Here is a 144,179-nt window from a genome sequence, read left to right as displayed (position 1 = left end):
GCAGGCCTCATCAGCACTCCTGTTTTATGGCCTCTATCAACCCCCATCACCTCACTTCAGGCCTTCGTCCTTTTGGGGATACTTATAACTCCTCTATTGTCCATTCATCTCTGCAGAAAACCCTTTTGTGGAAAGGGAATTGGATCCAGTCGTCTTATTGCTGTTATGATCCCACCTGTTGAGTCATCTCAGCAGTGTTGTAGAAGTTGTCATGATGCAAATGACAACAGCAATGACGCAAAGAAAGACCCTCTTCAGAGTGTCACTGCATGTATAGCACAGTGACACAGCATTAGGTGATGTTCATAGGAGATTGCTGTTGTCACCACCATAGCTTCTGGTTCCTGTGCTTTTCACAGAATCATGATGCCATCCTTGAACTCCCTCTGCGTTGGAGCTTGGCACGCTCCTCTCATCCTTCAGATGCCCGTCTGTTGTCCACAATCTTCTCTGCTGGCCTCTGGAAAGCCCCATGGCACAGCTCTCATTCCAACGCAGCTTCATGGTTATTGCGGTGGCTCCGGAATCTTCTCACGATGACCAGTAGAGTCCCAAACGCCTTTTGACCTCAATCACTGCCTGGGCTGTCAGCTATGCCTGGAATGGTTCTTGTTTCTCACTGGGCCTCTGAAGATTTCTCATGAGATTCCAACCTTTGGGATGATTTCTCCCAGTAATACTCTGGCTGCTGCACCTGTATCAGCAGCCAGATACAGGTGCTAGGAGGAAAAACTTCTGTTTGGAAAGCATGTCAACAATTATCAAACCACATTTCCCTTTAGTTCAGTGAACTTCACTTATAGGCCGTCAAAGCCTCATCTGAACATGGATGCACCACTTGCATAGGTTTAATACCTGTAAATGAACTGTTAATCCCACAAATCACTGCAAAAATCATATAAGACATAGAAAACATTGTTTCATGTTAATTCTGGACCCCTCCTCTTGACACATGGACACTCCCATGAGTCAACTCATCAAAACCAGATTCCTGTCTTAAAGAAAAAGGTTAGCTAGATAATTTCCCAGGCAACATCAGGGCGTCTTCCCCTCTGGAGCAGCACCACTCCGGACCTATAACCCTGCAATAAAATATGTTAGTGTGTTCTGCATATTAAGTTTGCTTAACACCAGGAGTCTGCATACACACCATTGTGGCCTGGAAAACAAGATCTGGGAGAGAACTCAAACTTCACACTTGCAAACAATTGTAGATCATAAGAGTAATAAAGCATTCAGCATCAAAGACAAGTATCATGTGCAGGTTTTCTCAAATCAGTAAACCATAATTATTGCCATAATTTGCCCAAGACATGGATCATCCCATGTATTTAGTTAACATCACTGTAATCGGTGACTTTCCTTAAGTATTGTCACTCCACTCATTTAATAATAATAATAATAACTTTATTTATAAAGCGCGTTCAAACAAAGTGCTGTACAACTATTTGAAACTTAAAAGATAAATAAAATAAAAGTGATACATAGCAATACAGGTAAAAGACACAATACAAGTTAAATACAGTAAAAATTAAAAAACTAAAAGCCATAGAATTAAGACTTGTAGGATAGGGTGAACAAATGTGTCTTCAGCTTAGTTTTAAAAACCTCCACAGAGCATGCCTGCCTAATATCTTGAGGGAGGTTGCTCCACAGAAACGGAGCACAAAAAGAAAAAGCACGCTCTCCAATTGTCTCTTTTCTGGCTCAAGGAACTTTTAGAAGGCCAGAGTCCTGAGATCGGAGAGCACAGGATGGAACGTAAAGATGTAAAAGGTCAGAAAGGTATGAAGGTGCCAGTCCGTTTAAAGCCTTGTAGGTGAGCAGCAGGACCTTAAAATCCGCTCGAACCTGACAAGGTAGCCAATGAAGAGAGTTCAGTACAGCGCTAATGTGCTCAAATTTCCCAGTTCTTGTTAAAATGCGAGCAGCTGCATTTTGCACCATCTGTAGACCTCTAAAACTTTTCTTTGGTAGGCCAGAAAGAAGAGCATTGCAATAATCAATATTTGAAGACACAAATGCATGGACAAGAACCTCTGCAGTGTCGCTTGACAATACTTGTCTGATTCTGGTTATGTTCCTCAAATGATAAAAGGCGGTCTTTGTTATCTCTTTTACATGACAACAGCACATTGTGCGCTGTCTATCTTGCGTGCTGCACAATATCGTTTAATATTTAGTATCTACTGTTATCTACTGTTAGCTAGTTTATTGTGATGGTGCTGTATTTATTATGTTGCTCTTTTTTTGTTTGTTTTCTCTTCTTTTTTTTTTCACCATACGGGTGATCCAGGTGTTTTGTTTGTTTTTCTTTCTTTCTTCCCCCCTTTCTCACCGTCTCTTCTCCCCTCTGTTTTTTTCTCTCCCTCTCTTTCTTTCATTCTTTCTCCCTGTCCTATCCCCCAGTCATGTCTGTCCCGTTTGTAGCAACCGAAAATAAAATAAAATAAAATAAATACATAATTATAATAAAGGTCAATGAAATGGACCAATATGGCAAGGCCATGATGATCCACTTGGTAAAATAAATCCGCTTGGCATCTTTCTTGGCCTTAAGACAACAATTCTGATGGCTAAAGATCCAAACGGGACACAAAAACAAACAAACCAAAAAAAAAACAGTCAAATTGCATCCCTTCCTTCTTTAAATGTAAGTTTCCAAGTAAGAAATGAATCCCTGCATGTGCACTGCTGGTTCTGTTGTGCTGGCTCCATCGTTTAACTGACCATCATTAACAGAATGCTAGAGCCCCTTATTGTGTGTTTTGTTTGGGTATTGCAATGCGTTTAATTACACATTTAGAACGGGGGCAGAGAGGGGATAGCCTAACATATGAAACAGGAAAAGGCTGCCATGTAATCCATTTATTTCAACAAAGTATCTATGTTTGGTCACTGTAACTAAATAAAGCTACTCATATTTTGTATTTTAAATATGTTTATTTGTAGCATACTGGCATATACATGGTGGAAGTGGAAGAGATGTTTTTTAACATGAAAAACACAAATTTCTGTAATGTTTAAATTTCAAGAGTTAATGTTTTTAAAATGTGGAATATTAATCCTTTGCATATTTATGTTTTTGGGTATGACTTAAATATGCTTGATAAATTAGTACCTTGTTACAATCCATATTGCAGTTCATCATGAAATGTAATGAAGCTTTGTAATTTTAAAAGAAAACTTGAAGCCACAAAATTGTGTTTACTTCCCAGGTTTGTGGAAAAAAAGTGATTAAATGAAGGCTCAATTGTATCCTCATATTTATTCTTGGCTTATCAAGTATAAGCTTAATATAAATAATTAAAGTCAAGCATAAAAGAGCTGAGCATCACCTCTCAGCATCTTAATCATATCCTCTTCACACTTCTCAAGACACACAGTCTGACCTAAAAACAATTGGTTAGTTTTCTTTGACTTTAGTGAACAGTTTCTGCTGACAAGCCACAACTTATTCAATCTGTGCACTAGACCACACTTCACACAGAGTCAAACCCAGTAAACTTGTAGGTATAGGTGTATTTCACTGCTCTGTTTTAGAAAATAAAGAAATGAGACACATTTACATCAGCGGTTGACCACAGTGAGTACCTGCTGTTTAGAAGAAATGAGCTGCAGCAGCTCTTCTTTTGAACAACATTCATGCACAAACAAAAAGAGCAGAAGCAACAACAGTCTTAATTTTAACTTCTACATAAGAGACAGAAGTGTTTGTCAGCATGTGAACTTTGTGAGTACTTATGATCAGCCCCATCTGGCAGCCAGCTATTTCTGAATATACACAAGACATGACATTTTACACATTGACATTCACACCAAACCCAGCAGATGATGTACAGCTTGTTCAATTGCGATAAATGTCTTCACTTTCACTCAGATGTGATTTTGTCTTCATTTCGCTCTTTTTTTGAGACCTTTGAAATATACAAGAAGTACAGAACAAATAATGTGCTTATTTTTTTAAAGCATAGAAAAATGCTGTTGTTCATATTACAGTTCTTCTCGATTACTTAAACACCCAAAACAGTAAAAACAAATACATTTAATATTTACCACCCATCACATATTACATTTTATCTGAATGCAACACATAAGGAATCATAGTAAAAGGCCCTAGAATATAACATGTCGTCATCTAGTGATGAGATACAGCCATAATGAGAGGGCAGACAACGACAGTAACATCAGTGATGATGAACACTATTTGCTATTCACTGTATTCATTGGGTCTAATTTGAAATCTTGGTAAAGTCTGACAATCGGAAGAAAATAATGTCACTCTTACATCAGAATATTTTTTTTCTGCAGTTTGATCTTAATGACATAAATATTAGCTGCTCCAAACAGCTTCTTGATTTTTATTTAATTGACATAGCTAGTTAAGTTTTAGCGTTGCTTTCCTAGCATAAAAGATATGAGGAATAAAAAATTATACTTCACAAATATATGTATTTTTCTCAATACTGAGATATGTAAAAAGTTTTTGGCTATTTTTCTTTTGAGCCTCTGCACTTTGCAAAGTAACAAGTTACTTTGCATGTTGTAATTGATCACAAAACATGACAAAGCTTTGTAACTTTATAAAATGACTTGTAAAGTGACAAAGTTTTTGTGGATTGAAAAACAGAAAAAGGGAAGTCACTCTTTTTTAGCCATCTTTTAAGAAGCAGCTCGATAAGGTTTAGTCTGACCATTCTGACATTAGGGAACTGATATATAGCCTATCAAGTATGTTGTCTAAAAATAGTTAGAAATGAGCTGAGCGCCACCTCTTAGCATCTAAATCCAATTTAGATGCTGAGATTATAGCGTTACACTTATTCAGCTTCTGAGTTCTGCTTTCACAAAGTCTCACCAAAAACATGTAAAATAAGACAAAATCAGCTTATTTTGGGTGACTCAACTGAACAGCTACTGTGTCAGCATGAAATGAGCCACAACTTATACATCTGTACACAAAACTGTGCAGTCATATTTCACTGCTTGCCACAAATTTGGTTCATCTGTTTTGAAAAACAAAGCGACACATTTACATTAGTGGTTGACCACAGTGAGTACCTGCTGTTGAAAAGAAATGAGCTGCAGCAGCTTTTTTCTTTTGAGACGCATTCATGCACAAGCAAAAAGAGCAGAAGCAACAAGTGCTTTAAATTCAACTTCTACATAACAGACAGAAGCATTTGTTAGCATGTGAACTTTATGAGTACTTATGATCAGCCTCATCTGGCAGCCAGTTATTTTTGAATATACACAAGACATGACATTTTACACACTGACATTCACATCAAACCCAGCAGATGATGTACAGCTTGTACAATTGCAAAAAAAAAAAAAAAGTGAATTACTTCATCGACTTCACTTTCACTCAGATGTGATTTTGTCTTCAGTCAGCTCTCTTTCTGCGACCTGTCAGATATACAAGAAGTAATGAACTAAAACAGTATTTTTTAAAGAGGGATTCATATTTCACACCAATATTAACTTCACAGGACATCTGCTAAACAACCATGAACCATTAGTTATCTTAATATTATAGTTTGTATTTAATATTTACCACCACAGATTACATATTATTTGAATGCAATACAAAAAGAATCATTAATCAAAGTTACTCTCACCCTTGAGTTCAGTCTCATCCGGCCGTAAGGTGGTGTAAATGGCTCTAGAATATAACATGTCATCATCTAATGGAGAGATACAGCCAGAGTGAGAAGACTGACAGCCACAGTAACATCAGTGATGAGAAACACTATTTTCTATTCACTGAATTCATTAGATCTAATTTAAAATCTTAGGAAAATCTGACAATCAGAAGAAAAAAATGTCACTCTTACATCAGAACATTATTTTTCTGCAGTTTCATCTTAATGACATAAACATCAGCTGCTCTAAACAGCTTTTTGATTAGTTTAGTTTAGCCAGGGGGGGCGATAGGGCATGGACAGGGAAAAGGGGGCACAAAGACATACTTTTCTTTCTTATTCTCATTTAAAATGTCTAGCTTTTAATAAATAATTATCTGAATCTTATACCCAAAGTTTTAATCTGATGTAAAATATATAGAATATTACTGTATATAGTAACTGTTAAGTCTAATATACCCTAGTAAGCTATAGTACTTTTTCCTTTGGGAAGATACCATCTGTGCAGTCTGCAATTCTGTTGAAGGAAGATGTTGAATCTATTTAATTATTCTTGAAAAATAATTTATTTCTGTGCATTTTTTTCCACACTGCATCAAATTAACGTTGATTACGTTGATTAAGCATCATGAGGTGGAGGGCGGGGGGTGGTTCCCCCCTTTTTTTATGCTGGGAGTTTGCAACCCTATTAGTTAGGTTGCTTAATATTTCCGCTAAGTACTCTTTAAAATACCAGAATAGGGAGGATGGAGCAGGTTTAAGTTTATTAGATTGATCAGTATTGCTGAACTATGAAATATTTTGTGTGCAGTATATTTTTTGCATGCAGGTATAACAGAATAGCTTTAGTGTTTTGTTTTAAACTTGAGTATAAACTTATACAATATGCAGCAAGATATTTAAAAAACTGTTTTATTGATTAAAAAACACTATATCGGAATCATATCGGTATCGGCAGATATCCAAATTTCTGATATTGGTATCAGACATAAAAAGCGGTACCGTGCCATCTCTAATGACAACTAGTGTTAATTTAATTGACCAGTCTTGCTTGCATAGTGAGGTTAGACTCAGAAACAATACAGCAGAGTGGGAGGCAGATCTAGCTCTCATGCTCCCTGTTTCTCATGAAAATGTGACAAAATATTAAGAGCAGATATATTTTACATTTTATCTCAAGGGAAATAAGTTGTCTGGAGAAACTCTCTGAATAACACTGAAAAAAAGCTGCCGAGGGACTAAAATCACAGACCAAACAATAACATAACAAGGAATATCTTAGTGTAAATAATTTACTAAAGGACTGTGTTTCTACTTTGGATTTCTGTGATCCTGTAGATTTAAAGTTCATGTTTTTTTTATTCTTAAACAGATGTTGGCTTTCTTGACCTGTTTGTGCAGAAGAGGGAGACTGGAAGGAGGTAGTAGAATTTGGAGCACCTGCTTATGAAAAAGACAAAATAAACAAGAAAAAAAGTTATTTGATGACAGCCACCAGGAATCATTAAGCATGCTTATTGTTATAAAATAAAAGTTCATGTTTGTATGAGCCAACTGTCAACATACTTGTTTTCAAAGAAGTTTCTTCTGAGTGACTTCTGATAGTTTGTTGATGTTTATTACGTTGAAATAGTCCTGCCAGTATGAGCAGAATGACCACCAATAAAACACCACAACCAATGCCGAGCCCCAGGTGGCTCTCTACTGTATGCACTGTAGGATGACCTGCCGGAAAGATGATTGCACTGTGTATTAGAAATAATTGAAATGATGTTGTAATTTACTCTAAATATTTTTATATTTATTTCATGTAAACACTCAGATAAATCCCATTCAATACAATTATGTACACCCAATGTTTAAAAAAAGGTGCTGTTGAAAAAACGGCCACATTTGGACTACACATAGCCTGTGCACAGAAGTCTGATGGACGTCAAAAACAGACGTTCAGTAGAGATTGAATAAAAAGTCCTTGCCTTATGTTACAAAACAACCTCTTCAGTGGACCAAAACTGAACGTCCAAAAATGAAAAATAGATCATCACTCTGACATCGCTTTGCACAGTGGCTATGTTCATCATAGACCATATACTGTTTCTCACTTACACACTTTTTAATGAAATGTTAAAATTTATTTAGTTAGAAAATATTGATGCATCTTACCTTCAACACTAAGCCAGCTCTCTGGTGATTCTCCAGCATCAGCAATGCTACATTTGTAAAGTCCTTCATCAGATTTGGATACAGTGGGAGCCATTATGTTTCCTGATGAGCTGCTCCCAATGGAGACGCCATTTTTATAGAATTTTGCAGTGTAGTTGGAGTTTGCATCCTTTTTTCTACAATGCAAGGTCACGTTTTCTCCCTGCGTTACAGGTTGGGCAGGAATCTCCAGGATCACATGACTCTCTAAATCTAAATGGCAGAAAATATGGCAGTTACCCACATGGAACAGATATATCTACATCTTATAAAGTTTTTATCTATCTTGTGTGAAACGTGTATGAAAAACATATAAGAGTGAAAACAGATATAAGATCCCTTGAAAAATTATATAAATGTTTTGACTAAAACAATATATGAAAGGAATGGGAAAGTGGACACCTTCATGAGTAAATCATATGTCTTATATGATTTACTATATGAAGCAAGCCAAATCTGATGCAAGTCTTTTATACCTTTTTTCTATTTCTTTTCAATATGGGTAATTTGTGTAAAATGTGATTTTTGTTAAAATTATACAAACATAGAAATCATTAATTATGACAGATGATAGCTCACAAGGTTTGCTCAAGTAGCAGTAAATATATATATGTTATTTTATTATGATTGTGATGCATTTTATCAAGAAAAAACCTTACAGACAATGAAAACTACAGTACCAAATATGACACTATGCATTGCTGTAAGTGATGTACTAAACAGAAAAAAAAACAGTTGATGTACTAAACATGTTAACGCATAATTCATGTTTTTTTCTATGTACATACCAGTTACAGAGATGTTGACAGAGTTACTTTTTTGTATTCCTCCCATTTCACACCAGTATTCTCCACTGTCAGTTGATGGATATGCATTAATAAGTTTGCAAGGTCCAATCGATGTTTCCCATGTTGAAGCACATGTTCTAACATCTCCATTTATCTTTGTCATCACTCTCCATCCAGTCAGCCCATTTAGGCCTTCACAGCTGATAGTGATAGGCTCTGCTTGAAAGAACTGCTGTCTGTTTGGAACAACTTGAGGAAAACCTGAATCTGAGACAGAAAGTCAAATAAGTTTTCAAAGCATGTAAGCTTTCAAATGATAAAGATTTATACATACATATTTACCGTAATAGTAAATATACATATGCATGTGGTTATTTGAGAAGTGTTTTAGAGGTTTATTTTGTAGCTAAACCTCTAAAACTGGAAAATAACAACTGCAGTAGTTTCAGAAACTTCGTATTGTTAAAAGATATATTAAAACTATTACACACACTATTATACACACACTTAAGAATACAAAAAAAACCAATATTTAAAAACTTACTATGTGTTTGAGAATCACTGAATTCAGCTACTGTAACCAACAGCAACAGAACATTCAGCACTGAAAAGATTGAGAATGACAGTTTTAATATTTAACATGTTTTTAATGTTTTTTGCAGTAATACGTCCTATTCTTATTAGTGAGTTACAAATATCCAAAATGAATACATGCAAATATATGGGTGCATTTTGTACATATTAATTTCCCTTGCGTACATTTCCTTTGTTACAGACTTAATATCTTTTTTATAAAAAGACAAGATCAGTACTCACAGAGTTTGATGGTGGGAAATCTGACCTCCATGTTGTCTTACTGCTGACTGTGTGAGTGTCAGACTGAACTGAAGATATATTTTTTGTAAGAACCTCCTCTTCCTGTGTTTCTGTGGTGACTGAGGCCCAACAGGGTTCCACTTCAGTCACTACTATTTGTTTTATGCCCTTTTTAATTGAATTGAATGTTTTATTAATTCTAAATTATATATATATATATATAAACACACATATATGTGTATATATATATATATATATATATATATATATATATATATATATATATATATATATATATATATATATATATATATATACACACACACACACACACACACACACACATACATAATAGATACCCTCTGTTATCAAGTTTTATTGTTTCTTTCCGAGCTGCTAAACCTAAAGTAATCTTGTTTACACTGTCTACATGCCAATAGTTCACAAAACTAAAAGGATGGATAAGTTGTCACAGCCCATGGCTCAGCATCCAGGGAGCCGTGGGAGGCAGCGGTGGCCACACCCTCGGGCTGGGCCGCCTCCAAACCACCTGCGTCCCATCTGAGGCAATCACCGGAGGACTACTTCAGCCAGCTCTGATGGCTTCTCCTCGCCAGTCCGTAAGTCACCTCCCAGTGTGACCAGCGTTCAGCGTGGAAGCCTGTGACCTGCCTGACGGCCTCCCTCCCTACGATTCCCTTCACGGGCACCTCTCCCCTCCAATCTCCACAGTCCTGCTCTACCTGTAAGCCTCGGTGATTTATGAAGTCTAGCTCTTTCCCTCCTGGAAACCTGCGTGCTGTTAACTGTGTCTCACCTTTTGTTGCAGTTTCCCCATGATCCCGATTACGGCGCTCCTGAGCTCCACGCTCCTCGTTCCCCCTTTCTTATAGAAAAAAAGGAGAACAACATATTGCTTTCTTTACCTGCACACCTTTGTGGTCTTGCTACTAATTCCGCTGTGCAAGGAAGTGTACAACGACAATAAAAAAGGTTCATGGTAATTCTGGTGAATAGGAGTAGATGTTAAGTTTGTTTAATTTGAGCAATAGCTCTTAAAATAAAATTTCTTAAAATACAGATCTCTCAAGGCTTATCTTCACTGTAATGACTGCAGAGTACAAACTTTACTAACTGCATTAGTATGTACAAACCTGCTCAGCCGGACACCCACAGATGCTGGAGTTTTAAAAATAAGTCTGCAGATGATGTGGCATTTTCCTGCTTCACTGAACAATTCGTTAATTCTTCTCATCTTGTGCAGCAATGTCAGTAGTAAACACTATAGATGGCAGCATAAAAGAAGCCTCGTCACTATGTGATGATCCGTGGTCATCAATTTTTTCTTCCTCAAACACATATTCTGACTTAAAGGCACTTTGTTTATGAATGATATTGGTCATTCATATGTGGATCTTTGTGACTTTGTTTATGAAGGGATAATAAAATTATTCTAGCAAAAGCTGGATTTGTTTTATTACAGGTGCATATCCAGACCAAAGCAGCATTGCAGTCTGCTCATAAAACATTTATAATCAAATGCTAAGTTTGAAGTTAGTGCAACTAATTTAAATGAAATCATCAAGTGAGTACACAATGCAGACGAACTGTTATGATCAGTAGGAGAGAGATTTAATGGAAAAACAACTAGGCAAAAGTCTCCAATGACTTATAATAACATATACTCTGGTAACTCTGGATGGTGACGTGCCACTGAGATGCAATTTTCTATACCAAGGTGCAATGTTGTTCTGCTTATCCAATTTATGGTCAAATTATCCAGTTGTCATAGGGCAAAAAAGCAGAAGGTAGTCCATACAGGCTGTCATCTTGCTATAGAGCAAACACTCAATGAAGAATTGTTAAATAACATAACTTTATGTGTGGAGAAAGACTGCAGATGGAGGTCATGCAGACATAGGAAAAACATGTAAAAGCCATACAAACAGACCCAGCCAGGATTTGAACCCAGGACCCAAGTGCTACACACCATCAGAATTCTTGAATGATAAAAAATACTCCAAATAAGACTAGTAATTTAAAGTAATTAAAACCTCAAACTTATTAGGTCTTAAAAGCTGCTGAGAAACTAAAAACTCCTTCTGTTGAGATTTTCAGGGTTTCGATATCTTACACATATGAAAACGAAAAACCATCCACTGGATGGTTAAGGATCACAGGATCTTCCATAAAACCATTTTTTTTTTTCAAATCCATTTTCAACATCATTTTGTCTGTTTTTCTCTTGGTAAGGTTGATCCAGTGAAACAGCCATTGTGTTTAGCCCGAAACAGGCTTAATACCAACACCTCACACCACCCACTGCTCCATGAAATATCAATTAGTACAATTTTTAGATCCACCAGATAACTTACAGAGCTTTATGTATTGATTTAATTTTTCTTTCTTTTTATTTTTAACTCTCCCTCTGCCAAAAACAAAAACACTAAAAACTGCAGTATGCAAGTTTTTGATACTATAAATACACACAATTTTATTCACAGGTAACACAGGTAATCATGGAGCCATTGTTGTACACTACACAACTATATAAATGACAGATCAATCATAATCACAGATTTGCAGTGAATTAATATATTTTTGCAAACTCCTTTGCTCCAAGCTTTAGCTATTGAATAGTCCTTTATATTTAGGCACGTCATGTGGAAATGGCTTAAGACAAGCTGCTTCTGTCTTTGCTGAAACCCACAGAACAAAACCCACTGTGAGACCAGCCATTTTCATGTCTTACTTCTGAGAAACAGGATATAAAACAATCACATGCTGACACGACACCTTCATCTGTAAGGGCACATCTGAAAACAAAAATCATGATCTAAGCAGTTGGTGCAAGTAGGATTTTTTTTTTTTTTTTTTACCATTTTTGTGCAGACCAAATTACGCACAGTGCTTTCTTTAAAATGTCAATCAGTTTGTTGAATCAAGTTTTATTTTCTCTTTCCCAGCTGCTAAACCTGAACTAAATCTTGTTCACACTATCTTTTGTTTCCACTACACCCCGTTGATCTACAACACTGAAAGCAGTTCAGTGAGTTACTTAGATAACTGGGATAACATCATAATGTCCTTCTAGGAAACCTTAGATTATGGTATTCATTTGAATGGTACTTTGACACCTACCAATTATGTTAACACTGCAGACTATGCATAAAACATTGCTAAAAGGGTGTGGCGGAGGTGTGGTCCGGGGCGTAGCTGCAGGGGAGGGGAGGGGTGGAGCGGTGAGCTCATGGGGGTGGTACCGGGAGGCAGGTGAGCTACAGGTGGTGGCGATTGTGTCATGAGTGCTTAAGGAGAAGTCTGCAGATGATGTGGCATTTTCCTGTTGCGCTGAACAATTTCGTTAATTCTCCTCATCATCTGCAGCAATGTCAGCAGTAAACACTAGATGGCAGCATAGGAGAAGCTTCTTCACTATGTGATGATCTGTGGTCATCAACTGAACAGCATGTTGTTGTTTTATTTCTTCCTCAAACACATATTTTGAGTTAAAGCACTTTGTTTATGAATGGATAATAAAATTTTTCTAGCACAAACTGGCTTTATTTTGTTATAGGTGCAAATCCAGAACAAAGCAGAGTTGCACTCATGTTCATAAAACATTATAATCAAACATTAAGTTTGAAGTACTGTACTTCTACTGTACAATATAAAGCGTCTTGAGGCGACTTTTGTTGTGATTTGGCACTATATAAATAACATTGAATTGAATTGAATTGAATTGAATTGAAGTAAGTACAACCTGTTGCGATACAACATGCTCTAAAATTTTACAATTTCCTGTTTCAGAACAGTAAACCGATTATTTTATGCTCACTGAAATCATTCACACATCCTGACTTGTTCACTTTTCTTGTTAAGCATGTGCACACAAATGTTTCTGTCCCATCATGCTTTGCAGGAATGTCCTTTTTTCAGTATAAGCAGTCTAAAAAAAGTCCCCTGTGGGTTGTACTTTAGTGGAACCAGGTACAGTCTCAGTACATCAAAGTAGTCCATGACTTCAGAGACAGCTCAAACTTCATACCAGGATACTTCGGTATGCCTTCATGCTGGTGTGCAGGGCCTCAATAGGGAATGTATGGTGAGGCTCTTGATATCTCTCTCTATATACTTTTTAACTGTCGTGGTCCTGAGTCTGGTGACTCAGTGTTTTGTGTTTCTTTATTATGATCTTGTTTATTCTGATTGTGTTTTCCATTAAATCGGCCATTTGTTAGGTTTCTGTTCTGTGCCTGTCCTGGTCTCTCTTCTCTGTGTTCCCTCTGTCTGTCTATGATGTCATTATGTCTGGTCATGAGTCAGTGGTTGTCTGCTCATCAAGTGGCTTCTACGTAAGGGAAGAAGCAAGACTTCTTCGCTGGATCGTTGCTTGACCTGTGTCAGTGAAATCCTGGCTAGGACACTGCTAATCTAGTTCCCTTGGTTTTTCTTCTTGTGTTAACACATCGTTTCCTTGTGTACAAACACCCTAGATCTGCCCTTGTTCCTTACAGAGATTGTGGTGCAAGAGAGGAGTAAAAGACTGATGAGACACCAGAACAGACAGAAGAGGAGTAAGGGTGTTCGCCTCCTTTCCCCTGTGGATTCCCTGGAGCCCTGATCCCTGCACCCTTGTATATAGCACTTTGTCACTGTCGCACATTTCACCTGGTGTTTGTGAATAAACCCTCTGTTCTTCCTTTGAGCAAACAAGTCCTGCGTTTGAGTCCTTCCTGTTACCGTAACAAGTTCAGCAAAACATAGGAAAAGCAAAAAAGCTCCTCTATGGTGTTCGCCGTGAGACATGCAGATCAAAAACCAACACAAACAGACAAATAACAAAATCCATCCGGGGTGCATCTGACCCATCTTTTTTAGTTTCAGTGACTCCTGCCTCTGCTGGTGGGTATTTTTCCATTGTAATATGTAGGGATGGGTACCGGTATCCGGTGCCATGATGGCACCGGTTCTGACGTAAACGGTAGTAACCAGACCGAAAAGCAGCGCACATTTCGGTGCTTTATTTCGGTGCTTTTTTTTTTCCTGAGCTGTCATACACTTTGAATTCTAGCCAATCATTTTACGTTTCCGAGGATAGTCGGCGGGTCCAGGTACGTACGTTCTTTTAGGGCAGAGCTACAGATTAAAAATGCCCAAGGCGAAGCGGTCAAAAGTCTGGCTGTACTTCACAGCAAAATAAGCAAACTCAGCAGCCTGCAACAAGTGCTTTAAGGTGATACTGTGATACTGTCAAAGGAGGTAACACCTCAAATCCGATGAAACACCTGGCGACGCATAGCGGTTTTTTTTTTTAAAGCCGAAAAATGCGCCGTATTTGATAGCTTGCTGCGAGACCTCACACCGAGCACATCTACGGTGGGTGTGGTGCCTGTTATCGGACCCGAAGTAGCAAGATCCCCCAAAAACCCAAAGAGGAGAGTCCTGGCCCCTAGCCCTGCCAGTGTAGCAGAAATGATGACGGATGATGATGGCAGCAGCAGCCGTTCTTCTCTGCGTGAGTCGCTTAATGTTGTTCGTGTATAATTTACGTTGAATAGACTAACCACGTTATTAAATTAATGCATGTAAGGTGAACTAGCAAACACTGTCGTAGTTACATGCAGCTGTCTTCTTGTTTGATGGCAGATACTCCCTTCACCCTGGCCAAAAAGGCTAAAATGACCAAAGAAAAAGTGGAAAACAGTTAAACATGAGAGGTTTTTGGACAAAGTTTATGTTTTTTCCATTGTTTAAGCACTGCTTCCAGCCAAGAGTGATACCATATATGCCCTATAGCTGCAGAAAAGGCTAACATTGTTATCTTTTTACAAAAAAACAGCTGAACATGAGAGGTTTTTGGACCAATTTTGTGTTCTCCATTCTTTAAGCACCGGTTTGAGCAGCGTTTAAGCACCGGCACCGTTTCAAAAGTACCGGTTTGGCACCGGTATCGGATAAAACCTAAACGATACCCATCCCTAGTAATATGTAATGTTAATTACATATTAATATGTAATATGTTTTCAATACTTTTCCCCAATCAGCTGTCAATTTGCATTTTGTTTTATGGCCAAAGGTGCACAAAACTACAAATATCAAACAAATTGCAAAGAGAAAACAATTAATCCTCCTGACAGCTTTGTCAGGTTAGCTGCCAGTGGTGAGTGGTGATGCTTCACGTTTGATAAATATTGTCATGCTATTTATCAGGCTCACCATCCATCCGGCTCACCGTCTTCTCAGACACAAAAGCTGTACGTACAGTCTAAGACACAACAGAGCGGACAGCATCATCACAAACAGAACAAGGTTTTTCAACAGCTCTTCACCGCAACTGTCAGACTGATGGCAAAACAAAACAAAAAACCACTGAAAACCTAAAGTAACACAGCACTACCTCACCCCACTTCGAATGTACAACAGGATTAAATCACTGACTAATGTGCAATGTCATGTGTGCCAATACTAGGAAGTGTATTACCACCCTCTCTGTGCACTGTTTTTGTATATAGTAAATACTATGATTGCTCCATTCTTTGTTTTATTTCTATTTTCCTTTTTATTTTATTGATTTGTCTTTATCCTGTAAAGAATGTAACTTGACCTGGAGAGCTCTGCACAAGAATTCCAGTGTGGATGGACTGTTGGTCCTTTGCACAAATGGCCAGTGTTGGGTAAGTTACTTTAAATTAGTAACTTAGTTACATTACTAGTTACTTCTATAAAAAGTAACTCAGTTACTTCAAGTTACTCGTTACTTTCAGAGTAACTAGTTACTAGGGAAAGTAACTTTGGTTTTACTCAGAATTCTCTTGTTAATGTGTTGCTTCCGTAACTGGATACCCAGCAAGATTGCCAGTCTTCTAGCTTGCTTACTTGCCACAAGTGCACTGTGCCACCTACCAATAGAAAGGAAAAAATAATGTGCATATTTCCACGAGAGAAATCCCACACCTGATTCTATCCTAGCCTGCTTTTTACATCCAACACAAAAACTGCAGTCATGGTGCTTTCGATTGTACTCAGAACTCGGAAATTCTGCCTTCTGAATATGAAGATGTAGGCAACACCAGACTGCAGATGAGCTGCATACAGGGCTGGACTGGGACAAAAAATCGTCCCGGACATTTTGACTAGAGCCCACCATTATAGGAAAAATCATAAAGCCTTTGGATGAAAATAAACACTGTTGTGACAGTGATGTTCACTGTTCTGATGGTATATATGTATCAATCTATCAATCGTTTGTTGTAAGACTCAGATAATTATTTTTTTCAAAGTGAGACATTTTAAATGAGAATAAGAAAGTATTTCCTTGTGCCCCCCTTTCCTTTTTAATGCCCTACATGGAACCCTGGCAACACCTTGCTAGACCCGCCCCTGCACAGTTACCAGCTGTCATCTCCTGGTTTCATCTTCATGTTTCTCTCTCACCACATATTCAAACCGATATCATGACCAGCAGGTTTACAGCTGTGGCTCCAGCAAACATCAGCTGATACTTAATTAATATTAAATAAATTCTAACAACAGCTGATCAAGCTTAAAAGTGCTGCTGTTGTTTACCGCGACATCCGCTGGTTTCCTCTTTTTGGCGAGTGGGCGATAAATAAACAAGAGAGAAAAGCCGATCAGCTGATCATTGATCAGTTTCATGATTGAAGTAGAAACAGGAGAGGGGGGGGTGAGAGGATGAGAGAAGACGAGGCAGCTGTGCAGCGTAAACACAGAATAACTCCAGGTTTGTGTCTTTTTCATTGTAGCTGAAGTCCGGGACAAACTGTTCCTTTTCACCTCAATACGAAACGCGTAATATTTTCTCTGAATACGAGACGATTCCGTTTTTTACGGGACGGTTGGCAACTCTAATAATTAACCTTATGAACAAAATAAAGTTCAACATCAGTAACATAGCACCCACCCAGCTGTATAGAAACTCCGTCATGCTAGCTAGCACGCAGTACGAAAAAGTCAGCATAACGAAAATAAACTCCACCTAAACCTGGTTCATATCTGACCCAGATAGACTGCAGGTTATAACTTCTTACCTGAAGTTCAGTTCACCTGACACTCTCGGACCAGCGGCCGCTTCAGGTCTCTCCTCTTGCCTCCCTTTTCCTTCATCCACCTGCTGGCTTCCACCACTTGCTAATGTTACTGAATCTGTGGAAGCTCCGCGATGCCACCACACAAAGTAACGAATAACGAGCCTATCTAAATCCCAGTAACGAGTAACGCGTTCCTGGTTTTGGCATAATAACTAGTTACCGTGCTCGTTACCACAATAATAACGTAGTTACTGTAACGCGTTACTTAATAACGCGTTAGTCCCAACAATGCAAATGGCAAATAAAAATCTTGAAATTTGAACTAAAACACTATTTTTTAAAGGATAGAAAAGAAAAACCGCTATTGTTTGTATTACATACTAATGTCACAGGGCAGCTCTTAGGACTGGGATTCAATTATCAATTTTCCGATTAAAAGTGATTCTAGCTTGAATAACGCAATATTGATTCATGAAAATCCAGAATTGATTTTGAAATATAAATATATTTTGCCAGAAACACCAGAATCTCAGGTTAAAGCTTTAATTTCAACAAACCTACAAAACAGCAAAAACAGTAAATGAGAGCAGATAAATGAATTCCACACAAAGATGTAAACACAAAGCCACTGCTAAGATGTCAGAAGAAGCGATTATAGTCTGATGAATCAACATTTGAAATCTTTGGTTCATCATAGAATAGAATAGAATAGAATAGAATAATCCTTTAATTGTCCCACAAGGGGAAATTTGGTTGTAACAGCAGCCAGAAAGACACATACAAACAAACAGTACACAGGACACAGAACAGAAACATACACAATTTTTCTTACATATTTACATATGGACAATGGTTACTATAAACAGAGTACTGTACAGTTATTAAATTAAATAAAAATAATTACAGATAAGAGGCAAACCAGGTTGTAGTGTGGATCATGCAGGATATTTTTACGCCTGTGAGTAGGTGAAAAGTTGATTCCACATTGTGTGGCATCAACTGTCAAACATGGAAGTAGTGTGATGATCTGAGGCTGTTTTGCTGGATCCATGGTTGATGAATTGCAGAGAGTGAAAAGCAAGCTGAACCAAAACAGCTGCCACTGCATTCTGCAGCGCAATACTCTCTGGTATGCACCTAGTTGGTAAGGGGTTCATCCTACAGCAAGATAAACATAAGTCCAAGCTACAGCATCAGGTAAAAAGAACAAGATGGTAAGCTTGAAAACATGGAGTGGCCAGTACAGTCTCCAGACTTAAACCCCTATGTGCTGGTCTGGGATAAACTGGATAGAAGAGTGAAAGCAAAGCAACCTACACGTGTCACACAGTTATGGGAAGTTCTCCAACAGGCATGGGAAAAACTTTCTAAGGAATATTTAGATTTTTTTGTAGAAAGAATAATACAGGTGTTTTCAGGTGTTATATCTACCAAATGTGGCTACTTTGATGATTTCAAAGTTTAGAATACATTTCTGTCTATAATTTTGTTTTTAACTCCAATTGTTTATTTGTACTATATTTTCATTTAAGAGTGCAACGAGACAGTAAACTGGATCTTTTTCAATTTAAAAATGAAAAATTGGGGACCAGTATTCTGTATAGTTTTTCTGTACTCACTCAGTTTCATCATGCAGAACATCAAACATCACATGGGAAGAATGTAATCCTCTTTTAAACACAGTAGAGTTAATCAGTCACCACACTACACTATACAAAAGCAGCTTCACTGTGATCTTTGTGAAACATACATGTCTGGTGAAGTCACGTGACTGATTTTTGTTATTGTGAATGGATGAAAATAAATGATCAAGTGTTAATAGAGATAACATGACACAATACAGTTTTAACCTCACCCCTGAGATTCATTTTAAATGAAGAAATTAAAATATTTTCTCTTTTGAATTATAGCAGGCGGCTGGCTTTGTGACATAACGACCATCTTGTGGAAGAAATGATGATTCCTTATTGTCTGGTTGTTTACTTCTAACTAAACTAAAATACTTTGTGGGTTAGTGGTTAACACATTAAAGCTTGAAATATGATTTAATTACTATAAAACATTTATTCTTTTTGAAAATGTAGAATTTATACATCGACAAACATTTGACATACAGGAGAGAAGGACAACTGCTGACTAAGTGAAAACCTGTAGTGTGTGTCAGGAGTATCGGAACAGCTGAGACACATTTTTCTAAACACCGTGTCTCTGTGGCTTTTAAACCCCAAAACATGCTGCGCCAAAATTTGGTCCACCCCAAGGATCGGGTCCCCCGACACAAACAGTGCCAGGATTTATACATCGGTAAACCAAACAAACTCTGGTGAAGCGGATGGCACAACACAGAAGAGCCTCGTCAGGCCAGGACTCTGCAGTCTATTTACACCTACAGGACAGTGGACTCATTCAATGATGAGGATGTACACATCCTGGACAAGGAAGAACGCTGGTTTGAGCATGGAGTCAAGGAGGCTATTTAAATGAAAAGGGAAAGACCATCTCTGAATCGAGGAGGGGGCCTAAGGGTACATCTGTCACCATCTTACAATGCTGTGATTGCAGCCATTCCCCAATTCTCTGTGAATGGTACTCATGGTCATTGATCAGTGGGTTTTGATCAATGGTCATGAGAATTTGCATAATTAAGATTAAGGAACTGACCTCCCAGCCCATTGTTCCTTCAGTGGGCTGGTTTCAGTCATTATGCAAATGTACTGTTTATAAGATTTGGGGAAACCTGCAGTCAGCTGAGACTGAAGAAGTCACTTGGATGAGTGACAAAACGTTTCTCCCACTGAAAACGCTACGTCCAGATGAACAGATTCAACTTTTGGAGATTTACTTACCTGGATGATTGAGAATGCACAAAGACATTTGGCATACCTACAAATTTGTTAAAATAAATATTTAGATTTTATTTTACATATATGAATTTCTATCATATCATAAATTAAATTGATTAAAATGTATTGTGCAATTTATTTAGATTTTTCAAGGAGCAAAAATACAACAGATAACATGTCTTAAAAACTCAAAACAAAAAACTGTTTGTATCAAAAATGACACAGAGGGGTTAATGCATTAGCTTTGCAAGAACAAGAACTTTATTAATAAAATATATGTGGGGTATTTTGTGGCAATATATTTATACACCTTTTTCTCATACTGTACATATACTGAAAGCAAAAGTCATGTTACATACATTTATTTTAGAAATATATCCCCCCAACTTCAATATTTCATATAAGACAAGTCTTGTGTTGACAACATTATTCAGAAACACCATTTTTACCATAAATGAACATTGTGTTGATGGCTTATGACATTATAGCTTTCTGTTTAAGCTAGATTTGTCACACTGTGTTGCCACAGAGGCCACAGTGAATATATTTTTAAAAATTGCAACAGCACTCTCATACCTGCACTGCGGTTTATGGTTCAATTTTAACACACTGCTACATTTTAAATTAGAAGTGATGATGTGAGGTGGGTTGCGGTCATTTTTATTTCATGCAAACTGACAACGTTTCATCAATTATAAATCAACACAATCACTCTTTATATAAAAGTAATTAGCCTGCACAATCTAAAACATTAAAATTATGTTAATAACCTGATAAATATTCATTGCCTTCTGTCTAAATGTAACTCTTTTCACAGTTCTTTTCCATAGCTCTCATAGCTTTAGTAACATTAAAACTGGAGACTAATATATCCTTCATTTGTGACTTTGGATTGTACAATAGAAGTGATCCAAATCCTCTTCTTCCTCTGGTACCTGCACAAACTGTTTCCAGTCAGCTGGCTACTGCCGATTCAGTTTTAAATACAAATTACATTTCAAAATACACATTTGTTATTTTAAATGAAAGCTGAATCATTCTGGGAATTACACTTGCAACAACAAATAATTTATAAATGGTAAATGGCTTTACTAGTCCCTAAGGACCCCAAAGCGCTTTACACATCCAGTCATCCACACATTCACACACTGGTGATGGCAAGCTACATTGTAGTCACAGCCGCCCTGGGGCGCACTGACAGAGGCGAGGCTGCCGGACACTGGCACCACCGGGCCCTCTGACCACCACCAGTAGGCAGCAGGTGAAGTGTCTTGCTCAAGGACACAACGACTGAGACTGTCCAAGCCGGGGATCAAACCGGTAACCTCCCAACTTTTGGGCCACAATCGCACCATAATAAATGGGGCGTTATAAATTGTTGCCCTTCTAAATCATTTGCTGTAATAAGTTTTGTTCATTTATTAAATGCAATTATGAAAAACATAATGTATCAAATTTAAAACAGTTATGTGTCCTGTTTGCTACTGTTGGTTTATATATTTTAAATATCCCACTCACGTGCAAACACACTGCTTGAGCTGTCAAGTAACTGACCATGTGACCGCCAGTTAAAAATAAATCTGATGTGCACAAATGCCACATAGCATTTTCATTATGCAAAACACCTTGAGCTCCTATATGTTGAACTAAGGAGACATTTTTGTCTCTGGGTTTCAAGTGTGGTTATTGTCAGAGATGTTAAAAAAGAAGCTGGTTAACAACATGTAATATTTATTCACAACCCCAACTATAAAAATTATATTATGACATTATCATTTTAAGTAGTAACCACCTAAGAACAGACTAAAATTACAGACTAAAAAAAAAAATTGTAGCATGGGCATGTATTAATTAGTTTTCAGAATATGCTAAAGAGATGTGTAAGTCTGCATTTCTCCTCTGGATTGACATTGGAAAGGATCAGGGCAACTAGTGCTTATTATTATTATTTGTTTTAAAAGCTAAAAAAAAGTTTCGTAATGACAAACCACGTAGACTTAAATTGTTGATAAAACGTATCTCCAACAGCTAGACAGCTCTCTAGTGATTTTTTTTGTCTTAGAGAGGTTACATTTTTCAAGCCCTTCATCAGACTTGAAAATGTATAGGAATTTCTTTTACTTATGTATTAATCACATTATTTTATTGTATAATGCCTTGGTGCCACTGGATTTTAACATGTCTGACACCCATACTGTAAGACAAATGGTGGGGGTGTAGTAAGGAAGTTGGGGAAGCAGACCACAGGAAGAGTATTTTGTCTCTTTGAGGACTCTGGGAGGTAGCAAGGGAGTGTGAACCTTAAGGTGTGAAACAGCTGTGTACTGACTTTTGTTCCTGAAGAAGGTATTTAACTGAAAGCCATGCTAGGCTCAGTGAGACTCTGCTGACCGCCTGCCCCGCGGTCATGTAGGCTCTCCACCAACTTGGTTTTCTGTTCTTTGTGTGTTTGGATTAAAGAATGTTAGCTACCGCTCACCGCTCGTCTGCAGGCTTTATTTAAATGTGAAACTTCCACAACAGAAACTACGGGACTCTAGCTTTAGCTTCCTTTTGTGGCTCTATTTTAGTCCAAAAATAAGTGCAATAGTTGCCGAACCTTTCAAGTTATCTTGAGATAATATTTAACCTATTATATTTTTGTTAGAAATACATAAATATACATTTTTAACTACTTTGAGTCACTGAATTCAGCTACTGTAACCAACATCTACAGCACATTAATCACTGTAAGGATTAAGGATGACAGTTAAACATTTAAACATTTTTAAATTATATTTTCCTCATCATAAGTGTTGAGTCCTGTATTTATCACGGAGCATTTAAAAATTCCATAATGAATTCAAGAAGCTGTGTTGCTTGTAAGAACTTCCTGTGTTTCTGACTAACTCACCAACAGGTTTTCCTGAGAGAGAGAAGGGTGGTCGGTGTTTAAAAGAACATCTATTTTGTAAAGTATATAATCTGGCAAAGGAAAATACCAAAGTAAAGTGTCAAGTGAATTGAAATTCATCAAACATAAGCAGTGTGCATAACACAATAAACCAGGATGTCAAAGTTTAAACATGCTTCCTGTTTGAATTGCCCACACACTGGACATAAAAAACTGAAGAAGAAACAGAAAAAAAATCAGAAGTTGGCAACACTGCCTGGTAAGTTTCTTTTTTGAAAACTGTGGCTCATGAGTTGGGCGTTCGCCTTGTAATCGGAAGGTTGCCGGTTCGAGCCCCGGCTCGGACAGTCTCAGTCGTTGTGTCCTTCACCTACTGCCTACTGGTGTTGGCCAGAAGGGCCGATGGCGCGATATGGCAGCCTCGCTTCTGTCAGTCTGCCCCAGGGCAGCTGTGGCTACAACTGTAGCTTGCCTCCACCAGTGTGTGAATGGGTGGATGACTGGGTGTGTAAAGCGCTTTGGGGTCCCTAGGCGGGACTAGTAAAAAGCGCTATACAAATACAGGCCATTTACCATTTACAGTGTTATATTAATATACTATTAATAATACTAGTTGTATAAGTTTACTGTGTATGTTTTGTCTGACAGTGGTAGCTACATGATGTGAATCAGCACTTAGTCTGCTAAGCTAGTTGTTACTCTACAAAAGTAAAAGGCAAAATGTATTTTTTTCTATTATCATTTAAATCTGTCACTCTGGTGGTTACTTTGGTTAGCCATAGGTGTGTGTGAGACCATGCATACAGTCGAGGCCAACCCCATAGCATATGTTCGTATCATAACGGGCGCAACATTTGACTGAATTCTTATCGACGTAGAGGTGTGTTCCCCCTAGACTGTGTTCAGTGAGTTAACTAAGCACTGAGTTCTAAATAGGTGAATCACAAGTTCCGGGTCCAAACTACTCCGCATTTATTAAGGCTGTTGTGTTTTTAAATTGTTTTAATGCTTTAATATCTTGTTCTATTTAATCTGAACAAGCCCCTGAAACAGTCAGTGATCACTGTCAGCCTCTCTCAGTTTTTATTACCACTGTTCATTTTAAAGTTTCGTTTTTAAAACCTTATGATGTAACTACAGCCCAGCTCATGCAGCAGCATATTAATGACTAACCTCGTATTGCACCTCGTATTGTCATGAATTGCTGTGCGGCAGGCAGGAGTTGGACCCAAAATGCAGGCACTCAGGCACGAGGTTTAAACACAAAGAACTCTGCTTCATTTGCTAGCAGGGGAAAGTCATATAAAAGAAAACTACACTAAACTTGAAACTCACAAACTAAACTCACAGTGACACACAGGGCAACCCACACAGCATGAGGGACAACACGACACTGTCTCAGAGAAACACAGGGTTTAAATACACTGGGAAGTAACGAGGGGAATGAGACACAGAAGGAGGGCACAGCTGGGAGAAATCAGAACTGACGAGACAAGGAAGCAAAGCGGGACACATTCACATAAGACAAGGACCTTAAAAGTAAAACAGGAAGTATAACACAGAGACGCGGACTTGACACGGTGGAGATAACAACTAAGAAACACAGACATAAACCATAAGGCAGAGGTCTCTAAGAACCAAAATACACAGAGGGAAATACTAAGCTTGGAACACAAGAAACTAGACTTGAGGGAGTAACAAAAGACCAACCATGACAACATAATTCACAATACAGAGTGACAGAAAACAAGAAGCTCAAATATGCAAAGACACAGACGTACACAGAACAGAGGGGGCACAGAGAAACATGAAGGGCAGAGGATCAAAACTAGAACCCATAGAATAAATCACACGAGTACAAAATACAAGAATCACAAAGAACTAAAAACGCTGAGTCAGGAGACCCAGGATCCTGACACGTATAGCACATCATTATATACAAGCTAGCCCAACTTCAGTAACCCTACAAACGTCACTGTTGTTTAGTTGTCTGTCTTCATTTATGTCGTTTGAAAACTGTGTTAACTTTTATCCTTTTGATCCATTGAGTTATGAAAAACAAATACATATATAAATGATTACTGCTTTACTAATGCACTTACCTAACAATATTTCCATTTATTCACTGTAAAATTTAATTAATTCCCAGAACTAAAAAAACAAAAACTATGCAAACTCATTGGCTCAAACAAAATTGAGTAATGCTTACTTGAGATGACAGTTAGGGCAACTTTTTCTTTGCAAGTGCAGTACTAAGAATAACTTGATGTTTTTGACTGGTCAATACTAATTGTTTACCCACTGACAAACACTCAAAGTTCTACTAAATTAAAAACAATTTGTGGTATGATTCAAAAAGAATAATTAACAACACTTCTGGTAATTGTGTTAAAATCAGTCCAGCTTTTATTTTCAAAATCGAAAAATAGTATATCAGCCAACATACTGGACACTGTTCTGCTGAACAACAAACAATTATATTGTTACAATCTTACAGTGAAACAAAGTCTCATATTTAATTATTCCAAAACTAAGTTTAGGCTTTCCACAACTTTGTTTTGCAAGTTACATTACTTACATAATCAAAATAAAATATACTTATTGTTCTGTCACAAGTGCAGTCTCTAGTTTAAACAAGACATTTGTTTTGCATTCAAACACAGAAGCTGGTATGTTGTAATATTTTATGGATGGATTGTTTCCAGTCCTGGTATTAATGCCGGAACGACTGTCATGGGTTTAGGCGATCCAAATGTGAGCGCAGAACAAAGTCTTTAACTTCCCTTAAGTACAGTGACACTGAATGTGAGTTGGAGATCCAATGAGCTGTAACCTGCAGGTGACTATTTTCACTTAACACACCATCTGTGATGGAGGACTCATCTCTCCTGGTGCCCTGCAAGCAAACAATCATATTGTGGCGTGTTGGGGGAACAGCTAGTTATTTCCCATCATGCCTTGGGACATGTGCTGCTGTTGGGACATGTTCTTGTTTTACTGTTTATGGTTACATGACTTTTAACTGTTCTCTTAACTGTTCTGCTTATACTGCGTTACAAAGTCACTGACAGTTAATCATAATGAATACAAAGTTTTATTTGGCTATCTGTCGTTCAGTCAGTGTTTTCTTCTGCTTGCACATGATCCCTGAAAAAGAAATTAATAGAATGAAATGAAATGGAGGGATTTGTGTGTCCCAGGGATCCCAGGGTCTATGATGTCTTTCAGACTGCTTTGAACTGATTCTGGTAAGCCATCAGGAAGGGAAAGTGGTGCTAAACCCACATGTGTATAGTGCAGGTGGAGTACTGCTGATGCTCAACTAAGGATATTGTCAGGGGGTGGGAGGAATACTTTGAGGCCCTCCTAAAGTTCAATGATCCGTCCTCTATAGAGCACAGTCTGGAGATAAGGTAGATGACTCATCCACTCTGGGGTGAGGTCACACAGGCAGTACACAAATCCTTGATGGCAGAGCCTTTGGTCTGGATTAGACTCGCACAGTGTTCCTGAACGCTCTGTAGAGGCGTGTCAACCAAGACAGCTCTACAACATCCAATGTTTCATGGAAATCGGGCGGTACCTCTGGATTGGCAGAGCAGGCCAGGCTGCTGGAAAAGGGAATTAGTCCATTAGTTGAATCTCAGATACAAGAGGAACAATGCAGTTTTCATCCCAATCGCAGAACATTGGACCAGCTCTTTACCCTCTAGAGGATATGTGAGTGTGCATGAAGGTTAGCCCAACTAGTCTACATATGCTTTGTGAACTTGGAGAAGGCATTCGACTGTGTCGCTTGTAGTTTTCTGTAGGAGGTGCTTCAGTCTGGGTTTTCTGGCCCATTACAGTACGAGACATTTGGTCCTTATAAAACCATTGCAAAAGCTTGGACCACATTGTCAGCAATAAGTTGAACTCATTCCCAGTGGGAGGTGGATTCCTCCAGGACTATCTAATCTCCTCTGTGCCATGTCTCCTGTACAGAACAGAATGCGTGAAATTTACATAAATCTTCAATCGCTAGAAGTGTGACTCTGAAGTTCGCAACTGTATGTTTGTAAGTTTTCTCACCAACAAAAATAATGTCGACGAAATGTTTTGCACAGTCAAAGGCACCTGTGGTGGCCCCAAAAGGCAGAGGAAGATGCTAACCATCGCACAAAAAGTTGGACTTCTGGCACACCGGATTATAAGGCGCATTAAGCGAAACAAGACAGTCAGATAAGTCAAATCTCATTCAACTCATTCTTCTTGCTTCCTTTACTTCCATACCATTGATTCATTAATGTTGAATTCTCTCGCAGCTGCTCTATTCCCATGTTCTGGACCTGAAAACAGGGTTTTGTCTTTGGTTTCATTCTGTAATACTGGAATTATTTTTCTACAAAGGTCTGAAATGTGAGTGTGTTTAAACAAGGGAGAAAAATTTCAATTGTCTGTCTGAGAAAAGTGTATGAAGTGTGTAGTGACGGGTTTTACAGTTTATAGCCTTAAAATACAATAATAATTAAAATAATAATAATTAAAAAATAAAGCTTGCTACTTGGCCACGCGGATTTCACCTATCGCGGGTTATTTTTAAATCTCCCGCGATAAATGAGGGACCGCTGTAATGTGGTTCTGTTGGCTTCATCATGTGGTCGTCTCCAGTTCGTGCTGGAGTAGTTAGCAGCCAAGTGTGAAGCAGCGGGGATTATAATCAGACACCCAATGAGTTTAAATATCTTTTGGTTCATGAGTGAGGGAAGAGGAGAGCGGGAGATTGGTAGACTGAGACAAATTGGTGCTGTGACTGCAGCTTTGTAGTGAAAAGAGAGCTGAGTGTAAAAGTGAAGCTCTCGATTTGCTGCTCACGCTACATCCCACCTTTGGTGAGGAGTTCTGGGTAGTGACCAAAAGAGCAACATCACAGATACACGAGCTTTCATGGAAGGGTGGTTGGCCTCTTCCGAGTTAGGATAAGGAATTAAATCATCCAGGAGTGGCTCAGAGTAGAGCCACTACTCCTTCATATTGAAAGAGCCAGTTCAAGTGGATAAGGCATCTGACAAGGATGCCCCTTGTGGAGGTGTCCTGACATGTCCCACCCAGAGGAGGCTCTGGGGCAGAACCAGGAGAGACTGTATTATCTTTCACTGGTCTGAGAATGCTTTGGTGTTCCCATGGTCAAGCTAGAGAAGGTGGCTTGGTAGAAGGAGGTCTGGGCTTCTCTGATTAGGCTGCTGCTCTTACAAAAAGTTTCCTAAATAAAGTGTAACAAAAGAAAATAATCAGACATCTACAAAACCTCACATTAGCTTATATAACTTTTCAGTAGCATTTGTAGAAAAATGTTTTTCAGACAGTTAAGATCTGCATGCTGGTTCAAAATGTAAAAATAATTGTCTTTCTCTTCTTTAAGTTAAGTTCTAAAGACAAGTCAGTGACATACTGGAAACCTCCTGTAGGGAACTGCCCTAGTGAATTATAGCTTTCACCCTCAAATTAAAAGTTGTGCCTTAATTTTTAATTTACCAGTATATTGTTTCTACAAATTACACTTCATGATGTCTAGTCATAACGTATAAATTTTTTTAAATTAATTATTGTTTGTTTGTTTTTTGTGTGCTGATAATGTAATAACTAGAATTTAGATTGCATTGGCTTTATCTAGCATGCATATGTTTGATTTTGTTTTTTTAGATTTATACACAAATATATGAAATAATTCAGTTTCCCGTCTAATTTATTAACAATTTAGATAGACAAACTGTCTCACACTAAAGAGCATCCAAGCAACATGTGAAAAAGCAAAGGTTCAAATGCAGTCTTCCATTTTATGTATGCCATTATTTATAAAATGACCATCTTACCTAATTAGTAAAGACTTTGCTAGCTTAGATGGTGTAACATTGTTGTTAAGGGATTCATGTTGTCATTTTTATCTGTGCATTTCTAGTCCTGATTCTAAAATTACGGTGGCCCCTAGAGACAAAGCATGTACAAACTCCAAAACACATGCAAACTCCAAAACACTTGCAAACTCCAAAACACTTGCAAACTCCAAAACACATGCAAACCACAAAACACATGCAAACTCCAAAACACTTGCAAACTCCAAAACACATGCAAACTCCAAAACACTTGCAAACTCCAAAAAATGTACAAACTCCAAAACACTTGCAAACTCCAAAACACTTGCAAAATCCAAAACACTTGCAAACCCCAAAACACATGCAAACTCCAAAACACTTGCAAAATCCAAAACACTTGCAAACCCCAAAACACATGCAAACTCCAAAACACTTGCAAACTCCAAAACACATGCAAACTCCAAAACACTTGCAAACTCCAAAACACTTGCAAACCCCAAAACACTTGCAAACTCCAAAACACTTGCAAAATCTAAAACACATGCAAACTCCAAAACACATGCAAACCACAAAACACATGCAAACTCCAAAACACATGCAAACTCCAAAACACTTGCAAACTCCAAAACACATGCAAACTCCAAAACACTTGCAAACTCCAAAACACTTGCAAACTCCAAAACACATGCAAACCACAAAACACATGCAAACTCCAAAACACATGCAAACTCCAAAACACTTGCAAACTCCAAAACACTTGCAAACCCCAAAACACATGCAAATTCCAAAACACAACGGAAGTGCTCCAGGGCGCTAGGGGCAGTGTTGAGCTTTGGTGGTCCCTCGCTATAACGTGTTTCACCTCTCGCGGCCTTGCTGTTTCGCAAATATTTTTTGTGCAATTTCCAACAAAAACTATGTCGATGAAACCTTTTGCACCCAAAAGGCAGAGGAAGATGCTGACCATTGCACAAAAAAGTTGGACTTCTGGAAAGACTAAAGGAAGGTCAAAGCCACAGTATTTTTCGGACCACAAGGCACACCGAATTATAAGGTGCATTAAACAAAACAAAACAGTCAGATAAGTAAAACTGTACTCAACTCATTCTTCTTTCTTCCTCTACTTCTGTACCATTGATTCATTGATGTTGAATTCTCTGGCAGCTGCTCTATTCCCATGTTCTGGACCTGAAAACAGGGTTTGATCTTTGGTTTCATTCTATAATACTGGACTTATTTTTCTACAAAGGTTTGAACTTTGAGAGTGTTTAAACAAGAGGGAAAAGTGTGAAAATGTTCATGCCTTTGTAAGAAAAGTGTACAGCCTTACAACATCTATAATAATTGTAAAAAATAAAGTTGAATTGCATATGTTGTCTGTGGAGACAATGAAAAAAGTGTTAATCATTGTTGTTGGCTGGTTATAAACATTGACAAATATGAGGTAGATATCAATAAAGTTTTCCCTAAAGTAACTAATTAAGCAGTAAAACAGAAATTTTGACAAAAAAAGTTAGTTGTGGATGTACTAGCATTGTGTCAAGGTTATTAATGATGGATGTCTGTTATAACTGAATAGTTAAAATGTAAATGTAAAATTTAGAAAACTTAATTTTTCTGTTCGAGTACCTCTAATGACAGTTTATGTTTCCAATATCGTGGCAGTCCCACGGACAGAAGACAAGTCACCAACAAACACATGAGACCAAGGGTGCGCAGCACAATAAGTCCGGTGGGTTGAGAAAGCCCATGTCCTTGAAATAAAATGTGATTCTTATTCACCAGTTCAATCAAATATATTTTCATTTACAATATTCTAAATGTTACGTAAACCAAATTATCAATTAAAAGCAGCTAGGAAAAAACAAGAGTCAATATCACATTAAAAAATATATATTTTTCTTTACAAAATCTGACTTTAGAAAGCCTTGAGTCTCAAAATGCTACAGTTGTAGGTATTATCAGGTATAGCGCACCTTTGATGTTAAGCCAGCTCTCTGGTGAGTCTCCAGTATCGACAATACTACATTTGTAGAGTCCTCCATCAGATTTGGATACAGTCGGAATCATTATGTTTCCTGATGAGCTGCTCCCAATGGAGATGCTATTTTTATAGAATTTTGCAGTGTAGTTGGAGTTTGAATCCTTTTTTCTACAATGCAAGGCCATATTTTCTCCCTCGATCACAGGATAGACAGGACTTTCCAGAATTACATGACTCTCTAAATTTAAATGGCAGAAGATACGACAGTTATTTTGTCTGTAAAAGTGTTTCCTGTTTATATATATATATATATATATATGTGTGTGTGTGTGTGTGTGTGTGTGTGTGTGTGTGTTATTTTATTAAGGTTACGATGCATTTTCTGAAGAAAAATTATCCCTTACTGCCAATGAAAACCTAGAATACAAATGGACTAAATATGTTAACGCATAGTTGCTTTTTTTATGTGCATACCAGTTACAGTGATGTTGACAGAGTTGCTTTTTTGTATTTCTCCATATTCACACCAGTATTCTCCACTGTCTGTTGATGGATATGCATTAATAATATTGCAAGGTCCAGTGGGTGTTTTCCAGAATGGAGCACATCTTCTAACATCTCCTTTTGTCTTTTTCATCACTCTCCATCCAATCAGCCCATTTAGCCCTTCACAGCTGATAGTGATAGGCTCTGTTTGAAAGAACTGCTGTCTGTTTGGAACAACTTGAGGAAAACCTGAATCTGAGACACAAAAATCCAATAAAGACTCATTTTTCAATTTGAACAAAATAGTCTTAAACTTAAGGTTATTGCACATGTGTGCCGCCTTCTTATTATTTTTTTTAACTTTTTCAGACAAAGACAAAAGTATACACATTAAGCATGTAAGCTTTCAAATGATAACCATTTATGGATATATATATTTACTGTTATGGTAAATATAGATATGCAACTGTTTCAGAGGTTTATGTAGTATCTCTATTTTTATCTAGAAAATAATAACTGCAGTAATTTACAATTTTCAGATTGTTAACAGATATATTAAATCTATTACACACACTATTATACAAACATGCAGCCACACACCTAAAAATCCACACAAAAAATATTTTTTAAAAAAAAACTTACAGTATGTTTGAGAATCACTGAATTCAGCAACTATAACCAACAGAGTCAGAACATTCCTCACTGAAAAGATTGAGAATGACAGTTTTAATGTTTAACATGTTTTCATTTTTTTTCAATCAGTAGTAATAAGTCCTATGCATTTATTAGTGAGCAGTTACAAATGTGCAAAATGAATACATTGAAATATATGGGTGAATTTTGGATATATTAATTTCCCTTGTGTTCATTTTCTCTCTTTTTTTTATAAACAGACAAGGTCAGTACTCACAGAGTCTGATGGTGGCAAATCTGACCTCCATGTTGCCTTGCTGCTGACTGTGTGAGTGTCAGACTGAACTGGAGATATATTTTTCGTCAGAACTTCCTCTTCCTCTGTTTCTGTGGTGACTGAGGCCCAACAGAGTTCCACTTCAGTCACAAGCGGTAGCATCTCTCTGCAGCCTACTATTTGTTTTAGCCCTTTCTCTCTCTCTCTCTCTCTCTCTCTCTCACACACACACACACACACACACACACACACACACACATATACATATATATATATATTGATATAAATATTGATTTCATTTCTTTTTTTGTGGTGCCCAAATTTCTGCACCTGCCTGATTTTGTTGAAACAATTATTGCACACTTTCTGTAAATCTAATAAACTTCATTTCACTTCTCAAATAACACTGTGTGTGTGTCTCCTTTATGATATATTTAACTGACATTTTTTATTGTAACAACCAACGATTTATACAGGAAAATCATGATTATTAACAAGGTTGCCCAAACTTTTGCATCCCACTATATATATATATATATATATATATATATATATATATATATATATATATATATGGTGCATGGAGGCCAAGATAAAGGTAGCATCAGAGCAAAACTGCTTGATGAAACACAACAAAGCACCGAAGGTGTTCACTCACCCTTCAAGCACGGCAGAAATCCACTGTGGAAAACACTTAATGCACAGAACCCAAATGATCCTGATAACTCCTGGTGGCACACACCATAGAAGTCCCCTGTTTAGGCCCCAGTGGGTTTGACCTGATGGACACCCTCTAGAAACATGTTAACATCTCTTCTCATTAACAAGACACAGCACACTACTAGACATTGATATCTTAGAGAAGCCACAAAAAAGACACAATTTTGTTTTAGCTGGTAACTCGAGGTTTGGCATCTGTTCTCTGTTTTCTTCCTGTGGACTGATGCATCACCTTTGTTTACTTTAACATCCATTTAAGCAGGAAGGTAGGCCAGTTGAGTGAGTATATACCAGTCTTTATTGGCCAACTTGACATTTTGGTAAGCAACAGTTTCAGTGTAATGCAAATTAAGAGTGTGAGCAGACCTCTCCCATACAATCATTCTCTCACTGCTATTGATTATGTTGTTGCCATTTCCTGTGCAATATTTTGGCAGATTTGCAACTTCCATCCCTATCCTCAATGACCATAGCCCTTCCAGCCTTATTTATTATTTATTATATGTACACATGCCCTTGTACACCCACACAATGCTTCCTGTAACTCAAACATTGTGTATATAGTGTTCTTATATTGTTCTTCCTTATTTGTATATTGTTTTCTTTATTTTTGGACCTCTGTGGTGCTACCTAATTTTGCTGTGTAAGCAACTGTTCAATAACAATTCAAAAGTTCAAAGTTCTAATGTAATTATGATAATTCTAATAAATAAGAGTAAATCCTAAGTTTTGCAAAAGCTTAAGTTTTGCCAGATTTGCAGAGTAACTTTACCAACAGCTACATAAGTAGGTTCAAACTTGCTCAGTCAGACACCCACAGACGGTGGAGTTTTAAGAAGAAGTCTGCAGTTGTTGTGGCATTTTCCTGTTGCACTAAACAATTTGTTCATTCTCCTCATCACCTGCAGCAATGTCAGCAGTAAACACTAGATGGCAGCATAGCAGAAGCTTCTTCACTATGTGATGGTCTGTGGTCATCAACTGAACTGGAATTTTTATTTGTTAATTACCCACTCAAACACATATTTTGAGCTAAAGCCACTTTGTTTATGAATGGATAATACAACTGTTCTAGCACTGGTACACGAAGTGACAGATAGCTAAACAGGCACTGAAAGTGTTGAATGATGAGTCAGACGTGAAATAAAGTTGAGGGCTGTTTACTTGTTTGTCTTCACCAATGTATATCTTACAGTGCTTTCCCAGAACTTGTGAAACTACAAAAAAGAAATATGCTCAACAAAAATAAAGAATTATACATTTGCATAATGTACATATAGGCATGTATATACAAATCTCTCCAAATCATCATGCATCAAAACAATAAAATATGCATCATTTAGTACTCATAAAGATGAAACTGAATTGTCTGTGAAGGCTCTCAGTCATCAAGGGTCATTTTAGTCTAAGAAGCTTGGAAGAAAAAAGAAAAATTTAAAGGAAAAAGGCATCTGGACTCCTAGAACCTGGCGTCTGTCGTGGTCTGGGTGAGTGCTGGGGTTTTTCCACTGAGTCACAGTTCCACCCCTGGGTGGAGTCACTGCTTTCCTGCATGTCTCCACACCTGCTGGCAATTGAGCTGCCAGTACTTAAGACCAGCGCTCACCACTCCTCTTTGCTAAGTCTTTAGCTAACCACAGTTAGTGCTGGTCACCATAGTGGTTCACTGAAAGAGATTTTTTTTCGCAAGAGGATTATATTCAACCTGTGCTTTTTCTTCCATCAGCTATCCTGTTGTCTGCCACCTCCATCTCCTGGCAATACAATTTCATCCTGAAGCTGGTTTGTGCTTGGCAGCTCTTTGCGTCACAACACCTCTCGGATTCACTCACCTGCCTGCCCTCCTGTCACAGTACTCAATCGGACCACCATCTCCTGGAGACCAAAACTGCTCACTCGGACCACTCACCCCTTCCTTGCCATTCCTCCACCTGCCAAAGCAAGAATGTTTCTTTATGGTTCATACTCACCAGGATTTACAGACTCGATCACTAAAACTTGTCTCCTCTCATTCTAGTATTCAGAGCCTCCAGGTCATGTTTCCTGCCCTGTACATATCCCCTCGTCACAATTCTCTGGTGCTTTCGTAAATCTAGTATTTCTCATACTTAAGCGTCACTCCTGTTTGCAACTGTAATTGAAGTCCCATGTTATTCCTCATAGCTCACAGTCTTTGTCAGGCCCTAGGAAATAAAGTTCTGTTCATCACACTCGTCCGTGCCTCTGTGTATGATCTGCATTCGAGTCTGGTCGTCGGGTTCGGCCTCGGCCGTGACAGCGTCCACATATGGGGACATCACATTTTGGGTTATTTAGACCAAAATACAGAATTTTGCTCTGCAAGGGCCTGATATCCACTGAATGATATGAATTTTTCACTAAGAAAACCAAAATTATATTGCTTCAAGACCAATTGCAATATACAAATTGCTGTGGATCACTTTGCATCACTTTATCCTTTACAGGTGCACCAGAGGCCTTTCAATTTTATTTATATAGCGCCAAATCACAACAAAAGTCGCCTCAAGGCGCTTCATAGATACAGAGAAAAACCCAACAATCATATGACCCCCTATGAGCAAACACTTTGGCGACAGTGGGAAGGAAAAACTCCCCTTCAACAGGAAGAAACCTCCGGCAGAACCAGGCTCAGGGAGGGGCGGAGCCATCTGCTGCGACTGGTTGGGGTGAGAGAAGGAAAACAGGATAAAGACATGCTGTGGAAGAGAGACAGAGGTTAATAACAGATATGGATCTCTCAAAACTAACTCGGGATCTCTCAAAATATGTGTGTGTGTGTGTGTGTATTAGGGGTGCAACAATACACAAAATTCACGGTTCGGTTCGATACTTTGGTGTCACGGTTCGATATTTTTTCGATACAAAAAATGTTTATGCCTTTTAATTTGTCATTTATTAAAATTATAAATATATATATTTTAACTCAAAAGTACAGTTTTTAAATTTAATGTTGCTGAAACAACAAAATAAAACTAAATCTTTCTGATTGAGAAATCACTCATCTTTGGAAAAGAGAGTTTATTACAGAGAAATGGCTCTTTCCAAAATAAAAGCTATACTATACGCTTCTTCTGGGCTATATTCTCAGCAGCATATTAAACATATCAGGTCCCCATAAGGAGAATCATGTGCTAACGGCTGTCTAAATGACTCGGGTAAAGTTTGTAGCATGCTTGTTGTTTTTGTCTGCTTCCACTTGTCTTTGCACTAGGATGATGTCGGAGTAAATGTGCAGTCATATTTGTTGTGTTCCCACTAGTGCTGTCAGCGTTAATCCGCGGATCGCCCTGTGCGTGGGGCTGGACGGTGTCAACACGTTAACGAGCTAACTGCGCTAACGCAGTAGTTCCCACCAATGTAATTGAGCATTGCTGGCACATCCGACATACTGTTTTACTTTTGTCCATGACACGCTTACCTTCAGGGTCATACGTCACATGAAAACCAAAATAGTTCCAAACGCCAGATCTAAATGAGGGTGGGGGAGGTTCAATTTGCCATGTTGCAACGAGAGCTAAACTTCTGTCTCGCTAGCTTGCCCTGCGCTCAGTGAATCTGCGTTCGACTACTCAATATCGATATGAGTATTGTTGCACCCCGTGTGTGTGTGTGTGTGTGTGTGTGTGTGTGTGTGTGTGTATATGTATGTATGATCACAGCCTTGGCTGGCCGCTTGAAGAGGTACACCAGAGAGACAGTAGGCAGGAGAATAAACCAGCTGTCAGAATAATAAAACAGGCGCACTCAACAGAACCATCCAAGGTGTACTGGAGCACGCTAATCACCAGTGTTGGGCAAGTTACTTTGAAAAAGTAATTAATTATAGTTACTAGTTACTCCTTCAAAAAAGTAACTGAGTTAGTAAATTAATTTCAAGATTCTAAATGTAATTGAATTGAGAAGTAAGTAAAATTTGAGTAGAAAAAAATATTTTTACTGTAACACCCACAAACATGTTTATTGAATCACATTTCATAACTCTTAATGCAAATATAAATTGTCAACTTTAAAATCACATTCACAAGTTTTGCAAACAACAAAGTTGCAGCTATTTACCTTTTACCCCCTTTTTTTTATAACCATTTCAAACTATTTACAGAGCAATCAGCTGTTCTGCATTCAATAAGATGCCACACAAATTATTTGTGCCACTTCAAAAATTTCTGTGTATGTGTGTATATATATATAATAATAATAATAATAATGGATTGGATTGGATTTATATAGCGCTTTTCAAGGCATCCAAAGCGCTTTACAATGCCACTATTCATTCACTCTCGCATTCACACACTGGTGAAGGCAAGCTACAGTTGTAGCCACAGCTGCCCTGGGGCAGACTGACAGAAGCCAGGCTGCCACATCGCGCCATCGGCCCTTCTGGCCAACACCAGTAGGCGGTAGGTGAAGTGTCTTGCCCAAGGACACAACGACCAGGACAGAGAGCCCGGGGATTGAACCGGTGACCTTCCGGTTACAGATGCGCTTCCCAATGGACTATATATGAGAGACCCCCTGAGCCACGGGCTCAGGGGGTCTCTCATATATCTATATATATATATCTATATATATATATCATATATATATATATCAATATCTATATATATATATCATATATATATATATATATATATATATATGTGTGTGTGTGTGTGTGTGTGTGTGTGTGTGTGTATGTGCGTGTGCGCGTGCATGTGCGTGTGTGTGCGCGCGTGCGCGTGTATGCGTGCATAAAAATGTTTTCCACCGAGTTTTTGGTGGTTCGACGCGCTGTTTATGTGTGGATGAAAGGCCCAAACGCATAGAAACAGTTGCGTTTTCAAAAATACACTTGTAGGTGTGGACGTAGCATAAAAGAGTTAGTAGTTTATTTTATTACTACCTTTAATTTATTGCAGATTACTTGTATTTGCTTAATTATTTACTAAATGTTTGAGGTGTGAAATAAACCACAATGTGGCTGGAGGATATGTTTGTGCGCACGGGGGGCCTAGCAAAAAAATGTTAGGGAACCACTGATCTAATTGAACATACGCAAGACATAACAATTTATAGACATGCACACTATACCTATCTAAAGTAACCTGTGTTACTTTTTCACTCATGAAAACAAGTAACATGTGAGTGTGCTGTTTAACGCTCCTCCTTCATCAACTCTTTCTCTCTGCACCCTGCAAAGCACACAGGAAGTACAGAACAAATATAAATACAAGACCTTATGACTAAATCAAAAAGAATAGAAATGGATTGCAGTGGTGCTGTGTTAAAGTGTTAAATTGCAGTGTTAAAGCTTCAAATACAGACATCACCCAGCAGTTTCTGAGTAAGTGTGTTTTGGGTTAATCTCGTTTATTGAACAGCAGCATTTTTCCATATACAGCTCACATGATTAGAAGCTCTTAATGTACTCTTAGTTAAAGAGCACTGGCATGTCACAGCATGTTTTTACAGAGCTGACCGGCATTCGGGTGATTTAGTTTTATGGACTTTAATTTGGATGTCTACAACCAGTGTTTCCAACGTAACACAAAACAATTTAATCACAACAGCACTGACTTTTACAGAGAGAAGGGGAGGCACTTTAATCAATGGTGTTCTGTATATAAGGGTTGGATTAGTGCAAGAGCACTTACTGGTGGAGCAGTTTAAGAGCACTGTGCCTGAAATCAATTCACATATGTATACAGTGGCTTGCAAAAGTATTTGACCCCTTGAACCTTTCCACATTTTGTCACATTACAGCCACAAACAAGAATCAATTTTATTGGAATTCCATGTAAAGACCAACACAAAGTGGTGTACACGTGAGAAATGGAACAAAATCATACATGATTCCAAACATTTTCTACAAATAAATAACTGCAAAGTGGGGTGTGCGTAATTATTCAGCCCCCTTTGGTCTGAGTGCAGTCAGTTGCCTGATGAGTGCTAATGACTAAATAGAGTGCACCTGTGTGTAATCTAATGTCAGTACAAATACAGCTGCTCTGTGACGGCCTCAGAAGTTGTCTAAGAGAATATTGGGAGCAACAACACCATGAAGTCCAAAGAACACACCAGACAGTTCAGGGATAAAGTTACTGAGAAATTCAAAGCAGGCTTAGGCTACAAAAAGATTTCCCAGCCTTGAACATCCCACGGAGCACTGTTCAAGCGATCATTCAGAAATGGAAGGAGTATGGCACAACTGTAAACCTACCAAGACAAGGCCGTCCACCTAAACTCACAGGCCGAACAGGAGAGTGCTGATCAGAAATGCAGCCAAGAGGCCCATGGTGACTCTGGACGAGCTGCAGAGATCTACAGCTCAGGTGGGGGATTCTGTCCATAGGACAACTATTAGTCATGCACTGCACAAAGTTGGCCTTTATGGAAGAGTGGCAAGAAGAAAGTTGTTAACAGAAAACCATAAGACGTCCCGTTTGCAGTTTGCCACAAGCCATGTGGGGGACACAGCAAACATGTGGACGAAGGTGCTCTGGTCAGATGAGACCAAAATGGAACTTTTTGGCCCATTTTGATGGGGAGATGGATGGAGCCAAATACAGGGCAATCTTGGAAGAAAACCTCTTGGAAAGACTTGAGACTGGGGCAGAGGTTCACCTTCCAGTAGGACAACGACACTAAACATAAAGCCAGGGCAACAATGGACTTTAAAACAAAACATATCCATGTGTTAGAATGGCCCAGTCAAAGTCCAGATCTAAATCCAATCGAGAATCTGTGGCATGATCTGAAAACTGCTGTTCACAAATGCTGTCCATCTAATCTGACTGAGCTGGAGCTGTTTTGCAAAGAAGAATGGGCAAGGATTTCAGTCTGTAGATGTGCAAAGCTGGTAGAAGACTGGCAGCTGTAATTGCAGCAAAAGGTGGTTCTACAAAGTATTGACCCAGGGGGCTGAATAATTACGCACACCCCACTTTTCAGTTATTTATTTGTACAAAATGTTTGGAATCATGTATGATTTTTGTTCCACTTCTCACGTGTACACCACTTTGTATCGGTCTTTCATGTGGAATTCCAATAAAATTGATTCATGTTTGTGGCTGTAATGTGACAAAATGTGGAAAAGTTCAAGGGGGCCGAATACTTTTGCAAGCCACTATGTATGTGTGTGTGTGTATGTGTATACATATCCACTTTACACATAAATGCTGCATAGTGAGACCTTATGTTATTTGATACAGCCAAATGGATTTGGACACACTAAAAAAGTGAAATGAGTAATGGGTCCAGAGGTGGGCCCATTTTACAAACACTCTTTAAATGCTTGTAACTTCATTGCCATTTGAGCCAGACAGAAAATACAAATGTTTCCTGAAAGACCAGAGATGTTTTAGTTATTATTTCACAAAATATAAAATAAATACATTGGGCCTTGCATAACCTTAGTCCATGTAGGGTTAGGCCACTTTACAGGGCATCTACAATATAACACAGACAATCATAACAATCAGATGATCAGGATAATGGCTTATCACCACTCTAAGGTGATAAGTAGTGAAACAGGCTGTCCACCTCCGAACTGCTGCCTATTAGCTTCTGGTCTTTCTGATGAGCAGCAGGATCATCAGAAAGACCGTTTTTGGATCGGTGGACTGGATTTGCAGCAGTTTCTCAGTTTTTCCCGTTCCAGGCAATTTCTTTTGATGCAAAGTACAATCTTACTGGTGTATCCATAACCATGGCTTACTGCAGACAAAGAGATGGAATTAGTTATAACATATACTCAGTTGTGGTCCCTACAGAAGAGGAACTAGCATCTTTAAGTTGCAGGCAATTTCAAATGCAGCATTTCTATCAGCCCAGCAAGCACACAAACTATTTTTGTCTTGTTTATCAAATGTCCTAACGAGGAGCTACTTTTTGCCTTATTATTTTTAATACATTTCCAAGCCTGTACTTTTAGAATTTTACTTCAGTAAAATAATTTACCAAAGTTAAAAGTACGTTTTGGGGTGGCTGTAGCTCAGGTGGTAGAGCAGGTCATCTACTGATCGGAAGGTTGGTGGTTCGATTCCTGGCTTCCCCTAGTCTGCATGCCAAATATCCTTGGGCAAGATACTAACCCCAAATTGCTCTCCGATGCATCCATCGGAGTATGAATGTGTGTGAATGTCAGTTAGAAAGCACCTAGGAAAAATGTGCTTGTGCGAATGGGTCTGAATGGGTGAATGCACAAGTTGTATAAAGCGCTTTGAGTGCTCAGAAGAGTAGAAAAGCGCTATATAAGAACCAGTCCATTTACCATTTACCATGAAAAGTACTAATGTATTGAAATCTGTATTAACTGTCCACTCTTTAGTATTCATCACATATTATCTGCAGTATAACCCATATGGAAAAGATATATATAAATCTTATAAAGTTTTTATCTGTCTTGTATGAAACTTGTATGAAAAGCATACAAGAGTGAAAACACATATAAGATCCCTTGAAAAATTATATAAATGAAACTTGTATGTTTTGTATACTTACTAAAAAAATATAAGAAAGTAATGAGAAAGTGGCCACTTTCATGAGTAAATCATATATGTTTTTACTATTTCTTTTCCATATGGGAACAGACTGCCTCAGTCTTACCTCTTGTAATACAGAATAAAAAGCGTCATCTGCCACAAGTTGATAGACATGTGACGAAGTTCTTGCAGTGGACTTTTCTGGTTCTGTTTTGACAACAGAATTAAATCAGTCTATAGCAACAATTTCTTCTCAATAAAACACTTATATTGCCTTACATTATTATAAGTTAATTGATAATGTATTTAATAGTGTTTGATCTAAATACAAATGGCTTTTAACAAGTCATAACAAGTCAAACCTTCATCTACTTTAGCGTACTCCTGTTCTACGAGGTAGTAACAGGCTCCAGAAGACAATCCATCTTCATCTAAAGGAGACATAGAGTGAGAGTAAAGTGAGGATATCAATATGTTGAAAAGTCAAATTACCAAAAAAAGTCAAATTTGACATTTTCGAAATGCCTAATATACATATAAGGCAATACCTGCAGTTGTTATACATTTTTACATACATTGTTTTTGTCATTTCCAAATGAATAAGATTATTTAATATTGATTATATCATGTTCCTATTCTTGTTTTGTTTAATTTATAGTTTATTCTAAACAGAATACAAAATGTCACTGTATGCCACTTTTAGTTTTGAGCTGTACAAAGCAAACTCACGCCTCTCACTCTAGATGCGCGTCTAAAAGACATGCTTGAACCGTATTAGCACTGTGGTTTTTATTTGAAGCACAAGTCCAGGAAACTCATGTTCTCACGACGGCCTACACATTTAGCAATAACAGATACACATCACAAGAAAGGGTAATACCAGACAATCAAGTCTTGTTTGACTTCATAGATCAAATTTGCGATAGAAGTTATATCAACTTAAATTCTGTTAGTGTAAACTTAACAATAAGTTATTTTTTAACAGGAGATGACTATAATTTACATGACATTACCTGTTTTTTTCCTGTTTTTATTTACAGTAGCGTATGTTGCGTTGCTTGCATTAGGTGCGCTGGCCTCTGTGATTAAAAAAACAACAACATAAAACATCAAAAGACAATAATAGTCTTGAGACAAAATAGTCTAAACAGAGGTTTTTTTTATGTCAGGACATTTAGCTTCTGTTTTTCCACAATTAAAAATCTTTTAATGTATATTACTTTAATCAAGCCTTTATTTCATGTTGGTCAAGAGGACACAAGTTTTTATTTATTATTACAATAACAATTAAGAGCACATCCTGATAAATAGTTCTTGACTTTCCTGTGTGGTGCCTCTTAACGCTTGGTTTTAAAGTACTTCATAGGTTCCAAAAGAGAGTTGTTAAGTTATTTTAGCATAGTTAAGTCTTTTGCAGGATGCCATACACATGGGTAATTAAACAGTGTTTGTTTTCTGACCTGTCTGACGCTCTGTTGAATCTGAAGTACGCACCTTAGTTGACAGATAGAGCAGCGCTATAGTACAAGGAAGAAAAACAACATCACCAGTGAACAACATGGAAAAAATAAAGGTATTTTTAAAACTTTAGACAACAACAGTGCTATGAAAAAGTCATGAGCCAGTGCTATTTCTTTGTATTTTGCTAAAAGAATTTGGAAACAGTTGAGGCAATTTACTTAAATGTGTAAAAACATACATGGAAATGTAGCATAAAAGACAAAAAAAAGAGTGTGTTTAAAAGTCGACATTTAGTATAAGCACATTTATTCTTGAACACAGTCTAAAGTTTCTTAGGAAAGCTTCTTTGTAATTTATTTAAGTAGTCTTCAGAAATAGTTCTGAAGACTAACTGAAGAGACAGATTAATCTTTCAGGTTTTTGTTGGATCTTATCAGGATTCTTCAGGACATGACTTTCAAGTACTTTCCTTTTGCCGTTGATCTGGACTTTTCCAAAGTACTGTATGCCTTTTGAGAATTTCAAAACAGCAAAACAATGAGCACAAAATTCTACATGAAATATAATATTTGTTAGTTTCTTTACCTCTGTCCCAGTAATCTTTCCCAAAGTGACGCAGTGCCCCCACCACCAACACAACACTCAATAAAACAGTGACAATAATCCAAGGTGTGGCAGGATGGCTTTCATTTTTGGAACTATCTGTAAATATATTTAAATATATTTGTAAATATGAATAAAGTCGTTTAATTTATCTTTTGAAAAAATTGGAAAAAAAGCAAAAATAAAAAGGTCAAACAGGAAGATGGAAATCAGAAGGTATGTGAAAGTTTAGTACACCTGTTCCATTTGCTTAAAGTGTACCTTTAACACTGCACACTGGAAATTCCACAGTATTTCAAAAAGCTACAGATTTGAATGACGGCAGTCAAATGTATCTATGGAATTAATTTTAAAACTTTGTTGTTTCTCATGTGTTCTGACCTGTGACATTCAGCCAGCTCACTGGTGACTCTCCAGCTTCTGAAATGCTGCATTTGTAAAGTCCTTCATGAGAATTTAAAACTCTGCCGATGGTCATGTATCCTGTGGAGCTCTTCCTGATGAGGATTCCATCTTTGTAGAAATCAGCTGTGAAGCTGGAGGAAGTTGTCTTGTTCTTGCAGCTCAGAGTCACAGCTTCTCCCTCCATCACAGGAACAGCAGGACTCTCCAGGATCACAGGACCAGCTGAAAACCAACATATATAAATCTATTCAATGATGTGTTTGATTATGACAGCATATTGCTTACTAAATGGAAACTTACCAGTAACAGTGATGTTGATAATGTTGCTTTTCTCCCCTCCTCCAGTCTCACATATGAACTCTCCACTGTCGTCTATATAAAGATTTTTTATAGAGCAGGACGATCCTGTTGCTGTTTTCTCATTAGTGTAGCTGCATGATTTCATTTTCCCTCTCAACTTATGTACAATATTATAATGAGAGACGCCCTCACAGTAAAAAGTTACTGGCTCATACTCAAAGAACTGTGATCTGTTTGGAACAACACGAAGAAAAACTGCACCTGAGATAAGGAAAAGGAGAAATTCAGTTCAGTTTTATTGTTTAATAAAAATGTTGTCAAACTATACAAAACAAAATAACAACAGATAAAATTAATGGCAAATATGTATCAAATTTACATTGATTAAATATACACGAGGGATGAACACATGTCCTACATCTAATTTCTAAATTATCTATTTCTCCATTAAACAATTGCAAAAAAAATACTGATATCAGTGAGCAGGTAGCTGGGACTCACCAACGTTGTCATCATGTGCACACAGCAGGATCTTGACAGTTATCACTGAAGAGAATTAAAGAGCTATCTATTAAAATAAATACTTTATTATGATCTTAATAATTACTGACATTTTTAACCTTTATATTGCTGAGTTTTATTGTGGATGCAAGACCGTACTCACACAGCTTGATGCAGGCAGCTCTGAACACCATGATGTCGGGCTGCAGACTGAATACTAAAGTGTGAAAAGTGAGAGCAGGGGCGTCTTCCTGTTTGTCTTCCTGTTCCTAAAGCAGTTTTACTACCACTACCACTATTACTTTCTACTATTTCTTTTACAACTCAATGCTAATTAATGTAATCATTTAACTTTACTAAAGTAGTTTCCACAGTAACCAAGTTGATCTTGTGTCAGCTTAAGCTTCAGTGTTTCAGTTTCCTATCTGTGGGTGGATCAAGGAACTGCTTCAGTCTCTGAAAAATGTTAGCCCTTCAACAAATGTGTAAAAGCACTTTAGAGAAATAGGAGAGTTAACACTGCTGAAGATAAAGTGATTATGTCATTCAAATGTATCAGTGACTATTTCAGTAAAGACAGATCATTAGAAGGAACTGAACATGATTGATTCATGTACAGAATTCAGACTGGTGGTTAGACTCCAATGGCCCATCACAGCACAATGGATTCCTATCGGTGATAGGGATTAGGCAAGAAACCCCTGGTGGTTGTGGTGGTGGAGGAGCCTGAGTGACATAGGAGGGGCGGTGATGGGGAGGAGGTGGGTTGCACAAAGGTGTCTTCAAGAGAAAGTCTTATGCCGGGCTCACACTGTGCGATCTTTGACCCATTTTGAGACGATTTTTTGAGTCGTGCGACCGTTTTGGCGATCGGCCCGATTTTCGCCTTCATCGTGCGTCGTGCATCGTGTAGTATACGTGGGGTAACGAGAAGCGATTAACACCTCACGACCAGCTTCCGATCATCAATCGCTTGGTCGTGAGGGTGTCACCGCAGCTTCTCACACTGCGCACGCGCAAACACAAATGTCAGCGAAAAAGACGGCGCAGCACGGCAGTGCAGCGTGTGATCTGGACACAAGCGATGGAGGCACTTGTAGAACTTTGGAAAGCTCATCCGAGCCTTTTCGATGTGGCCTCACAAAATTATCACGACCACAACAACCGTGAAAATAGTTGGATGGACATTGCTGCTCAATCAGCTGCCTGATCAATGTTTTTCATTAGCAATTTAGCAAAGTTGATGGCGGTGGTGTGCGTGTCTGTGTGAGTGAAAGACAGAGAGGGAGAGCGAGCGACAGAATTTCTGTTATAACCTTCATTTCATGAACGCACAGTGTGAGCACTCGGGTCGCATCCGAGCATCGGGTCGTATAGTGTGAGACCCTGCATCATGACCTACAAACTTCTAACTCCTGCGAGTCAATCGTATAGTTTGAGCAGGAGCTGAATCGCGCGACTGAAAAAAATTGCACAGTGTGAGCCCGGCATAAGGTGTAAAGGAGTAAAAAAAAAAAGTGCCAAGTAAAGACTGATTGGCCAGCTAGATGATTTGAACCAGACCAGTGATGTTACAGTTGGCCTGACAGCATTGTAAAGCTTAGATATAGACACACATTCCACTTTAGATATACTTTATAGTCTTTAGTGATACAACAATCAGGAGTCCTATTTTAAAATGTCTTTTTCAAAAATTAACCAAGTAGTTTCAAAACACATGAACCAAAGCAAGAAAAGGCATTTAGGTACTGTTTTCAGTGCCTAAATATGATCAATATATTACTGAAGAGGAAACAATACTCCAAAAACAACCACACAACCAGGTAACAAACAGAAAGACAAAATTAGGGAAGCACATCAGAGAAAAGTTACCACAACACATCTACAGAGATGCTTCTGCAAAAATAAAGGGGAAGACTGGGCTATGTGCACTGAGGAACTGAATGGAGCTGTAAGTAATCTCCAAACACAGAGACATGACGGATAAAACTCATGCTAAACACGACAAACATGATACAGACTACACAAAAATGCTCAGTCTGAGGCAGGATCAAAACTCCATATTGCTAGACCTGAAAACCAGTAAATCAGCCTTTGTGTCACAATCAGCGGGGCTGGAGCTGTGTGTAGCGTGAAAGGTGGACCCAAATGCAGATGAAACAAAACTTGACTTGAATAACCAAAAACGAGTCATTTATTGAGGCTGACAAAATAACTGCAAACAAAAGGCAAGACTAACAATAAACTAAACCGGGTGAGTTAAATTAAATAAAAACCTAAAACAGGAACATGGACCCTACATGAGAAAACGTGACATGAAACCTTGGCCTGGAAACAGAGGACTTAAACACACAGGAGGTGATTAGGGGAAATGGGAACACACAGGAGAACAGCTGACTGGCATGAGTCTAATGACAGGGGAAGTGAAACTAAATACAGTGAACAGGAAACACTGAAACTAGACATGAAACAGATCTTAACAGACCTAACACGTGATGAACGATACAAGAAACCAAACACAGAAACCAAGGACACAATAAACAATGACTGCCTTTAACCTCAACTAAAAGCTAAATAGGAATGACACATGAACTAATCACAATTGAGACAAATACCAAATGAACTCAGAGCACTGGGTCAGAGACCCAACCTGTGATACTTTGCAGTAACGTCGGTTAACAACTGTAAAACTCTGATCCCTGCGATTCATTATCCAACAGTCATTTCATTCAGTTTTTTTCTTATCACAAATAAAGTTTTTCTTTATTATTTCAAATATATTTATTTCAACTACATAAAACGCGAAGAGACCTTAAACCCAACACATGATAGGAGAAATACACATTTCAATAAAGAGAAAATAACCACATAATCTATGAATGTAGAAATAACAATGCTGTGGTTGGGTTGCACATCTCATACATGCGCACGTTTGAGATCAGCAAGTTAGAGGCGAGGCGTGTGATTGGACTGACACATGGTTTTAAGTTGGGAGAAAATTAGGTCAGGTTGAGAGATGAGGTCAGGCAGGAGTTTCGGTAGATGATGACTTTCACAAACCACAGTGTGATCGGCAGTAAGAGCAGAGATGATGTTTATCACGTATGTTCAAAGTGACAAGAAGGAGTATAAAAAGGTATTTGTAGAAACAACACATCAACCAGTTCATTTCTTGAGACAGTCACTATTACCAGCAAAATGAATGAATCAGTAAGTTATTCATTAACTACAAGAAGTATGATGGGATAATTGGTTTTATTGCTCTATTTTTCACAATTGCATGGACTATTTTCCACTTCATGGCAACACGAGTTAGTTGGTCTAGCTTTGACTTTCTATCAGTGAAGAACAGCAGCAGAACCACAATCACAACTATGAAAAGAGTCTGTAAGATGAGGTGACAGCTGTGCTCTGAGGCATGATCTCACTCAATGTGTCTGCAGAGATTATTTATCATGTATAAAGGACACTGGCAGATTTAAATGTGTTTTTCTGATCAAAATATATTAAACATATTGTTTTTAAATTATGTAATAATAGTGGATGTGCTCAGTCTGCCCCCTGCAGTAAATCAACCAGCATTACAACACTGGCAGAAATAAAGTTGCACACAGTTTGACTTTGTGTTGATTTCAATATTTCTTCAATGGAAGTTTTACTTAGTACAGTGTCAGTGCCAGCAGCTCTTAATGGCAGAGAAAGTTGAGTCTTTAACTCATCTGATTCAGGTACAGTCTCAGGCTGGCATTGAGGGCTTCACCATATAGAGTATCATAACTTGTAGCATACTGGCACACACATGGTGGAATTAGAAGGGATGTTTTTTGTAACATGAACAACACACATTTCTGTAATGTCTGAATTCCAAGAGATAATTGATTTAAAAAAGTAATGGTAGTACTTTGCATACTGATTAAATATTTTAAATATGCTTGATAAATTATTACGTTGTTACAATCCATATTGCAGTTCACCATGAAACTTTGTATCTTTTAAGAAGACTTATAAAGTCACAAGATTCTATTTACTTCCCTGCTTTGTGGATTTTTTTAAAAGAAGACAGAAAGATTAAATAAAGGCTAATTTTTATCCTTCTTAGTAGTAGTAGCTCAGAAAGTGACCTTTTGAGGCCCATCATATATACTACAAACAATTAAGGTCAAGCAGAAACAAGCTGAGCTCCACCTCAGCATCTAATCATATCCTCTTCTCACTTCTGCTTTTACAAAGTCTGACAAATAAAACAAACAAAAATAAACCCAGCTTATTTTCTTTACTTTACTGAACAGCTGCTGCTACAACATGAAATAAGCCACATATATTTAGTCTGTGTACTAGACCACAATTCACATAGAGACATGCCCAGTAAACGTTGCAGGTGTATTTCACTGCTTACCACAAATTCGGTCCATCTGTTTTGGAAAACAAAGCAATGCAACACATTTACATTAGCGGTAGACCACAGTGACAACCTGCTGTCTAGAAGAAATGAGCTGCAGTTGCTCTTTTCTTTTAAATAACATTCACACACAAGCAAAAAGAACACAAGAAACAAGTGGTTTCATTTTAACTTCTACATAAGAGCCAGATACATTTGTTACTATGTGAACTTTATCTGTTCTTATAACCATGTGAGTCTGACAGCTGTTTCTAGCTGAAGACACACATAACAGTTTGTTGACTTTCACACCAAACCCAGCAGATGATGTACAGCTTGTTCAATTGCACTATTAATAATACGTGATAAATGTCTTCACTTTCACTCAGATGTTATTTTGTCTTCATTCCGCTCTTTTTTTGAGACCTGTCAAGAAGTACAGAACAAAAAAATATTTATGCATTTATTTTCTTTAAAGGATAGAAAAAAATGCTGTTGTTAGTATTAACTTCACACCAATATTAACTTCACAGGGCAGCTACTAAACAAGCATTAACATTTTGTCATGGACTATTAGTGTTCTTAGCCTTGCTAGAATTTGGGCGACCGTGGCTCCGGGGATTGGGAAGCTCATCTGTAACCGGAAGGTTGCCGGTTTGATTGCCCTGCTCTCTTTGTCCCGGTTGTTGTGTCCTTGGGCAAGACACTTTACCCTACTGCCTACTGGTGTTGGCCAGAGGGGCTGATGGTGCGATATGGCAGCTTCGCCCCAGGGTAGCTGTGGCTACAACTGTAGTTTGTCTCCACCAGTGAGTGAATGAATAGTGGAATTGTAAAGCGCTTTGGGTGCCTAGAAAAGCGCTATATAAATCCAATCCATTATTATTATAGAATTTAATATTTACCACACATCACATATTACATGTTATCTGAATGCAACACATAAGGAATGATTAATAATGGTTAATCTTACCTTTGATTTCAGTCTCACCCGTGTGTAAGGTGTAATAAATGGTTCTAGAATATAACGTGTCATCATCTAATGGAGAGATGCAGCCAGAGTGAGAGGACAGACAACCACAGTAACATCAGTGATAACACTATTTTCTATTCACTGAATTCATTTGAAATCTTAGGAAAATCTGGTAATGACAAGAAAATAATATCACTCTTTTTTCAGATACTTATAAGGCACCACTAAAACGACAATGCACTATAATCTTTAACCAAGTCTGGGGCTTCATCTTGATACAAACAGTGTCATCTGCTTTGAACAATTTCTTAAATTTCTGCACTACATTTCATTAATCTAGCTACTGAAGCTTTAATGTTGCTTTGCTAGCATCACAGAGTTAAGAATTAAAAAAATATTTCACAAAAAATATATTTTTGTCAATACTCAGACTTTTTTTTTAGAGATATTATTCTTTTTAAAGTGGTTAATTATGTAAAGAGTTTCATTTGAATGCACAGGTTTGATTCTAAATAACACATCTAACAAAAATGCAGGAATTACAACACATGAAAGCAGATTTGTGTGTGTGTGTGTTTTTGTTTCCTGTTTTAAAATGCATTAGAAAAAATGTATTCCTTTCCTGTCATATAGAAGCATATGTTGCTGTGTTGCAAAAATAAAATTAATTAAATAAGAGAAATAATAGCATACAAAGAAGAGAAGGCACTGAGTAGCCATAGTTTATTTCTTAATTTAAGTTATTTAGCTCAGCAGTCCCAGACCGTTTTTGCCCACAGACCGGTTTAATGTCAGACAGTATTTTCACAGACCAGCCTTTAAAGTGTTGCCGATAAATACAACAAAATAAAATGATACGGCCAAGACAAAAACTGGTATTTTGTAAATATAATAGTAAACACGAAATCACTGTGTAACTTTATTAGCAGCGTCATCCTGAAATGTGCCAACAATATTGAGAGTAACATCCTCCTCTGTGCCCCTCTCTGGTCGTTATGGTAACGTGTAAATATTTCTTTCAAAGACCCATCTGATTCTGATTCTGAATGATAAAAACCCTGAAACCCGTAAATTTCACACCTGAGCCTCCACTCCCGAGTCCCGGTGCCAAGCGACTCACATGCCAGTACCGATCCGTGGCCTGGGGTTTGGGGACCACTGATTTAGCTTACAGCAATTACCTTTCTTCTTAAACTTTGAAAAAAAAATTACAGCATTGCCAAAATTTCTTTGTGAAATTTCTCTCATAATACGTAACAGGGTGTTTCTATTTCCAAGTTTAATAACAGTTAATAGGAAATATTGGCACAACATTCATGTTCTGACTTGTCGACAGAGTAATGCTGCAGCACAGGAGTTCCATTTAAAAATACTTGTGGTGCAATGATTTAATAAAGCATGATGAGAACGCAATGAACACAAAGATGTGCAAAAAATATTACTTTGTACTTTCTTTTACCTCTGTCCCACAAATCGTTGCCAAGGTACACTACAAATGTCAGCACCACAGCGCTCAAGAAAGCAATGGCAATGAGCCAAGGTGTGTCCTCAGAAGAGAAAAGGTTCGGCTCTTTGAGACAGTCTGGATTAAATGTTGTATCTAAAAGAGAAGAGAAAGCTAAAATACATCTTGCACATGCATTAAAAAACTGTCTTTGATATTTTGTAATTGTGATTAACTTATATCAGCCAGTACAACAACAAAAAATTGCATACTACTTAAACCTACTGGACTGTATTTTTTTTATGAAAGAAACAAAAGACTAAATAAAATAAATAAACAAACAAAACAAAACAAAAACTGCATCACAACTCCTCTGATCATTAAGAAATGGACAAAGAACCTGTTTCCCACTTTTTTGTCTTGAATTGTTTGCTCCTCCAAATTGGAAAATGAAGTTCATATACGAATATAGCTGGCACTCGCCAACTCTCTGACCTTGAACACCCAGTAGTAACATAATCGTCATCACTGAAGAGATAAAAAAGCTGCAGATTTATGAAGGGACTTGCTGACTCTTACAGCTAACAGTAACACATCTCAAAACTGTTTCACAAAAATGCAATTCTTTCTCTTCTCACAAAAAAATGCCACATTTTTTAACATCCTTTTTAACTTTGATTAAAAATGATTATTTATTTTTGTATAATTTTATATTCTTATTCTTTAAATATGAAAAATACTCACAGAGTTTGGTGCCGAGAGCTTTGACTTCCATTGTTTTGCTGTTGTGTCACTGCTAACTGAAGACTGAAGTGTTACAGCAGTGAGCACAGGTGTCTGCTGCTTAAACAGTTTTAATATCAAATATTTTTAAAACTTCATGCAATTAAGTAGTTTTACAAAAGTAGTTTCCACTGAGACCGATTTGCTTTTGTGACAAGTCAGTCCTCAGTGATTAAGTTCATTATCAGTGGGTGGAACAAGTAACCACTTATGACTAACACTGCATTTAGTGTTTAGACGCAACTAGCAGGCTGGTTCATGTTTTCTGTTGTTAGTTTGAAGTTTATCATGTTAATACAGTGTATAACAACACAACTGATGGTAGTGTCATCAAAGAAGTACAAGACACACTTAAATATTTATTTTGTCCATAGTTTACGGTCCATAGACTATACAGAGTGTAAACTCTACCGAATTCTTGTTTAATGAGATATTTCAATGAGATATATGCCTAAATGTACTTATTTTGTTGTCATGTGACCAGCTTACAAGGTGTTTGCGTTGTGGATTTTTTAAAGAGAATATCCACTTTGACCTTTTAAGTCTGATTTGTGTTGAAAGTATTAATATCATTATTATTATTATCATTATTATTGTGACCTTTGACCCATTTAGCATGACCTATTTTTTATTAAAATAGCAATAGATTTAAAAATTGTAGTTTAATGTAGGGATGGACCGATCCGATATTACATATCGGTATTGGCACAACACCATTAATGAGCACATGTGAATGAGAGTACAATACTTCAGATTCTTTTGCTGGTTTTTCACACCAAAGACCAAAGAATCAAGTTTTATGAATACTTGTAATCGTCTCTGCAAAAATAATCCAGAAATTCTAGGGTAGATTCAAGTCATTGAGTAAGTGTTATGTGAAAACAGCAAATCATGCATTTCTTAAATTTAAAAAAGTGCATAAATATCAGGATTAGTATATAGGCCACATATGTAGTTTTGTAACTTGTTTTCTTTGAATTTTGTATTTTGGAAGAGTTGCTGTGATATCTGCCCTTTGCAACAGGGGGTGCTGCAGCACCTTTACTTCACTATGCCTTGCTCTGATGTGTCATCGACATGGTCCTCTACCTCTAAAACATCACAAAATTTTGACAACGTAATTTTAACAAACTCTGTAGTTTAGGGGTTTTTTTATATGGAAATGGAGACAATGCTCTCAGAGTCTGATGCAGAAAGCTTAATAGTCTCAACAGTCTCTTCTTGTGTATGTTTATTCTGGCGCTGAAGCAATACTTAATATCCAAAAATAGCTTCAGGATTAATTTCTCTATCAGAGGGTAAAAAGACACAGTTTAATTTTGATGCATTTTAATAAACCAATATTAGTTTATTACCACTAAGCCCAGAGTAAAGATCTGGATGGTGGGAAAGTCATTATTATTATCAACGTCAGGGCACAACTTCATTACATTAACTTTTGAGTAAGTCCTAACCAGTGTTGGTCAAGTTACTTGAAAAAAGTAATCAGTAACTAATTACTGATTACTTCCCCAAAAAAGTAATCCAGTTACTTTACTGATTACTTATTTTCAAAAGTAATTAATTACTTAGTTACTTAGTTACTTAGCTACTTTTTAAAAACATGATTTACAACCTGAATAGGTGATAAAGCGATAGATCTTTCAGCCCAATTCTACTTTTTCTACATAATCCATCATACAAAATGTAATCAAATGGAAAAGTCCCTTTTTAAAACTTGTTTTATTAGTTTTAATCTTTTAACTTTATGCATCAAGCAAAAATTTAATTATATGCAACATTCTCTGACTGGAGAAAATTTGTTTAATATTTAAACCTATTTTCTGCACATTCCAGCACATAACATATTTTTTTTGTGTGTGTTTACACTCACTCTTTCAAATAGATGCAAGAAAAACACAGCAGAAAATAAATAAAGTCAAAGAGTAGCGGTCCTTTTGCTCTATTTTCACCGGTAAAGCAGGAATAGGGTAGGCGGAGGTTTACCCTGGTGCAGGTGTGCCGCAGCGGTCAGTGGAAGAATCCGCGAGTTTCTCTGTGAGTTTCCCATTACGTGATAGCTAGGGGTGCAACGATACACAAAATTCACGGTTCGGTTCAGTTCGATACTTTGGTGTCACGGTTCGATATTTTTTCGATACAAAAAAAATGTTCATGCCTTTTTATTAATTTGTCATTTATTAAATTTTCACGGCACATTCTGCACCACATCTCTGTGCGTTCATCATTTGTTTGAAGCCAGCTCACCTCCTGCAACCACTTTTCCGAGAATACGTGCTTCTTTTGTGGTTCGGACTCCTTCTGACATTTCTTTGGAGGTGGAGGAACATCACAGTAATTGCTTAAAGGAGCTTCTTCGACATCTTTAAGAGTTCTAAACAAATGTCTGTCCTCCTCCTGAAAATCTTATGTACGCAAACACGCGTTGCAACTTCTTATCTTGTGCGTTTTTTTATTTTGACAGCGAATGCGCACCTGCGGACCACTTATGTGCAGCCCTGGTTATTTAGCTCGTCATATTGCAGCCACAGAAATTCTTTTGTCCATGAAACCATAAAGCTGCACTTTCTTTTTGCCTTATAGTCTGATTTGTCATAACTTTTCCGTTTTGTCACTTCTTCACCCTGACCTGTCTTATTTGGCTCAGCAGAACTAAAATATATATCCTGCTGCTTTTACACACGCACTCACATAACGCTCAGCGATTCTCTGCGCGATCAACCTCTCACATGTTTAAGCTGCGGGAGATTTCACTTGTCATGTCACGATGTCAGAGGAATTGGTGCGCAAATTATCATCACTCACCAATCAGTACTGTCGCTTTCTATACACAGTTCACGCGATTGCAAAGTGAAAGCAAAAAACAAGCGCAAATTCAAACGCGATTTCAGTATGTCACATATTGACAGTGGCCGATGCCAATGACATAATTACCCAGCTACATTTCCGAAAGAATGCCAAAGCATTGACATATATTTTTCCTTCCTACGATAGGCCGACGGGCAGGGCAGAGATAGATTTTGGTAGCCCGACTGGAAAAAAGCCCCAGGACGTCGGGCTAGCGATTTTGCGAGCCCTGTATCTGATTGAGGAATCACTCATCTTTGGAAAAGAGAGTTTATTATGGAGAAATGTCTCTTTCCAAAATAAAAGCTATACTATACGCTTCTTCTGGGCTATATTCTCAGCAGCATATTAAACATATCAGGTCCCCATAAGGAGAATCATGTGCTAACGGCTGTCTAAATGACTCGGGTAAAGTTTGTAGCATGCGTGCTTGTTTTTGTCTGCTTCCACTTGTCTTTGCACTAGGATGATGTCGGAGTAAATGTGCAGTCATATTGGTTGTGTTCCCACTAGTGCTGTCAGCGTTAATCTGAAATGACGTTAACGTCACAACACGGCAAATCTCCGTTAACGAGCTACCGCGGATCGCCTCATGAGTGGGGCTGGAAGACGTCAACACATTAACGAGCTAACTGCGCTAACACACTAGTTCTCACCAATTGAGCATTGCTGGCACATCCAACATACTGTTTTACTTTTGTCCATGACACGCTTACCTTCAGGGTCATACGTCACATGAAAACCAAAATAGTTCCAAACGCCAGATCTGAATGAGGGTGGGGGAGGTTCAATTTGCCATGTTGCAACTAGCCTAGCTTCTGTCTCGCTAGCTTGCCCTGCGCTCAGTGAATCTGTGTTCGACTACTCCGCCTAGGCTGCACTGTCGAGCGCAGATCCACTGAGCGCTCAACACAGACAGCATTGTCAGAAGGAAAGTTGATAAAATAAATTAAAAATGTTGTATTGTTCGATACATATGCGTACCGAACCGAAAGCACTGTATCGAACGGTTCGATATCGATACGAGTATCGTTGCACCCCTAGTGATAGCGCACTCGGTGCTTGCTTGGAAGTTTAGGGAGGGGGGGGTGGGGGTGGGGGGGTTCGCTGTAAAAAGAAGTTTTCTTCCCACGCACAATGGACACTAATGTTTTTTTTACTTAAAAAAGTAATCGGATTACAGTAACGCGTTACGCGTTACTGCCCATCTCTGGTCCTAACTACTAAAAATTTAAATCCTTGTTAACAAGTAATATAGCCACACAACTGTAATGAACGCCTGTACACTTATCAGTTTTAAAGCTTAACTTGGAGCGAATAACTGCCCAATTTTATTGGTTTCCTTCAGGCACTCAGGTGGATGTGTGCTGATGACATTTATGCAAAGAGTGTGATCAGGCACTGTTTCAGGTTATCTCTTGAGTTGGCATCTTGAAAGACATACCAGGGCACATTGTTCATGTCTTGTGCATATGAACATCTGAGAAAGATTAAAGAAAGATTCAGTTTAGACTTGAAAGGGGACAGAGCCTTTTAGTCTGTGTCACCAAGGCTGTGGAACAGTCTACCACCAACCACACCTATCTTTGGTTGACTCTGTGGAATCCTTTAAAAAGCAGTTAAACTTTTCTGTTTAAACAAGCCTTCTGTTGATCAATGCTTTTGAAATTTTACATTTTGTATTTACCTTTAACGTTTTATATTGTGATTATTGTCTATTTTGTTACTCAACTTTCTGTTTATTTTAATCTTTGTGTACAGCCTGTCTATGAAAAGCGCTTAATAAATGAAGTTTACTTACTTACTTTCTTAAATTTTCTTTTCCTCAAGGTATTTTGTGCTTGTATTTTGTTGTGAAGTAAATCCACAAATGAGCCCTGTGTCTGCCAGGCTTGGTGAACAAGTTTTAAATTATTTTGTATTTTTTCTAAGCCACACAGGGTCAAAAAATGAGTAGATGTTTCTGATATAATTCGGTCTGGACACTTGACCGCTCTTCTTGCCAAAATTAGAGTTAATTCAAACTGGTTATTTTCCTGCCACAAACTTTGCTTTTAAGCATAGTCAACAAATATTAAGTAGGTATAAGGGAAGCAGGCTTTAGAAAGTTCATACAACAACCTTTCCACCAAGCCCAGAGTAAAGATTTGGCTGGTCAGAAAAATCTGTATGATCAGCGTTGCAAGTTGCCTACAGAGAAATTTTGCATTTGACAACCAACAGTTGAGTGAACGTCTGCAGCACATTTCACCAGTCCTACTCTTCCCCCTGCTGTGCAGTATTAAATATTGCAGCATTTTCTCCAAGGCAAGTACTGTAGTAAAGTTACTTAACGTTAGACACTGAATTTATATAGATGGTATTTTTTGGCTGTTAACAACAGTACTGGCTAAATCAACAGAACTGACCTCCCAGCCCATTGTTCCTTCAGTGGTGCTAGTTTCAAAGCAAATGTACTGTTTATAAGATTGGGGAAACCTGCAGTCAGCTGAGACTGAAGAAGTCACTTGGATGAGTGATGAAACGTTTCTTCCACTGAAAACACTATGTACAGATGAACAGAATCAACTTTTGGGGACTTACATACCTGGATGATTAAGCATGCATCAAGATGTATCATATCCAGCTTCGATGTATTAGCATGTTAACCCAGGTTTATTAATGTTATTAGCAATTAGAGATGGACCGATCCGATATTACGTATCGGTATCGGTCCGATACTGACCCAAATTACTGGATCGGATATCGGTGAGAAATAAAAAATGTAATCGATCCATTAAATATCAAAAAAGTACCTCACAAAACTTGCTACATGGCGTAACTCGGCTCATAACCGTAGCAAACCAGCATTTCATCTCCGAGGAAGTGATCCCAGAGAGAAGTAAAGCAAGTGTGTAAGTTCATCTCTGAATGTTTGTAAAGCATTCCCACGTTAAGCTTAACAACCGAGATATGGAGCGACTGCCTCTCTCTCTCTCTCCTGCTGCTACTTCAATAGTGAAACTGCTTAATGATCAGCTGATCGGCTTTTCTGTCGCGAGTCCGTCTCTCTTGTTTGTTTTTGGCCCACTTCTCACCAGAAAGAGGAAACCAGCGGCTGAACAACAGCAGCACGTTTAAGCTTGATATGCTGTTGTTAGAATTTATTTAATATTACTTTCTACACCAGGATCCTTTTCTAGCAGCTGACCGCTGGTAACTGTGCAGGGGCGGATCTAGCAAAGTGTAGCCAGGGGGGGCCGATAGGGCATGAACAGGCAAAAGGGGGCACAAAGACATACTTTTCTTTCTTATTCTCATTTAAAATGTCTAGCTTTTAATAAATAATTATCTGACTCTTACACCCAAAGTTTTAATCTGATGTAAAATATATAGAAGTCCATTACTGTATATAGTAACTGTTAAGTCTAATATAGTAAGCTATACTACTTTTTCCTTTGGGAAGATACCATCTGTGCAGTCTGCAATTCTGTTGAAGAAAGATGTTGAATCTATTTAATTATTCTTGTAAAATAATTTATTTTTGTGCATTTTCCCCCCTGCATCAAATTAATTTTGATTACATCAATTAAGCATCATGAGGTGGAGGGTGGTTCCCTTTTTTTTTTTTGCTGGGAGTTTGCAACCCTATTAGTATAGTACTCATACCAGAATAGGGAGGATGGAGCAGGTTTAAGTTTATTAGATTGATCAGTATTGCTGAACTATGAAATATTTTGGGCGCAGTGTATTTTTTACATACAGGTTTGACAGAATAGCTTTAGTGTTGTTATTTATTTAAACTTGAGTATAAACTTATACAAAATGCAGCAAGATATTAAAAAAACGTTTTATTGATTAAAAAACACACTATATCGGATTCGTATCGGTATCGGCAGATATCCAAATTTATGATATCGGTATCGGTATCGGACATAAAAAAGTGGTATCGTGCCATCTCTATTAGCAATAAACCCAAATTTAACATTTCACAGGTGGATAATTCATTATCAAAGCACAAAAAACAAACAAAACAAAAAACAAAAAAAAAAACAAATACAAAAAACCACTAATTACTATTTCAGTTTCTTCATCATTAATAATGATTAATCTAATATGGGAAACTAAGGTCAAATATCACCTGTACTCATACAATGCACACTTTCATCTTCTCTATAACATATCCATAAATAAAACAAACAAAAAAGTTGAAATGTTGAATATTTAGTTTATTGATGAATTACCAAACTGACGATCTTTAACTGTACAATAACAAAATTAATTTTTAAAGCATGATAGGAAAATAGCAGACCAGGGGCATTTTTAGCCCATTTTTGGGGCTAAATGAATCAAAGCACCCCAAAAGATTTCTTACTGTTTTGAGAATATTTGCTGTTTGTGTGACACACTACTAAAAATATAAAAACTTTACAGTACTAGGTTGAAACTTAATATTTTACCAACCCATTTCAAGGACTCTTCTATTTTTGGAGTGAATTTTTTATGTATCTGTATTGTATTATACATACACATGTCCAAAAATGCACTCAGTTTACTTTTTACTCACTATGAGCATCGTGCTTTATTCTCCCCCAGTAATTAAGGTTAGGATATGTATTTTTTTTTTACATTCCAATCCATTCTTCATCTGCAGTAGTAGTCTTTGCAGTATTTAAATAACCTTTATCAGATTTGATGGTTTTGTTACAGACTTTTCAAAAAAGTGTTTTGCTTTTCTTTCACAAATGTGGAGATTAAATTGTGTTAAAATGTACAAAACAGTGTGTCTGTGAAGGTTCTCAGTCATCCAGGTCATCGTAGTCCAAGGAGCTTCCACTAGGTTTAAATCTGGGACTCCCCACCATTTGACCTTAGAACTGAAGAAGCTTCTCGGATGAGAGGTGAAATGTCTTCAAGCAACTTAAAGAAGTCCAGACGCTTTTCTTTGCAAGCTCCTTTGAGTACAAAACAGTGATGTCATGTTTTGTGACGAGGACCCAGGCACAGAGAGACTTGATGAATTTAAGAATCTTACTATTTAATAAAGAAATTTGCAGACATGCACAGAGATGGTAAAACTCGGATGACTGATAATGGAGACGAAGACAACAGACGACAAGGACAGGAAGAAACAGGGGTTTAAATGCACCAAAGAGACAGTCAAAGAGAACTTGGGACAACTGGAGACATTTAAGGATACAGGGACCTAAGGGATCTAAACAGGGAATCACAGATAACTGAAATTTTGCCACATGTCCACAGACACTGGATCTTTACACTTTAATGAGTCTGCAGATGACGTGACATAATTTGTGGTTCTGGTATCCTCACATTGCAGGAACAAGAGTAACCACTAGATTGCAGCAAAATAAAGTTTTTTTTTTCTGTTCACTACATAATGATCAGTGACCATCCACAGATTATCACTTATTAGTAAAACAGCTAAAGAAACTTCTTTAGTACTTTATTACTTAACGCTTCTGTGGTGTTTATTTTTTATGCTACTCAAGTAATGTTGGTGCATCAGTTTCTTTACTTACTGGCTCTTGTTTTTTTATGAAGAATGTTTGGCTGACATAGTCCATGTACATTATTCTCTGTGCAATTGAAGAATCAAAGCAATTTTTCTGATGAAATACAAAAAGTGCAACATTAAGACATCTTTCACATGCATATCTACTTTTTTGTAGAAACTTGGGTTTTTTTTGTCAACTACTTCAAATTCAAATTTTTTAATGAAATTTGAATATGCAGCGTAACAATTTACTTTGCATATTGTCATTCATGACAAAACATGATGAAGCTTCGTAATGTCATAAAAAGACATGCAAACAGTGCAACAAAGGACTGTACAGAATTATGCAGACAAAAGACAGTGCCTGCAATAGAAAATATCAATAATGACAGTGGGCTGTGCAACAATGACCGTAAAAAAGGTATTTGGTAATTGGAATGTATAAAGGTGTGTGTGTGTGTGTGTGTGTGTGTGTGTGTGTGTGTGTGTGTCAATCCAATCACTGAGTATTCAGGAGTCTGACAGCTTGGGAGAGGAAACTGTTTCGCAGGCTGGCAGTGAGGGCCCAAATACTCCAGTACCTCTTGCCAGAAGGCAGCAGGGTGAAGAGTGTGTGAGGGATGTGTGGGGTCCTCCACAATGCTGGTGGCTTTGTGGACCAAAGTTGAGTCCAAAAGTCTGCAAAACTACAGATAACAATCCAGCTGAAGAGCAAACACAAGAAATCTTTCAACTTTGTTGGGTTTGCCGCCAGAGGTAGGATACTGTATTTGTTAAGGAAGGGCTTTTCACATATTTGGGCAGTGGAGATGGGCAAAGAGAGTCTAAGCTGCATTCTCAGCAGGGAAAAGATTGATCACTATATTTGTTAAAGAAGGGTTGTTCATAACTTTAAGCAGCAAAGACAGGGCAAGAAACTCCCAGGAGCATCTTTAGCAGTGCCACGTTCACTTAACCCTATGTTTGGACTTGTCACTGTTGGCCATAACCCTAACCCTAAGCGTCCTGATGACACCCGGTTTATGCTCCAGTGGATGATGAGAATCATAACTTAAATACTGATCTGTATGCTTTGATTCCTGTAATCAACTTTTAAATGTCCCCCATTACTGATGGAAATCTCACAGTCTACGAAGGCTAACCTGACACTTTTCATATCTTCACTGGAGAATGTTGTGTTGGTCCACCAAGTTAATGTGATCAGCAAATTGTGGTACGTTCTGAGATTTGATTTTCACCGAGGTGTCATCCACATCTGAATCAATGAATCGTGGTGTTCCAGGGTAGATAACACAGCCATCTTTCCCACACACGTTTCTGTCTTTAGTACTGACCCTTGTATGTGAAATATGTTGAATGAAAAGACATTCTCTGTATTTTGCTGTGTTTTCCAAAGCACAACAAGTAATTCAAACTATCATGCAGTTCCAGCTGGACCACACTTAAAGTCAGTTAAAGTCATGCTCTGTTACAGTTCTTGATCATTTTGACCCAGTATTTTGAGTTGGCTGTTTTGGTTTCTGTTTGTTTTTTTGAGCCCCTTTGTTCTGTGCCTACCCTGGACCCTCCTGTGGGTCCCCTCTGTCATGTCTAGGGATGGGTATCGAAAACCGGTTCTTGTTGAGAACCGGTTCCCACTGTTTCAATTCCTTGGAATTGTTTGCCATTTTTGCAAACGATTCCCTTATCGATTCCAGTCGCCCCGAATGATGTCACCACGTTGTGGAGTGTCATTTACCTGGCAGGAAACACGGCGCCTAAGCGGCTTAAACGCTCAAAAGTTTGATTATACTTTACGAGAATGGATGACAACAGGGCAACTTGCAATACTTGAAAAGTAGATATTTCATTTAAGGGAGGAAACACTACAAATATACAAAAGCATTTGCTCACAAAACACACAATAACCTTACATGAATGTCATGTTTTTAATTCCGCTCCGGACTCGTGAATCTCAACCCAGCAGCAGCGGTAACGTTTGCACGTCCTCTCCCGTTAATGCGGCAGGTAAATAATCAACTAACAGTTCATATTATGTTTGCGCAATCTGCCTTATTACAAAACCTGCCATTACTGTGCATTTAGGTGACCATGATGAGAGAGACAGACAGAGTCTGGCTCAGATGCTGGCAGTTCTCGCTGCAGTCTACCGGTAGTTTGTGGTAAAAGGCTTGCACCCATTTGCCACAGCAGATGCCCCGATTTTCGGTAAGTGAATGTGTTTAATTGTAGGCAGGGACATTACTGGATATTCTTGTGTAATTGCTACAGAATAATTTATGTTACACTTTTTTATTGCTACAGAAGAATATTTATTTTATTATTTTACATTTACAATTTTTTTCCTGGGGACCCTGTGAAACCCCATTGAAGAGCCGTAGGCTGTGGATCTCTTAAGATCTCACTGTTGGGTTTGTAAGGCCATGTTACTCCTAAATTTCTATCTTGTTCAAAGAGAAGATATAAAACAAAGTTCTAAGCTAATCGAACTTAGTGTTCTCCTTTTTTTTAAAAGAATCGATAAAGAATCGAATCTATAAACAGAATCGAAAATGGAATCGGAATCGTGAAAATCTTATCAATATCCATCCCTAGTCATGTCAGTCATAGTGTCTCCTCATGAGTTGGTTCAGCATACTTACTGTTTTACTTTAGTAGTCTTCAGTCTGTGTGCGTAATGTTCTGTTTGCTCTCTCCGTCTCATCTATGTAATTAGTGCCATCCATGTCTCCCAGGTGTTTGCTCTTTACCCTGTTCCCCTTTTGTATTTAGTGTCTGCATGTGTTCCTGTTTGTTGTCACGTAGTCCCTCATACTAGCCTGTGTGTTATGTTTCAAGCACTGATTCTAGCCATCAGTTTAGGTTTTGTTTTGTTTAGTGTTCAGCAATATAGCTGTCATTTTGAGTTTAAGTTTTGCCTCTTTGTTTGAGTCAGCACATTGGGTCCTTTTCCTGCCTGCCCAAAAACAGAACATAACATGCTCAGTATCTAACTTTGTAGTTATATTTCATTGCTGACCATAAACTCAGTGCGCCTGTTTTGGAAAAATGTGATGTGACACTTTGAAATTAGCGGTTGACCACAGTGGGCCCTTTTGAAAGCTGCAGTACCTCTTTTATTGTAACAGCATTCATACATGTCTAAAAACGGAAAGAAGATCGACCAAGTTGGTTAAAGATAAACTTCTAATTATCAGGCAGGTGCCTTTGCTTGTATTCAAACTTTAGATCTACTTGTAACAACATGGGAAAGACAACTAGCCGGATCTGATTGAACAAGAAAATAAGCTAAAACAGTTTATGGACTTGAACACCAAACTAAGATGATAATGTACAACTTTCTTAGCAACAAAAACAATATGTGAAAATGCTTCTTTGTTTTTGCTCTCATTCAGATGTGACTATTTTTTTCAGACGGCTCTCTCTCAGCAACCTGTAAGACACAAAAAAAGTGTAGAAGACACAATTAAAAGATATTACACTTTACACTTCTGAGTGATTTGTATTAGATTTAATGTACAAAATATACTCTTTCCCCCAAAAAGTCTGATATTTTTTAATGTCTTTTATTTTTATTTTGGTTTAAATTTGTAACTACTCCATCATATATTTTTTGGTTTAATTGGTTGTCAAATGGTAAAATTCTTGGTTGTATTCTGCATTTTTTTTCTCCTGCAGTACAACACAATACAATGCTAGTCACTGAATGGTATCGTCGAAAAGAGAAAGTAATATGATTCAACTTAATTTTGAAGCTGAATTCAAAACTGAAGTTGTCATTTATGTCACATGTAACTATTTTGAACTGTATGAAATACAGCATGTGTCTAAAAGAAGAGCTTTAAAATTATATTCTATGTGGTTTTCATTTGAGGCGTACGTTTTGGAAGCTCAAATTATCACTCGCATTTATACATAATACATATGCGTTGAATAAAGGTACAGACAACACCACATGAGAAAAGAAGAGTGAAACTTTTCTTCACAGAAGTAATTTTGTGATATTGTTTCTCAGTAAAATACCTCCTGTCCTTCTTACAGCAGCATATGTTTCTCTGTCTGCATCCTCTGTGCCCGTCTCTATCAAGATACATAAAAAAAGAAAAATTTTGTGTTTTGTTTTTCAAACACGATAAAAAATATAAGGATTTATTTCTTCAAGTCTTTTAGTCCATGACATTCACTTTTATGTAAAAAGTTTCCACTTAATAATTAAAACAATAATGATAATAATAATAATAATTTTCATTACCTCTCCTCCAGTAACCTTTCCCAAAGTGATGCAGTCCCACTGCCACCAAAAGAGCACTGACTAAAATGGTGGTAATGATGCAAGGTGTGGCAGCAGATGAGGAATGGCACACGTTCTTGTCTAGATTACGTGTGTATTTTAAACTTTGTGAATCTAAATGATGGTTAGAACAGATAGGAAGGCTTAAATGAGACAAGAATGGTAAACGATCAAATGTTAATTTTAGCTTCTTTATAATGACATTAAAAATCTTTCAAAACAACTTAAAGCTTCTAAAAACCCATGGAAAGTTTGGCACACCTGTTTTAGTTGTTTAAATTTGCAATTTAGATGTGCACACTGGAAACTTCAAAGTATTTCAAAAATTATCATACAAACAGATTTAACCTCTTTGTTTAAAGAGGTAATTCTTATACAGAGCTTTTCTACTCTTCTAGAGCTTTATACAATATGCCACATTCACTCTTTCACAATAGCAATTCCTCCTATGCTTTAAAGCTAACATTCACATTCGGTTTGATGCATCGGAGAGTTATCTTAAGCTTATGCAGACTGGGGGAGCCAGAAATTGAACCAACAACATTCTGATCAACAGATAACCTGCACTGTGCAACAGCCTCCCCCAAATCATATGTTATTTATGTAGAAACACATTATTTTAAAACATCTCAGTGTCTCACCTGTGACTTTCAGCCAGCTCTCTGGTGATTCTCCAACTCCTGAGATAATACATTTGTAAAATCCTTCATCTGATTTGAAAATCCTGTGGATGGTCATGTTTCCTGTGAAGCTTGTATGGATGAGACGTCCATTTTTGTAGAAATCAGTTTTGAAGTTGGAGGAAGGAATTTTCTTTCTGCAGCTCAGAGTCACCGTTTCTTCCATTAATACAGGAACAGCAGGACTCTCCAGGATCACAGGACCAGCTAAATGAGATGCATTTGATAATTAAATACATGAAATTAAATTCTATTAAAATAAATTTCATAAAATGTTTGTTTAAGTACCAGTAACAGAGAGGTTGATAATATTACTCCTTCTCCCTGCTTCAGGCTCATACCAGTACTCTCCACTGTTGTCTGTATAAACAATTTTAACACGGCAGGATGATCCTGTTGGTCTTGTCTCAGTAACTTCACTACATGATTTTATTTTCCCTCTGAATTTATGCACAACTTCACAGTAATCAACTCCTTCACAGTGAAATGTTAGTGATTCATATAGAAAGAACTGCAATCTGTTTGGAATGATGCGAAGAGAAACTGCATCTGAAGAAAAAGAAAGAAGTAAAAAACTATCAGTTTAGAGTTTTACTAAACTCTACTACTAAAACCACCATAATGCATCTAAACAATGAATGAACTGATATAGATGATCAAACAGCTGGTACTCACCAACTTTCTGATCCTGTACAAACAGCAGGATCATGATGCTCATCACTGAAGTGAGAACAAAAAGAGCTACATAGTAACTATCCACATACTGTATTATTTGCTAAATGTACTTAAAGCTTAAAAGTTAAATTAAAATAATAATTATTATTACCCTAACCCTAATTTTATTATTAGAATAACGTAGAAATAGAGAAAGTACTCACACAGTGTGATGCAGAGAGCACTGATCTTCATGTCGTATTGCTGTATACAGAAGATTGAAGCTTAACTGAAATGAACAGGGGTGTCTCTTTGCTGATCAAAATATTTTAATTTTAATTAGTTTTTTTGTCTGAATGCAATTATCTAGCATTACAAAAGCCGTTCTAAAGAAGCTGAGTTGCTTTTGTGTCAAGTCAAGCCTCACTGTTTCATTTCACTGTCAGTGGGCAGAACAAGAACAACCAGTTCAGACTAATGCTGTGTTTGATGCAGCTTGTAGACTGGTTCTTGTTTCCTGTGCTCAATTTGGTGGACGCTGCTGGGATATGGACAGTGTTGGTCAAGTTACTTGAAAAAAGTAATCAGTAACTAATTACTGATTACTTCCCCAAAAAAGTAATCCCGTTACTTTACTGATTACTTATTTTCAAAAGTAATTAATTACTTAGTTACTTTTTAAAAACACGATTTACAACCTGAATAGGTAATAAAGCGATAGATCTTTCAGCCCAATTCTACTTTTTCTACATAATCATCATACAAAATGTAATCAAATGGAAAAGTATCTTTTTTTTAAACTTGTTTTATCAGTTTTAATCTTTTAACTTTATACATCAAGTAAAAATTTAATTATATGCACCATTCTCTGACTGGAAGAAATTAGTTTAACATTTAAACCTATTTTCTGCACATTCCAGCACATAAAATAAAATATATATTTTTTCTTTCAAATAGATGCAAAACACAGCAGAAAATAAATAAAGTCAAAGACTAGCGGTCCTTTTGCTCTATTTTTACCTGTAAAGCAGGAGTAGAGTAGGCGGAGGTTTACCCTGGTGCAGGTGTGCCGCAGCGGTCAGTGGAAGAATCCGCGAGTTTCTCTGTGAGTTTCCCATTACGTCGTAGCGCACTTGGTGCTTGTTTAGGCGTTTTTTCAGTGTAAAAAGAAGTTTTCTTCCCACGCACAACGGACACTAATGTCTTTGTCACTTTTTATGGAATCAAACTCAAAGTAAGGTCAGTACTTCCACGCTTTAAACGCTGCACACTCATACTCTCTCGTACTCGATATATTATCCATCGTTGATCTGCACACAGCTGTTGTCATGAATGTCGCACTCACTCACGTCATTGTCATGAGACATTCTCGCAAAAAAATCACAGTTTTAGTAACGCAGTAACACAGCGTTCCTACAGGAAAGTAACAGTAATCTAATTACCATTTTTGCGATAGTAATCCCTTACTTTACTCATTACTTGAAAAAAGTAATTAGATTACAGTAACGTGTTACTTGGTTACTGCCCATCTCTGGATATGGAACATTTGAAACCTCTTCTAGGGGTCCTCCGCCCACTCAGGGAATCACCAGAGACACTGAAGATATTTTCAGTCAGTAACAGTAAATGTTACTATACACAAAGTAATGGTACTGGCAATAAGCAATAAAAACATCACTTTAATGGTAGTGTAACATTTCAACATTTATTTAATCTTTGTCACTGAAGTGTACTCAGTGGTGATGCTATTTGATAAGAGAAACACATGTATATGCCCCAGAAAAACAGGCTTGAAAAAATATAGAATTTGCTTTTGTGTTACAAATACTAGCAAAAAATAATAGTGAGGAAAATACTGAAAGTTTTTTTTTTTTAGTATCTTTTTGCAAAAGAGAAGAAAGTTAAGAAGATCAAAATGTAGGGAAAACAAATTCTGTTAGTCTTAGTAACACTACAACTGAAAATATTGTGATTTAAAAAAATGAAAAGTTCAAAAACAATCACTCAATTTGAAATTATTTAAATTGATCATATACAGTGACTGCTTTATTTGGTACTTTAAATCTTGATAGTGTCATCTTGGACCAATTTTTGCCTCCAGAGCAGTTTTATACCTCGTGGTTCATGGTTCTTACAAATGTAAGGTAGAAATTCAGATCATTTTCTTTGGCTTTATTTAAGATACGTTTTAGAATGAAATAAGACACCAGTTATTTTGTCTGTGTATACCCAGACAAAATAAGTGGTGTGTCTAATAAACTTTAACTTCTAGTCAGTTAAAGTCGTGCTCAGTATCAGACTTGGCAGTTATATTTCATTGCTGACCACAACCTCGGTGGGTCTGTTGTGTAATAAGTAATGTGACACTTTGGCATTAGCAGTTGACCACAATGGGTGCTTTTAAAAGCTGCACCAGCACTTTTATTTTAACAGCATACATACTTATTCATACATACATGTGTAAAAATGGAATGATCGAACACTTTGTTTAACTTCAACTTCTAAATATCACGCTGGTACCTTTGCTTGTATACAAGCAAAGGCTTATATATACTTATGACCACACAGTAATGGCAAATAGCTGTATCTGACAGAAAGAAGAAAACATATAACAATTTATAGACATGTAGACAAAACTGAGATGACAATGTACAACTTAATTACAAGAACAATATGTGATAAAACTGAGTTATATTTTTGTTTTCACTCTCCTTCAGATGTGATTATTTCTTTCTTTCTCTCTCTGCAACCTGTGAGACACACAAAAGAAGTGTAGAAGAAAAAATGTAAGATAGATGACAAGAAAACTCTTTATTGTCATTGCACAATCATACATAGTAGAATAGTACAATGAAACTGGAATACTGTCCCAAGTTGGCACTACATACAACATGGCACAACATGACACAACACAACGCAACACAACACAACACAGTAACTTTATTTAAAAGAAGAAGAAGTGCATGTGTATTGTTGTGTATTATTATTGTTATTGTTGTTACCTCCCCAAAATGTCCAGGGAGGTAGCCAATCAGGTCAGCTGTTTGCATTGATTAGGAGTATTGCCCTGTTGTAAAAGCTGTACTTGAGTCTCTTCGTCTGAGACCTCAGCAGCCTTAATCTCCTGCCAGACAGCAGCAGCTTAAACCCGGTGTCCTGGGTGTGTACAGTCCAGTAGGATGCTGCGTGCCCTCTTGAGACAATTAGTGCTGTACAGGTCAGGTAGGGAAGAGGATGTCCAATTATTTTGGGGGGCCATATTAATTACTGTCTCAAGTGCTTTTTTGTGTGCTGGAGAGCCACACACACGCAATATGTCAACACACTTTCAATGGAGCAGCGGTAGAAGACGATCAGCAGCTCCTTCTTCAGGTCCATTTTTCTGAGGATTCTCAGAAAGTGGAGACACTGTTGGGCCTTCTTTAAAACCACTGAGGTGTTTGAGCTCCTTTGGAGGTCTGTGTCTATGTGCACACCCAGGAACTTAAAACTGGACACCCTTAACACACCCTCTCTGTTGATGCTTAAAAGCTGCAGTGAATACTTCCACCTTCTGAAGTCGACTACCAGTTCTTTTTTCTTGGTGATATTGAGGTCCAGGTTGTTGTCTACACAACAGTCTGACAGTGTCTAACCTTCAGCTCTGTTTGCCGTCTCGTCTCCCCCAGAGATGATCCCCACCATGGTGGTATCAAATTAACGACTGTGTTGTCTGGGTGGGAATTAACACAGTCATGTGTGTACAGAGCGTACAGTAGGGGACTTAGCCTTAACCCTGACTCTCCACAAGGTGGTGTACTGAGGGCTGGGGAAAGATGGGGTTCCTCTCTAACTCTCTCTAAATAGAAGACCTCTTCTCCCATTGTGCTCGATAAGAAAAAGGATGGCAGCCCACGCAAAACGAGGAAAGATGCATTCCACCTGCTGCACATTGAGGAATCCCTAGATGCTCTGACTGGTGCCTGTTGATTTTCCACCATGGATTTAGCCAGTGGCTACAATCAGGTCCCAGTTACGGAAGAGGATAGGCCCAAGACTGCGTTCTCCACTCCCTTTGGGTTATTTGAATGGAACTGAATGCCGTTTGGGCTCTTTAATGCACCTAGCACCTTCCAGAGACTAATGCTATGCATTTTTGGTGATCAACAATGCCAGTCTCTGCTTCTCTATCTTGATGACATTGTAATCTTCTCATCAACAGTACAGCAACGTCTTGAGCGACTGTATGTGGTGCTAGGTCAGCTCCAGCTGGAGGTTTAAAAGTTTAAAAGCAAAGCTTGGTAAATCTGCCTTTTTCTAGCGGGAGGTTTGCTACTTGGGCCATGTCATCTCTGATCAGGGTGTTTCCACAGACCCTAGCAAGGTAGAAGTAGTGGCTAACTGCACCCCCCTAAGACTATTTCGGAACTGGAACCTGCAAGCTCAATAGCCGAATCCAGAATTAATGACTGCCGCCAAGTCTCTGTACAATGCTACTGTCCTGTACATACTTTTGTTGGTTATGGACCTGACGTTTGAGAGAAAGATACTTGGAAGCAGTGGCTTAAATCGTTGTTTTGTTAGCCATACTAGCAGGTTTACCCTGCAGACAAACTTTTGCCTTCTTTGTTTACATTTCTTCTTTGGCTTGCCGCTGGGAAGAACCAATCACGGAGACCCTGGAGTTCTTATTATTTCCTCCGGAATGCTGTGGAATTGGTGATACGCTACGCAATGAATATTACGTCAGTCTAATTCCAAATTCAGAAGGTCTTGACGACTGTAAGTTGACTCTACTCAATGTATAGTAATATAAAACACATGCACCCACACATATATCTGTATAAAAAGTAAAAAACAAAGCACAAAACGTGAGGAGCAGTGAGCTGCTGCATCTTTGCGCGCCACCATCTTTGCTCATACATGTAAAATATAGAATAGAAAAAAAATGACTATGGTGCATATTCCACACCAATATTCACTTCTTTGAGGAGTTCCCAAAAAATATGTTCAGTGTGAAACATTAGTGAAATCAGAGTTTTACATATGCAAATCTAGGAGTGAGTGATATGTGTGAAAAAGTATAAATATTCCATGTATGAAGTTGTCAATTTTACCAATCCTTAACAGATGCCTTAATGCTGCACATAAGGCATCTGTGTCCATAGTTTTACCTTTTGTTTAGTAGAAGAGAAGGAATCCACTGCTACGGGTTGCTGGGGACCTGCTGAAGACATTGCTCTGCTGGTTCCTGCTTCTGCTTGGACGAATGCTACAATTAAATAAATTGGTAGACAAGAAATTTTACATAAAAAAAACACATATTTTTCTTAGATCATTAACAATTACTTGGTGATGTTTCTGATTGTCACGTTCCTAGGTCTGTGACCCAGTTTTTGATTTTGTAGTAATTTATTTCTTAGTCTGTGGTTTCTTCTTGGTTCACGTTTGTTAGTATTTTGGTTTGGTTTGGTTTGGTTTCTGTTTCTAGTTCTTAGGTTTTGGTTTCCTCTGCTCCTCATGTCACTCTGGTCCCTCTACTCTGTGCTCCCTCTGTTTTGTGTCGCTGAGTCTGTGTCTGTAAGTTCAGTCTGTGGGTTTCCTGTTTTACTTTAAAGGTCTGTGTCCTTTGCCCAAGTAGGTTCACCTGCGTCTATATTGTGTATTTGCCTTTGCTTCCTGTCGGTCCGTCTGTGTATTCATGCATTTCATTCTCCATGTTGCCCTGCATCTCTGCTCTCTGTCTCCTGCATTTCAGGTTTGTTAGTTTGGTTTGTTGTTCCTTAATTTTTCCAGTTCAGGTTTCCCTTAGTTTCTGTTTATGCCACGCCCACTTCTGTTTGTGTCCTCACCTTTGTAAATAAACGCTCACTCGCATCAAGCCGGTGCCTGCATTTTGGGTCCATCTCTCATCTCCGCACGGTTTGCATTGCAACCCATGACACTGATGTCTCAATGCTATCATGGGCATGCCTTTTTATCACAATTAATATTACCTTGTAGTTGAGCGTCCTCAAGGCCTAATTGTTAGTAAATACAGGTCAATGCATCTCCATATAGTAAGGAAGTAATAGTAATATGTTGCTATATTATTCATATAGTAATATAGTAATGAAGCAGGATAGTGGGGATAATAAGCACAGCAATATTAGTGATGATGATCCCTGTTTGTTTTTTAATGTATTCATTAACATTTTGGGAAAATCTGAAATTCAATTTTAGAAAGAAAATCGATGTCATTCCTAGATGGGCCCATTATGTAAGGCGATGGCATACGGAACACTGAGCTAACAAAAAACTTCCTTTTCTAATTGAATTTTTGCTGCTTGCCTGATAATTTGACAACAATATCAGTTGTGCTAGTTTTGATCCTGCCTTTGCACAAAACTAAGATATTACAATTTACAGTTCTGAACATTTTTTGTTAGATTTTTTAACTCCATTATATATTACTTTGTTGTTTGTGTTGTCAAATGGTAAAATTCTTATTTTGCATTTTCTTCTCCTGCAGTAGTGTACTTTATGAAACAGTTAATGCTAGTCACTGAATGTTATTGTTAAAAAAAACAATTACATTTAAAGTTAATTTTGAAACAGAATGCATGTCTGAAGATGAGACACAATTCGTGTCTAAAAGAAGAGGTTTAAAATTGTATCTAAGTGGTTTCCATTTGGGGCGTAAGTTTTGGATGCTCAAATTATCACTCGCATCTATATATTCATAAATATTACATACACGTGTAACAAAGATACACCACAACACCACAAGAGAAAACAAAAAAAAAATCCTTTTGACAGAAGTAATTTTGTGCTACTGTTGTTGAGTAAAGAACCCTCTGTCTCTCTTACAGCAGCATATGTTGCTCTGCCTGCATCCACTGTGTCGGCCTCTATGAAGATTAAAGAAATAAATGACAAAATAATTTTTAATTTGCTTTTTAAACACATATAAAAGGTATAAATGTTTATTTTTAGTTCAAGCCAATTAGTTTATGACATTCACTTTTATTTTTAAAAAAGTTGTTTAAAGTTTTTTAAAAAATAATAATAGAAATAATAATAATTGTCATTACCTCTCTTACAGCAAGCTTTGCAAATGTGATACAGTCCCACTACCACCAACAGGGCACTAACTAAAATGGTAGAAATGATCCGTGTGGCAGTAGAGGAAAAATGGCACGCCTCTTTGTCTGGATTAGATTTGGAATTTTTATTTTGAGACTCTAAATGGTGGTTAGAAAAAAACAGGAAGGTTTAAATGAGACAAGAATGGTAAACCATCAAAAGTTAATTTGCGCTTCTTCATAATGACATTAAAAATCTTTCCAATGAAATTAAAGCTTCTAAAACACCACACACCTGTTTTAGTTATTGAAATCTGCAATTTAGGTTTGGAAGCTGGAAAGTTATCAGTATTCAAAAAATTCACACACACCCATTCATACTCCGAAGCATGCATCAAAGATCTGCTTAAAAACAGACTGTGGGAGGGAGGAATGAAACCACCAACCTTCCGATCAGCAGATAACCTGCTCTTACCTCCTGAGCAACAGCCTCCCCCAAATCAACTGTCATTCATATAACACGTATGCCTAAATCTTATCTTAAAAAATCTCAGTGTCTCACCTGTGACGTTCAGCCAGCTCTCTGGTGATTCTCCAGCTCCTGAGATGCTACACTTGTAATGTCCTTCATCTGACTTGGAAACTCTCTGGATGGTCATGTTTCCTGTGGAGGTTTTATGGATGGAACGTCTATTTTTGTAGAACTCAGCCTTAAAGTTGGAGGAATGAGTTTTGTTTCTGCAGCTCAGAGTCACAGTTTCTTCCATCAACACAGGAACAGCAGGACTCTCCAGGATCACAGGACCAGCTAAATGACAAGCATTTGATAATTAAATACATGAAATTAAATTCTATTAAAATGAATGTCATAAAAGTTTTGTTTATTCAAATATACCAGTGACAGAGAGGCTGATAATGTTGCTTCTTCTCCCTCCTTCAAGCTCATACCAGTACTCTCCACTGTTGTCTGCATAAACAGGTTGAATGGAGCAGGATGATCCTGTTGGTGTCCTCTTATTAGTTTTACTACATGATTTTATTTTTCCTTTGAATTTATGCAAAACTTCACAATAATCGACTCCTTCACAGTGAAATGTTACTGATTCATATTCAAAGAACTGCAATCTGTTTGGAACAACACGAAGAGAAACTGCATCTGAAACAAATAAACAAGAAAGACTCAGTTTACTAAGTTTTACTACTAAAACTGCCATACTGCACTTAATCAGTGAACAAATAAAACAATAACAAATATCACAGAAACATTTCTTTCTCTCAGTTTTTCTGCTAAATTCCTTATTTATCCAAAATGTGAACTTTGATATCAAAAAATCAAACCGTTAGTACTCACCAACTTTCTGATCCTGCACATCCAGATGAATCATGATGGCCATCACTGAAGAGAGATTAAAGAGGTACAGATTAACTAAAACATGCACTGTAAAATGTTTAAATGAACTAAAAGTTCAGAAGTATTATTACATCTTATATGTCCACAAAAATACAATAGCCTACTTTTCTAACCTAAAATATAAAACAAAGTAAACTGTCATATTTTTAATCAGAATGAATAACCTATATTTTATAATAATGTAGAAATAGAGAAAGTACTCACACAGTCTGATGCGGAGAGCGCTGATCCCCATGTCGTCTTGATGTAGACTGAAGGCTTAACAGTCGTGAGCAGTGGTGTCTGTTTGTCACTAAAAGTATTTTAATATCAATTAAAAATCATCTAGTTTTTAAAAAGCTGTTTCCAAAGAAGCTGAGTGTCTTTTGTGTCAAGTCAAGCCTCACTGTTTCAGTTCCCTGTCAGTGGGCGGAACAACAACCAGTTCAGACAAATGCTGTGTTTGATGCAGCTTGTAGACTGCTTCATGTTTCCTGTGCTTGGTGAACTGTGCTTATTTATGTCACAGAACTATTGAACATTTAATCCTCTTCTAGGGGTACTAAGCCCACTCAGGGAAAGTCATTAAAGCTATTGTCTCTTACAGGACAGTACATGGCATATATAATAATGCCACTCTGACATAATTCATTCTTATATTGATCTGCCCAGTGATTTGTTTATGTGTGATATTTGCCATATTTGCTTAAAATGTGTTGATCTAGTGTCAACAAGCAATAAAAACATCACTTTAATGGTAAAACATGAACATTTATTTAGTCTTTGTCACTGAAGGGTACTCCATTGTGATGCTATATGATAAGAGAAAGTAATGACTATGGACTACATAAACAGTCTTAAAGAGATATAGAGTTGGTTGTGTGTTGCAAATGCTAATAAAAACTTATAAAAAATGTTGAATGTTTTTATCTTTTTTAACACAAAAGAAAGTTAATCAGATAAAATGTGGGGGAAAGAAATTCTATTGAAGAATGTAATGCTGAAAATATTGTGATTTAAAAAAAATGAAAAAGTAAAAAATCATTAAATTTGAAATAACATCTATAAAACAATGCCTTTTTATGCCTAAATTTACTTTAAAGGTTAATGGAGCCCTTTCCTCTTTAAAATATCTGCAATCTCCTCAGAAAACCAATGTATCTGAGAACAATAGAGATTGAAAATGTGACGTCATTCAGGGGTAAAACAGCAAAGAATTCTGGGAACTCGTGGCAAGAGGTACTAGCGCACGCAGGCTTTCAATTGAAATAAGTTATACAGCGATAAAAAGAAACACAAAAAATGGCAAGAAGCTGTTGTATTATTAACTGCAATAGCCGGTCGCATGACAGCCACGGGAAGCCGACGGGTAAAGAGATCGGTTGTTATCGGATTACGTCGTGGAAGAGAAATTGTTCGAGTCATGTTTCCGAAGTAACAAAGAGGCGACGGATGGCCTGGATTGCAGCCATTCAAAGACCAAATATAACGTCCCAGAACACTCCAGCTCACACGTTAGTCTGCTCCAAGCATTTCCACAAAGGTCAGTGTTTTGTAGTAGTTAATACGTCATTTTTCATAACATAATTGGTGATATAGGATACAAGCAAGTCTGGCGCTGAACAGAAATTGTCGCGCTATGCTCCTTTGTTTATTGTGCATAAATAGTGAATTGTCCTGACACAATATTGCGTTTCGCTTCTGTTATTACCATGGTACATTGACAAAAACATATATTTTTATTCACAGGATAAAACAGTTTTTTTGTATCACTAATTGCCCAGTACGATTACAGCATACAATATTAATGTCACTGCTACATTTCTGTAATGCAAACCAGAAATTATTTCCACTACTAATTAATTACCGTTGAGCTCAAAGGTCCTATTAATAAACGGTTAACGAATGTGTATTTATGAAGACGATTTGTGAGACTGGTAAACCAATGATATGTACGATGGTCTTTCGTTCTACACGGTGCATTTCAAGGTCCTGTACCCATCCGTCGGTAAACTGTACCTGGGCTTGTTGCAGTGACCTGAAGTTACTAAACTTCATGAGTGTATGCACTCACTCCAAGAACCGTATAATTATAAATATGAGCGTGGTGAAAGTTGGGCAGCACACTAACGTATTTTGTCCAATCTGTGTGCTCGTAAGGGTCTAACCCTTTCACTCCTTTGATTTTTTCCTCATATCTTTTCTTTGACTTTTCATCAAGTCTGTCTTTGTACGGACCGGCATTGTTCTCCTTCATTTTGTACATTCCCTTTTTGGGGGACAAAGAAAAACCAAGAATTTATTGGAACCGGAGAATGAATGTTTAGCGGTGCTGCAAATGCTTGCATTTGATGCGGTACTTGGATTGTTTTGCCACGAGTTCCCGGCATGCAATGCGTGAAAGTCACATGGTCTTTCAATCTCTATACAGTTTGTCTATAAAGAAGCTGAAACAAATGGCTTCATCATGCAACACACAGTGAGACTATCACATGGCAAAAATCATTTTAATTGATCGTATACACTTGGTGGCTTCTTCATTAGGTACTATACACTTTGCTAGTTACATGTTTGACCCACTTTTGCCAACAGAACAGTTTTATTCTGATTCTGTCACGAACAGGTTGCGCAGCAGGCGTAATTGGGCTCAAATGCAGACTTATAGGTAGGACATTAACAAAAAAGCACAGCTTTGTCTGCTAAATGGAAAAAAAAAACAATAAAAAACTACAATCGGAAATATAGGAACTAAACACACAGGGAGGCACACAGAGAAAAATACAGCCATGAAGGAGAATGTGACACAGGACAGAGGTAGACTCAGACCTAAATACACAAAAAGGTAACGAGGAAGGTGGAAACACACGGGCAACACAGCTGACACAAATTAGACCTGAGACGGTAAGGAAAGCAAAACTGAAAACACAAACCCAGGACACGGACTGTCAAAGTAAAACAGGAAACATGGTGAGACACAGACTGTGACAACCAGACATGCAGACATGAAACACATGACCGACTGGGGAAAACACAAGACGGACACATGAACAGGGGAATAAAACATAGACACTCCTAAGAGGCCAAGGGAGAGTGAGAGGAGAAGAGAAAGAAAAGGGAAAGGGCGAGGGAACCCGAGAGAGCATGAGAGGGAGAGAGAGACCTTGACATGCAGGGAAATATGGATAGACAAGATAGGCAAGGGGAACATGGAATGTCACACATGGGAAACCAGACAAAATAACTCACACAAACACCCGCAAACACAGACGCACAGGAAGGGACACAGAAGACAAAGAGACAAGGGAAGCATTAGTTGTTTTTTTTTCATATAAAGCACACATCATTCTTTATCATTTTTTATATAACAACATCAAGTAAAACTTGCTTAACAGCGCCTACCCAGTACAAAGATAACAGCACACAGTTGTCATCAACAGTTTGTTATGCAACTGCAACATTCAGTTCTGTTACAAGGATTACAACAGTTAGAATCTCATAGAGAAACATAGCTGAGTGCCAGAAAGCACTCAAATAGCTAACTAGTATTAGCTTAGCATGCTAACCAAAAATGCTACTCGTGAATAAAGTTACTATTGATGCACGAAAATGCCTGTAACTTTCAGGGCACATGTTAGTACTGCTTACAATAAAAATACATATTGACAATTACCACTGTGAGAATGTTTTCACTAATATACATACAAAATTGACAACAGCATTGCTCACGTGCACCTAACTCCATCTTGGGATTATTTTCCTTTGCTCAGGAATGTACTGTGCAGCGATTTGGAACCTTAACAATGCAGTTGCGGTATTTGTCCTCCAGGTGGCTCTAACTATTCATAAAGCACATCAATTATGTAGAAATTCATTAAGCTTTTTTGTAACTCTGTTATACCTGCAGTGTTAGAGCTCTAATGGGTTGATATGGTGCTATAAGGTTATTATTAATAATAATAATAATGGATTGCATTTATATAGCGCTTTCAAGGCACCCAAAGCGCTTTACAATGCCACTATTCATTCACTCTTGCATTCACACACTGGTGGAGGCAGCTACGGTTGTAGCCACAGCTGCCCTGGGGCAGACTGACAGAAGCGAGGCTGCCATATCGCGCCATTGGCCCTTCTGGCCAACACCAGTAGGTGGTAGGTGAAGTGTCTTGCCCAAGGACACAACGACCGAGACTATCCGAGCCGGGGCTCGAACCGGCAACCTTCCGGTTACAAGGCGAACGCCCAACTCATGAGCCACGATCACCCAATATTGCCCCTTTTACTATTTATTTTTAAAAAAATATTGAAAAAATATAATTTTTACTGGCAGCAGGTCAGTAACATGGAATGGAAAGACCATCTCAGAGAGGCAGAACTTCACCTGTCAACCTGTTTCTACTAATCGTGGAACAATTTCAGAGTAAAAGTGCAAAGACTTTGAGTTCTCCTTTAGTAACGTCTCCTGTGTGTTATTTTTAGGTGGAGGAGGACTGATCGCTGCTGCTGCAGCAATGGGTTTCTTCCTCCTGCTGATCCTGGGTGGAGCAGGTGGATGCTTGCTTAGACAGAGGTCAGTCTCTATCAGAGCACTTTCATCAGATCTTACAGTTTCTGTTGTTCCGTCTCTGCTTTGAAGTTTCTTAAACTTGTGATATTCAGTTGTGTTTTGTTTTAAAGAGAGTGACTCCTGCTCACACACCAGTGTAGAGGCCTTGATGAAGAGAGCCTCAGCATGTGGAAAGCAACGGCTGGACACAAAGAGTCAGAAGAAGAGATCCTGGAAGCTGCTGAAGAGAAAACCTGAACATTTCTTCTTCAGCACAAGTTTGGATTTCAGCTTGAATCTCAACACCTGTCACTAATTTGAAGCTGTGAGCTGATGTCAGAGTTGGGAAATGAAGGAAGGAAACACAGAGCCTGATCTGATCACAAAGACCTCTGATGTTTGTCTTTTGAGGTCAGAAACTCTGCAGCCGACCTGGAGCTACAGGCTGGTTCACCTGAAGACCTCAGAGGCTGAACACACACAGAGCTCCACAGCTGTGCTGCGTCCTTTCAGTGCAATACCAGAGCTGGACACTAGAGGTCACTGTTTGATTTAATGAAAAAACATTAAACACACTGACTTGTTTCACACATGAGTGGGAGCTTCTGCTTCCAGCATCCAAACATGTCAAAGAGTGTTTTAAAACTAATCTTATATACTTTACATCATTTTGAATATAATTATTTTCTGTGACTACATGTGTAGCATACATTTGATGTTTAGTCAAATTCATATAACTTAATAATAAATATCAAGTGATTTTTTTTTTTATAAGAAGCAATTTATTTAAAAATAATTCAGGAACATTGTTCATGTACTGTTTAATAGTTAAGTGGTTGTAACCTGTTACTTTAATGCAGAAAACAGAGTCATTAAACATGTCACCAATATAAAGGCAGCAGAATTTGAAGCATAGATGAAAATAATTTTCTGAACGTTTGACCATATTTGACCCTAAAGAAGAGGTCAGAGGTCCAGAGTAACCTGATATTTACAATACACATGTATTATTCTCTACATGCTGTCAGTACCAACAATGACCTAGTTTAAATAAACGGCTCTTTGACTTTCAAGTTGATCTGTTGAACTTAGGGAGAGGTCAAAGGTCAATGTGATATGATATTTTAAATTTTTATTCTTTAAAATGTTAACATTACATAGCACACTTTTAAAAATCAGTTTTAAGGCTTTTTGTCAATTTTCCACCAAAAAGTCACAAGGTTGACCTTGAAGATCTCAGTAGATGTAAACCAGATTTTATTGGATTTTTATAACATGATCCTACAGCCAACAGAGTTTTATCAGAATACATTCACAACTTTTAGAGCTGTTGTGTTTACAGACAGAATGAAATGCAAATGCTGCCAAAAACACGAGCTTCTTCTTGAAGTTAATAAGAAACTGCTGAAACAATTTTTAGCTCCTCTTTGATTTACACATGATCTGCAGGGCCGTGCAGAGACGTTTAAAGGGGCGGGTGCTCAAAGTTAAAAAGGGGCACATTGAACCAGGTTGAATAACAACTTATTACTTATTAAACTTTTTTGTGGTGTTGTTTATGATTTCATTTCCCCCTGCAAATGTGAAATTTTTGAAAATAAATGTTTATTGTAGAAAGCAAGTGTGTATTTTAGTTCTCAGTAATATTACTTTAAAAACATTTTTCATCCATTTTTATTCACACAGAAATCAAGATACATGATGAAGATGAAAATGAACTACATCAAACAGAGATGGAGGAGAAATTACAGAGAGAATGTGAGGAAAAGAAAAGGCTTGAAGATGAGTTGCAGAACAATGAGGAGGACTTAGAACATGTCCAAGAAACCATTAAAAAACTGATGGAGCAGAAGATGTTTCTGAAGAACCAGAGAGAAAAACTCTTCACACTACTGCAGGAGGACAAGACAGAGATGAAAGAGATCACGGAAAAGTTGGAGAAAGAAAACCCAATACTTGACAAAGAGAAAAAATGCATAGACGCAGTAGCGGTTTTAGATACGGGCGACACGGGCGGTTGCCCGGGGCGGCATCGTGGTGGGGGCGGCATCGCGGCTCGTTCTCATGCTGCCCCGACATCATGCCAGCGCATATTGGGAATGACATTGGTTTTCTATCGCCCATTTGCTGGGAGTAAGGGCGCCCTCCGTTTGCGAGGTGCGCCTGCTGCTTGCGGCACAGGGAGGAAAGGGCGGGGCGGCGGGGGATGCTCTGGCTGGCTGGAGCAGCAAAAATTACCAACTCGCAAAATAAAACAAATTACAAACAAACCAACAAACACGAAAACACCAGACATTATGATACAGACTTATAATTTGCACCGATGTTTTTTCAAAATTCTATACGCGAAAAGTGAGCGCGAGAGCCCTCGGTGCGCCTGCTCGCTGCTGAAGTCAAAGTAAACTTTATTGTCATCTCCGCTACATACAGTCCAGTATATAGAGAGACGAGACGACGAGGCTCCAGTTACAACAGTGCAAGTAAACAAACAATATATATAAGAAGAGTAAGAAAATAAATATACACTTTAGGACTAGGGGTAAAGGGATCAATAACAATTTAAAATGTATATTTTATATTTTGTTGATCTAAAGTCTCACACACAACCTGTTTTTAAACTTAAATGAGAAAAGAAGAGGAGGAGTGTAGCGACTTCCACAGTCGCTAGAGGCCGGGGACTGAGCCTGTCTATTTGCCTCTCAACTTTACGCAATAATGCGAGAGGTGGAATTGCTTGCTTGTTTATTAAAGTGCTTGAAAAGTTTACAGAGCAATGTGATCGGCTCGCGATTCAAACTCTTAAAACATCACAGGCTCTAATGCAACAAGGGGAAACTCGTTGTGCTGCGGTCAACAAAAACTACGGCTACCCAGCCCTCCTCTCTGTCAAAATCAAACCAGTGAATGACAGACTGACAACGCCCTCTTAATGTCGCCGCTAGCACCCACGTGACTCCCGTTACACATCACCATAGCAACCAAACAAATGAAAACCGAGTGATCATTAAAATTCAATACATTTAATTATGACTCCTACAAGGAGAAACGAGCAAAAGATACAGGTAAGCAGATGTGTCATTGGATAATGGCAGGTCATGTATCCTAAAACATTAAGAATCTGGATACTTTATTAATCCCTAAGGAAATTATTTGGGTCACAGTTCCTCCAAGAAGAAATGGTAAAAATAGTAACAGTAACAGACTAAACTCCAAACAATATATACAATAATATAATATTAATTAGTCAGTGTCAATTGTTGATTTGTCCTGTTCTCATTGTATGACGAATTATGATGTCTGTTTAGTAGCCGTTTGCATACAACGTTTGCATACTCTGTCTCTCTCTTCGTGTGTGTGTGAGGGGGGGGGGGGGGGGCGCCAGAGGGGGTGTTCGCTAGTGATGTGACGTTCTGTATCGAGGCTTCGAAGCGTGTGTCGAGTAATTGAGGGGATGTTTCCGCGAAGCGCGTATCGAGGCTTGCTTCATTTATGGGAGGAGCTGAAAATGATGACGTCCGAAGCCTCGCTGCCCGGCTGTACCACGTGACTGGTTCATGAAGCGGTTCAAACTTTGCCGCGAGATATGACAGCGATATGAACCCCTCAGACTTCATTCAAAAATGTAGGTGTTTGATGGAGAGTTGCGGTTAGTGAGAGTTAGAGACAGTTTGGAGAGAGTTTGGAGGTTTATGAGAGTGAGGAGAGAAAGTCAGGAGAGAATGGAGCCAGCTAAGAAGAGGAGGATGTCCTCCCCTGTGTGGGAACATTTTGATTTTATTCCTCCCAACAAGTTATGTAAATTTCTACAGAAGATGTATTTTCATAATACTGATGGTGCAATAAAACATATGTTAAGCTGTCTTTACATTTGTACAAGGTGAAGTGTTTGCTATGTACCAGGGAGCTGGGATATAACAACAACACCTCATCCATGCTTAGGCACTACAGAGCTTTGCATGAGAATAGGGGGAACACCGATTGTGGAGCAAGACCAGGTGAACCATCAAATGCCATGATAATATAGCATGCAGTAATGTAACTAAAATATATAACAATATTATACAATGCAATAAGTGACGTGTGTGATATTTATATTTGTGCTTTGTTTTTATTGTCTTTCCTCAGGAGAACAATCTCAAATAGATGAAGACCTGGTTAGCATGGTGAGGACTCCCATCCATTTAGCATTGTGGAGGACAAAGGATTTAAAAGATTTGTTAAATCATTAAATCCTAGCTACCTATGTTCTCCCCACTAAAAACGTCATAAAAGCAGCGAAAATTTAGTTTTTACAGAATAAAATGTGGGCAGGACTGAGGCTCAAAGCCTCAGTGTGTAGCTGTCCATACCTGAACGTTACAAAAGCACAACCACTGTCCACACCCCAACCACACCTCACCTCACAGTAAATGATCATTTCCATTTTAAGCATTTCCAAATGATCATTTTCCATACTGCCAGCATAAATATACACAGTATACTGCCATCACTACAATATAGATGTTTTACACACTCCTTTTGTTGTTGACATTTACAGGCTGTGTGCAAAAGGCCACACTCTTCAAATTCATGCCAACTAATATTTTTACGTCCAGTAGGTGTCCTACTAGAGCAAATGAAGCTTCAAGAAGCTTTGCGCTGGGGTGAACCAATTGGATGAAAAGCTTCAGTGCTTCATGAAGCTTCATCTGCCCATCACTAGTGTTCGCCCAGGGCGCCAAACAGGCTAGGGCCGCTACTGCATAGACGTGGAGATAAAAAAATTAACCTGGAAAAGAGAATGGAAGTACATGGAGAACTGTTAAAGATCCGGTTCGATGCCCTGATAGAAACTAAGAACACTAATACTAGGAGAGAGCACACAGCCTGCGTTAGGACAGATCACAATGCGTCGATGAACAAAGGAAAACTGAAAACTTAAATGCACAAATGAGCTCAGGGATGAGAGAAAACACCTGAACACAGCTGAATGGAATGATGGATAAATTAAACAGGAAACCCAGACTGACTACAACACAAGAGCTTGACATGGACAAAAAAGTAAACAGACTTCATATGGAGACACACAAACATGCATAGACTAAATACAAGAAATTGAAAAAGGAGGAAGGGAACACAGAATAAAAGAAAATCAATTAAACACATAAGTGTCATGGTCTGGGTGTGTGGCTGTAAAATTCCATTGAAGGTCTGGACCTCCTGGTATCCACCCATGGGCAGGGCCTACAGCCCCCCTCACCTGAAGCTGATTGAGGCAATTAGGTTGGAGATTTAAGCTGCTTGCTGACACTGCTTCCTCGCCAGTTCGTCAACTACCCTATTTACTCCAGGAAAACTCCATCACACTGAACCACTCATCTTGGAAATCTGGTTAACCCACCAGCTCTCGGAATCATCTCCTTGCCTCATCTGCCTGCCCTCCTGTCCTTACACCACCTCGGGACCTTCACCACTCAGGACAGCTGCCACACACCACCTAACCCACCTGGACCGCACCACCTCTCCCTCAATGCTTCCATCTCCCACCTGCACATACGGACCTAGAAAAACTTTATCTTGGTCACCGGCATGTTTTGTACCTTAGGCTTATCATAAAAAATCATATCCAGTGTCGTGTTCAGAATTTTTTGGAAGGAATCTCAGGAGAAAGATCTGTCGTTTAAAAAAGATTTAATTTGCTTTGGCAGTTGAAATTATAAGTTTACACAGTGCTGGTGACCTCTGTGTGAATCGGCAGCATGCTTCATAAAAAGGACAACGCTCAAGTGCGCTGCACAACATTATATAGTGAGACAAAAGCATAGATTATAGCAACTATCCTCCTACCACACGGATGTGGCAGTCTTGGTGTCTGCTGCGAAGCATCCTCATATTTCCGTGACCTCGTCTGGTGTCTGTGCCTTTCTCTGTAAGAGACAGACAAGGAAAACACTTCTCTGCCTAACCTTGGTAATCTAATATTATTATCCATTTTTCTTCTAGTGATTCAAAGTTGGTTTAGAATATCATGTTTGGGACTCTCTGACCCAGAGACTTATTCTAACCATTATCCATGTGTGTAAGCGTCTTTGCAATCGAGAATCTGTGGCAAGATCTGAAAACGGCTGTTAACAAACGCTGTCCATCTAATCTGACTGAGCTGGAGCTGTTTTGCAAAGAAGAATGGGCAAGAATTTCAGTCTCTAGATGTGCAAAGCTGGTAGAGACATACCCTAAAAGACTGGCAGCTGCAATTGCAGCAAAAGGTGGTTCTACAAAGTATTGACTCAGGGGGCTGAATAATTACGCACACCCCACTTTGCAGTTCTTTATTTGTAAAAAATGTTTGGAATCATGTATGATTTTTATTCCACTTCTCACGTGTACACCACTTTGTATCGGTCTTTCACGTGGAATTCCAATAAAATTGATTCATGTTTGTGGCAGTAATATGACAAAATGTGGAAAAATTCAAGGGGGCTGAATACTTTTGCAAGCCACTGTATATGTAGAAAATATAGAAAACAAAGCACCGAACGTGAAGAGCAGAAAACCACTGCATCAAAGCCATCTTTGTCACGATCCTGGGTCTTATGACCCAGTGTTTTGAGTTTTAGTTCTTTTGATGTTTATAGTGTATGTTTAAGCTTATTAGGTTTCCTATGTTCATTTGCTTATTAGCTCCCCCTTGTGTTTTCAACCCCTGTCAAGTCTCCCTTGCCCTTCGTGTGTTTCATGTCTGTGTGTCTTATGTTGTCATGTCTGCCTCTCATGTTTCCTGTTTTATTTTGAAGAGATCTCGTGTTTTTATATTATGGATTATGTTTTGAGTCCCTTGTTGTACTGTTTCTTGTTTCCCTAGATTTCAGTTATGGTTATCATAGGTTTAGTTCTTTGGCTTTGTAATATGGCTTCCCTGTGTTCAATGTTGTGTCTACTGTGACCTTTTTGTACCATGTTTCTGGTCCCTATGTTGGTGTTAAGTTTGCATGTTTAGAGTTCAGTCAGTGTGTTTCCTGTTTTACTTTGAAGGTCCATGTCTCATGTGAGTGTTTCTAGTTTTGCTTCCCTTGTCTCGTCCAGCCTGATTACTCCCAGCTGTGCTCTCCTTCTGTGTCTCATTCCCTCGTTATCCCTCTGTGTATTTAAGCCCTGTGTTTCTCTTTGTCAGTGTCGTAGTCTCCGTCATGGCTGTGTTTCAGTTTACCCATGTCCCAGTTTAGTTTCCATGCCATTCTGCAATAAAGCAGCTTTTTGAGTTTAATTTCGTTGTCGTGAGTTTTGCGTTTGGGTCCTTCTCCTGCCTGTACACAGCCGAAACATGACAATCTTTGATTTAATGACAGTTACAATTACAGGATGTTGAACATGAGTTAGTTGTTGTAGCTCCAGCGTTCCCATAGTGAAGTAGACCCATCAGCAGCAGCAGAGCCACCATCATATTGATGAACACAGTCTGCAAGATGAGGTAAACATTATGGTAGGGCTGTGATGAATCTGTTTGAAAAACACAAAAATAACCAAAGTAAGTGCAAGTATTATAAATGGAAATATCCAAACCTACCTGGCCCTATGCAAATAAGAAATTGGCCCACTCTTGTTTGCAAAATCCTTTAAGCAGCATTGTTTTTTTTGCCACTCTGGAGGGGTTTCAAGCATAAATGGCTTGTTTAACGTTATGTCAAGCATTTCAAACAGATTTAGGTCCAGAGTTTGACTAGACCACTCCAAAATCTTTATTTTGATGTCAGTGACTTTGTTGCTTTGAGTGTCCTACTTTTTTTCCCCCTTGTCTATTATTGCTTGTTGAGATCGTATAGCGTATTTCACTTCATCAGATGAGTCACCAGGTCTAACTGCAGTGAGGGATGGGTGCGTCATGTAAACGCAAATCCTGTTTAAATTTAATGAATCGTTTGTTGTAAAGTATTTTTTGTACAACACTGTGTTTTATCGTGTACTACACCACATTTCAAGCTTGTTAGGCTCACCCAGAAGGTGATGCATCTGTTTGGGGAAAAAAAATGTAATGCAACAGTTTTAGATCAGTGGTTGACCACAGTGAGTGTGTGCGTTACAAGCTGTAATGACTCTTTTCTTGTAAACAGCATTCATACACATAGAAGACAACAGACAGGTCAAGTCAGGTGCTTTTATTAGCTTTCAGCCTCATATCTACTTATAACCATGTGGCTCTGGCAGCCAGCTGTGTCTAACTAACTAGACAAAAGTTATCACGATTTATAAATGTAGAAACCAAAACCAAATGAAAAATCTTCAATTACAAAATCTCTCACTGAGATGTGATTATGTCTTCAATCAGATCACTTTGCAACCTGCAAGATAGAATGGAATAAAAAAAAAAATTAACTAAAACAAACAAAAAACATAGAAACAATTTTTGCATTCTGTACATTGGAACCCAATTTTAACGTCAACGAGTAGTTGCCAAACATGTAATACCACTTTTGATGTAAAGTATATTTTTCTTGTACTCTGTACTGTATCAAGGTTTCTTTTCTACAAACATATTATTTCATGGCAGCATTATTTAACACAAGTTTGGGAATGAGTATATAACTTATATACAGTGATGTGAAAAGTGTTTGCACTCTTCCAGATTTTTTAGTTGTTTTTTTTGTATTTTTGTTACACCTGAATGTTTCAGATCAAAGAAATTTAAATATTAGAGCTAGATAACACAAGTAAACACAAAATGCTGTTCCTAAATACAGGTGTTCATTTTAAGGGTGAAAAAAATCCAAACCTACACGGTATTTTGCCTTTTTAAGGTCATGCAACAGCAACTCAGTTTAGGTCAGTATTGAGGTCAGGACTTTGACTGGGCCACTCCAAAATCTTCATTTGGACTTGCTAGTGTGTTTTGGATCATTGTCCTGCTGTAAAACGCAAGTCTGCTTTGCTGGAGGTCACGAACAGATGACCAGACATTCTCCTTCAGGATGTTTTGGTAGAAGTCCTGAGACAGGAAAACAGCCCCAGACCATCACACTACTACCACCATATTTTACAGTTGCTATGATGTTTCTTTTCTAAAACGCTGTTTTATTACAGATGTCATGTGACTGAAACCTTCCAAAAAAAATAAACTTTTGTTTTGTAAGTCCACAAATATTTTCCTAAAAGTCTTGAAGATGTTTTTGGCAAATGTGAGACACGCCTTTATGTTCTTTTTGTTCAGAAGTGGTTTTCTCCTTGAATTCTTCCATCATTTTTGCCCAGTCTCTTCCTTATTGTTGAATCATGAACTTAACTGAAACATGAGGCCTGTGGTTCTTTAATGTTGTTCTTTGAGTTCTTTTGTGACTTCCTGGATGATTAGTTGATGTGCTCTTGAAGTAATTTTGGTAGACCAGTAACTCCTGGGAAGATTCACCACTGTTCCAGGTTTTTTCCATTTGTGTACAGTGGCTCTCACCATGGTTCATTAGCATGCCAAAGCATTAGAAGTGGCTTTGTTACCTTTCCAGACTGATAGATTTCAGTGACATTGTTTCTCAGGTGTTTCTTTAGATGATGATGATATTGGGTTTTTTTTTTTACATATTTTAAGAAGATTCACTTTGTCAGACAGGTTCTGTTTAAGTGATTTCTTGATTCAACAGGTCTGCCAGTAATCAGGCATGAGTACTGTTAGTGAAACTGAGCTTTCCAAGCTTTCCGAACAATGTGATTAATAACAGTTAATTCATGATTTAACAAAGAGGGCAATCATTTTTTTTCACACAGGACCAGGTATGTTTTTATAACTTTTCTCCCTCAATCAATGGAATCGTTAATTAAAAACTGCATTTTGTATTTACTTGAGTTATCTTTGTCTGTTATTAAAATGTGTTTGATAATCTGAAACATGTTATTATGAAAATGCAAAACACTAGGAAATCAGGATGGGGCCAACACTTATTCACACCACTGTATATCTATATTATAACACTGGAGTTAGCATTGGGGTGTTTACACTATGAAACCCATTCATCCCATTTATTCATCTTCATCACATATTATCTGAATGCAACACGAAAGGCATAACTGCCCCCAGTCTTACCGTCTGGATTGGAGAATAAAAGGGATCCTCTGCTATGGGTTGGTTTATACCTGGTGAGAGGATTTTTGTGGTGGGTTCTGATTCTGCTTTGATAATAGATGGAAATAAATTAGTTGGTAACCCATATTTCTATATAATAAAAAACTTGTTAGGTGATGTTTCTGCTGTTGCTTAATCTAAGCATCACTATTTAATGGCTTTTAATCACAATGAGTCTCACCTTGTGGCTGAGTGTCACCCTGGGCTAAACTGTAGTAAAAGGTTCTAGAAGACAGTTCACCTTCATCTAATAGAATGAAACCGAAAGAAACAGTGGGAGTGAAAAGATAGGTAACCATAATAACATTGGTGGCTTTTAATCACAATGAGTCTTACTTTGTGGTTGAGTTTCACCCTGGGCTAAGCTATAAATAGCTCTACTGGACAGTCCATCTGATGGAGAGAAACAGTGAGAGTGAAAGAATAGATGACCACGGTAATATCAGTAACAATGACCAAGGATTGCTAACCTCTATATTCAGTGGTTTTAATTTAAGGTTTTAGGGAAATCTTGAATATGTTGTTCTATAATAAAATTACATTCGTTTGAAGCCCATTTTTTTAATGTAATAAAACACTTATTTACCTTAGATTGTTTCAAATACTAGGTGATATTTCCTTTTTTTCTTAATCTTAGTGTCACTATTAAATGACTTTTAATCACACTGAGTCTTACTTTGTGGTTGAGTGTCCCCCTGGACTAAGCTGTAAATAGGTCTATTGGATAGTCCATCTGATGGAGAGAAACAGTGAGAATGAAAGGATAGATGAGCACAGTAATATCAGTGACAATGACCAAGGATTGCTAACCTCTATATTCAGTGATTTAAATTTAAGAAAAATGTTGAATATGTTCTATAATAAAATTAAATTAGTTTGAAGCCAATTTCGTATGTAATAAAACACTTATTTACCTTAGATGGTTTCAAATACTAGGTGATATTTCTGCTTTTCTTAATCTTAGTGTCAATAACAAATTACTTTTAATAACACTGAATTGTACCTTGTGGTTGAGTGTCACTCGGGACAAAGCTGTAGTAAATGGGTGTAGACGACAGTGCATCTTCTTCCATCAGAGAGAAACAGTAAGAGTGAGAGGATGAATAACCACAGTAATATCAATAACAATAATCCGTGTTTGCTTTTTACTATATTCATAGATTTTCATTTGAATTTAGCAAAATTTCACATTCACAGTTAGATAAGAATGCAGCTTTTTGGTTAGTTAGAAATAAAATAACTAACCAACAAATATATGTTTATATATATTTCATCAGATTCATCAATCCTTAATCTATGTTATAAAAGTTAAATCCTAAAGTTAAATTAGCAAATAGTTATACATGTTCAGTATATCTTGAGTGACTGCTCTGTCCGCCAGTAGCTGGTGAATTATATATACATGTTTATCATAGATAGAGCAGTCGCTCTACTAGTAGCCATCATGGAAGGACAAGCCCCTGCATGGTATGTACCACTGGCAGATGGAACAAGTGGTTGACATCCAAAAATCCAACGAGTGGCTGTACAAAGCTGGACTGAAAGACAGAGGCACTAATCATGGCAGCACAGGAAAAAGTTCTGATCACAAGATCCATAGAGGCTGGGGTCTACCACGCCAGACAAGACCCCAGATGCAGGCTGTGTAAAGTTTGTTTCCAGATACAGACAGACAAACTGTTGATGGCTAATCAACATGACATAGTAGTGGTAGACATAGGTTAAAATTTCTAGAGTACATGCCAAACAAGCCTGTCAAGTATGGCCTTGAGATTTTCTGGGTTTGGGATTCACACATCCCCAATGAAATATCTAGAATGTTTTCACAGGGATACAAATAGGGAAAGAAGTTCAGAAGAATTTGAGGGAAATCACTGTCCAGCATTTGTGCGCTGATAAAAGCCACAACTCAGCAGACAGGACAGGTCTAAAGACAACAAGATTTCAGTTCCAAATAACAAAGATAATTTGTTAAAGTCAGCAGTCCATGTGGGAAATACAATGTATATATGTGCACTGATTGAAGCCAGAAACAGGTAAACTGTCAAAGCTCCAAACAGTGAGCGGACAAAGCAAGAAAAGATAACACAGACATGAATTGTGTAGACAGTTACACACACATGCAGGTACTCGCTCTCTCTCTTTCTCGCACAAACACACAGACACACACACAAATGGATGTTGACATCATTCTATTGCTGTTGTGTCACTTTATGACATAAATTTGACTGTATACCACATTATGTACCACAGGTCTTCTGACTGGCAGTAGTTTAACCGTTACTTAAAAAGCCATCTCTAGACCCAGTGGTCATAATTAATTATTGCCCAATCTCTAACCTTTTATTCTCTGGATACCATTATTTTGGCCTCCAGTAACACTGTGAGGAATCTTGGAGTCATTTTTCACCAGGATATTCTTCAATGCACATATTAAACTAACACTACTTTTTAGATCAGGCTTAAAACTTTCCTTTTTGCTAAAACATATATTAAGGGCTGGATCAGGTGACCCTGGATCCTCCCTTAGTTATGCTGCAAAAGGTGTAGACTGCTGGGGGATTCCCATGATGCACTAAGATCTCTCTGCATTGAATGATACTTGTTATTAATCTCTGTCTCTCTTCCACAGCATGTCTTTATCCTGTCTTCCTTCTCTCACCCCAACCGGTCGCAGCAGATGGCCGCCCCTCCCTGAGCCTGGTTCTGCCGGAGGTTTCTTCCTGTTAAAAGGGAGTTTTTCCTTCCCACTGTCGCCAAAGTGCTTGCTCATAGGGGGTCATATGATTGTTGGGTTTTTCTCTCTATGTATTATTGTAGGGTCTACCTTACAGTATAAAGCACCTTCAGGTGACTATTGTTGTGATTTGGTGCTGTATAAAAAAAATTGAATTAAAATTAATTATGTGTTCATGTTTTCACCTTTTATTGAGTTTTTAACTCCTATACTTTGTAAGTGCTCAATTAAAAGCTGTGTTAAATATTTATGTTGAAATTATATGCATGTCAGAGGTTGTACTTCTTGCCACATGTAACCTTTCTGAGCTGTCTGAGGAAACTCAAAGCTCTCACTGTAGATACAGTTCATATCTGAAAGAGACTTAGAGTCTATGTGGTTTTCATTTGAGGCGTAAGTTCACTAAGCTCAAATTAACACTAGCATCTGCACATTTATAAATAACACATACACACTGACAAAACATTCAGACTGCACTTTTTTCTGCTTACGGCTTCATAGAGAAAGTATTGTGCTACTGCGGTTGAAAACTCATAAACATACCTTTCTTCTTCCTGTTTTTTCTTACAGCAGCACATGTTGCTCTACCTGTGTTCACTCTACTGGCCTCTATGGACACGGAAACACAAAACATTAATATAATTAAAATGCTGATAAACTACGTTTTAGAGTAACAATGTTAGTGTTGTGCACAACAGGCTTGTTGATTTCAAAAGAATGCATAATCTAATCAGACAATACATCTCTTGGGCTGAGAATAATCTCCTAAATGTTATCATCATAATTATTATTTCAAGTTCTGACATAAAATAATTTCTCAAATATAAGGTACAGAAAGTATTTATTATAATTATTACATTTGTTCCACTGAACAATAAAAATGAACAGAAAATGTTAACATAGTATCTCTGTTCTGACCTGTTTGAGCTTCAGTTGTGCCTTAACCATCTACGTTTAGAAAAATGAACAAGATATTTTTCAAACATTATATGTGACATGCAATTATCACTTTTAATTTTTCCATGTCAGAACACTTAAGGTGCCTCGATTCCAGATTACTGTTGCAAAGAAAACATATACACTTAGTTCAGCAGCACATGAGCAGTACAGCAAAGCAAAAGCATTGAATCCAAAGTTTTGCATGAAAAGAAAATATTTTCAGTATTTTCATTACCTCTGTCACACTAACCTTTGCTAAAGTGATACAGTCCCATGGTCACAATCAAGAGAAAAATGAATAAAATCGTAGCAGTGATCCAAGGTGTGGCACCAGAGGAAGCGTGGCTCGTCTTTATGTGACTGTCTGGATTAGTAGTTGAATTCACAATTTGAGAGTCTAAATGACAGTTTTAAAAGAGAGACGAGTTCAGTTAAGAGAAAAAAACCCAAATGTTAATTTTCAGATGTTCAGTGTTTATTTAGACTGACACATTTTAAATAGTGTGTCAGGCTCAACAGTTTTGCTTCATTTTCATATATCTTTGTGTTTCACCTGAGACTTTTAGCCAGGTCTCTGGTGATTCTCCAACTCCTGAGATGTTACACTTGTAAAGTCCCTCGTTTGATTTTGAAACTCTGTGGATGGACATGTTTCCTGTGGAGCTTCTATGGATGTGACCTCCATCTTTGTAGAAATCAGCTGTAAAGTTGGAGGAAGCAGTTTTGTTTCTGCAGCTCAGAGTCACAGTTTCTTCCATTAACACAGAAACAGCAGGACTCTCCAGGATAACAGAACCATCTGAAACAACAAACATTTGATATTTATTTAATGTAATTTCATTAAATAGAAAGCAATATTAAATTATAACCAATATTAAGTAATTAAAATGTATCAAAAGTTGTTGTTCTTTCTTTATTTTTCTTCAAACGTACTAGTGACACAAATGTTGATACTGTTGCTTCTTATTCCTCCTTCAGTCTCATACCAGTACTCTCCACTGTCGTCTGTATAAAGAGTTCTCATTTTGCAGGATGATCCTGTTGGTGTCCTCATGTTAGTTTTGTTACATGCATTTATTTTCCCTTTAAATTTATGCAGAACTTCACAATAATCGACTCCTTTACAGTGAAATGTTGTGGATTCATATTCAAAGAACTGCAATCTGTTTGGAACAATATGAAGAGAAACTGCATCTGAAACAAAGAATAAAGAAAGATTCAGTTTAGATTCTTATTACTTAAACTGATGTACTAGACTTAAAAAGACATTTTTTTTTAAAGTGTATCATAAATCATATGATGATTAGTCATCACAGGACGTGTTTCGCTAAAATCACAAAAGAACAAGAAACAACAACTTTTCTTCTGAATTGCTCTCTCCTCCAAAGTGTTTAATAATTTTAATATAGATGAGAAAATAGCATGTACACACCAATTTTCAGATGCCGTGCACCCAGCAGAATCATGCTGGCCATCACTAAAGAGACACAACAAAGTTTCATATTTTCTTTTTGACTTTTACAGCTAAGAGTAAACGTGTCATCACATCTTATAACTGGATCACAAAAAATCATTTGGTTACTGTATCTTAAGATAAAAAAAAAAATGCAATATGGTCAAGTGGAAATGAGAAAGTACTCACACAGTCTGATGCACAGAGCTCTGACGTCCATGTTGTCTTGCTGCACACTAAACACAGCAGTGTAAACTGAAGTGTTACAGCAGTGAGCAGAGGTATCTTATTGCTAATAAATCTATTTTAACATTAAATATTTTTGTGATGTTGAATACAATAATCCAAAGAAGTTGAGTGGCTTCTGTGTCAAGCCAAGCCACCTTGTTTCAGTTCACTATCAGTGGGCGGAACATGAAACCAGTTAAGGCTCTGTTTGGTGCAACTTGTAGGCTGGTTTGTTATGCTCACATCCTCAGTTTAGGTGTAGTATGTGCGTCACTGGGAACTTGTTCTTGTTTTTAATAAGACGGGAAACATTTTTTTGTTAGTTTTAGATTTCTCTCTTGTAAAGGTGACACTGAGTGTCAGTGCGATTACTTGTAAAAATAAAGGTTAAATAAGTAAAATGCTGAGCTATATCACAGAATTAGTGAACATTTTAAATCTTTTCTGGCATTCAGCAAATCACTGAAGTTCTTTCAGCCATAAGACAGATAAGACAGAGAACATAAAATAATGCATTCTGCTATTTAAACATAGTTCATGTACACATGAGCGTACATTAAGATTTCATTTAGTTAGAAAGTGAAATGTGAAATATCTTCTCTTTTTATCAAAATGATGTCCACAAAAGTGGTTCCTCATTATTTCTAAATTTTGGTTGAAAAGTTCTTTCCTGTTGTTATATTCAGCTTGAACTCCAGCAAGTCATCTTGATGTCTGCCTAAAAACACTGATTTGATAGCATGTTGTAGGCTCATTAGATGTTTGCATTAATGAGCAGTTGAACAAGTGTACCTAATAAAGTGACTGACGAGCAAAAAAAAAAAACAAAACAAAAAAAAAACAACAATCCAATTTGGTAATAATTTTCTGTGGAGCTAGAGTAAGCAATTTTATATAACATTAAATGTTATAAAACATACTAGTAGTAACCAGGTTGCTCAATGAGACAAGATGATGACAGGTTCCTCAAAAGGCTACCAACTCCTTTGACAACCATGAACTAAAATCATTAGTTAAATTGGAATTGTAGAAATGCTTCAGGGTAAAAAAAAAAAAAGGTCAAAAAAGGTCAAACGTTTTGCTGGGGGCAATGTTTTAAAAATTCAGTGTTACTTATTTTCTAAATTTCAATTCAAATGAAGGCTTGAATCAGCTTGAATCGTTTTTTTACAGCATAAGTGGAAAAGAATAATAGTTTTTTTTTTATTGCTCTATTTTCTGTTGCCTACATTGTAGATGAACTTTACCTCCACAAATAAACAGGGAAATGAGAACAGTCAGAGCTTGACGTAGGATTCTGGTGCGGTAAAACTAAAATAGGTTGCAGGTTGACAGTTTATACTTTCTTTATACTGGACAGTAAAGGTCATATGAAGGTGGAATGAATCTAAGCATCATCACATTAAATTTAAATTCATTACAACCCTTAATATGAGTAAATATAATGTCAAAATCACATATCAGTGAAGGAAAATTGAGGCTGCTGTGCCCAGTGGTAGTTTTCTGCAATAGCTCAACTCATTCAGAGTGATGCAATCACTTAATTTGCTGATTGGGTTTTATTTCTGCTTTCCTGTAATGGTCTGCTGTGTGGCAGGCAGGACTTTAAAGTGGCAGCTTTATTGCTGGAAGTCATTATTACCAGTACAAAACAAAACTAGAAACAGAAAAAAAACAGGAACTGAGAACTAGAGTTACTTGGAACACAGAGGGAAGAAACACAGCATAGTGAGAGTATGACATGGCAACTTACTGAGAGAAACACAGGGCCTAAAGTACCCACAGGCAAATCAAACCTATCAAGACAAAAGAAGCAATGCAGAATACACTGACAAAGTAAAACAGGAAGCATGACACCTATGTAAAGACACAGACTCAGAGACACGGGCTTCACATTGAGACATGACTTATAGTGATGGGTCGTCGCGAACGAAATGGCTCTTAGAGCCGGGTCTTTGACGTGAACGACGGGAGCCGGCTCCTTATTGCGAGCCATGTTTTTTTTTTTTTTTTCTCTCAGCCTCTCTCAGCATGTGAGCCTTGTGCTTTAAGCTGGGAAGAGGGGGAGGGGCGGTAGTTACACTCAGTAGCACAGGAACCGAGCAGGTGGGAGAGAAAGAGAGCCAGGGACAACAACGTCACATTAGAAAGGTATAGTAATCATCCACAACTATTTTCAGTTGCAGATGATAAAGGATTCAGAAAGTTTATTCATGCAGGTCCATATGACAGAGAATATGCATCTTCTTTTTGTTTTCATATTATAATTTATATTTAATTGTGTTATGGTTTGCAGTGTTTTGTGTTGTTTCACTTTAAATTTGTAAAAGGAAAAAGCTGAAAATTTAAATAGTTAAAAGTTGAAATGTGAATAGTTGATTTTTGTATTATATAATTTATTTATTACATTTTATGTGGAGTGAATAAATAAAAGTATGTTTACGGTGGCCCCTACAGACAAAGCACGTACAAACTCCAAAGCACGTACAACCTCCAAAACACATACAAAAGACAACAGAAGTGCTCCAGGATGCTGGGCGCAGTGTTGAGCTTTTGTTACCTAGTGGCTACACAAGCCAGCAAGTACCAACAACCGGATTTGGTGTGTGGTAGTAACAGGTAAATGAACATTGTTTTTAAATTATTTGAATATATATGAGTGCCTGTGTATAAATACACAAACAATACACACATGCTTTCAATTGTGTAATTTAAGTGATCTAGTAGCTCTGCTTTGGAAGTTCAGTTCATGCTAGAAATGTGTTTTGGAGTTTGTACGTGTTTTGTCTCTAGGGGCCACCGCATATATTTATATATAAACATATAAATAAAACCACTTTTTTTACGTTAGTAATTCCATTTGTGCAAAATTTTATATTATTGTTAATAATAAATTAATTAAAGCAACAAAACAACCTGAAGAGCCGGTTCGGAGCTGAAAGAGCCGGCTCTTTTTAGTGAGCCGAACCGAAAGAGCCGGTTCTCTAAAAAGAGCCGGAAATCCCATCACTAATGACTGACTCTGGAACAGAGGGAACATAGGCACAAGGGTGACTAGACATGAGACAGGACAGGCACAGAGAAACCACTGGGCTGGGCTAACCACAGACTAAGAAAAAGACAAAGAAAGGAACTAAGATCACTAAACACAAACAAAAGATTAGAAAAACAGGAATAACAATCATCAAATATCAAATCAAGATCTGAAAACACAAATACTGGGTTGCACACCCAGTTCGTGACATTTCCAAAAGGAAATGTGGATTGAGCAGCCATTTTAAGGTCATAAATAATCAGGCCCCATCTTATATTAATGACCTTGTAGTATCATATCACCCTATTAGAGCACTTCGCTCTCGCACTGCAGGCTTACTTGTTGTTCCAAGAGTATTTAAAAGTAGAATGGGAGGCAGAGCCTTTAGTAATTTAGACATTTAGTAATGTCTAAATTTCAAGAGTTAATTTAATTTAAAAAAGAGTAATGTAAAACCTTTGTGTATTTACATTTTATTTTTTTACACTTTGTTACACTCCATATAGCAGGTAGTGATGGGATTTCCGGCTCGTTTTAGAGATCCGGCTCTTTCGGCTCGGCTCACTAAAAAGAGCCGGCTCTTTCGGCTCTGAACCGGCTCTTCAGGTTGTTTTGTTGCTTTAATTATTTAATCATTAACAATAATATAAAATTATGCACAAAAGGAATTACTAATGTTAAAAAAAGTGGTTTTATTTATATATGTTTATATATGGCCCCTAGAGACAAAGCACGTACAAACTCTAAAGCATATACAAACTCCAAAAAGCACGTACAAACTCCAAAACACATTTCTAGCGTTAACTGAACTTCCAAAACAGAGCTACCCAGATCACTTAAATTACACAATTGAAAGCATGTGTGTATTGTTTGTGTATTTATAGACAAGCACTCATATTTATTCAAATAATTAAAAAAAAAAAATCATTTACCTGTTACTACCACACACCAAATCCGGTTGTTGATACTTGCTGGCTTGTGTAGCCACTAGGTAACAAAAGCTCAACACTGCGCCCAGCATCCTGGAGCACTTCTGTTGTCTTTTGTACGTGATTCTGAGTTTGTACGCGCTTCTGAGTTTTTACGTGTTTTGGAGTTTGTACATGCTTCGGGGTTTGTAAGTGTGTCTGAGGGGTTTTTTTACGCATTTTGGAGTTTTTATGCGTTTTGGAGTTTTTACGCGTTTTGGAGTTTGTACATGCTTAGGAGTTTGTACGTGTTTTGGAGTTTGTACGTGCTTTGTCTCTAAGGGCCACCATAAATATACTTTATTTATTCACTCCACATAAAATGTAATAAATAAATCATGTAATACAAAAAACAACTATTTACATTTTAAACTTTTAACTATTTAAATTTTCAGCTTTTTCCTTTTAAACAAATTTAACGTGAAACAACACAAAACACTGCAAACCACAACACAATTAAATATAAATTAAAATATTAAAACAAAAAGAAGATGCACATTCTCTGTCATATGGGCCTGCATGAATAAACTTTCTGAATCCTTTATCATCTGCAACTGAAAATTGTTGATGATTACTATACCTTTCTAAATGTGACGTTGTTGTCTCTGGCTCTCTTTCTCTCTGGCTCTGTTCCTGTGCTACTGCGAGTGTAACTAACGCCCCTCCCCCCTCTGCCCAGCGCAAAGTACCGGCCGCGCATGCGGAGTTTAGCGGAAAAAAGGGCGAGAGAGAGGATGAGAGAAAGAAAAAAAAAAAAAAAACCTCACGGCTCGTGTCGTTCACTTCAAAGACCCGGCTCTAAGAGCCATTTCGTTCGCGAACGACCCATCACTTACATGCACACACCAACTAATAACAATAATAACAACAACAACAACAACGATAATAGTCCACACTTCTCACGGACCCCCGAGTCCCCAGAGCCGGGTCGGTGACAGATATAATTTTAAATATTCAAGTAGAAAAGAGCTCCATTTCTCAGCATCTTAATCATATAATCTTCTCACTTCTCAAGACACTCAGTCTGACCTAAAACAACATTTTAAAATGGCTTGTTTTCTTTGACTCTACTGAACAGTTTCTGATGCAGCATGAAACAAGCCACCATTTATTCAGTGTGTGCACTAGACCTGACATAGAGACATGCTAAGTAACCTTTGCAGGTGTATTTTACCTACCAAAAATTTGGTTCATCTTTTTTGGAAAACAAAGCAATGCGACACATTTACATCAGCAGTTGACCACAGTGATGTTTAGAAGAAATGAACAGCAGCAGCAGCTTTTTCTCTTTTTTTGAACAGCATTCATGCACAAGCAGAATGAGCAGAAGCAACAACTGGTTTAATTAAAATTCTACATAACAGACAGAAGCGTTTGTTAGCATATTAACTTTATTGGTACTTATAGTCCTTTATAGTTTTGTTATATGCAGAGTAGATAATATACAGCCTGTTCAATTGTAATAACAATGTGTGATAAATGTCTTCACTTTCACCCAGATGTGATTTTGTCTTCAATCCACTATTTTTCTGAGACCTGTTAAATTTACAAGTACAGAACAAAAAATGTATTTATTTTTCTTTAAGGGGTAGAAAAAATGCTATTGTTAGTATTGCAGACCAAAATTAACTTCACAGGGCATCTTCGTTACAAACATGAATTGTTTGCCATGAACAATACGTTTTATTAATATTGCTGGTATTTAATATTTACTACACATCACATATTACATGTTATCTGAATGTAATGCACAAGGAATCATTGGTCACAGTCAATCTTACCTTTGAGTTTAGTCTCACCCGGGCGTAAGGTGTAGTAAATGGCTCTAGAATATAACATGTCATCCTCTAATGGAGAGATGCAGCCATAGTAAGAGGACAGACAACCACAGTAACATCAGTGATGATGAAAACTATTTGCTCTTCACTGTTCATTAGGTCTTATTTAAAATCTTAGGAAAATCTGACAATCAGAAGAAAAATATATCACTCTTACATCAGAACATTATTATTCTGCAGTTTTAACTTAATGACATTAATATCAACTGGTCTAAACAGTTTCTTGATTGTTATCCTACATTTTATTAGCATAGCTAGTCAAGCTTTAGTGTTTGTTACTTTTCCTAATATCACTTTTAATTAATATTTAGAACCTATCATATTTAAATAGAGCACATATGGAATCATTAATCTCACCTTTAAGTTTAGTCTCACCCGGGCTTAGGGTGTAGCAAATGGCTCTAGAATATAACATGTCATCATCTAATGGAGAGATACAGCAGGAGTGAGAGGACAGAAAACCACAGTAACATCAGTGATGATGAAAACTATTTGCTCTTCACTGTATTCATTAGATCTAATTTGAAATCTTGGGAAATCTGACAATCAGAAGAACATAATGTCACTCTTACATCAGGAAATAATTTTTCTGTAGTTTCATCTTAATGACATAAATATCAGCTAATCTAAACAGCTTCTTGAGTTTTATTGTACATTTCATTAACATAGCGAGTCAAGCTTTCCGTTGCTTTTTTAGCATCAAAGACTTGAGAAATAAAAAATATATGCATTTCTTCCAAAACTGAAATTTTGAAAAGTTTTGGAATATTTTTCTTTTGAGTCTCTCAGGTTTTTAAAGAGCTTAATTATTTTAATTAGTTTCATTCAAATATTAGAGTGAATGTTTCATTCTAAATAATGTGTACATATTTAACAAAGATGTAGGAAAAACAACACAAAAATTTATAAATGAATGTATAAATCATAAATGTATTTATTACTCTGGTATTATTACTAAAAATATTTTTTTTAAAAAGATGCCTGGTTAAATATCTTTCCTCTTTCTGTTGTAATATACATTGTTTTTCTTTTTCAAAATATAATAACAATTAAAAGACACAATATTTGTGTTCAGACACAGTTTGATTCTTGGCTGAGCCTGAATTATGTGCTTTTGTTGACAGACTAAAGTATCTAAAGAAATAAAGATATTAATTGTGATTTCGCAACATTAAGCATGACATAAATCTAAAACATTTTTCAGTTAACAATATTTATGGTGCAATGATTTCAAATCACTTTTGGTTTAACAAAGCAAGACGTGAGTGTGCAAAAAGCAATTAACACAAGGTTTCATGGCTTTTAATGTACAAATTATCACAACGCAGGGACTCCAGCAACACTTGTGGCATTCATCAGGATCATGCCCCTGATGAAGACCTAGACGCGTTGGTCAGTTGATTAAGTTGTTCCTCTTTAATTGTACGTTTTGCTGGAGTCCCTGCATTGTGAGTTTTTCATCCTCTCCATGCACGTTTGAAGTAGGTGAAGTTGTGCCAGAAATTTTTGCTGCAATGTACAAAATATTACCTTTACTTCTGTACAAGCAATCGTTGACAAGGCACATTCCAAGGAACAGCAACAGAGTGCTCAATAAAGTAAAGACAAGGATCCAAGGTGCGTCCTCAAAACGTAAAAGGCTCGCCTCTTTGAAACAGTGTGAATGTTGAATGTGAAAAAAAGTTAAAAGAGAAAACGAAGATAAAATACCTGAAGGTTACGCAAGGTTTTAAAAAATCTGGGACATTTTGCACATCTGATTAACTTACTTATATCAGCCATTACCACAAAAACGTATTTTATTACTAAAACCTCTGGACTGTATTTGATTGATGAAAGAAATAAAACGCTAAGTAAAATACAAATAATTGAATTCAATTGTTTGCTCCTCCAAAATGGAAAATTAAGTTTATATAAACAAGAACATAGCCGGTACTCACCAACTCTTTCAGCCTGAACACTCAGTAGAATCATAGTGGTCTTCACTGAAGAGATAAAAGAGATGCAGACTTTTACAGGTTCTTATTAAAACATTTTTGTTACATATCATAACTTGCCCACAAGCCTATGGGCTACTTTGTTTTAAAGTAAAACAAACTAAATCATCACATTTTAGACAGAATTTATAACTTTAACCTTTTTCTACTGTGGATTAAAAGTATGTGACAAAGGACATCTAATAACCATTTAATAAAAATGCAGTCCTAGTAAAAAATGAACAAAATTGACATATTTTTAACAAGACAAATCAAAAAGCTTTTATTTATTGCACATTATATTTACCTATTTTATTTATTACTGTATATGATATGTATATTTATTACTTCTGTGTATTTATCTTATTTGTTTACATGTATAATTCTTTTTCAAATGTGGAAATTGAGAAATTACTCACACAGTCTGATGCCGAGAGCTCTGACATCCATGTTGTTTTGCTGCAAACTGAAGACTGAGATGTTACGGCAGTGAGCACGGGTGTCTTCCTGCTGCTCAAACTGTTTTAATATCAAATATTTTTACAACTTCATGCAATGCAAAAAAGTTTAATGAAAGTAGTTTCCACTGAGACGGATTTGCTCTTATGACAAGAGGAGTGATAGTGACGTTCACAATCAGTGGGCGGAACAAGTAACCACTTCAGACTGTTGCTTCATCTGACACAATTAGCAGGCTAGCAGGCTGGTTCATGTTTCCCACGCTCGCATTGTTACTTTGACTTTTGTCATACTAATGCAAAAATATCTTAAGTGATGGTTGTATCATTACAGAAATACAAGAAAAATAAACTTAAATATAAATCTTGTCAATAGTAGACTATCCAGATTGTAAACTATGTATCAAATTAACCCAATATTATATGAGATATCCAAACAAATAAATACATAATGAAAAATAAACTAATAGTCAACTTATAGTTATAATAACTGCATGAAAAATCCTCAACACAAATTTGTACCTAAGTTCTTCCTTTAATGCAAGACTCTTTTAGAGCTCTGTCAATGTAGATGTACAATGCAATGTTGAAATCAGGCCGTTTGCTGAAGCCTCAGCCTCGTGTGTGTGTGTGTGTGTTCTGAAAATCACCAGGTTTTGTGTACAGTATTGTAAATAGTTCTGACCATTTGTAAAAAGCAATAAAGCAGAAGAAATGACCTGACTATTTATTTTGGTGTGTTTTCTCCTGTTAATTAAGTTAGGGAGTTTGGGGTAGTGGTTGTCTTTTGTTTGGTTTTCTGTTCAAGTATGGTTAAGGAAGAACTTTGGTGGAATAACTTGTTTTGTTTGTTATTTTGGCCTTGGAGTTTAGGCTTTTTCTTCCACTAGAGGGCAGTACAACTACCTGCTCTAATTAAATAGGTTGCCAACTGCCAATAAAATAAAAGAAGATGAAGAAAAAATTAGTCATGTCATCAGTCACATCATGATCATTAACCAATGCTCACCGTTGATGGCAGAGTTGATAACCAGTTTGCAAAGAATACACACATTTTTTGCTGCCTGGTGGTGGGAAGCTGTAGGGGAAACACACAACTTAATTGGGAGACACAGAGTGATGCAGCAAAACACAGTAAGTTGTAAGCACACAGGAGTATCAGGTTATTATGCACATGCTGGTAAGTTGTCTTGTGGCAACCAATGAATTGAAAAAAGTTACAGGGCTTTTCCTGCCTTTTCTGGAGGGTTTATATTTCACTATAAACTACCTAATACGCACACTGTATTTTAAAGAAAATACATTAAGAAACACATTATATTAGATTAATATTTCAAATATGACAAAATGCTGATTTTACAACAGCAAAATTATTGTATCTCTACAGTTTAAACATTTAGAAAGGTTTCTGCCTGTACAGAGTGGATAGTCAAACAAATTGAATCATCATAAATACATTATTTTATATGTATTTTTTCTTTGTTTGTATTCTTATTGCTTTACTATTATAGGAATAAATAATAAGGGAAGGGTTCTGGATCAGCACCATGATGCAAACTTGTGGCCATAGTATATGCAGTATTCTGGAGGCGGTATTAAATGTGCGTGTGTGTGCGTGCGCATTTTTTATGTTTATAGATGTTTTCAAATTATTACTCATGATATAACATTGTCCAGAGATGCCCTGTAAGGAGAGTGGGAGGAAACAGTGACAAAAGGAGCTGCGTGAGACAGTGGACCAAACATGTGATGTTAAAGTCAATTACAGTGATGTCACTGACATTTTTCTGACATGGTCAACAGAAAGTTACTGCTATGATTTGGGACAAGACATGAAAAGCATTTTACTTCTTCCTGCTCTTTCCAAAACACATCAATTGTCCATTTCTGTTTTGTGATTAATAAGATGTTTCATTTATCCTCCTCTTGGTTTATTTTTCATTTTAACTTTTTTTTATGTTATTTTTAATGTGTGAATTAAAAACATTCACAGCCTTTCCAGTTGCTGGTAAGGTTCACACTACTCTGTGATGGACACACACACACACACACTCACACATACACACACACACACACACACTCGCTTAAGTCCCATTTGGGGTTGCATTTCTTAACTCCCACCCTTTGGGGACACCACTTTCTGTATGGTTTAGAAGCAAGCTGGCAACTGAATTTTACTCCTAGTCCATAGAAATAAAAAATCACCTGAGATTTTCATTTTAAGCAACATTTGTCTATACAGTATTTTTACCTTCCCAAAGGGGACAGGGAATGTTTAATGTCCCCTTTGGGGTCTTCAGCGATACACACATACACAAACTATGTTATACCACTTTTGGGGTCGTTACTTCCATTTGGGGTCTTCAGCAATACACACATCATCAAACAATTTTACTTCAGTTTTGGGGATATTACTTCATCAAAGTAAGTACAAGGTAATGTTATGATTTAACCATCTAGAAATGTTTTAGTATGCTGCTGCTGCTCAGTGTCACAATGTTAAAAGTCATCTTTTTATACCCAACCTAACAATATTCATTGCAATTAGGTCTGCTAACTTGACAGAATCCAGTGGATTTGCCAGAACTTCAAAGTCAGGTCATTACTTGTTATGAAAGAAATCACAACTTATTGTGCCACAGAACCATTTAAATATTCTGCTTCTTTTATTCCTACCGTGTTGTTTTTAGCAATTTACATGCACTTCATGTATACACAGGAACTTGCAGCAACAAAGAAACAACAAAATATCTGCACAATTCATCAAGTGCTTCTACCTGCAAATGTAAAAAAAAACTTTGATTCCAAATACATTTTATACAGTGTGAAGTGGACACAATGAAAACCATGTTAAGAAAAAAAAATTTCAACTTGAAAAGTTTAGTTTTTTCCTCTCAGAATGAGAAAAGGTTTTAGGCAAGAAAATTACACCTGCTTACTGAACCTGAAATTTTTTGAGTGCAACATCTTCAAAACATCTTCAGAACCATTTTACCAGAGAAACAGGAAATTTTAACTCACTGAAATCACAAACAGTCCTCAGTCTTTTGCACAAGCTTTTTTTTTTAAGGCAGTAATGCAAATTCTAACATAATTTTTTACCCCAGTCCAGTTTCTGTCTTTCAGTGCATAGGGTTCTGCATTGATGCATTGAGTGCAGTCCAGCTTCTGAGGCATCTTGCATGTGTTGATGAAACGCATCATGTGTCTTTCAACTGCACGTACCTCATGATCTTCCCATTTACATTTGGTGTTACCTTGGCTGCCTTTGAAGAAGAGAAAACAGACATCAATACACTGCTTAAAACCTTTTCGATATCAAATGTTTTCCTCCTCTACTCAATGAATAATGTCATGTATTTAATATATATTCTTAGTGCTTATTTGCTGATTATATTGTTTTACGTATAAGAGAGGGCCAGCGATGAGTGTAAACTAGGTCGCAGGCTGATAGGAAACTGCATGCTTTTGCAGAGCATACGAGCTGCAGGCAGAAAGTGAAACTAAGTAGAGTGTTTGATCGAAACTTAAAGTGTGCGTGACGTCTAGAGGAAGTATATAAATAACCAGACTGCCTGCTGCTGCTTCAGACTTGAGCTGATGTCTGTGTGCTTAGTCTCCATTTTCCGGAAAATGTAAAATTAAAGATCATTTTTTGAGTTAGAGCCGTTAAAAGAATACAAAGAACTGAATTTAATAATTGGTGCCGTGACCCGGATTCTTTTGCGGCTGAGAGGACTAATTTGGACCTTAAGGTCAGTGTTGGGGAGTAACGGAATACATGTACTGCCGTTACGTATTTAAAATACAAAATACGGGTAACTGTATTCCGTTACAGTTACCATTTAAAAAGGTGGTATTTAGGTTACGGTTGCCATGGTTACAGGGCGACGCTCTCTCTCTCTCTGCAACTGTGTGTTTCCTGGGTGAGAGAGCGCCTTTTTGTTGTTGTTATGCTAAGCTAACAGGCAGAATGCTACAAACATAGCTCTAAAGAATGTAGCCTCATTGGCAGTGTAGTCCGTGTTGCAGGGAGAATGGACTGCCATACCCGTTATGTGACTGTGAGCGAGGGAGGGAGAAAAAGGAAAAGTACGAGCTGTCATCGAGCAATAACGGGAACTGGAAGCATGTAAATATAATAATAACCACTGCAGCCAAGAAGAGAGCCTGACGAGCCCAGCTGTAAGTAAGCTATTAAGACTCGACTGTACACCGTGTTCGTGTTTTCCTCCAAAACAATAAGTTCCGTTGGAGCAGCCTTTCAACGCCTCTCTCTGTCTCTCGCAAGCAAAGTTGACCCACACAACAAAGTAAAGCTATTTTTCGGCTACGAGCCGACACGGACCCTGCCGTATTAGTCAGAGGTCCCTTTACTACGGTTCGGAGCCGCAGACCTTCAGTAATAGTAATAAATCACACAGCAATAGTACATTCACGTAGTTGTAAAAACCATGATAATATATTAAGTAATCCAAAGTATTCAGAATACGTTACTGTCATTGAGAAACATAACGGAATACGTTACAGAATACATTTTGGGGCATGTATTCTGTAATCTGTAATTGAATACATTTTAAAAGTAACCTTCCCAACACTGCTTAAGGTATGATCTGATATGAGGCGGACAACAGACTGGTCTAAAAAGATTTAAAGGTAGGCAAAAGCCTGTTCAAAGTAAAAGCAAAATTGTGCATATTGGATGAATTTTATATTATTTGTTCGCCGAGTTGATGATCGTCACCGTCAAAAATTTCCTCAGTAGTGGTGAAATTAAACTAAACTTAATCATTTATAACCACATGACCCATCACCTTTTCACTTCATTAATTCACTGAACCATATTTATTTTTCTGTGCCAATGTATAAAGTTTATGTTTATGCCAAAACAAATTGGTCGGTACCGTTTTTCAAGGGAGGACTGAAAGAAGTCCTTGGAGATGAAGAGGTCCATGGCCCTCTGTCTCCATCCTGATCCGTTGTCTCATTCTCTGGTGTTTTTATTGCCGCCAGAGCTGATTGAAGAGGCTCACTCTCATCGCTTGAGTTATCTGAATTTTCCAGATCAACTTTTTCTAAAGGTTAAATGAAAATAAAACACCGCCAGTGCATTTAATAATTAAAAAAGAATAATCAATTATTATATTTCAGATCATCCTAATAAAATTTACACTCTTACCTTCAGGGACAATTTCAATATCATCAAGTGTTTGGCCTTTATAATGCGAAACAGTTCCATTCTCCAGTGCCAAAAGCAATTTGCTCATCTTAGCAAGCTGAAGTGTTCCCTGAGGCAAGCGGTAATACTGCCTGTGCACACGCATGTCATGGCCCAGAAAGTCTGCTAGTTGATCTGCTTCATTTTCTTGAAGATTAAGCACCTGCGACATTGTTGCGATATGTTTTTGGAGCCTTGTTGATGTTAAGATTTCAGGGTGTTTTGCTCCACTCTCCTTTGCAAACATTTGGATACAGTCTCTTCCTCGATAGGCAGATAAAGCTCCTGGTCTAGCAAACATGTAAATGTTCTCTTTGGGGACGCCACAAGATTCACGAGTTTTCACAAGGAGCTCCATTGCAGAGACCATTGATGGTTTTAGGAGAATAGGAACTCCTCTCCCTTGTTTTCCACGGATTTCTACTCTGGTGAAGAAATCACACATTTTTTTCTCAAGTGAGGTCAGACAAGCAGCCATGTCCATATTGATTTCTGACTTTTTTCTGTCTTTAAAGGTGGACACCTCCATTCTTGATACCTCTCCTTCTCTTCTTCTGTTAAAAATGATCACTTGAGCAAGTGTCACTTTGGCAAGCATTGCATAGCTGTATGGAGTTGGAGTCAACCTCAGCATTCTTTCAGCACCGCTTTTAACTGTCTCTATATGGCGATCCAAGCATTTGACATGATCTGTTAAAGGTAAAATCTGTGGTGCATTCCACTTAGACTCCTTCATGGTTGTTGTTGCACCTCTGGTTATCAGTCCCTTCCATCTAAAATTTTTGATAGCCTTAAATTATCTGACAAATTGAACAAGGCTTAAGTCTCTGTCTTCTGAGGACAAATTGTCAGTCTCTACAAGCTCACAGATAATTCCCAGATTGTTGCCAATTTTTAGAGCTAAGGTAGGTTTCTGGAACGTATTTCTTTCAGGACTGTGCCCAGCCACCTCTTTCACTGCAGATACTAAATGGTTGAAGTTTGCAGGATAAATCGGTTCCTCTGCATTTTGAATGGGGGTATTCTTCTGAGCTATAAACAGTAGTCGCCCAAGTTCCCTAAGCCTTTGCCTTATGTAGTCATGTCTGTTCTTTTTTGAACCATTTAGATCATAAAGGTGCTGTCCAAACTGAAGAAGAAGTTGGTTATTTTGGATTAATTGAGTTACCTCGTCATATTTCATGCAGGAAATCACAGTTTTCAAGCCCTCTCCAATGTCACGAGCAACAGCAGTTTTCAGTGCACATTTGAATCGAACCCGCTGCTTCCCACTCTGGGAGTCTTCTTCACTTTCTTTCTTTGCTGGGCATCTTCTCATGTGCTTCCACAGTGTTTTCTTAGAATAGAGTCCCTGGCAGTGATAACAATGAATGTAATTAATGCCCTCTGTGGATTTCTTTGGTCTATAGCAGGCCTGTAGCTCACCAGCCCCCCTCTTCACAACACTGGCATTATGGGCAAAATTTCCACGTCTTCTAAGGATGTTCAACCTATTGCGTCTCTCTCTTGAATTTTTGGGATGTTGAAATGCACGAGCAACCTCTTCCTTATTTTTATGTACAGTCTCCAGGTGTCGTGCAATTTTTGATGTAGGTTGGAGACAAAACAAACAATAGTTTCTCTTATCATACACACGGCAACTTCCAGACTTTGAAGGTGGTAACACTTTGAGTCCGAAATCTGTTCAGTTCTGCTTTTCTTCGGTGTACTTTCATTGCTATTTGTTGCACTGTGGGACGAGAGCTTTCTCTTTCTTTGAGTTTTTGAGATCCTCTTCTTAAAAGTTGTGGCACAATTGCCTTTATTTAAAATTTCTGAATAATTATCTAGTTTTTGTGGAGAGAAATCGGGGTATTGCAGAGAAGGCAGACACTTCTGTGCAGTTGGATAAAGAGATCCATCTTCATCTAGCTGAGAGGAACTTCCTTCAGTGTCTGGAACATAATCAGCATCACTATAGTCTGTGTGATCGGATTCATCAGAAGACGTTTCTGTATATGTTGAGACCTTGGGGGAAAAAATAACATCTCTTTAAGATTTAAGACATGATAGAAGCATTTTTTGTGACAGATTAAAAGTTAGAGCCATTTAAAGATAAATAAAACATGTATATTAAACATTTTCTACCTGTTTTTGTCTTGAGGACCTCTTTTTTGAGTATTCAACAAAGCAATTCTCAGATGCTGGTTGAAGTAATGACATTGTGGCAACTATAGGAGGAACTGCAGCCTTAAAGGATGGACAAAAAACAAAAACTGAGTTTCTAAAAGTATCATATTATTACAATATCTTTTTGATATCTATAAAACCAAATAAGGAAATATTAAACTGTAAAAGTAATACTGGTTATAGCATAAAATTCAACACTGGAATCACTGGTTTGAGGATATACATTTGAAAAAAAATAATATGTCATTTAGAAAATAAGGTTGCATAGGGTATTTTTTAAGAGGGATATGAAAATTAATATTAAAACAAACCTAAACTGCACAGCAGTGTACTTGTTTAAATTCAAAGACTTGTTACCAATATTTCAGCTACCTTCTGCGCATCTTCCAGAGTTTGCCTGGTCCTCTCCAAGGAGAAATAATCAGAATAATGTAGTGGCTAAATTCATTATATAGCAGACATATTTAACAATAATAAACAATCTTTGTGTTTTCAATTACACAGTACTTCTATGGACAGAACTTTGTTAAATTAGTTAGGTAATAAATGTATTGCGGGTATAAGAAAAAGCATCATGTAAACAAATGACAGCCTAACAGTAACTGTTATGCTTATGGTAGCTGTTAGCTAAAACCACTAATTTAGCTTAGTTTGCCCTGGGTTCAGCTTTGACAAATATGATCGACTGTTATTATTATTAGGCCTCACACTTATAACTTTTGGGGACGTTTCTAACACAAATACACTCTGCTTTAACTTAAATGAGGACAGTAAATGGCAAACTGAACTAAGGGTACTCATAAGATACTGATGAGAACATAACACTTACCTGAATGCAGTGTTCAAGATTGCCGGTTTGGTTGCTGATCTCAAGAGTAGACTTATCCTGAAAACAGAGACATGACTTCACTTACAACTACAGTCATCATTAGGCCTCACACTTATAACTTTTGGGGACGTTTCTAACACAAATACACTCTGCTTTAACCCTTTAAGACCTACCATAGAACCAAGTCCGCCAGAGCTTATATTATATTTTTACATGCTGTAGTGCCATTTTTGGGAGCATTTCAAGTTGCTATACATCAATACAACCATTATAGCCCAAAGTTTAATATTATGTCTGCATTAAGTGCATAGTAATTACATAAATTGCAAAAAGTGCAATAAACTACAAAAAAATTGAAAATCGTTTTTGTCTTTTTAACATATATTTCTAGTTAGAGAAATTTAAGAGGCTTATCCCTCAAAACTGTAAATACAAAATCGTTGCACAAAATAGTTTCCCACCACAGGAAATTTATTTTGAGTGTCTTCATAGTTTTATTTTTGAAATACACCGATTTTTATATACTGCAGGAAAAACATATTCAGTGCAAATTTGCAAAAAAACAGCATATGCATCAAAATAAACTATTTCCAGCAGTGCAATTTGAGTTCTAAGCAACCCAGAAACGACAAAGTCAAAGATAACTTTTAAAAACACCAGTATAGGCTCATGAGGCCCTGATGGTAAAAAACTACATTTCCACAAAAATGACTATGTATGTATGTACAGATGTGTATGTATAACTTGTATATATCTTTTTGTTAAACACCTGTGTTACTATGTAGATACTGACATTATTGTGTATTACACACATTCCCTGAGTAGGTACCCTTAAACATATGTCTATGTTTAAGGGTACCTACATATGTCTATCTTAGCTTCTTCTCCTATCCTTAAATAATTTGAATGTAAATCTACATGCTGCCAATGGAGAGATGCCAAACTCTGTTTGACAATAAAGATCTATTTTATTCAAAGAAAAACCAATGACTTTTTTGTAAAAAAAAAAAAAAAAAATGCTCTATTTTCTGTTACTTTTATTTTAGATAAAGGGACACCTAAATATGAGGACTTCACTCACAAAGTTTTTTAGTATGTACAATCCAGGAGATTTTCCTCTCTTCACTGTACAGGCTGTGATCAGCTGACCTGTGTTGACCCTGGTCTGAGGTTTACTTCTGTTTGTGATTTTGCACAAATGAATGTCAGTAGATGTTTCATGAGCTAACATGGCTGATTTTCACCCTTTACACTGGCAGTTCAGCATTTATGCCATCTTTATACTAGACAGTATAAAATCGGTATGAAGGTGGAGTTGTGAATGAATCTAAGCATAATCAGCTTATATTCAAATTAATTTCTGCTACACTTCATATAATCTAACTCTGACCTTGAGCACCAGTCACACACATAGTTCTTTACATTAAATCAAACACAGTACAACAAACTAATCTGTTTATCCTGAAGTAAAATGTGGGGAGTAAAAGTGAAAAGCTGGCAGAAAAATATTGCCAAAATCCAAAGATTCTTTTCTTATGTATTGATCACTTTAGTAATAGTAATATCACATTCTCAATTAGTTATATACATGTAGAATAGCACCACAAATGGAGCTTATGCTCTATCACACATACACACACACACACACACACACACACACACACTGGGGCCATTGTAAATTCATGGGAGACATAGTGAGGCTCCTTCTGCTTATCAGGGAGGGGAAAGAAGGGAGGCAACAGTAAAGTAGAAAACATGGTCGTAATTCTCTCTCTCACGTAATGGAAAGTATAAAGGTTCAGGCTGAACTGAAAGTATAGACTCACGTAATTTGTTGAGGAATTTTCTTTGTCTGTGAGTTTGGTCAAGGTATAAAAAGATCAGGGCGGCGGCCCATCTTTAGCGACTGCTCAGCTGTTTGAGCAGAGCTTTTCTCCATATTGCAATATGTTATTAAACCCACTTCAAAATGACGCTCACCAGGTGTTTATAGTTTATTTAAAGTATTGCACGACACTACTTCATTACACTAACAAAGCATTTGTACTTCAATACTTCCCACCTCTGCACTGACTACATGTGCCTGATACTACCACTACTAGTGATGGGTCGTTCGCGAACGAAATGGCTCTTAGAGCCGACTCTTTGAAGTGAACGACGCGAGCCGGCTCCTTATTGGGAGCCGTGAGGTTTTTTTTTTTTCTTCTTTCTCTCACCCTCTCTCTCGCCCTTTTTTCCGCTAAACTCCGCATGCGCGGCCTGTACTTTGCGCTGGGCAGAGGGGGGAGGGGCGTTAGTTACACTCGCAGTAGCACAGGAACAGAGCCAGAGAGAACGAGAGCAGGGACAACAAAGTCACACTAGAAAGGTATAGTAATCATCCGCTATTTTCAGTTGCAGATGATAAAGGATTCAGAAATCATGCAGGCCCATATGACAGAGAATGTGCATCTTCTATTTGTTTTAATATTTTAATTTATATTTAATTGTGTTGTGGTTTGCAGTGTTTTGTGTTGTTTCACGTTAAATTTGTTTAAAAGGAAAAAGCTGAAAATTTAAATAGTTAAAAATTTAAAATGTAAATAGTTGTTTTTTGTATTATATGATTTATTTATTACATGTAGAGTGAATAAATAAAGTATATTTATGGTGGACCTTAGAGACAAAGCACGTACAAACTCCAAAACACGTAAAAACTCAGAAGCACGTACAAACTCCAAAACACGTAAAAACTCAGAAGCACGTACAAACTCCAAAACACATAAAAACTCAGAAGCACGTATAAACTCAGAATCACGTACAAAAGACAACAGAAGTGCTCCAGGTTTCTAGGGCGCAGTGTTGAGCTTTTGTTACCTAGTGGCTACACAAGCCAGGAAGTATCAACAACCGGATTTGGTGTGTGGTAGTAACAGGTAAATGAACTTTTTTTTTTAAATTATTTGAATAAATATGAGTGCTTGTCTATAAATACACAAACAATACACATATGCTTTCAATTGTGTAATTTAAGTGATCTGGGTAGCTCTGTTTTGGAAGTTCAGTAAACGCTAGAAATGTGTTTTGGAGTTTGTACGTGCTTTGTCTCTAGGGGCCATATATAAACACATATAAATAAAACCACTTTTTTTTACATTAGTAATTCCTTTTCTGCATAATTTTATATTATTGTTAATGATTAAATAATTAAAGCAACAAAACAACCTGAAGAGCCGGTTCGGAGCCGAAAGAGCCGGCTCTTTTTAGTGAGCCGAGCCGAAAGAGCCGGATCTCTAAAAAGAGCTGGAAATCCCATCACTAACCACTACTGGCCAGAGGGGCCGATGGCGCGATATGGCAGCCTCGCTTCTGCCAGTCTGCCCCAGGGCAGCTGTGGCTGCAACTGTAGCCTCCACCAGTGTGTGAATGTGTGAGTGAATGAATAGTGGCACTGTAAAGTACTTTGTGTGCCTAGAAAAGCACTATATAAATGCAATCCATTATTATTCTTCTTATTATTCTTATTATTATTATTATTAAAAGACAAATTGATTGTGATTTTCACATATGATTAAAATGATAAAATGATAACCAGTAACAGAACTAGAGGTTACTAACATTAGCTTCGAGATGGTGGGCAAGACTTCTTTGAAAACGTCAGAGTGCAAATATGTGATGTCTTGATAAACCGAGCAGATATTTGAAGTTTACACAGATACATTCACGCCTGAAGATATCTTAAAAGTTTATATTGTGACCCAGAAAGAGTAATATTAAAACTAAGTAGCTGCCGCCATTGTTAGAAACAAATTGGCTGGGCTGCGCTAGGAATTCTGGGATACATTGGGTCACGAAGGATACACCGACTCGGCCTTCAAATGCAACCTAAGAAGGATGCAGTCGGGATCTCGCCAAAGTTTTGCGAGATTTTGCAAAAGTTCTGTAGTAATAAGAGGCTCTGGGGGGCCTCTTATTACTCCTTGTAATTTTGCAAGGAGTGCTGTAATGTCTGCCCTTTGCAATAGGGGTTTGTGCATCACATGTACTTGACCTTTCTCACTGTTTCACGGAAGCATGAAACCTTCACACATTAACATCACATTTCAAAATCATTGTTCATTACATTACATTCAGTAAATTTTTAAATTTTTAGCTTTTAAAACTTTTACTTGTTTTTAGTGATGGGATTTCCGGCTCTTTTTAGAGATCCGGCTCTTTCGGCTCGGCTCACTAAAAAGAGCCGGCTCTTTCGGCTCCGAACCGGCTCTTCAGGTTGTTTTGTTGCTTTAATTATTTAATCATTAACAATAATATGAAATTATGCAGAAAAGGAATTACTAATGTAAAAAAAGTGGTTTTATTTATATATGTTTATATATGGCCCCTAGAGACAAAGCACGTACAAACTCTAAAGCATATACAAACTCCAAAAAGCACGTACAAACTCCAAAACACATTTCTAGCATTAACTGAACTTCCAAAACAGAGCTACCCAGATCACTTAAATTACACAATTGAAAGCATGTGTGTATTGTTTGTGTATTTATAGACAAGCACTCATATTTATTCAAATAATTAAAAAAAAAAAAATTCATTTACCTGTTACTACCACACACCAAATCCGGTTGTTGATACTTGCTGGCTTGTGTAGCCACTAGGTAACAAAAGCTCAACACTGCACCCTAGCATCCTGGAGTACTTCTGTTGTCTTTTTTGTACGTGATTCTGAGTTTTTACGTGTTTTGGAGTTTGTACGTGCTTCTTAGTTTTTACGTGTTTTGGAGTTTGTACGTGCTTCTGAGTTTTTACGTGTTTTGGAGTTTGTACGTGCTTCTGAGTTTTTACGTGTTTTGGAGTTTGTACGTGCTTCTTAGTTTTTACGTGTTTTGGAGTTTGTACGTGCTTCTGAGTTTTTACGTGTTTTGGAGTTTGTACATGCTTCGGGGTTTGTAAGTGCGTCTGAGTTTTTACGCGTTTTGGAGTTTTTACGTGTTTTGGAGTTTGTACGTACAAACTCCAAAACACGCTTTGTCTCTAAGGGGCCACCATAAATATACTTTATTTATTCACTCCACATAAAATGTAATAAATAAATCATATAATACAAAGAACAACTATTTACATTTTAAACTTTTAACTATTTAAATTTTCAGCTTTTACCTTTTAACCAAATTTAACGTGAAACAACACAAAACACTGCAAACCACAACACAATTAAATATAAATTAAAATATTAAAACAAAAAGAAGATGCACATTCTCTGTCATATGGGCCTGCATGATTTCTGAATCCTTTATCATCTGCAACTGAAAATAGTGGATGATTACTATCCCTTTCTAATGTGACTTTGTTGTCTCTCGCTCTCTTTCTCTCTGGCTCTGTTCCTGTGCTGCTGCAGTGTAACTAACGCCCCTCCCCCCTCTGCCCAGCGCAAAGTACAGGCCGCGCATGCGGAGTTTAGCGGAAAAAAGGGCGAGAGAGAGGGTGAGAGAAAGAAAAAAAAACCTCACGGTTCCCAATAATGAGCCGGCTCGCGTCGTTCACTTCAAAGAGTCGGCTCTAAGAGCCATTTCGTTCGCGAACGACCCATCACTACTTGTTTTATTGTGGAACGTAACCTCACATATTCTGATGCAGATTTCTGACCTCCAAAATTATTTCAGAATTGAAAACTGTGTGGCTCATTTATGCTGCTGAAACAACACTTAGTATTTAAAACTAGTTTTAATGTTCAGTTTTTTATCAAAGGGGACAAAGACAAACTTATGCTGCTCTAAATAAATCTTGTAATCATTTAATATTCATCATTTTCACTATCACTGTGATTCATTAACATACGCATAAAAACATATCATCACGAAGCCCAGAGTAAAGATTTGACTCGTGCAGCAGTCACTACTATTAACAGGCTCAGTAAAAACAAAAAAAAAAAATAGCTGTAGAGATTTTTTTTTTTTTTTTTTCAGGTGAGATTAAAGCTAAAAAAAAAATAAGAAAAAGGAAAACAAAAGACTATCCAGCAATCTGCATAGAGTGTGTGGATTTTTGTAATATATTTGTAATTAATTGTGAATTTAATTTTAATTGTGGTATTTATATCTCTAAAAAATAGACACATAATATCTGCACACACTTTTTTACAATATTTACTTCCACATTTCTTATATCGCTATGTAACTTTATTTAAAACAGAGTCATGGCATGAGGAGAGGAAATTTTGCTAAAGCAATTAATGTTAAAAACCTTATTTAGCCTCTCAAAATATAAACTACTGTAACCTACTGAGGCCGAGCCCACAGGAGTTGAGAGCTGCGGTCCTCACTCAGCAACTGACTTCTACTTTTGTTTGCTCAGACGGTGTGAAAGCAGAGTTTCAGATCAGGTAGCAGCATGAAACCAGAAACCTCATGTCTGGGTACTATACAACACGTAAACTCAGTTAAAGTCATGCTCAGTATCAAACTTGGCAGTTATATTTTATTTGCTCACCACAAACTCGGTGCGTCTGTTTTGGAAAAAAAGTAATGTGACACTTTGACGTTAGCGGTTGACCACAGTGGGGGTCTTTGAAAGCTGCAGCAGCTCTTTTACTGTAATAGCATTCATACATGTGTAAAAATGGAAAGAAGATCGAACAAGGTGATTAAACTTATTTAGAAGTTGATTCAAACTGTATATATACTTGTAACCACGCGGAAATGGTAAGCAGCTATTTCTGAACAAACAAAACCGTTAACAAGTTACAGACATTGCTGTCTGGGTTTGATGTTGTACATCAAACCCAGACAGCAATGTACAACTTGATTAATAAAAACAAAACAATATGTAATAACATTTGGTCACTTCTTTGTTTTTACTCTCACTCAGATGTGATTATGTTTTCAGTCATCTCTCTCTGCAACCTGTAAGACACAAAAAAGGTGCAGAAGAAAAAATTTAAAAACAGGATTGGAAAAAAAAATACTTTACTTACTTACTTACTTTACTTTACTTAAAAAAAAATACTTTAATGGTGCACATTACGCACCAATTTATAGAATAGTTTCCAAAAAAAAGAACATTCTGTGTAAAAGATTAGTTTTCCTGTGTTGTAAAATCAGATTTTTTACATACACAAATCTAGGAGTGAGTGAATGAGTGGTATGTACAAAAAGTATAAATCTTCCATATACTTATAGATCTCTATAATCCATCACAGATTGTGTGAATGCAGCACATAAGGCATCCCTGTCCCCAGTCTTACTTACTTATTGTACTGTAGAATAGAAGGGATCCTCTGCTATGGGTTGGCAGGGACTTGTTGAGGGCATCTCTGTGCTTGTTCCTGATTCTGCTTTGACAACCGATGGAATTAAATCAGTTGGCATCCAAAATACTTTACATAATAAAACATTTCTTTGTTGAAGATCATTTAAAATTATTTGCCGATGTTTCTGATGTCTCAGTGCCATCATGGAAATTCCTTTGAATCACAACTAGTCTTACCTTGTAGTTGAGTGTCACCATGGCCTAAGCTGTAGTAAATAGGTCTTGAGGGTGATGCAGCTTCATCTTGTATTGAAGAGGGACAATGGGAGTGAGGGGAACAATAACCACGATGATCCCTGTCTGTTATTCAATGTATTCATTAAGCTTAATTTTTTAGAAAAGAAAATCTGTGTCACTCCTAAATCATTATGGGGTGCTAATCAAACACTGAGCTAACAAAAACCTTAACTTTCCAAATGAGTTTCTGCTGTCTGCCTGATAATTCTCATTTGACCACAAGAATATCAGCTTCTCTTAAGAGCTTCTTAGTATTTTTTTTACAATTGTACTAAACTGAGATATTATACTTTACAGTTCTGATCTATATGTTTTACATTTACTGTACAACATATACTCTAAAATTTTCAGACACTTTTATGAATGTGTTTTATTTATTTATTTTCAAATTTCTTGACTATGATATATTTCTTTCCTTTATGGGTGGTCAAATGGTAAAATTCTTGATTGTATTCTGCATTTTTTCTCCTTCATTTAAATACTGTTTGAGACAATTAATGCTAATTCACTGAATATTATTGTTTAAAAGAGAAACAAATTGTGTTCAATGTAAAGTTAATTTTGAAACTGAATGCATGTCTGAACGTGTACGTCATGTAACTATTTCGAGCTGTCTGAGATACACTACGTGTTTAAAAGAGCTGCTGTGAAATTGTGGTTTGCATTTGAGCTGGATGATTTGAAAAAATTATCACTCGCATCTATACATTTATGCATATTACATACATGTCTAACCAACCTACAGACAACACCACATGAGTAGACAAAGGCGAAACTTTTTTTACAGTCTTAATTTTGTGATATTGTTGCTCCATAAACTACCTCCTGTCTTCCTGTTTTTTCTTACAAAAGCATATGTTGCTCCTCCTGCATCCACTGTGCCTGCCTCTAAAAAAAACAAATAAAAGAAGAGAAACATGTCAAACAGGCACAGATAGTTTCTCAGTTTAAGCCAGTTAGCTTATAGAGTTCACTTTTATTTAAAATCTTTGGATGATAAATTTTAAAATGCATCTGCCTGACAGACAATAATTTTGCAGATTTTATGCTACTACTACTACTGATTATTTCCATTACCTCTCTTCCAGTAACCTTTTCCAAAGTGATGCAGTCCCACTGTCACCAACAGAGCACTGACTAAAATGGTTGCAATGATCCAAGGTGTGGCAGCAGATGAGGAATGAGTCATGTCTGGTTTGAAAGCATGGAAATGTTTAAATGAGACAAGAATGGTAAATCATCAAAGGTTAATTTTAGCTTCTTCGTAATGACATTTAAAAATCTTACTAATCAACTTAAAAGCTTCTAAAACACGATGGAAATGTTGGCACACCTGTTTTAGTTGTTTAAATCTGCAACTTAGGTATGAACACTGGAAACTTCTCAGTATTTCATAAATGCTAATACAAAGAGATTTAACAGCTTTGCATAAAGAGCATCAGCTGTCATTCAGATCACCTTATTTTAAAACATCTCAGTGTCTTACCTGTGACTTTCAGCCAGCTGTCTGGTGATTCTCCAGCTCCTGAGATGCTACACTTGTAAAGTCCTTCATCTGACTTTGAAACTCTCTGGATGGTCATGTTTCCTGTGGAGCTTTGATAGATCAGACGTCCATTTTTGTAGAAATCAGCTGTTAAGTTGGAGGGTGTAATTTTGTTCCTGCAGCTCAGAGTCAAAGTTTCTTCCATTAATACAGGAACAGCAGGACTCTCCAGGATCACAGGACCAGCTAAATGAAATGCATTTGATAGTTATATATTACATACAATCAGTTTTTTTTCAGAAAATAATGTTGTTTCGATGAAAACTGTAGGAATGTTTAGCTTATTTTAGAGTTTAGAAATGTGTTAACATAGAATGTAGAATTATTGTAGAGACACTGACACTGCCCTCAATGTAATAAAGGCCTGACTGTGTCATGAACTTAGGAGTAGATTGTAGGAGACCCCTCCCCCAGTTGAACTGTGAGTGGAAATTCCCCAGAGGATACCTGGGTGGGGTCTCAACATTTGTAACTGGATAACTGTGGTCTGGAAGGGAGATGGGTTTTTATGACCTCTAGGGAGTCACCTACACCCACAGTGTTTTAACTGTCACGCACACTTACTCACGTGCACACACATACACACAGGTATGCGTACACAGTCACTCACGAGCACTCACATAGACACGCGGGAACACGCACATGTAGGCATTCACGTGCTCGTGCACATAGACACATACACAGAGTTTGCAGCACACCGTGGGGGGGTTTTATGATGGGGTCGCCCCTACAAAACTTTGTTTCACAGACAAAGGATTGAAGATTTTGCAGAGGGGCCCCGGCCTCGCAAGTCTTCCCTTCTAGAAGATGCATGCTTAAATGAGGATAAATGAAGATGAGTAAAGATGAATAAAGTTTTGTGAAAATGACTACTGAGTCCGGTGCCGTCTCTGGATGCTCGAGGAATAAAAAGAACCGGGGTAAAACTGATTTCACAACAAAACATACCAGTGACGGAGAGGATGATACTGTTGCTTTGTGTCCCTCCTTCAGTCTCATACCAGTACTCTCCACTGTCGTCTGTATAAACAATTTGAATAGAGCAGGATGATCCTGTTGGTGTCCTCTTGTTAGTTTTACTACATGATTTTACCTTCCCTTTGACATTATGCACAACTTCACAATAATCGACTCCTTCACAGTGAAATGTTATAGATTTGTATTCAAAGAACTGCAATCTGTTTGGAACAATATGAAGAAAAACTCCATCTGAAACAAAGAAAAACAAAAGACTCACTTTAGAGTTTTACTATTAAACCAACATACTACACTCAGTGATAAATAAATAAATAAAACAATAAAAACATCACAAAAAATCTATTTTTTTCCTATAAATTGCTTGCTTTTCCAAAATGTGAATTAAAGTTGATATATATGATAAAACTCACCAACTTTCTCATCCTGTACGCCCAGCAGAATCATGATGCTTATCACTAAAGATAAAAGAGCTACTCAGTTACTAAAATATGTATAATTACTAAAAGTAATACTAAAAATACCACATCTGATATGGAGACCACAAAAATACAATAGCCTACTTTAATAACCTAAATTTATTAATAATGTAGAACTAGAGAAAGTACTCACACAGTCTGATGCAGAGAGCTCTGATCTCCATGTCGTCTTGATGTAGACGTGAAACTTAACAGTCCTGAGCACAGGTGTCTCTTTGCTACTAAAAGCAATTCAATAATCTAGTTTAACAAATGCTGTTTCCAAAGAAGCTGAGTGTCTTTTGTGTCAAGTCAAGCCTCACTGTTTCAGTTCACTGTCAGTGGGTGGAACAACAAACCAGTTCAGACCAATGCTGTGTTTGATGCAGCTTGTAGACTGGTTCATGTTTCCTGTGCTCAGTTTGGTGAACTGTGCAGAAACACATCACAAAAATAGTGAACATTTTAAGCCTCTTTGAGGGTTAGCCCAAGCACTCAGAAAATCACCAAAATCATTGAAGCCACTCAGTCACAGGGCATTTAATATTGCTATAGATAAATAAATGCTATTCTGGATCTGTGCATGTTCAATAGACATCTGTTTAAGATTTGTTGTTCCTATGGCAATGACCATTGAAAACATCACTTTAATGTAGTATAACTTTTGAACAGACGTATTGGCTACAGATCCACAATCCCCAAGTTTGTGGGTTGGAAACCTAAGAAACAAACTAGACTGGTCCCTGAATACAGAAGAACTACTTTATAATATCTTTATGGAACAAAAACAACAACAAACACATCAGTACTGGAATTCTCCTCTGTTTCTCTGATTTAAAACACAGAGACACAGAAAATCATTCGGCCCTGCAGCCATCAGGCTTTTTAGTTCTCACACAAATAGCGGATGAGCTGTATCAGACTTTCCTTTGATAAATAAAGTTCTTTTTCTTCTCCTTAATGTTATTATTATTGTTATGTTTATTCGTCTTTGGGATATTACTCTCCTCTTCCACCACATCTGAAAGGTGTTCTATTGGACTGAGATCTGGCGACTATGAAGACCATTTATATACAGTTAATTCATCTTCATATTGAAGAAACCAGTGCGAGATGATTTGAGCTCTTGTAAGAAACCATCACAACATGGGCACACTGTGATCGTAAAGTGGTGGACACCAGCAACAACACTCAGATAGGCTGTGATTTTTTAAAATATTCTCAGTTGGTACTAATGGGGGCATAGAAATGCTCCCCTGCACCATTACACTGGATGGTAAGATCTTTTCAGATCTACCAGGTTCTTCAAAAGTTTTTTCTCTGGCAACCTCAAATAAAAAGATGATGACAATTTCATAAATAATTATTAAGAACTTTCACAGTTAAAGCACTTGACCATAAATTTAAAAGTTCAATGTTGCTCTTAGTTTTTTAACTTTAACTTTACATTTCACGTAATTATGTTTGAGTGAACACATAACTGCAGTCGTGACACCTATAAGTAAAAATAATGAGACTTTTATAACTGTTTGCAAGCATGTGAGACAGAGGAAGCAGCTCTCCAAATGCAAATACGTTCTTCAGAGCAGGAAGCAGTGTGGGCTTTTGTCTTTCAATGGGCATTTTCATGCGTCAGGTTTGTACCTTTGATCACATATGCTGGTGTATGACATTATAACCGAAGATAAATCACTGAAATACAACAATTGCACTCTCCGTCTGAAAACAGCAAGGTTTGCTGTTTGCTAAAATTTATTGTGAAACATTTACAAATTGTAGTTTGTGGATCAAAATCACTCACAATCTCAACTTGATCTCAAGTTAACTGTACCATTAAAATTACTGCATAACAGCCAATTTAAAAGAATAAAAAAATAAATAAAAAAAAACACCTGAAAGGCATGTTTTAAAGTTATCTACTGTCCAGCCCAACATGCCTTGCATTGCAAAAGCAATTATTTAAGTATATGATCAAATATTTAATGTATTTATTATTTTTAGCACATAAAATACAATCAGATAAAAGTGAGACACATATTAGTACATAAAACGTCATACTTCTCACTTGTGTCCACAAAAACAAACACAAATGAAAGTATCTTACTAGACAAGTAGCAATATTGCAGTAATTTTGCAGATGTTTGTCAGAATTATGGTGGTTGTCTTGAAAATGTTTCTACATATATGACTTTTATTTTGTTTTTTGTTGTTTTAACTTCTTAAACATGCACATCATACACCTGCTGCTAAAAGCTTAAAAATACAGCATGCAAAATTCTTCATTGAGTATTCAGATGAATTATGATGTGATATTAACTCTTTAGCTTTGATGTTTCTATTTTTCATCAGTAGCTGAATCATTTTCTCTTGTGTCACAGTGACATTTATAGTTGGGCAACCATTAGTTAGCTGTAGCTCCGAGTTTCCTAAAGTGAAGAAGTCCCACAAAAAGCAGCAGCAGAATCACCATCATCAGAGTGAAGACATTTCGTAAGATGAGGTAAATATGACAGCTGGGCTCTGAGGAGTGGTCTGTTACAGTCTCTGTGTGATGGGATGCAGAGATGATAGAAATTACTTTGTGAGACACAGTGAACTTTCAATGTGTTAAATGCATTTTGTATAACAGTTTGGAAACAACATTCAATACACTGTTGCTGAATTGACTGACTGATTGAATATGACTGTCTCTGCTCTGGTTAAATATCCCAAAAGGTTGATTGTGTTCATCTGGACGTAGCGTTTTAAATGGGAGAAATGTTTTGTCACTCATCCAAGGGACTTCTTTCTTCTTCTGGCTAATTATGTACTATCCTCATTTATAATATATCATATATGATATATATGACATATGATTATTTAAACAAAAGACTAATCTAGTTAAGGTGGCAGAGACAGCTAAAATCCCAGACTTATTGCTTTACAGTAGTCGTCCATTAACCTTATAGTTAAAATCACAGAATCTGAGACCATCTTTAAAATATAGTCCGTGTAAATGTGTACTGTCCGCTTACATTTTTGCACTATAGCAATTGTTAATCAAATGTAATTATGCAGATTTTGTCACATGAATAAAAATGAATGGTTACAAAATACAATTTGACATCAGTGAACCAAGATTTTCACCCCTGTTTAAAGATAAATTGTTGGTAACATGGTTTTTACCATGAGTTTGTCTGTCAGCATCTATAGATCTTGAATTTTTATTGTATTGATGGAATTTTTGTGTCATGTGGACATTAAACATTGGTGTTTGTCACCTGTGACACTGAGCCAGCTCTCCGGTGACTGTCCACCTCCTGAGATGTTGCACGTGTAAAGTCCCTCATCTGACTTTGAAACTCTGTGGATTATCATGTCTTCTGTGGAGCTGCTGTGAACATGAGCTCCATCTTTATAAAAATTAGAGGTGAAGTTGGAGGAAGCAGTTTTGTTTCTGCAGCGAAGAGTCACAGCTTCACCCTCCATCACAGGAACAGCAGGACTCTCCAGGATCACAGATCCAGCTGAATGACAAGAATCTGAGATTTATTTGCTGTGAAATTTATTTAAACTAATTTTGAAAAAAAAAATGTCCCGGTGCAAACTTACCAGTAACAGTAATGTTGATGCTGTTGCTTCTGTTTGCTCCTTTAGTCTCACACCAGCGCTCTCCACTGTCATCTGGATACACACTTTTTATTATGCACAATGATCCTGCTTTTCCCTGGTTGTTGTGACTGCATGAGTTTATTTTCCCTTTGGAATTATGCACAACTTCCCAATAAACAACATCCTCACAGTAAAATATCACTGATTCATATTCAAAGAACTGCAATCTGTTTGGAGCAATACGAAGAGAAACTGCATCTGAGAAAAAGAAAAAAAAGAAAGTTTCAGACTTGTAATAAAAGTATTGTGTGTTAAACAAGGAAAAAACATCACTTGAGCAAAATTACATGTTAACTAAAAATACTTTTTTTCCTACTATTCATACATTCATACGTTGTCTGCTCCGACAAACACAAAACCATGAACCGTGTTCAGATCAATGAGGAAACTTATGACACTCACCAACTTTTTGATCATGTGCACACAGCAGGATCATGAGAGTCATCACTGAAGAGACCAAACAGCCACGGGTTACAAATATTCTGTTGAGTCCTACAGCTGCTGATAAATGTATTTTAACATCTTATAAGTTGTACAACAAATTTGTAAAGACAAATTAATTATTAAATCTTTGGCATTTAATAATTACTATTATTTAATGGTGGCTATAACGATTAATAAATAAGCTGAAGGTTATTTTTCATGTGGAAATAGACACTTACACAGTCTGATGCACGGACTTAATACCAATTTTTAAATTTCAAAATGAATATTTTGCCTAGGATGCTTTATCTGTTCCTAACACTCCCAGTTGAAATAACTGATAAACAATTTCAGGAATGGGATAAAATAATCTCTAGGTTCATATGGCAGGGGAAAAGACCATGGATTATATACCAAACTATCCATTTGGCTAAAGATAAAGGGGGGTTGGGGTTCCAGTGTTTGAAAGATTACTATATTTCAGCTCAACTGAGGATCCTAGCATGTTGGTGCAATGTAGACTACCAGGCAAGATGGAAAGAAATAGAAACAGTTGTCTCAAGAGATTTTCCGATTCAGGCAAGCTTAGGGGACGTGACACTTATTAAAAAACAAATTAATCAAGGAAACCTATGGATTAACTTGCCTTTAAAACTCTGGTTACAATTTCTTAATAAGAATGATTGGAATGAAGAGGCCAGGATCTTGATTTCTTACCCAATATGTTAGACGAAGATATAAAAAATGGGCAGGGCAAGGCTTAATGGCATATTGTATGTTTTATGATAAGGGAACTCTTAGGGACTTCCAATCAGTAAAAAAATCAGTTAAGCAATATGGATTTTTTCAGGTTTCTTCAAATCAGGCATTATCTGCATAACTTTATACCTAAGAGAACAGATCTTTTTTCTCTTCCTGTTTTGAATATATTTGTCAAGGCTTACCATGTAGATCCTGGCCTCAAGGTGATTTCTAGATTGTATAGGGGTTTACAAGAGGTTAAGAAGTTGAACACTATCCACATTAAACAAAAATGGGAAAGGGAAACAAATATAGTAATTTAAAATGATATCTGGTATCAGCAGTGTGCCTTTCAGTGGAGAATTTCTAGTTCTAATATATGGAGATATTTTGGTTGGAAGAGTCTCTGTAGGTTTTTTATTACTCCTGCACAAAGTAAACACTATTCTAATCACTCTGCTGTGAGGCCCTGCTGTGGGAATAAAACACTTCCACTTGTTTTGGTCTTGCCCATTGAGCAACACTTGTTGGGAGTTATATTTGAAGGTAATATTACCTTTGAAAACATATTAGCTCAGTTGTACAGCGGTCCTTTTTCAGACTGAAGCTTTTATCTAAGGTGAAATCATTTTTATCTTTGAACATGCTCTGACCATATTTTTTGCACTATAAGGCACACTTAAAATACTTTAATTTAATCAAAAATGGACATTCCACCTTAAGTATGAATTCTGGTGGTGCTTACTAACTGATTTTATGTGGTACCCAGTGCTCAAAAATCTGTCAAAAAATGTTTTAGTACGACTTTGGTAAGCTACATGGTAGTCGTAATATACTGCAACAATATGGAAATAGAGCAGCTGCGAGAGAATTCAACATTAATGAATCAATTGTCCTGAAGAAGAGGATGCAAGAAAAATGAGTTGAGTAAAGTTTGGCTTATTTGACTATTTTGTTTCGCTTAATGTGCCTTATAATCCGGTGTGCCTTATGGTCCGAAAAATATGGTATTATATCCCAGTTGGACAATTGTAACCCCTTGTCATGGTACTGAGTCTTTGACTCAGTGGTTTTTGGTGTTGGTTATTATTATCTTATGTTTCAGGTTAATTCTTGTTTACATGTTCTTTGCGGTAGGGTTTTGGTTATATTTTGAGCTCCTTCTGTTCTGTGTCTCTGTGCCTGCCCTGGTCCCATGTCTCTGTGTTTCCCCCGAGTCTGTGTCTGTAAGTTCAGTCTGTGCATTTCCTGTTTTACTTTGAAGGTCCGTGTCTCAGGTTAATGTATTCTGTTTTGTTTCCCTCAGTCTCTGTGTCTTTACTGTCTTTTGTATTTAAGGCCCTGTGTTCTCCGTGCTTAGTGTCGTGTCGTGTCGTCACTGTCTCATCCCTGGAGCTGTGTGATTTTCCCTGTTTCCTCGTGTCTCAGTTTATCATTCCCTAGTTTAGTGTGATATTCTGTTTCGCCGTTAGGCCTGCAATAAACCAGTGATTTTTGAGTTTAGTTATCTTTCCGTGAGTCTGCACTTGGTTCTTTTCTTGCCTCCACATAGCAATTCCATGAAACTCTTTATATGTTGGAGTTAGTCAGACCTGCCTTGCAAGACTGCGGTTGGTCCAGAATGCTCGTCTTCTGACACAAACTAAAAGTTGTGAACAAATTTGTTCACATGTAGGGGACATGTAATGTAGGGGACATGTAATGTAGGGGACATGTAATGTAGGGGACATGGCAAACAGGTGGAAGAAGATGATCTGGTCAGACGAGACCAAAGTTGAACTTTTGGGAGGTAAATATTATATTGGAAAATCTGTTAGTGTATATAAGACTTTTTTTCAGTTTTTTATAAAAAGCTCATATGTCAGCAGAGCCATAGAACTGAAAAAATGTAAGATAAGAACTTCAGTAAAACTGCCTGGATGTAAAAAATGTTTTAGGTTTTTTCCTCCCCCAAAAGAAGCAGAATCAGTCAGAGAACTCTGTCAGTAAACAAAACACACCAATTAAGATTTCTAGTTGGAAGTGATAAGATTGATTGGGCAGAACAATCTCTCTTGTCTTTACTTTAGAGGACAATTTAAAGAGGAAAATGAAATCACATATAATTGAAATTTTGCCACATGCCCACAGGCACGGGAGTTTTAGAGTTTAATAAGGCTGCAGCACGTTGCAATACCAAGAGTAACCACTAGATTGCAGCAGTGGAAAGGTTTTTCCTTCATTACACAATAATGTGTGCTCTTCCACAGATTGTCAGTCATCACCAAAAGTGCTAAAGAAACTGCATTAGTATTGTATTCGGTGTTCATATTTATAATACTCAACCAATGCTGGTGTATCAGTACAGCCATAACTGTTTACATAAACTCTGCACATGTTTACCTCATCCCAATTCCAATTGATATACATACCAGAAGAAAAGAGTTAAAAATTAATCAGTGTCATGTCAGCCTCTACCTCACATGAACTGCTGAGCTTTGCTGTTTAAAACATATTTCTTGCATTTGAAGCCTGTATAATATATACTGTTACTTGGCCCTGGGACACATGTATTGAATCTTTTTCTCTTTTCTATTTCAAAGCAGGAGATTAAGTGGTGATCAGCCTGACAGTAAGATAAGGCTTTGTTCTTAATGGCCACTATTGAGACTTCCCTATCTCATCTTTGCAGGCTTAGTATTTAAGCATTTATTCTATACAAGTTCATTTTGAAAACAACTCCTGGAGGTTTTACTTAGTTCAGTGCCAACAGTCACTGATGGCAGAGAAAGTTCAGTCTTTAACTCATCTGGTTCAGGTATGCAATGCAATGCATAATGCAGGAAGAATACTACAAATAAATTAAGTCATAAATAATACAAAATAAATAATTAATGTGATGAAGCTATGGCTTCGCATGCCTCAGCATATGTCTGAATGCATGCCTTACCAGTTTGTACTTCTGGGTGGCTGTGGTTCAGGTGGTAGAGCAGCTCAGCTACTGACTGGAAGGTTGGTGGTTCGATCCTTGGCTTCCCCAGTCTGCATGCCTCGGGCAAGATACTAACCCCAAGTTGCTCTCAGTTCATCAGAGTGTGAATGCTTAGATTGCACTTAAGTATAGAAGGAAGTGTTTGGGTGAATGAGGCATGTTGTATACAGTACAATACAGAATACTCAGAGAGCGTAGAAAACCACTATATAAGAACCAGTCCATTTACCATTTCGGTACAGCCTAAGGTTGGCACATTGTTAAAATCCATATTGCGCTTCATCATCAAGCAGGCTGAAGGTTTTTATCCTTAAACTGATATTTGGCCTATTAATTATTAGCTTACTATAAATATTGAAGCAGAAAAGAGCTGAGCAGCACCTCTCAGCATCTTAATCATATCTTCTTCTCACTTCTCAAGAGACACAGTCTGACCTACAAAATTAGCCTGTTTTCTTTGACTCGACTGAACAGTTTCTGCTGCAGCATGAAACAAGCCTGTGCACTAGACCACACATAAAGGCATGCTCAGTAGCAAACTTTGCAGGTGTATTTCACTGCTTACCACAAATTTGTTCATCTGTTTTGGAAAACAAAGCAATGCGGCACATTTATATTAGTGGTTGACCACAGTGAGAACCTGCTGTTTACAAGAAATGAGCTGCAGCAGCTTTTTTCTTTTGAACAGCATTCATGCACAAGCAAAAAGAGAAGATGCAACAAGTGGTTTAATTTAAAAGTCTACATAACAGACAGAAGCGTTTGTTAGTATGTGAACTTTATTGGTACTTATAGTTCTTTATTGTTTAGTTATATACCCAGCAGACCATGTACAGCTTCTTAAATCGCAATAACAATATGTGATACTTCATCGTCTTCAATTCCACTCAGATGTGATTTTGTCTTCAGTCAGCTCTTTTTTTGAGACCTGTCATATAAAAAAAGAAGTACAGAACAAAACATGTATTTATTTTCTTTAAAGGATAAAAAAAATGCTATTGTTTGTGTCACACACCAGAAATAAACTCCATATAGCAGCTACTTAAAAAAACAGTAATTTTTTGCCATGAACAAAGGTTTTTGTTATTATTATTGCTAGTATTTAATATTTACCATGCACCACATATTACATATTATCTGAATGCAATACATAAAGAATCACTAATCAAAGTGAATCTTACCTTTGAGTTCAGTCTCGCATGGACATAAGATATAGTAAATGGCTCTAGAAGATAACGTCTCATCATCTAGTGGAGAGATGCAGAAGTAGTGAGAGGACAGACGATCACAGTAACATCAAAGATGATGAAAACTATTTTCTATTTTCTGTATTCATTAGATCTAATTTTAATTTTTAATTTAAATTTTCTTGACAATCAGAAGAAAATAATAGCATTCTTACATCCGAACATTATTTTTTGGCAGTTTCATCTTAATGAAATAATTATCTGATGCTCTAAACAGCTTCTTGATTTTTATCCTACATTTCACTGCTAGTCAAGCTTCAGTGTTGCTTTCCTAGCATTGCAGAACTCAGAAATACAAAATTATATTGCACAAAATATATATATTATTTCTCAATACTAAAGTTTTTAAATAGTTTTTGGATATTTTTTCTCTTGAGCCTCTCGGGCTAATTAATTAGTTTTATTAAAATTATTTAGAATGGAACATTCACACTACTGTGTACACATTTTAAAAATGTAGGAAAAACAACACCAGAAAGAAGAAATTGTATTTGTTTAAAATGTAATTTATTCATACATCTGTATATATATATATATATATATATATATATATAAACACACACATATATATATATACATATATGACCATGAAAAATAACAAAATAAAATAACATTTTTTTCAACATTATTGAACACAAAGTTTCATGTCTCTTAGTTTACAAAATATTACCTTTATTTCTGTACCAGCAATCGTTGCCAAAATACATTCCAAGCAACAGCACCAGAGCGCTCAATAAAGCAATGGCAAGGATCCATGGTGCGTCCTCAGAAGGGAAAAGGTCTGCATCTTTGAAACAGTGTTGAATGTGGAAAAATTTTAAAAAAGAAAGGGAAGATAAAATACCTGAAGATTACACAAGCTTTTAAAAAAATTTTACTACTGAAAACTCTGGACTGTATTTGATTGATGAAATAAATAAAATGCTAAATAAAATACAAAAAAAATTAATTGAATTGTTTACTCATCCAAAATGGAAAATGAAGTTTATATAAACAAGAACATAGCTGGTACTCACCAACTCTCTCAGCTTGAACTCCCAGCAGAATCATAATGGTCACCACTGAAGAGATAAAAGAGTTGCTGACTTTTGCAGGTAATAATAAAACATTTTGTTACATATCATAACTTGCCCACTAGGCTATGGGCTACTTCATTTCAAAGTAAAACAAACTAAATCATTCCATTTTAGACAGAATTTATAACTTTAACCTTTTTTAAGGTGGAAAAAAGATATGACAAAGATGACATCTCATGTTTCATAAAAATACAGTCCTTTCTGTTACAAAGGACTGAACAAAAAACAAAACTGACACATTTATCAAGATAAATCAAAATGCTTTATTTATTGTATATTATATTTACCAATTTTATCTATTATATATTAAATGTATCTATTATTTATGTGTATTTATCTTATTTGTTTATATATATATATTTTTTTTTTCTAATGAAAATGAGAAATTACTCACACAGTCTGATGCCGAGAGCTCTGACATCCATGTTTTTTTGCTGCAAACTGAAGACTGGGGTGTTACGGCAGTGAGCACGGGTGTTTTTCTGCTGCTCAAACCTTTTTAATATCCAATATTTTTAAAACTTCATGCAATGCAACAAAGTAGTTTAATGAAAGTAGTTTCCAGTGAGACCGATTTGCTTTTGTGACAAGTCAAGCGTCACTGATAGTCAAGTTCACTATCAGTGGGTGGAACAAGTAACCACTTCAGACTTTTGCTGCATCTGACACAATTAGCAGGCTGGTTCATGTTTCCCACGCTCGCATTGTTACTTTGATGTTCATCACTAGCTTACAATGACTTAACTGATGGTACAGTAATATTGTTGCTGAAAAACAAGAAAATCAAGATAAACTCAAATCTTCTTCAAAGTTCATTGAGTATAAAATATTTACCAAATTTATATTTATTAAGATATTTCAAGACAATTATAAACAAATAATAAAAAAAGAACACAATTTTCTTGCAGGCACAAGAGAAACATTGTTGAAGAATATATGAAAGCCATCAATAGTTACAATATTTAAATAATTTTAGTGATAGTGACCGCTGCTCTACCTAATCACATGAGCCAAGGTGTGAAAGCGGGTGTGGGTCACAATCAGCCAGGGTTTCGGGTGAGCTCATTGTGGAACCTGGCCCCACCCTATCATGTGATTTCCTGAGGTCAGATGGCCCAGGATGTAAGTGGGCGTTAAGGCGTCTGGGAAGGGATCTCAAAACTGGATTATAGTTGGTGTCGTAAACCACTGCCTCTGTTCAAAGATGGTCGGTCACAGTGGACGTAGATGGCTTCTTTCACTCCTCTTTCAAACCATCTGTCCTCTCTGTCCAAAATGTGAACATTGGCATCCTCGAAAGAGTGACCTTTGTCCCTTAGATGCAGATGAACTGCTGAGTCTTGTCCTGTGGAAGTGGCTCTTCTACAAGACTCAGCAGTTCATCTGCATCTTGTCTTGGACAGTTCCTTCAAGCAGGACAAACATGTGTCCTCTGTGGTTAAATTGAGTTTCAATCAATTGCGTCCAATCTCTAAGGCCAAACCCTACATACCACGTAAGGACTTGGAAAAACGTGCCTTTGTTACAGCAAGATTAGATTACTGTAATTCCCTTTATACTGGTTTCCATTCTGCCCTTGTTTACAAACTTCAGCTCGTTCAAAATGCGGCTGCGCGTCTTTTAACTGGAACTGGCAGGTTTGAGTCTATTACTCCAGTTCTTTCCGACCTGCACTGGCTCCCTATTAAATTTCGCATTGATTTTAAAATCTTATTGCTCACTTTTAAAATCATAAATAACATCGCGCCCAGCTATCTTACGGATCTCCTCAGCTTTTACACCCCTGGGAGAGCGCTTAGTTCAGCAGGCCAAATGCTCCTTGTGCGACCTAGATCTCGGCTCAAGACCAGAGTTGACCGCGCATTCGCCGCTGTTGCACCCTACCCCTGGAAAAATCTCATTTAGACGTCTGATTCAATTCAATCTTTTAAATCTCGTTAAAAAACTTATTTATTTAGCCTTGCTTTTCCCACCTCTTAGAGCCCACATTTGTAAGTGTACTGTAACTTACCTTTCTCGCTTTATCAATGTTATAATGTTTTAACCTTCAGACTTTGGGGTTGTACCTACTATGCCTGGTGTATTATTGGTTAGTTATGTCTCCCACCTGTTAGTATATTTTATTTGCAATCCTTTTATTTTATTTTTTATTTGTATTATTTTATCTATTTGTATTTATTATTGCTCTTAATTCATTCTGTGAAGCACTTTGGCATACCTGTGGCTTTTTAAATGTGCTATATAAATTAAGTTATATTGTATCGTATTGTATTGATTGTTTAGTTCTTTGTTACTGAGAGTGGGTTCTCTGTGTGTTACTGTAGGTGTACTGCAGGATGATGCGATAAGAGAGAGATTGCCATGAGTCTGCATAAATCTTTTTTTGAACTCTTTGCTTTTTCTGCTTTAAAGGTTAATGTTTATGTCAGTAAGAATCTATAACTTACACTTACTTTTCATTTTTACATGATCAATTTATCAGTAATTTTTCCTAAGAAGCAGAGTCAGTCAGCAGACTGTGTCAGTAAACAAAACCACATGAGATTTCACCCACTTAAGAAGTGAAACAGTGGAGAGGGCAGAAGGATCTCTCTTATCTTTATTGTAGAGGACAATCTTAACAGGTAAATCAAGGCATAGATAACCTCTAAATTTTGAATAAGTCTGCATATGATGTGACATTTGTTGTTCTGGTCACCTCACGTTGCCATACCATGATTATCCACTAGAATGCAGCAGACTACATAATGATCTGTGATCATCCACATATTATCAGTGATGAACAAAACACCTGAACAAACTGTTTTAATATTACTTAACAATTCTGTGTTCATGCAGTCCCGATCAAATGTTTAAGACCACTTGAAAAATGTGAATATTTTGAATGGTTTGATCTTAACAAGGCACCAAGTTGAGCCTCAACATGCAACAGTAAGAAATGGGAGTGGGACAAACATTTTTTGAGCATGCACTTTATTTAAAACAACTTTTATTGACAACAACACTTAAACTGAAACATGCTGTTTTACAGCTGATCACAAGTTTAGGACCACATGCCTTTAAAAGGCCAAATCTGTGCAAAATATGGATTCATTGTCATTTTCTGTCAGGTAATCACACTGTCATGACTTTCTGATGGCAAAGGCAAAAAAAAAAATTTTTTTTGAAGGTGGTCATGTTGTTGAACAGGGTCTCCCGCAGTGCACCATCGCTGCTGAGGTGGTAAGATAGTCATTTGGAATTTCTTAAATGATCTGAGGGTTTGGGGGGGGAAAAAGTCAAGTGAAAGACTCAAAAAAATTTCACCAGCACGGAGCCGGAGGATCCAATTGGCTGTCCGTCAAGACACTGGATGATCCTCGACACAAATTAAGGCCGTTACTGGTGTCGACTGCAGCCCCATAACCATCAGACAGCATCTGAGACTGAAGGGCTTCAGAAACATAAAACTTCTTCAAAGGCCTTGTATCCTTGAAACGCCACAGAACCGAACGTTTGGAGTACCACACATGGGACACTGAAAGGTGGAAGAAAGTTTTATTCTCTGATGAGAACCTTGATGGTCCTGATGGTTTCCAATGTTACTGGCATGAGATCCACACCCCACCTGAGATGTTTTCTACATGCCACAGTGGAGGGGGCGCCATAATGGTCTGGAGTGATTTTTCCTTCAGTGAAACAGCAGAGCTTCAGGAGGTGCAGGGGGGTCAAAGGGCTGCTGGTTATGTCCAGAGGTTTCAGAGAATCCCTCATGACTGAGGGACTTCGTCTGTGTGGCAAATGGGTTTTTCAACAGGACAATGCTACAGTACACAATGCCCGCAGCACAAGGGACTTTTTCCAGGAGAATTACACCACTTCTTCTGGGACATACTGTATGTCCCTCTGATTTAAATCCACTTACGAACCTTTGGGGATGAATGGTAAGGGAAGTTTACAAAAAGGGCCAACAGTTCCAGACAGTGACCCGTATTCACCATTCACCATGTTTCCAACCAACTCATGGAAACACTTGCATCAAGCATGCTGCAATTAATTTTTGATGTGTTCAATAATAACAGTGGAGCTACTCATTATCAGTTCATGTTTGGAACTTTGATTTCTGTTTTGGGTGGGTTTAAAGGTTTTTGTTTTTTTTAGGTGTGATCCTAAAGTTTAGATCAGCTGTAAAGCAGTTTAAAAGTTGTTTTAAATAAATTGCATGCTCAAAAAACTGTTTTTCTCACTCCCATTTCTTCTTGTTGCACACTGAAGCTCTACTTGGAACCTTGTTAAGATCCAACCATTCAAAATATGATTTTTTTTGCCATTTTTCAAGTGGTCTTAAACTTGTAATTCATCACAAAACATGATGAAGCATTATAACTTTATAAAAAGACTTGCAAAGTGACCAAGTTCTGTTTACGTTCCTGTTTTTTGGTTAAAAACCAAACAAAAAAAGATTAAGTTAAGGCTCTTTTTTAATCATCTTTTTAAGAACCAGCTCAAAACGGTTTACATGCTGAGATTATAGTACAGTAGAACCCCGACTTACAAATACGCCATTTAACGAAAAATTCAAGTTACGAAGGCACTGAACGGCAATATTTCTGCCTGTCTTACGGCAAAATGCCCATGTAACGTAATCCGCTGGCTCTGATTGGCTGAGCCTACAATGCCCACAATGCCTTCCAAATCATGTGACAACCGCTTGGCTTTCGTAATTGTGCTTCGCTGTTCTGTGCCTTTCAGGGAGCTCTGTTTAGTTTTAGCAGTGGCAAGCCTGCGCTGTCAGGACCTGCAAGGAGGAGAGGAGGATGGCAGCAAAAAGGTAGAACCTGGATATAAGAAAGTATTTTTCAAAGAAACCTGTAAGTCACTTAAAGTAAAGTTCACTCATAAAATGTGTCCGTCATAATAACGTTACAGGCTATGCTAGGCCATACATGCCAACCCTCACGATTTTTCTGTGAGAATCCCGAATTTCAGGGCTCCCTCCCGATAATCTCCCGGAGCCACCATTCTCCCGATTTTCCACCCTGACAACAAAATTGAAAAACCATATCCCAGATTGGCCCAGCCAATTCCAGTTTCCAACAATGGCTACTATTACTGCAGCTACTTAGTTTTAATATTACTCTTATTACTCTTTCTGGGTAACATATTTTCAAGCGAGAATGCAGCTGTGTAAACTTCAAATATCTGAGCTGACGAAAACAGCAAACTCCGGGCATTCAGTGTTCTCATAGTGCTAATGTATAAGAGATGTTGGTGTACTATAACTGAAGTAATGTTGTTAAGTCCTTCAAGTCATATTCATTTATTGTCATGACTGTATTTGGAGCCATTTTTATTTTTGTATGATACCTGATTTATATGGAATATGGCTGAAGTAAACTAAAGTCTAAAATACTTAGTCATTTGTTTAGTAGTAATTTAACATTATATAATTCACATGTAAAACTATGAATTGTAATTTTAAATGGTTTAAAAGCACATAGAATAGCATATATACGCAAGTATATTTCTCCTTTTGTTATCAATCTATCTATTAGCAGTGTTCGGTGGTTGAATCATTCGTCCCCACCAATGCCAACACCAAATCTACGCCCTTGCCACAGCATATTCAGTCTGTGCACTATATAACATTTTATGCAGAGCCATGCTCAGTACCAAACTTTGCAGTTATAGTTCACTGCTTACCACAAATTTGCTTCATCCGTTTTGGAAAAAAAAAAGCGACATTTACTTTAGTGGTTGACCACAGTGAGTACCTACTGTTTAGAAGAAATGAGTTGCAGCAGCTCTTTTCTTTTGAACACTATTCATGCACAAGCAAAATACGAAAAGCAACAAGTGCTTTAAATGAAACATCTAAATAACAGACAGAAGTGTTTGTTTGCATGTGAACTTTATGAGTACTTACGATCAGCCACATCTGACAGCTAGCTATTTTTGAATATACATTAGACATGACATTTTACACACTGACATTCACACCAAACCCAGCAGATGATGTACAATTTCTACAATTGCAATAACAATATGTGATAAATGTGGATTACTTCATTGACTTCATTTTCACTCAGATGTGATTTTGTCTTTAGTCAACTCTCTTTCTGCGACCTGTCAAATATACAAATAGTAAAGAACTAAAACAGTATTTTTTTTTTAAAGGTGGAAAAGAAAAAATGCTATTGTTTGTATTACACACCAATATTAACTTCACAGGACAGCTACTAAAACAACTATGAACATTTTGCCATGAAGCATTAGTTTTCTTAATATTATATTTTGTATTTAATATTTACCACCCATAACAAATTACATATTATCTGAATGCAATACATAAGGAATCATTAATCAAAGTTACGCTCACCTTTGAGTTTAGTTTCACCTGGGTGTAAGATGTAGTAGAAGATAACATATCATCATCTATGGGAGCTGGAGTGAGAGGACAGACGACCACAGTGACATCAGTGATGATGTACAATATTTTCTATTTACTGTATTCATCAGATCTAATTTTAAATCTTGTCAATCAGAAAAAAGTAATGTCATTCTTATTTTTCTGCAGTTTCATCTTAATGACATAAACATCAGCTGCTCTAAACAGCTTTTTGATTTGTACCTAATAGTTTGTTAGCATAGCTAGTCAAACTATAGCGTGGTTTTCCTTTTCCTAATAAAGCTTTTAATTAATCTTTAGAACAAATCATAATAAATAGAGCACATATGGAATCATTAATCTCACCTTTAAGTTCAGTCTCACCCAGGCTTAGGGTGTAGTAAATGGCGGTAGAAGACAATATGCTGTCATCTAATGGAGAGATACAGCAGGAGTGAGAGGACAGATATCCACAGTAACATCAGAATACTATTTGCTATTCACTGTAGTCTGACAGTTTTATTTTGATGACAAAAGTGTCAGCTGTTCTGACGAGCTTCTTGATTTTTAGAATAGAACAGCTTTATTCCTTCTCTTTCCACCCAGTCTACGTCCATTCTTGTCCATATTCTTGTTATCTCCCGTATTGACTACTGCAATTCTCTTCTGCATGGTCTCCCCCAAAAATCCCTCCATAAGCTTCAACTGGTTCAGAACTCTGCTGCTCGTATTATCACCAGAACCCCCTCCTACCAGCACATCACCCTGTTCTTCAGGAACTTCACTGGCTCCCTGTGAAATTCCGGATAATATTCAAACTTCTTCTGCTCACCTTCAAGGCCATTCATAACCTCGCTCCTCCTTACCTTTCTGACCTGTTAACCACTACCAGTTCTGCCCGCTCACTTCGATCTTCTTCTTCTATCCAGCTTGCTGTACCTTCCTTCCGCCTCACCACCATGGGAAGCAGAGCTTTCAGCTGCTCTGCTCTCAGGCTGTGGAACTCTCTGCCCCCAGAAATAAGAAACATTGGTTCTCTCCCCCAGTTTAAATCCCAACTCAAAAGTCATCTGTTCAAATCTGCATGTCCACTGTGAATCCACTGTTTGTTAATTTTACTTGTGCTTTTATTTTATTGTTCTTATTCTGCCATTGTTTTACTAAGTGTTTTATCCTATTGTAAAGTGTCCTTGGGTGACTTGAAAGGCGCTCATCAATAAAATTTATTATTATTATTATTATTATTATTGTCATTGTAATAAGTACACTAGAATTTACACTAGAATAGTGCACACTAGGTAAAAAAATTATAAAATTGGCAGTAATATTAATAAAATAAGACGATCACGCTCACACATGATAGACACAGACATGCTGTCCTGTTGTACTGCACCCATCCCTAATTGCACAAACAAACTCGTGTTATTGCTCTGTTAAGTCTATTTACAGCTGCTGAGTAAAGGCTGTGTATCCCAACTCATCCTGAGATGAGCCCCACCACAGTGGTATCATCTGCAAATTTGTCACTGATGTTGCTGTGGTGGGAACAGGTGGAGTCGTAGGTATATGGGGGTCTCCCCTGTGGGGAGCCAATGCTAAGACTTAGGCCCAAAAATGTGTGGTTTCCCACTCTCCGGTGCTGGACAAGAAGCTGCTGACCCACATGATAGTGGCGTGTGAAAGACCCAAGTCTTAGTTTTTCTGCCAGTTTGTGGGGAAGGATGGCATTAAATACAGAGCTAAAGTCAACCAAGAGCATCTGCACACAGCTCCACTGTTGCTCTAAGTGTGGCTGTGTCTATGGTGTCCTCTGTAGATCTAATTGCTCTGTAAGCACACTGTTGGTTGTCAAAACTGTGGGTTAGGAGTGCTCTGACCAGCTTTTCAAAGCTTTTTTCTTTATTACAGGTGATAGCAACGGGCTGGTTGTAGATGAAGCTGAAAATATTGTGTTTCTTGGGCATTCTGCTAAACTAAGCTTATTCTAAATGGAACAATAAAAGTCGCACTTCAGGCCACGGTTTTGATCTGTACGATGAAACTATTTTTATTTGAAGCAGAAGCGTAGAAAGCTCATAGTGTATTATCACCAGCACCTACTCTTTCCTAATCCATATTTACAGATACCAGAAAAACAGCACATTGTGTTTAGTAAATGTATTTATCTCTTGCTTTTTAACTTGTTTTGTATTATTACTGAAAAGAACAGATTAAATCTCTTTCTACATCATGTCTTTTCTTAGAGTGCTCTGCATATTTTCTGTTAAGACTGAAAATAAATAAATTTATAAGATGAAATTAAATAAACAAGAGAAATAATAAAATAACGATAAGAGAAGCACACTAAACAGCTAAAGTCTATTTCTTAGTTTAAGCCATTTAACTTACACCCATTACAAAAAAACAGAACATTCACAAAATTTCTGTTTCTTTTGTCCAATTTGTTATATAATATTATAGTGTTTCATAGTACTACAACAATTAACAAACAACATTCGTGTTCTGACTCCTGGCTGAGCCTGAATTACATGCTGATGTGCATGATGAGAGCATGTGACAAAGTAAAAGTGATCAACACAAACTTGTGTGCAAAACATCATGTTCTTCACCTCTGTCCCAGCAATTGTTGCCAAAGTAGATTCCAAATGACAGCACCAGAGCGCTCCATAAAATAATGACAATGACCCAAGGTGTACCATCAGAAGAGAAAAGGCCCGCCTCTTCAAAACAGTCTGGATTAAATAATGAATATGTAAAAAGAGTTCAAATGAAAAAGGAAGATAAAATACCCAACAGTTTTAAAAGCCTTTAAAAAAACACTCTGGGACATTTTGTGTGCATATTTCAGTTAATATCAGCCATTAAAATACATAAATTTGTAGATAGATAAAACAAAATTCATTGATGAAACAATATCACTGCAAGAAATAAAAGGGTAAACACATAATATACCATAACACCTATGATCATTAAGACAAGGACAAATAACCTGCTACCTACATTTCTTTCTTGAATTGTTTGCTACTCAGAAATGAAAAAAATGAAATTAAATTTATATAAACAAGAACGTAGCTGGTACTCACCAACTCTCTCACCCTGAACACCCAGCAGAATCATAATGGTCATCACTGAAGAGATAAAAGCAGATTTATGAAGGTATCTGTTGACTCTTACGGGTACTAATACATGAATTCATCATACGTAACCCACTAGGCTCTAGGCTACTTTGTCTTTAAGTAAAACAAACTGAAATAAACATATTTTAGACAACATTTTTAACTTTATAACCTTTTTGTAATGTGGAACAAAGATGTGTGACAAAGTTGACATCTCATAACCATTTCATAAAAATGCAGTCCTTTGCAGCAAAACATGAACAACATTGATACTTTTTTTACAAGATTAATTAAAAAAAAATATACATGTATTTATCTAATTTATTTCTATGTATTTTTTTCAAATGTGGAAATTACTCACACAGTCTGATACCGAGAGCTCTGACATCCATGTTGTTTTGCTGAAGACTAAAGTGTTACGGCAGTGAGCGGCAGAATCCTCAAACAGTTTTAATATCAAATGTTGCAATGCTACAAAGTAGTTTTACGAAAGTAGTTTCCACTGAGACCAATTTTCTCTTGTGGCAATTTAAGCCTCTGTGATTACGTTCATATCAGTGGGTGGAACAAGTAACCACTTCAGACTTTTGCTGCATCTGACACAACTAGCAGGGTGGTTCATGTTTCCCATGCTCACATTGTTACTTTGACTTTTGTCATACTAATACAAAAATAACGTAACTGATGGTTGTATCATTACAGAAATACAAGAAAAAAAACTTAAATATTAATCTTGTTCATAGTTTACAGTCTGTAGACTATACAGATTGTAAACTATGTACTAAATTAACCCAATATTAAATAAGATATCCAAATAAATAAATACATAATGAAAAATAAACTGTTTTCTTGGTGGCACGAGAGAAACATCAAGAATTGATGTGAAAGCAATTAATAGTCAATTTATAGTAACTGTATGAAAAATCCTCAACACAAATTTGTTCCTTAAGTTCTTCCTTTAATGGAAGACTCTTTAGAGCTCTGTCAATGTAAATGTACACATTTTTAAATCAGGCTGTTTGCTGAAGCCTCAGCCTCCCAACTTGTAGTGCTTAATTGTGTGTGTGTGTGTGTTTGTTTGATCTAAGAATCCTAGGCTTTGGTACAGTATTTTAAATCTTTGTGACCATTTGTAAACAGCAATAAAGCAGAAGGGATGAACTGGCTATATATTTTTGTCCGTTTTCTCCTGTTTATTAAGTGTTTGTCAGTGAGTGACTGACACACGCACGCACACATTTTCATACACGTCACTTCCAAGCACTTATCTGCAGTATCTCACACTCATATACACACACAAACACACACCAAGTTACTTTTGCGCAATACATTACCATTGCACTGTCTTGTGTGTGTATTTTCCTATTCTGTCTAGCATTCCACTGTCTTGTCTTGTTTCCAGGGTTTCACCCGAAACCCTGGCTGATTGGGACCCAGGTGATTAGAGGATCATCAGGGGGTCCTTTTGTCCCTCTTTGGGGGGACACTCCCACTGGGTTTAAATCGGGGACTCTCCGCCATTTGACCTTAGAACTGAAGAAGCTTCTCGGATGAGAGGTGAAACGTCTTCAAGCAACTTAAAGAAGTTCAGACGCTTTTATTTACAAGCTCCTTTGACTACGATGACCTGGATGACTGAGAACCTTCACAGACATCTTGTTTATTTTTGCAATTTTTTTTTGCACATTGCACATTATATAGTCCTGTGTTTGTCCGTTATATGTCATATGTAACACCAAGGTCTTGGAGGAATGCTGTCTCATTTCTCTCTGTACTGTACCAAGGTACATGGTTGAAATGACAATAAAAGCCACTTGACTGTTTGGTTTTCTGTTCAAGTATGGTTTAGGTAGAACTTTGGTGGAATATTTATTTGTTATTTTGACCTTGGTTCACACCCAGTGAGAAGGGAAGTGAGAGGGGTAGTTTTTTGAGTTGTAGGTGTTGTTTACCACCTTGTAAATTCAGCTGTGTCAAGCCGAGATTTAAGTCGGAGTAAAACGTGGTGAGCTCTTGTATCATCCTTACGTGCCTTCAGTACTAGCACATTTTACATGGTAACAGTTAGGGGTGGAGCCGAACCCGAATACGGTATTCGGAAAGGCGTGAATATCGTCTTTTTTACGAATACTTATTTCGAACAAATAATTAAAAAAAATATTTGTGTTCGGGAAGAAGGGAAAACTTTATATCACAAAGCTTTGTTTCCTTATGAGACAGCAGTGCATGACCAGATGAGTGAGTGACGTGTGAAAGAGGTGACTGACACGGGCTGCTCCACACAGCAACAGAGAAGGCTCGGCTGAGCGAAAAAAAAAAACCTTCATCACTGTTTTTGTTGAATAGTGTTTTTTGTACCTTAACTGGGTTACGGAGGCAGTTTATAACTTTCGCAAAGATCGGGAGATTATTCCATTACGCTGCATTATTGACGTCTGCAGTCGGGTGCTCTCATGTTCGGTTTGTTTACGTAGCTCTGTTGGCTCGGTAATTTAGACAATAGGCTGTTAACAGAGTAACGTTAAAGTTAGGTTTAAAAGTATAAAACAATGCTTGTGTAGTTGTGTCGAATTGTATGCACTTGTGGGAGTTAAATGGTACATATAAGTTACTCTGTCTTTTGCAGACAGCAAGATGTAGGTAGGCTATAGGCTAGTTAACCTTAGCGCTCCGTTGTCCATTCACTCATTAAC

The 144,179-nt window shown here is 37.3% G+C and overlaps 6 protein-coding genes across 12 annotated transcripts; all 6 read right to left on the bottom strand.

Annotated features, from left to right (window-relative positions):
• Positions 1 to 1,340: 1,340 nt before the first annotated feature.
• LOC146523081 (high affinity immunoglobulin gamma Fc receptor I-like) lies at positions 1,341 to 9,482 on the bottom strand. Its single transcript, XM_085148145.1, has 7 exons — positions 9,452 to 9,482; positions 9,180 to 9,239; positions 8,636 to 8,902; positions 7,809 to 8,060; positions 7,269 to 7,370; positions 5,622 to 5,687; positions 1,341 to 5,409 (listed from the first exon to the last, which is right to left on the bottom strand). Exons 1-7 carry the CDS (start codon positions 9,480 to 9,482, stop codon positions 5,387 to 5,389), a joined length of 801 nt encoding a protein of 266 aa, XP_085004271.1. The 3' UTR covers positions 1,341 to 5,386.
• A 32,032-nt stretch (positions 9,483 to 41,514) lies between these two features.
• LOC146523080 (uncharacterized) lies at positions 41,515 to 45,493 on the bottom strand. Its single transcript, XM_085154700.1, has 9 exons — positions 45,104 to 45,493; positions 44,941 to 44,985; positions 44,440 to 44,700; positions 44,116 to 44,361; positions 43,717 to 43,833; positions 43,131 to 43,187; positions 42,684 to 42,749; positions 42,033 to 42,101; positions 41,515 to 41,877 (listed from the first exon to the last, which is right to left on the bottom strand). The coding sequence occupies exons 1-9, from the start codon at positions 45,132 to 45,134 to the stop codon at positions 41,654 to 41,656; spliced, it is 1,116 nt and encodes a 371-aa protein (XP_085010826.1). The 5' UTR covers positions 45,135 to 45,493; the 3' UTR covers positions 41,515 to 41,653.
• Positions 45,494 to 71,782: 26,289 nt separating this feature from the next.
• On the bottom strand, positions 71,783 to 76,091 carry LOC146523079 (uncharacterized). Its single transcript, XM_085154681.1, has 6 exons — positions 75,143 to 76,091; positions 74,879 to 74,923; positions 74,423 to 74,683; positions 74,090 to 74,335; positions 73,537 to 73,686; positions 71,783 to 73,353 (listed from the first exon to the last, which is right to left on the bottom strand). Exons 1-6 carry the CDS (start codon positions 75,171 to 75,173, stop codon positions 73,175 to 73,177), a joined length of 912 nt encoding a protein of 303 aa, XP_085010807.1. The 5' UTR covers positions 75,174 to 76,091; the 3' UTR covers positions 71,783 to 73,174.
• An 11,486-nt stretch (positions 76,092 to 87,577) lies between these two features.
• LOC146523078 (uncharacterized) lies at positions 87,578 to 116,965 on the bottom strand. Of its 7 annotated transcripts, none has more exons than XM_085154666.1 (12): positions 115,534 to 116,965; positions 94,653 to 96,807; positions 94,154 to 94,414; positions 93,774 to 94,019; positions 93,471 to 93,617; positions 92,825 to 92,890; positions 90,548 to 90,610; positions 90,221 to 90,277; positions 89,881 to 89,937; positions 89,726 to 89,791; positions 89,506 to 89,591; positions 87,578 to 87,775 (listed from the first exon to the last, which is right to left on the bottom strand). In XM_085154666.1, exons 2-12 carry the CDS (start codon positions 94,792 to 94,794, stop codon positions 87,764 to 87,766), a joined length of 1,203 nt encoding a protein of 400 aa, XP_085010792.1. In that variant the 5' UTR covers positions 94,795 to 96,807; positions 115,534 to 116,965; the 3' UTR covers positions 87,578 to 87,763. The 7 variants fall into 7 exon arrangements, with proteins under 7 accessions (XP_085010792.1, XP_085010793.1, XP_085010790.1 ...); XM_085154667.1 differs by having other exon boundaries at positions 89,506 to 89,588; XM_085154670.1 differs by lacking the exon at positions 87,578 to 87,775 and having other exon boundaries at positions 87,796 to 89,591; positions 94,653 to 94,697; positions 94,863 to 96,807.
• Positions 116,965 to 122,300, bottom strand: LOC146523077 (low affinity immunoglobulin gamma Fc region receptor III-like). The gene is made up of 10 exons (XM_085154191.1): positions 122,231 to 122,300; positions 122,049 to 122,084; positions 121,850 to 121,894; positions 121,410 to 121,670; positions 120,402 to 120,647; positions 119,993 to 120,106; positions 119,701 to 119,803; positions 118,856 to 118,986; positions 118,618 to 118,694; positions 116,965 to 118,272 (listed from the first exon to the last, which is right to left on the bottom strand). The coding sequence occupies exons 1-9, from the start codon at positions 122,298 to 122,300 to the stop codon at positions 118,618 to 118,620; spliced, it is 1,083 nt and encodes a 360-aa protein (XP_085010317.1). The 3' UTR covers positions 116,965 to 118,272.
• Positions 122,301 to 123,439: 1,139 nt separating this feature from the next.
• Positions 123,440 to 137,004, bottom strand: LOC146523076 (uncharacterized). The gene is made up of 5 exons (XM_085154190.1): positions 136,943 to 137,004; positions 135,627 to 135,772; positions 135,310 to 135,520; positions 125,486 to 125,817; positions 123,440 to 125,400 (listed from the first exon to the last, which is right to left on the bottom strand). The coding sequence occupies exons 1-5, from the start codon at positions 137,002 to 137,004 to the stop codon at positions 125,123 to 125,125; spliced, it is 1,029 nt and encodes a 342-aa protein (XP_085010316.1). The 3' UTR covers positions 123,440 to 125,122.
• Between the last annotated feature and the right edge of the window lie 7,175 nt (positions 137,005 to 144,179).

The sequence above is a fragment of the Neolamprologus multifasciatus genome, chromosome 3 (genome assembly GCF_963576455.1).
Source record: "Neolamprologus multifasciatus chromosome 3, fNeoMul1.2, whole genome shotgun sequence".
Lineage (NCBI taxonomy): Eukaryota > Metazoa > Chordata > Actinopteri > Cichliformes > Cichlidae > Neolamprologus > Neolamprologus multifasciatus.
This window is presented reverse-complemented; position numbering and strand designations above follow the sequence as displayed.

Excerpts from the sequence above, each read along its gene's own strand:
- LOC146523081 (XM_085148145.1), bottom strand. The coding sequence starts at position 9,482 with ATGGAGGTCAGATTTCCCACCATCAAACTCT. Across the intron at positions 8,061-8,635 it reads TGTCAACATCTCTGTAACTG|ATTTAGAGAGTCATGTGATC; the intron begins GTATGTACATAG and ends TCTGCCATTTAG. Across the intron at positions 7,371-7,808 it reads GAGCTGGCTTAGTGTTGAAG|GTCATCCTACAGTGCATACA; the intron begins GTAAGATGCATC and ends TCTTTCCGGCAG.
- LOC146523080 (XM_085154700.1), bottom strand. The coding sequence starts at position 45,134 with ATGGTGTTCAGAGCTGCCTGCATCAAGCTGT. Across the intron at positions 43,834-44,115 it reads GAGCTGGCTGAATGTCACAG|ATAGTTCCAAAAATGAAAGC; the intron begins GTCAGAACACAT and ends ATATATTTACAG. Across the intron at positions 43,188-43,716 it reads GAAAGATTACTGGGACAGAG|CGCTGCTCTATCTGTCAACT; the intron begins GTAAAGAAACTA and ends CTTGTACTATAG.
- LOC146523079 (XM_085154681.1), bottom strand. The coding sequence starts at position 75,173 with ATGGGGATCAGCGCTCTCCGCATCAGACTGT. Across the intron at positions 74,336-74,422 it reads TATCAGCCTCTCTGTCACTG|CTGGTCCTGTGATCCTGGAG; the intron begins GTATATTTGAAT and ends CTTGTCATTTAG. Across the intron at positions 73,354-73,536 it reads CAAAGCTTGCTGTAAGAGAG|AGGCCGACACAGTGGATGCA; the intron begins GTAATGACAATT and ends TAATCTTCATAG.
- LOC146523078 (XM_085154664.1), bottom strand. The coding sequence starts at position 94,794 with ATGATTTTTTGTGATCCAGTTATAAGATGTGATGACACGTTTACTCTT. Across the intron at positions 94,415-94,652 it reads TGCACGGCATCTGAAAATTG|ATGCAGTTTCTCTTCATATT; the intron begins GTGTGTACATGC and ends TCTTTGTTTCAG. Across the intron at positions 90,278-90,547 it reads GAGTGACACTCAACCACAAG|ATGGACTATCCAATAGACCT; the intron begins GTACAATTCAGT and ends TCTCTCCATCAG.
- LOC146523077 (XM_085154191.1), bottom strand. The coding sequence starts at position 122,300 with ATGAACCAGTCTACAAGCTGCATCAAACACAGCATTGGTCTGAACTGG. Across the intron at positions 122,085-122,230 it reads TGTTGTTCCACCCACTGACA|ACGACATGGAGATCAGAGCT; the intron begins GTGAACTGAAAC and ends GTCTACATCAAG. Across the intron at positions 118,987-119,700 it reads AATATCACAAAATTAAGACT|AATAACAGACAGGGATCATC; the intron begins GTAAAAAAAGTT and ends ATGAATACATTG.
- LOC146523076 (XM_085154190.1), bottom strand. The coding sequence starts at position 137,004 with ATGGTGGCTCCGGGAGATTATCGGGAGGGAGCCCTGAAATTCGGGATT. Across the intron at positions 135,521-135,626 it reads CGCCCCCTCCACTGTGGCAT|TGTCCCATGTGTGGTACTCC; the intron begins GTAGAAAACATC and ends TCCACCTTTCAG. Across the intron at positions 125,818-135,309 it reads GATCCTCCGGCTCCGTGCTG|TGATGTTTTTTCCTTGTTTA; the intron begins GTGAAATTTTTT and ends ATTTTGCTCAAG.